The sequence below is a fragment of the Scatophagus argus genome, chromosome 4 (assembly GCF_020382885.2).
Source record: "Scatophagus argus isolate fScaArg1 chromosome 4, fScaArg1.pri, whole genome shotgun sequence".
NCBI classification, from domain to species: Eukaryota; Metazoa; Chordata; class Actinopteri; family Scatophagidae; genus Scatophagus; species Scatophagus argus.
In genome coordinates, this window is record NC_058496.1 from 18,703,173 (window position 1) to 18,847,351 (window position 144,179).

The following is a 144,179-nucleotide window of genomic DNA, read 5'->3' on the forward strand; positions in this document are numbered from 1 at the left end:
CCCAAAAGTATATAAAGTAGTTCTGCCTTATACATCTGCTGCAGTAAAATGTAAAATACTCATTGATACAGCAGTAATATTAATTCAGACACCTCAGATGTAACACTAAAACACTGATGGGGAACATTTTACTGCTGTCAAAAATACACAAAATGGTACCCCAAAAGTAGAACACTCTAGACTAACTGAGCATGTTAAAAAAAAACATCTGTGGGGAGCAGGTGAACCTGGACAAGAACATGCAGAAGAACAAGCAAGAGCCTAAAAGCTGAAGTGGCTGTACTGATACCACTGATGGCAGGAACAATCTGGCAAAGGAGCAGTGAAGAGACGGGTTCTTCTGAAGGCAGTAGGAGGCGGTGAGTTGGTTGGAGGCAATGACTAACAGGTGTGCAGGTGAATCTTCCAGAAGGCAGTAGAAGAAGACTCCGCCCAGCTCAGCTCCAGAATGGCTTCAGGTAAGCAGGTCAGTACACACCCACCCACCACACACAAGGATAGGGGAAACAGGGAAAGGGGAAATGGAGGAAATGCACACAGGCCTAAAATCCTAACAACTGCACTATTACTACTTTTACTATTCATACATACAATACATTTTTCTCTTATATACTTATACTTAAGTGAGGTTTTGCCTTGAATGCAATGTGTTTTTGATACAGAAATGTCATAGTTACATAATAAAAGCCACATAATAAGTCACATAATAAAACCATTTTAATTTTAACCATCTGTAACTGTATCACCATGAAATCATGACTCTCTGCATGCGTGCCCTTCAGACAGCCCGAGTCCATCACTGCCATGATTAATAGGTCAAAAGCTGTTAAAATTGATGTGCTTGTATCCTATACTGTGAATTCAGTATACATTAACTACTAGATACTGGATGACAGCCATAAGTAATTAGCCCTGCAAGATACCTTGTTTTCTTCCTGTCTCTACCTGTTAGTCATTATTCATAACTTGTGGCCAATTTGCAGTTTAATAATAATAATAATGGTCATACTCAGTCTCTTTGTGAACATTTTGCGAAAAACAAAGAACTTAAATATACACATAAGAAATGTCTGTGTGAGCCTGACTGACTGAGGTGAAAATCATTAGTCACAGTTGAGAAATATTTATTTGGAGATGAATATTTTCAGGCACAGTTATTTAAAATTCATTTTGAATTTTATTTTGGCTGCTACATTGTATAGGTGAGCACCCATTAGATAAATACTGTGCTGTAGATGGCAGTTTATAACAATGAACTGCTTTGTCCTTGGCTTTAAAAGGGAAACTTGGGCCTCCCTTTCATCTTGTTCGGTCTCCTCACTGGCCCCTCAGTCCGCATCTTTTACTATTTTTGTCTTCAGTATCTGTCTTTTACTCACTATCATCTGTTTGTTAGACCGCATGTTAAATTGGTGCTCCTTTTACTTTTTTCATCATTGCCACTCAGATAGTCTGAGTCCACCACTGTTGCATCTCACACTCCTTCTTCTTTCCAATGTTTCCTGTTTCCTGTCTGTGTCTCTCCTGTCACGATTTAATAAAGACCAAACACCAGAAGCTACATATTTTCAAAACGGAATAAATGATCAAAATAAAATGAGATGAAATAAAATAGAAATACAAATAAACAAATATTAATAAACCAACTAAGGTGGGTCCACAATTAAAAAATCAGACTCTTTCAGCCAATCCAAAATAAAATCTTAATCTTAAAACTCTGTTTTGCTAAAACATCCTCAGTCAGGAAACAGTCATAAATTGTTGAATGCACCTGAGAAATCTAAGGTAATTAACACATTTAAAAAACTTGAGCTGCATTTTAGGAAAGAACCTTTGAAGTGGCAGATATAATCTGTAGAGCTCGGAACAGGAGACATTACACTTATTCGTTTGCAAATGCTGTGAGTTGCCACATACTTGATTACCTACCTAATTACAACAAAGCATTTTAATACATTCCACGTACTTAAAACAATAAAAGAGCTGTGCAGCCTTGTTGGTGGATTGTGGAGTCAGTCTAAACTGCATTTTCCCTCTTAAAGTTGGTGTGTAACATGAACATAAATTACAGTGAGGATAACAACTTATCACACAGAGACATGGACATAACTGTAATTAATGTGAACTGTAAAATAAAAACATGATAAGAGCAACACAACACAAAGCTTGTATAGTTGCAAGTGTCTTTTATTCTTTTCCAAGACACAAAAGAGCACATAACCCAGAGCACAAGGGGACTAGAGGGTGTATGAGAGGTGGTCCTGTGATGGAAGAGAATCGACTGATAGAACAGAAATGTTACCACTCAGGCTGAGCAAAGCAATTCAGTGGAAGTTTTATATATATATATATTTTTGGCAATAACAAATCATACGTGCACTTCTTATTTGCAATATTAGAAAACACAGTTCTATAAATCATTGTTAATGTCGTTGACGGTGGAGCCTCTCGCGTCAGCTGGTGGCTCTGACATCAGCAAGCAACAGTTCGTTTTTCAATTTTTCAGTCCATGGTGTTCCGTGGTGATTCTTTCCTCTTTCTCTGCAGTACAAATACTCAGCTCTGTGTTCAAGTCATTTCAGCTGCCAGTAAAACTTAGAGGTCTATGCAAAATAAAACGCTTTAACGATATGAGTCAAAGCTACATTTTGACCAAACACAGTTTTGCAGTTGACACACCACTGAAAATGACAGTAGAAGAAATCACTTCATCTGTAAACATTTACAAATTAATCTGATCCACAACAGTGATATATCATTAATTTATAATTTTACTAGTTCTCATCTGTACAGCACTGGCTTTTAAGTCAACATCTTTAATTTCATTACAGGACATGTAAGAAAGAAGAATGCTACATTAGCTTTGAATAGATATATGTGTATATATATATATATATATATATATATATATAAAGCTGAATTACCCTTAAAAACACTCCACAATATCAATATTGTTTTTGTGAAACCATTACAGTAATGGTTCAGTCCATTTTGCTTGATCTACCAACACATTCTACAAATTCTACAAGGCTCTATAGTGGAATGGATTCAGTACGTGTGAATGTTTGACTCAACAACAGTGTTCAATTTCACTAACGCAACCAGTTACACCTCCCTGAGATGAAGACCCCACTGAAATGAAAGTACCTTAACAACAGAAAATATCTGTTAGCCTTTAAAACTGACCACATATGGTCAACTGTATATGCTGCATTATAAAAGAGACATCCCATTTTCATTTGAGGAAGAGATCATGTCTTCTGCACTGCTCAACAACAACATTAAAACCACTGACAGGTGAAGTGAATAACAATAGTCATCTGTTACAGTGCAATCTTCTGCGTGGAAACCTTGGGTTCTGGCAATCATGTGGATGTTCTTTAACACACACTACCCACCTAAACATTGTAGACCTCCCACCTGCAGGCCCCACCCTCAATGCACAGGACCCAAAGGATCTCATCCATTCTGCTGCCAATGACCAAAAAATACCCCAAGAGGTCCATTGTCCCTTCCCCTGACAAGGCAGAGCTGTTTTGGCAGTGGCTGATTGGTGTTATATCTATTTAAATGGCGACAACTGTTGATTTTTTGTTTTGGTTTATCTCAGCTGGAGTCTCATTTTTGTAAAACTGGCCATCATTTCTGCAGGTTATGATATCAATGTCCTCACCAAAGTAATCGCTGAGATCTAGGAAAATATCTGTGAACCTTTAACATTGACCACATACAGTCAATTGTATGCTGCATTACAAAAGAAACATCCCATTTTTCTTTTGAGGAAGAGATCATGTCTTCTACACTGCTCAATTGCTCCAATAAATTGGGGCAAGAAACCAGATCACTCGAGCGATCAGTCAAACTAGCACTTAAGAAAGATTATCTAAGACACTGCACTTGGAGGTCAACCTGAAGATGATCACACCCAGAAAGGCCGTAATAATCCCTCACCGCACAACAGAAAAACTGTGCATCAACAAAGACAGGTAGATACTACACTAAAGTCAGTCTGTAAGAGGTGATGGATGAAACCTTTAATTTAGCAGCTAATCCACATTCTAACCTTCACCTATGGGTAGGGAAACAAAAAACGAGTTAGATATTGCCAAAAAGTCTTTCACTCGCAGGGGAGAAGGCCCCGATGGTTAGCTGTCGACACAGTCTGAGAGTGTCTGCAGTGTGTCCAGCACCATTGGTACTACTTGGCCCTTGTTAGTTGCTTTTCAGCCAATTGAACATATTGAATATACTTCTCTTTTGAATTATGAATACAGACTACTGCCACCTGCTGGTTTGGAGAGTTATTTCCTTTCACTCCAGTGTGTGGAAGTGCAACTTTTCTGCACTTTGTGCAAGTGACGCATGCATGGGTGTTTCTTTTGGATTTGTTCTTTCAATGTGTATAACATTCACACTTCTTCTCTGTTTTGGACTTCAATCCAAATGGGTTTGATCAACCAGTCAACTTGCAAACATGTATCTAGGCAGAAGCATAATTCACACAAAGTGGACATGCTGGCTTGGCTTGTGTCTTTTACCTCCTCAGACCTCTTTTCGGCAATGTTGTGGCATTCCCAGATCTCAGCAATAACCTGGACAGTGCAATGTTATTATTACTAATATGAATGTTGGCTTTAACTAAGAAGACCTAAGCAGTCATAAATTAGACTTATCCTTTAAAAGCTTTAAACATTAACTTCTGTTTGAGTGTAGAAGCAGACGTGCAATATTAATTCCACTGGTCTCCTTATTCCACTACCAGAGCCACAGACAGAAGTAATTTACTGTTTAGCACAGCCCATACAAGTTAATACCATTACAATACGTAGAGTGAGAGGCCAACCAGTGTCATTATTGCCATCAACCCCTTCGAACAAGGAGATTTAGCTCCACTGCAAGCATGTTTGTACTAAAAGCATTATAGCTGAGCTGCACTGATGGCAAAGAGAATAAATTACTCATAGTTAGAGCACACAATGCTAAATAATATATATCTTTTTCTTTTTATTTCAAATAAATATGCAGTGTTTCATTCAAGTAAAAGCAAACTTTTAACAAAAGAATTAAAAAGAACTCATGTTCTCAATTAAAAATTCCACTTACAGTACTTCCACATTTTGTGGAAATTAAGGTCTAATTTAGTCCATGCATTTTTAGGAAGGCTGTCATGTACCAGATCCACCTAAATGCAGACTTCCTTGAAAAAAACACAGAACACAGCTGCAGTGGAATGTTAAAGGTCAATGATTTAAGAGTGGCCAGCAATGCAGAAAACCTGTTTAACTGTAGAGTATACTGACAAGTGATAGAGTTGATGCAGTGCAGGGTGTTACGAAAAAATCTCTTTCTTTTCCTTGTCAGAGTGGCCAAAACATACCGAAATACAGACGAGAGAGAGAGAGAGAAAGAAAGAGAGAGAGAAATCGAAATGACGTGAAGGAGAGCAGAAGCAGGGCAGAGGCAGAAAAAGCAGGGCAAGCTGACCACAGCTTGTCTGACATCAATCCAAGAGTTGGTTTTTATCTTCGTCCCACGCTCACTGGACACATATCTGATTCTTCAGACTGTTGGAGAAAAGACAAGTGAAGCGAGAGTGTCAGATTTATCGGGGAGACACTGAAAGTTTAATATTCAGACTTAAATCTGCAATAAGCAAGATATTTATGTAAAATATTCACATCTTTTTCACAAATGGTTGTGTTCACCCTACACTTGTACATTGAGTGCATTAAAATGAAAAAGCCCCCTAAAAGCCATTAACTTTTGTGACTCTTGTCTGTATGTGGATGGATGGGTCAACAAAACATTACGCTTTATCCCAGTAGTTATTTTGGCCAAACCATGATCTCCTGCTAGTTTTCCCCCACATCTTTACCAAGTATTTGTACTTAAACACAACTAAAGCTCAACAACAGTGGAGGTGGATCACAAATGGTTTGTCTTTCCAGCTGTGATCTCGAACATTTTTGGAATGTGCTGACATAAGGGTGTCAGATCAGACAAAGCTTACATGTGTTATTCTGCAGGACAGTTACAAAGCACATATTCTGGCATCCAATTTAGAAGACATGCTGAAATTTCTCTTGCTTTTAAAAAGCACACGCTGCTTTGTTTCAAGGTCATCTGTACTAGACGCATCGCTGCAGTGTAACACAGAATCAAAAAATAGGACTCCAGCTGCAAGCAGGTCATAGTGGCTGAAGTTTGCATAGTAAATCTGGTTGTCTCCTAAGATCAGTTATTGATATACTGATTGTTGATTCGGCCCACAGTGTATTTTAAGCACAAGTGTCACATGGGGTCAGGCACAAAACATTCGGACAAAACTTAACAAAGCAAAGAACTTTTCTGCAGTATAAACAAACTGCTGCAGTTGTTCATAAATCACCAAGTATTATTACAATTCTCAAGGAACATAAAATGAAATAACCTCAAAGTTGTAACACTAAATTGTAATTGAGTAAAAAGCTAAAGTGACTGTTGAAGGTGAGTAGTTTTGGCAGTGTTATTTAGTGCAGCGATCCATAATTCTGACCTGAAGCTTTTTGGATGGATTCAACAATCATAAAAATGATTACAGTTATACATATAAGCAATATGATTGCTTTTATTTTCAAATACCCCTTTTTCCTGCATGCTTCATGAGGGTTCTGTCATAAATGCTCCTCTTCTCCCAAAAGGCTGCTATAAAATCCACATTGTTACATGATTGAATAGGTGAGTGGAAATCTTTTGGGTATCAGTTGAGCAGCCTTGACTAACATGTGGCCTTATCTTATCAGTTTATCAATGCACAATGACTGTCTTCATCTGTCCTCGGCTAGCAGAACTTGATCAAGCTTGATCACTGAACCCACTGAGGACTGTATCAACACAAGCGACTGGCTGTGTTTCTCCAAGACAGCATAAACACTATTGCCAGTGTGCCTGTGGTTTAATAGCACAGATGGAAATAAATCAAGAGGAAACCTGCAGTGTGCCCCAGTGGGGATACATGGTGACAGTGTAACCGGGGGCAGAAACACAACAGATTGACAGTAAGCATTGTTGTTGTTGCTTTATTTTTACTGCACATAATCAATGCAGTTTCCTCTGTCAGTGAAGTGGGAATTGCATGTTGTCTTCAGGTGAACTAAGCGGCATAATCACAGTGCGCTCTGTAAAAGGAACATCCAGCTGTGTGTGTCCCACGAGGACACAACAACTACAACACAAACTGCCAAGCTTATTTAATGTGGCAGAATGCACCAGTGCAGCACAGTATAGAGTCACACACCTATACACAGAAAATGTGTATAAAAAATTTAGTGAAGTGAACCTGCTTTAGCTGCTAGATTTTCTAGCCTTAACCAAAAAATAGTTGTCAAAAAATAGGGGCTGAGAACCAAACCTACAAATCCCTCACTTGGCTCCAGTGTCATCCAGCATAGGGGCAGACGAAGCATAGTAAAAATGTTTTCAGTTCAATCATGTCAGCTTTCCTGCTTTAAATGAAGATATAGTCTAGACAAATTAAGCTAATGAAGTTAATAAAACTTCACATTCCTCTTTTCCTCTTTATGTTTTCTAAAAGAAAATGTAATTAATCGATGATGCACTGAGCACCGTGCTGTGCTCCTCACAAACCTGTCAGGCTACATAGCTCTTTGCAGAGTTTCCTTCCCCCTCTCTGACTGACTGTCTGGATATTTTCTGCCTCTGATTGGTTGCTCTGCTTTGGTTCTGTTCATTATGTTTAAGCATTATTTTGAGTTAATAGTTTGAGTCCACATACATAGCAGCAGTATCATGTGTAGCTCTGGATGTGTCTGTGTCTGCTACAAGTAACAACTAACACTTGTCTTGGTTGCATCTATCATTTCCCCAAGCTCAGTGTGTGTGGAGGCAGACAGACCTGTTATGTCCAGCCCAGGACACAGCTGGCAGACACAGAGAAACTACAGCTCACAATCTGCTGTATCAGCATGGCCACTGGTTGTTTCTTTTACAAACCAACCATAATAAAGAATCACACAAAACCAGAGGATACATTTACTATGCATGACTCCCACTCATAGTCCTTCAGAATTAATATTTCCCATCACTCTACACTCTGGTAAAGAGTAACAGTAAATTTATCAAATTCTTGGAAGTGGGTGTGGTTTCATAAGGGTGACAGTATTAGGAGAAGCCCACCTGAAGCAGAATAGACAGGGGATTGACAAAAAACAGTAGCAGGATCCATGATAACAAACTCCAAACCCCATGAGCCCTAGTTTCTCCTTGCTTAAGTGAAGAAGAACAGCAACATGTTCCGTTTGGATTCCGATTTTGTATTAATGGAAGTTTAAATAATTCAAAGCTGCATAGACAAGTGCAAAAAAGATTGTGTGTAAATTTGTGATACAGATGTAAGCTGAGGTTTATATTTGCAACTTCCATGTTCCAGGATTATGCCTGACAACTCATTTAGCTCTGTGCTTGGAAACTTAAAGCTGCACTAATCAATATTTTATATTAATGACAAGTCAAATATGCAATGTGAAAGGAGTTGCCCATAGTGATGAACCCGAAGAGAATTGACCAAACTGACTCCACAGTTTCTCTCATCTTTATGGTGCTTTTTAGTGTCAGCCTAGTGATAATTTAGGTTTAACAGCCCACAACTTCACTGTTTGCCACAGTTCCCAGTGGCAACAAGGAACTATTTATTTACTTATTTGTTTTAGAAAAGCTTTCATAAGCTGTACACTATCTGCTATGCAACAAAGAGTAGACAGACAAAATTAGCATGGTCACAGTGGAGCGTTTAAGAGCTACAAAACCAGACATTTACGCAGCAAAAACTGAGCTAAAAAAGAGTGATATTGGCCTAATATTCATTATAATATTCCTAATATTCATCTGCAGCACTCTCTCTTGCAGACACTCATTTACAATACGCGGTATACCAGAGCTGCCAAATCTCATACATTCAGCGAGACTCACAACTGACGCTGATCTCACGCCCTCACAACCCACATTCCTTTTCTCACTCTTACTTTTACTCTTTTCTTCCTCAGATATAGTCTTTATTCAAGCTCAGATAGGCAGCACAGCATCATAACAAGGTCACGGCAGCACTTTTCAAAGATTATCCATGAATATCCCAATCATCACTTGTTTAAACTGAAGGCAGGCAACAACAAATCATTGTTCTGCACCATGTGGCTCGTTAAATCTGTGTTGGAGTTATACAAACGTTAGTCAATAATGGTTCAATATAGCACCTTCATCACTGAACACCTTAGTAGTCATCAATGTCATATGGGCGTGGCTATCATATATCTCTAAAAAGTTTCATAAGCTTGAAAAAACAGCTCATTTTCAGCTTTGTGACAATGTATTATAAAACGAGAGGGTTTTTAAAGAGTTCGCTTCATCCTTGAGTTTATCAGAAACATTTAAAGTCAACACATATGGAGATACATGGTTTTCACTGGACAGAAAGGGTATGTAAAATTGTAATCTTAAAATTAACCAGTAACTATCTGGCAGACAAATATAGTGGATTAAATGAGATGTAGTGAAGTAGAAGAATAGTACGGCCAGAAACAGAAATATTCAGGTCATGTAAACATAATTGAGTAATACTTACCGTAGTACTTACTGTAGTCACATAACTTGACAGATATGCAATAATCATGTCTAATCTTATGATTTCATCAGTTGGTAGTCAGAGTTATGGTTAGTTGCAAGCAGCCCTGGTGTGTACACAATGTTTCCACAGAGTCAACTTGTCTCATGTCCTTGAGCACAGAGACGCAGGACACAGACGCATCATTTTTAGCATCATAGTTTGAAAATTAAACTTTGCCAGAATTTACAAATATATGTCTATCACAGTGTAAAATTAAGTCGTCTCACACACACACACACACACACACACACACACACACACACACACACACAAATAGATATCTTTCTCTCTCCCTGTTCATTATAATAAAAATGGAAAGTGGGTTGGTGTGACATTAAAATGGAGAGGTACTGGAAGACAACATCTCCAGGGCAAAAACAGCAGAAACAACCCAAAGACGGTGAGAAAAAGAAGCTGGAAATGGGTGGAAAAGCACATTCTGAGAACAACAGTAATGGACTGCTTCCGTTTTGCTGTTTCTGCTTTAATTTGACGGACCTTCTGGTGTCATTCATGCTTATGAATGTACATTCAGTTGTACACTTTACGTTGCTGTATATAAATCTGTCTTAATTATAGAGCATTCAGGATTAGGTGGAATTTTCCAGCAAATTCCCCAAAGGAAAATGACATCATTCAGATAGTGTATTTTCCTCTTCAATGCATCATTACATCAATTCTTCTTATATGAAAGCACATTTAATCTGTTATGATGCAGTTGGCTAAACCCACTTAAAACATAGTGTGCGAAAATATGAAGGTCTCAGGAGCAGATTTCACATTTGTCTAATTTAGCACCTCATTACACCAGTGGGTAATCTTACAGCTGCCAGCTGGAATGTAATGCCACCTTTAAACCCTGCTCTTACTTTCTTCTTGTCAGTTTACACAGTCTGCCTAATCAGAATCAGAATCAGAATCAGAATCAGCTTTATTTGCCAAGTATGTGTGACCATACAAGGAATTTGACTCCGGATTTTTCTCTGTCCTGTGCACCATACAAAATACAAAAAAGCAATAATAATAATAAAAAGAAGAATAAAATATTTACAAGAAAAAAAAAAATATATATATATATATATACATGTAGTGCAAACAGTGGAATGAGGTAGTGCAAACAGTGTGATGGTTCACACAATGGCAGGTGGTTTATGGGGAGATCAGGGAGACAGCCTGGGGGAAGAAACTGTTTTTGTGTCTGGTGGTCTTGGCATACAGAGCTCTGTAACGCCTACCAGAGGGAAGCAGATCAAACAGTTTGTGTGCAGGGTGTGAGGGGTCTGCAGTGATGCTTCCTGCCCGTTTTTTGACCCTGGACTGGTATAAGTCCTGGATGGAGGGCAGGTCGGCCCCGATGATTTTTTCTGCAGACCTGATTGTCCGTTGCAGTCTGTTTCTGTCCTGTTTGGTGGCCGATCCAAACCAGACAGTGATGGAAGTGCAGAGAACAGACTGGACGATGGAGGTGTAGAAGATGGTCAGCAGCTCCTGAGGCAGGTTGAACTTTTTCAGCTGTCGCAGAAAATACAACCTCTGCTGGGCCTTTTTTCTGATTAGGTCTACGTGGGACTTCCACTTGAGATCCCGGGCGATTGTAGTTCCCAGGAACTTAAAGGAGTCCACAGTAGACACTGTGTTGTTGAGAATGGTAAGAGGAGGTACGGTGGGTGGGTTCTTCCTAAAGTCCACTGTCATCTCCACAGTCTTGAGCGGGTTAAGCTCCAGGTTGTTCTGACCACACCAGAGGACCAGCTGGTCTACTTCACGTCTGTAGGCAGCCTCATCACCATCCTTGATGAGGCCAACTACAGTTGTGTCGTCCGCAAACTTAAGTAGTTTTACGGACGGGTCCCCTGAGGAGCAGTCGTTAGTGTATAGGGAGAAGAGCAGCGGGGAAAGAACACACCCCTGGGGGGCGCCAGTACTGATGGTTCTGGTGCTGGAGGTGATGCTCCCCAGCCTCACCTGCTGCCTCCTGTCAGTGAGGAAGTTGTAGATCCACTGAGAGGTGGAGGTCGGCACTGTGAGCTGTGAGAGCTTCTGGCGGAGGATTTCTGGGATGATGGTGTTGAATGCAGAGCTGAAGTCCACAAACAGGATCCTGGCATATGTCCCTGGGGTGTCGAGGTGATGGAGGATGAAGTGCAGTCCCATGTTGACTGCGTCATCCACCGACCGGTTTGCCCGGTAGGCAAACTGCAGGGGGTCAAGCCGGGGGCCTGTGATGAACTTCAGGTGGTTCAGCACCAGCCTCTCAAAGGATTTCATGACCACAGACGTCAGGGCGACGGGTCTGTAGTCATTCAACCCCGTGATGGTGGGTTTTTTGGGGACTGGGATGATGGTGGAACGTTTGAAGCAGGAGGGTACTTCACACAGCTCCAGAGATCTGTTGAAGATCAGGGTGAAGATGGGTGCCAGCTGGTCAGCGCAGATTCTCAGGCAGGAGGGGGACACTCCGTCAGGTCCTGGAGCCTTCCTGGTCTTCTGCCTCTGGAAGAGCCGATGCACCTCCTCCACATTGACCTTCAGTGCTGGTAGGAGGTCTGAGTTGAGGGGGGAGGGTGAGGTGTCAGGTATGGCACAGAGGTTGAGTGTTGTGGATGGGGTGGGAGAAGGGTGTGAAAAGCGGCAGTAGAAGCTGTTCAGCTCCTCTGCCAGTCCTTTGTTACCCACAGGGTGGGGGGATGGGCTCCTGTAGTTGGTGATGTCTCTCAGGCCTTTCCACACTGAAGTAGGGTCGTTGGCTGAAAACCTGTTTTTCAGCTTCTCAGAGTAGCACCTCTTTGCAGCTCTGATCTCCCTCGTCAGTGTGTTCCTGGCCTGCTTGTACAGGGCCCTGTCCCCACTTCTGTGGGCCTCCTCCTTAGCCTGGCGCAGCTTCCTGAGTTTATTGGTGAACCATGGTTTGTTGTTGTTGTATGTGCAGAAGGTTTTGGTCTGCACACATGAGTCCTCACAAAAACTGATGTAGGATGTCACAGTGTCGGTCAGTTCATAAAAACTGCACGTCAGAGGTTTGATCCGTCAGCAGTCACTGGTGGGCTCAAAAAGTCAGATACAGTCACCACTAATCCATAACAAAACAGTGCTTTGTATTATTTTGATTTATATGCCTACTGCATGAATAGGCAAAACACTGCAAAGCTGTCTATCTATATAGAATGCAATGTCATTAAAGTCCCTTTTGGTGCAATGACCAGCTGCCCCAATACTTTTGTCTATTTAGTGTATTAAGTAAAGTGAAGTACATATAATAATAATGTATATTCTTAATGTTTTTGCTGTTGCTAAGTGTAAAGCATTTTCATGATCTATGCTGAATCATAACCAATAAACTCCCTGCATGGCAGTTTTTGCTGTGACTTTTTTGTATTTTATTTTGTTTTAATTTCACATCACATGTACACAGCTTTAGTTAAACAAACTAGATTCCTCCCTATAATTTGCTGCAGTTCAACTTCTTCCAGTGTGAAGTAATTGGTAGCTGTCAAAAATAAGCTTTGAAAGCATCTTCCCCAGCACTAGTAGTGGCTTTCCCTCTGACTCCAGTGCATCTCTAGGTGAAATAATCTGTGACAAAGTTTGACTGTCACCTTAGATTACAGTGTAATTACAAGAAGCTCAACAGAACAAAGATCAGTTTAAAGTGACATTAACTAACACTCGTCACAGAACAGTTATTATGTTGATTAACATGCATAAGGTATGCATAAGCATCTCTTAAACAAAGCCCAAATAAAAAATACTGTGACCTGTGTCAGATAAGATGCCTGGTCTGATCCCATGCTTTTCCCACATTTTCATAGTTGGTTTTCATATTTGTCAAACTTACTGGGACAATTTTATGGGTGCTTTTGATGACAACAAAAAGCTTAGTGACCAGCACAGTTTAATTAAATGATTATCATTTCTTCTTATTTCTTACGCTATTGAAACTCAGTGAGAGTGGGAAAGCTATCGTCTGTTAACTGGCTTATTCATGGCAACAGCAAATTCGGTGTTCATGCCAGCAGCTGAACTCAACAGCAACAACAAAAAAAGTGTGACCTATAGCCAAGTTATTCTCTGCATGGGAAAACACTCAATGCCAGTCAGTAAGACAAAAAAGCAAGTTCACAGGAGACTGTACAGACACATTTAATACTTTTGTATTTGAGTGCTGTGAGAGTGCACATTAGCTAGTTTAGGATATCAGAAGAAGTATTGATAATTTATTACATTCCTCTTCAGCACAGCATGGTGTCTCACACTTTACTAATGAGCACTTTGAATAGATTAATCAGTCAAATGAGAGCATTTAAGGCCTTCTTGGTGCAAGTGACAAGTGCAGATTCAGTTGCTGAAATCAGAAAACAGATTTTTGTCTGAGTATGTGAAATCCTTGCTGCTGTTTGCCTTCCTCTCCATCAAAATGTCAGCACTCAAATGTGCATCCTGCCCAAACTGACAGCAGGACAGGCTTTTAAAGACGCTTGGGGATGATACATGGTCTGCAGCCCAGCCTTCAGATGCTACTGCTTCACACAGACAGACAGACATACATACACACACACACACACACACACACACACACACACACACGCTCTCTCTCTCTCTCACACACACACACTGGTGTATTTAAAGTCAAGAGTAAAATTTTTCAAAGCTACTGTATATCAAGGCTGCCAGTTTTCCTCTTAAGGCAAAGAAGGGTCTCATAACTAATTCACCATGCAGTCGGTGTAAGTTACACAGATGCGCGACCTCCAACAGCCCAGAGAAACCACACCACATAACCGCCTCAACTCCTGAAACATGGCCATTCTGCAACTTATATATTCCTGTGGCGTGTGACAAATTGTGTCAGCACATTACTCTAGTGAAGCCTTTTTCATGCATAATTCATCCTCGAGCCTACATTCCACATGGACATTTTCAAATCCCTTTGAAGTTAATTCCCTCTTCGTGATAAACAGCTTCACTCGCTTTGGCTGTGTTGCAGCTCATGATTGTCTGTGTCATCTGTGTTGGAGGAAGTCACCTGTCCGAAACAATTTTACTGTACAATACTGGAGTGCGGCAAAGATTTACATCTAATAATCCACCATGCAAAAACCATAAAAAAAGTTCCCTGAGTACCCTGGAGTGTTTAGATAGTTATATATGTTTCTCAAAGAAGGTTTTATATGTTTCACAGTACATAACACACACACACACACACACACACACACACTCACACACTATTGGAGATAATGAATTACTGGGGGACAACTCAAAGGATGTTGAAGCTTCTTTCTGCAGCACAAAAAGTGACTTGAACTGCTTGCAAAAGCAAAAAAAGAAGCCCTTTTATATCGTACTGCCTTGAGGACAGAAGGCAGAAAAGCCACCTACATATGCACATTTACCTCTTCTGCATCCAGTAATATTTATCTAGAGGGTCACTGCTTGACCAATGGGGGACAACAAATATGTTTCTAAAAGGGGTTAGTTCTACAAAAGAATATTAAAATGACATAGAATTAGATTAATTAGATTAAATTAGATTAGATTAATTCTAGACATATTATGCCAGATATAACATAGAAGTAGTTTTTTATTTTTCTATTAAACAAAATACAAAAACTTTTTTTTAGGAAATTAAACAATTATATGGATGAGAATTTGGACAATCATCAGGGCTGTGCCACTAATAAATAAGTTGACCATTTTCTCAGTTGGGTCTCTTCAAACGGTGTATGAATAAACACAAATAAAAGTCACCATATGAAATGACAAGCCTGAAATGCTCTTAAAAGTGGTGTTCTATTTATATGCCATCCCGCGAGATCAATGTGAGATTACTGTGGTGTTTCAGCTTACTTCAACATTACTCTGATCTGGTTTAAAAATAGAATTATACCTAGAAGCGAATGGTGTGAGGTTGTCTATTAATGGTAACAAACAATGACAAACTCACAGTAAGTCCTGTCTGATATAAGATATTTGTGTAACGTGATGCTGTTGGCAGCTCTCAGTCTCTTAATAGCTGAGCTTCAGTCCTCAGTCCTCAATGTGTGAAGATATCTTTCCTATTGTATGTCTTTCAGGTCCTGTTTTTGCTGTGCTATGAGCGACTGCTGTAAATAATGATGTGTGTTCTTTTGTAAATCTGTGATACCTCACTTAGGGTGCCATTAGCTTTAACTGTCAGTCAGTATTTCGCTGCTATCTGGCTACAGCTTATGGAACCTGAACCTGAACCTTGGCCAGCTCACTATTAGAGTAGTATATTAGCATGCAACATTTATCAATTAGCACTGGACACAAGGTATAGCTGACGATTGCGGTAAGTCATTAGTTTTGCAGGTATATGGGCATAAATCAGGTATTGAGCAACTTGAAAGTTTGACCTGTTAACTGTGCTAGAAGAAATGTGAGACCACCAAAGCTGCATTTATCAGAATTTCATTTCAATCCATCCAATGTTTGTATCTGCATACATTTCACTCAAAGCCACAAATGAGAAGTTTGTGTTGGTACTAGAATTCAGACAATCATCAAAACCATTAAGCTTCATCCTCTGGGAACCATATTTGTCTGAACTAAGTTTTGAGGCTATTTATTTTGTAGATATTGTATTGAGATATTTCACTGGATAATTGGAAATCTTATCTTAACTTAAACTTACTCAAAAGTACCTACTTGTGGCATTACATGAAAGGTCAGGGGATCACCAAATTCAGTAGGCTTCATGGGTTTCTGCACAAAACTGCCATCTGATGGCTGTTGAAATATTTCAGTCTGGGTACCACCATCACCCGGGACCTCAAGTGGGAGCTGACCATCAACTCCCTCATCAAAAGGGCCCAGCAGAGGATGTTCTTCCTGCGGCAGCTGAGGAAACTCAAGGTGATAGCCAAGATGATGGTTCAGTTCTACACGGCCATGTGGTACGCTGGGGCCACTGCCAGGGACAAGCACAGACTGCAGCGTGCTGTGCGCTCTGCTGAGAAGGTGATCGGCTGCAGCCTTCCATCTCTCCAAGACCTGTACACCTCCAGGACTCTGAGGCGTGCAGGTCGGATCACAGCTGACCCTTCTCACCCTGGACACAGACTCTTTGTAAAACTCCCTTCAGGCAGGAGGTTACGGTCCATTTGGACCAAAACCTCACGCCACAAGTACAGTTTCTTCCCCTCTGCTGTTGGACTGTTGAACACCAACTGACTAACATGCTGCCCTGCACCTTAGCAATTGATTTTGCTCATTCACTGTCCACCTGCTGTTCATTTGCACTGTCTACCTCACCCACTTGCACTATACTCCACCCTGCACTACCTTACTTTTGGACTACCTCCAGAAAAATATTTATTTCGCTTATTTTATTTTGTGTTACCTTATTCTATTTTATTTTTATTTTTTATTTTATTTTATTCTTCAATTATATGTTACTGTTACGTTCTATGTATGCACCAATCACCAAGACAAATTCCTAGTGATGTGAAACCTCTTCACTTACATGGCAATATAGTCTTTTCTGATTCTGATTCTGATTCTGATTCTAAATTGGTGGGCTGACTAACCAACTGACATTCTCACCAAAAGGGCCAAGTGTCTGGCTATAAATGAAAAAGGAGGTTGTAGTGCTGTGACATTATATGTTTAAAGGAGGTCTCTTTCATAATGGCATGTGCATCAATACTTTCTGTATATGAACTAGCCCTTTTCAACAGTGAAACATGATTTGCAATATTGTAAAACACAGAACAAAGCAAATATGTCACTATCCTCCGGTGACTGACAGGGAATTAAATGAACAAGAGTTGGCATCTCATCTAGCATCAGTATCAGCAGGCCCCCCGAGGAGAATAACAGCGAAGGAAAAAGGGAGGAAGAGAAAAGAAAGCAGGTGAACTGACAGGCACTTGCCCCACTTGGAGGTTGACAATTGCCTTCTCTGTAGCCAACTGGGTCCCTGAGATATCTCTCCACACTGGGGAATTAATCAGGGGCTCGGGTGATCAGGGAAATGAGGCTGAATAATAAGAAGTATTATGATCTCTCTCTCTTTAGAGTTGCTTTCTTTGTCGTTTGTCCTACCCGGCCTATGATGAGCGTCATGCCTGGGAGGTGCTCTTGTTATCAATACCCGCCTGCCTTGCACACTTAAAGTGGTTTGTAAAAATCCCTCCACTGAGCAGCTAATGGGTGCAAGGTGTAAAAATGGCCCGGCACTTTGCAGAGCTCCTGCCGTGCATTGTTGTAAATCACAGGCCATTACATGGGAGATGAGTGCTGCGAAAATATGGGCACTGAAAATTTTCCCTGCCTCAATCCCAGCTGTTTTCTGCTTCAGCGCACATCGCACTGTTCATGCCCAATATTTAGCCTTCCAGCCCCCTCAGAACCACAAGAGCTCCAAGTCATTTCCCACAGCTCTCCACTGATGAGATCATTTCAAAAACACTATGCACCCAAGCTTCATTTATTCTCTTTCCATTTTCTCTGTTGGATGAAGTTGTTAGCTCAAGATCATAACTCTCAGGAACTGGACTGTAATTTTTCTAGTCAAGTACATGCAGTTGTCTGCATTAGGCGGCTGCATGACAGGTGGGCAGCAAGTAAGACTTGATGAAGACTTGAACTTCCATACTCAAAAAATACATTGCTTTCAGCTTTGCCAAACCTGTCACCCTGTGATGCTTTATACTAAAGAAGTAGAGTAGGATTTTACTCTCACATTTTCATTCTCATTCCCTGTGGGTGGAAAATGTGCAAATTTCAAGTGCACAAACTGGTCTCAACTCATGAGAATAAGACATTCTTCCCAGTTGCAGTACCATGACAAAATGTAATTTAAACAAAACTCAAAAACCTATTATGTGTTGACTGTAAGTTGTTTTCATTATTCATTTTGACAGTGAGATATTTTCATTGGTATCATAACTCATCTCATCAACATGGCAGAGTCAGCACCATCTTGTGAGGACAAGGCCAAGAATTACAGCAGCAAATTTCACAGATTCAGAAACCAAAATTGCACTTGGCTGTTCTTATTGATTCATTAGGCTGAACTGTAAATATTTCATTGGATTATGATAGCAGCAGACTTTGCAAAGAAAAACACCATGTTTTACACCTTCACCTGATCCACAGTGCTGGGTGCTGGCTGTATCTGGACATTCAAATGGGATAACATATTGGGTCGATTGATGTTTCTTGAGGATGCACCCATGGCCATTTTGTTTCCATTCTCCATTCAGTCTTGACTGCAGTACCACGAGAGCGGTTCCAGCCTTTGCATACCGTATGGTTAACAAATGCTTTCAGCTGAATCTCGCTTCCTTCTGAGCAGAGTAAATATGTTATCTGAATTGCAATGAGAGTAACTGTCAAGGATTGTTAGAGAGCGTTCTTCCATGCTTTGAAGATGTGATTATTTGTATGCGCATGTTTTACTTGTTTGAAATAGGCTGAAAGGCAGGAAAGAATCATGCTTGGATGGAGGATGGAGCCTCAAGGGGCTGATTGCTCCACAGGCTAGCCTCTCACATCGACTGCCGTGCCTGAGAGAACACTAAAGGAACACTGTAGACAGACCTGTCAGTGGCACCCAAAGGAATTCTCTATTGTCAGGTTGCTGCAGGGTTGCTGCCAATTATAGCTGGAAATCAGTGAAAAATAGCCTGTCTCCAGACTTTTATAATTATGAGATTGACTGTGTGAAAACATGAATAACACTAGTTAATATTAACATTTTCAAAACTAAGAAAAACAAATACTACATTGTGAGGGCAATGTAACCCTAATGACAATGCTGAATACTTTACTTCCAATGTACACAAGCCAGTTGAAATTTGTCTTTTGCATATTCCTCCAAGTTACTCACGCATACAGCCCCCCAAACCTGCCTTTCATCAGTGACGTCAAAGTGCCAGTGCCAGCACCACAGATGTGATAGATGTCGCCAACTCACAGCTTCGGGAAATTGAAGCAGCCACCTTTCTACCTCCTGCCCCCAATCACAGTTTGTCTTCTCACCATATTCAGAAGCAAAATACAAAGTGACAAACAGAGAAGAGAGGAGAGCTTCTTAATGTTTGACTGAAGATATAAAAATCAGCTGCTTTGTTTGAAGAGAATGAATTAGAGGATGTTTGTTGATGTTTATAAATAAAGCACTAATTTTAGCTAACTTTTTTGTATTTATCATTTGGGAGGACAAATCTATGAACAAACATTATTTATAAACATGCAAGTCACACTGCATGCTTTGCATTTAAAGAAAATAGCACCTAGGCACTTTTTAATGTTTGGTATTCATGATTGTATTCCATAGAAAAATATAGATACATTTGTCAAAAACCAGTCTAAGGATGATAAGGATTAATTTGTGTTGAATTCATTGGCAGATGTGCCCAATGTGCCCAGGGAGTGAGTAGGAAGAGGAGGGTTTTGAAGAATCTCTGAGTATTCAGCCCTAGTTTTTAATGCTCACCTTGATTTTAAATTCTATCCTTGTTCATGTGATCCCCAACAACAACGACAACAACAACAAACTAGCTAATTAATTACATGATGCTGAGTTATCAGTGCCTCACTTTCCTAGTGAAACAATAGTGATTGTTTTGAGAAGGAAGCCACAGATAAACTGCCAGTAAACTGGGCACAGTGAATGAACATAAGAACAACTGAGGAAATGTCATGCAGCTGAACTGAACTGGTGAATTGGTATGCCTGCCTCTGTGCTGCCATGGGCCTGTTTCTAAAAGGGGCATGTGTGATGTGCAAGTATGGGGTGTTAAAGTGGACAGATGAGAGCGCAGGCACTTATTCTGTTTGTGCCCAAGAAGAAGAGACACACAGCACTGCAGGGGAGAAACAGCCAGAAATGCATCCCCGCTCTGGCATTAGAATATCACATTCTGTTTCATGTCTCCTGGCTAAGCAGCATGGAGCTTACAGGATAAACAAAATAAATCCCGCTGCTCCTGTCAGGCCGTACAACCACCTGGATTTAACCTGGCTGAATACAATTATATGTTCTCTCGGCGTAGCAGAGGACATGGCATGAGTTGGAGTACAGCACCCTACACATAATCATGTCATCTTCCCCGTCGCGCCACCATAGTGGTAAAAGTGACACGATAAAATGAAACACATTGTCTCAATCTCAATAAATTTTGGATTTGGAAATTTTGTAATTTGTAAGCTCAGGGTATTTTTTTTGTATATTAATGAACAAAATGAGAATTCGCTAATTTATTATGTATTTACTGACCTTATTATCAGCGGGAATCATTGAAAAACCATTCTCAACTCCCAATCAAATTGTGGCAACAAACTACAGTAAATCCAACAGTAGATAAAATAACAGGCAAGACTTTTCTAAGACAAAACATGAACATCTCAGGACCACCAAATGAACAGCGCTTTGGAAAGTGGCACCAAAACTCACAGAAGCTAAATTCGCCGAACCCAGCATACCAAATCACAACATCCACAATTCAATTCAATTCAATTCAATTCTGTTTATTTATATAACGCCAATTCACAGCAAAAGTTATCTCATGACACTCCAATTTGAGCAGGTCTAGACCAAACTCTTTAAGTAAATTGTAAATAGAGAGAGCCCAACATTCCCCCACAGGCCACAGGCTGGTCCATTTACTTTCACACCACAAAATGCACTGAGACCAGTTGAGATGGTTTTGGTTTTGTTTGTTTGGTTCATATTGGGATTTGATTGAGAGTTTTTACAGCTTTCACTATCAGGAAAACGCACCAGAGTTTGTTTTGGATGATCCAAACAGATTAGATGTGACAGCGAGTACAGCCTCATGGAGTATGGTTGTAGACTTTCTTTGCAAGTGCTGGGAGATCACAACAAGATAAAGTGGCAGTGATATTTCAGCCATGAACTTGCATGAATTGATCAGATACAGAATGAATTTATAGTGTGCACATCAGTCAGAGTGTCTAACTGTGATTAGAAAGAGCCAAATGTGTCACGACATTACTATCTCTGACTCACCAGTTCCTGAATATTTTTCCACATGAGTGGTTCACTGTAACAATATGCCAGAGCAACTAAAAATCTCATATCTGGATGGGAAGAAGTGCTTCACATTAGTGAAGGATATGTGATTTTTACTGGCAAGGTCGATGCATTCAAACGTAGGGCAAAAAGTGCGGGGATTCATCCTGGCTGTTGTGTATCTGACATTAAGTTTTCAAGTGCCCAAAGGTCAGGTAAGCAACTCAGCAGTGAGAAAAACAATGCATTTACAGACACATTCCAAGGGTCCGAATACTAAGTGGCAATCTTTAGATATTGATGATAGCCTATAGTAAGACTGCACAGGGCATAGGAAATAAATCCTTTTAACTGCTGTATCAATTTGCAACAGATTCCTATTCTTCAGCAGGGAGGCTAATCACTTTCTGCAGTCCATTGGCATGGTCAGACCCAAAGCCCATCTGTATGCTTAAGTGTGTCTGTGCTCAAGCATGTAGTACAAAAACACACATATGTAGCAGGCCCTGATGGATGGCTATCCTGGGAAGAGGTGATGGTATAATAATTACACTGTCAGCCCGAGCTGACCTATCGATAGCAGAGTCTGACTACACTGCAGGATGACTTACATTAGAAAGTAATTTGTCTCAAGTACTCAATTTCAGAGTGATAATTTAAAGAAAAAAAGAGAGGATAATTTTAATCGATTAAACTTCAAGTAAAACATTGAAATAAATTTACAAGAAGCACTGAGACTGATATGAATGCTTGGAGACCAAGACTTGCTTAATTTTTTTTTTCTTTTCTGTTTTTAACATGAACATTAATGAATTACATTAACAGAGTCACAGTCAATTAAAGGGTATTCTGCAAGAGGTGTTGATGTATGTATTAATCCAACTAGTCATAAGGTTATGCATGTTATTATAAGCACATTATTAAGATAGATATTAACATATCTTATTAAGAAGACAAAGCTGTGCAGCATGTTTACAGCCACACATAATGACTGCAGTTGTGTTTTCTGAGGGACCGTTCTCCATTGCATGTGAAATAGGGGATGAGTCCATTGGAACAGGCCACTAATGAGAGAATTAAAGAGAATCAAACATTGCTTTGCTTCTTTTCCTAAATTTTTGGAGCATTATCACAAACCACTGAAAAAGTTACTAATACTCTGGAAAGCCTGGGAGGAGAAGTTTTCAGTTCACTTTGTTTAGTATTTTAAACTGAAATCTGGTACTCATTAAGTGGCTGTCAGCTTGGTTAAAGTATGACATGCACACACCACAAGATTTGAAATTGATGGTGCATCACACAGGATATTTTTAATTTTTAATTTTTTTTTCATCCTGCCAGATGGAGCAATGCGCCACCTTGTGATCGCTCTCACATGATGTCATGGGGAAGCAGAAGCAAACAAAATGGAGAATGACATGGCGCTACAAGTTAATGCAGTAATGCTTTTTAGGGCTGGCTATGATTCAGTGAGAACTGGTCGGATATTAAACTAGGCTGTCTTAATATGTGTCAACAGTAGTATGCTAGTTAACGAAAGTCTCAAAGTTAGCCTCACCAGCTCTGAAATATTTCACACACAAAATTCCATACTAAACTTTTTAGCAAAATGCCAAACCTCCTGCGAACACAGCAAAGAGCAACTCTTGAAAATAACAGCATGGATCGCCTGCTAAGTGGTTGCCATCCAAGTTTGCTTTGTAGGGTCATTAGAAGAAGACATGGGGCCAATAGTGAGAGCTCCAGCATCCAGACTCAAATCCTTCTTGTTTCCTCAGTTATCACTGATCAGTCACACCAGATTTGCAACCCTTGGCTTCTCTGTTAAACTCCACACTGAGCTGCTTGACTATTTTCATCTTAGCAATACAGGCTCAATGTGAAGCTCCAAAAGAGTCAAAAAACAGAAAAACTTCTTTAAGGGTTTCTCTACTTCAAGTTTGGAAACTGAGGAGGCGAGCACACAACAAAACACAACTGCGAGGGCGTGGGGTGGCGACATGCCATGAAGCCAAATAAAACTAGTAAATCTCAAGACAAAGTCCATTAGGTTATAGTTTCCTGCTTTGGATGCCAGCAGCAAATCAGAGGATTTAAGCATCAGGGTTGTTGTACTCATGTAGCTGGCTCGTTAGAGGAGTATCGATCACACTTCTCATTAGCACACCTGTCATGAGCGGGTAATTTGTTCCCCTTCTGATTTATAATTGAATTTCCTCATAGCTTTCCTGCCCTTAGTTCATCTTAGCACAGAGAAGTCATATAGCCATGCGACTTGTGGGCTTTGTTTCCTGTCAGTTCCTGTAGTACATCAGTGTGACCCTCTTCATATTAATGCAATACACACACACACACACTACATAGACTGACATTCATTTCACTTTTTTTTTTTTTTTTTTTTTTTTTTTACCAGATAAGCCTTTATTCTCTTCCTGTAACCTGGCATTAAGCAAATGACCTAAATAGACCCTCGACACTGTTGTGGGCTATGTGGATGAGTTGGAGGATGGAAGCTTGAGGGCTCACGAGTGGTCTGAATTCCCCGTGAGAGCTCAGTCATGCTTCGGGTGGGGGAAGGGTGTGCGTGTGCGACAGTATGACAGGATTTGCATGGAAACGCGGTGGCTTCAACAAGACAGTGCAGACATCCATGACTAAAGCACGGGGCTGTTAAACGGCATGTCACTTCTCCTGATGCCAGCATCCCCATGGATGTGTGCAGCCAGAAACTGGCCAACAGCGGGAATTAATTCCAGGACATGTACCAGTTAAGCCCCATCAATTCACACCTACTGCTGAGGGACCACACTAAACCCCACGCTGTTGGCGGTCTTCTTGTTCCTTCTGACACTGCTTTAGTTCAAGTAATTGGTGCAAAAAAACTCAAAAAAGAAGAAAAGACATTAAAATAAAAGAATGAATAAGCACATACAGGACTGTGGTTTGAGTTCACAGGGTAAACAAATCAGAGGCAAAATGGTTCACATGTTGTACATGTTTGAAGGACATCATCCTGAAATCAGTGAACATCATATCAGTGGAAGCTAGCTGTTTTCTCTTGACTCTTCCTGTCTTTTGACCACGGCCAAAGGCAGAAGTTAACTCAACACTGAACTCATCTAGAATTATTCAGCATTATACTATGGTCTGGGAGAACATTCAATTCTGAATTCTGAATTCTGAATTCTGAAAGGATATCCATTAATTCCTGATAATGGACATCTAACTAGTTCCAATAAAACTACCTGTCCACGGCTCTAAATTCACTATTCAGCTGTCTACTTCAGAGTGCAGTTACCCGTGCCCTCACTCCCAGCTCATCAAATAGAACAGCTTGGTCAGTGGCCCTAAGCTTAAAACTCTGATGCTGCTCTTGCCCAGCTCATGTCACTTTTTCATGTGAATAGCTCTAGTGTCACATTAACAATAATAAATATGCAATATCCAGTTAGACCTTTAAATAGAGTTTGCTGACAAACATTCCCTATTTTAAGACATATTATAACTTAGACAGTTTATTATATGTCTTTGAAGATGTTTCACTTCTCATCCAAGAGGCTTCATCAGTTCATTCTCATCAAGACAGACTAGCCTAGTCAAGTCTTAATGACTTCATGAAGCTTTATGAGTCTGTCTTGATGAGTGTGAGCTAATGAAGCAACTTGGATGAGATGCAAAATCTTCAAAAACATATAACCAAGTCCAGTTGCATTTGATTCATTCTCTTTGAGATGGCCATGACCTGGATAAATGAGAATATCCACAGATTGTTATTAACATGGTCAAACAGTTGTAATTTAGTTTAGGACAAAAACTACTTGGTTAAGTGTGGGCAAAAAAATCATGGTTTTGCTTAAAATAAGGAAGTTAACATAATAATATTAGTATGTACACGTCATAAATTATGTTACTTATAGGATGTGAATAAGATATTGCAAAACATATGGAGACCTCATGGGCATTGTCCCTTACTTCACTTGGTTCAGAAAAATAAGTGAAGTATCCAGCCTCAGTCAAAATCTGGGCCTTTTTGCTTCCTGCATTGCCTTTATCACGCCAATAGCGCTTCACAGAATTTGCAGAGAAAAAGTAGTGGCTGTGGCTAATCTCCAGCTTTAAACGTGGATCCATAAATTCATGATGGAATTGTCAATGATTTTTTTTTCTTTGTGTTTCAGCCATGTATATATTTATTTTAGCTTTCTGCTTGCTTGTTAACTAGTGTTAAAACACTCTCAATCAAAACACTTTGTGTTTGAGGATTTTTTAAATTAACCTTGGAAAAAGGAGAAAAGTAGTATAACTCTTATCTCATAAGTATCTCATCTAAAGAGAACTATAGGTGCCCACCAAACCGAGAAGACTGCCGAACAGTTAGGCCCAGCTCCGTGCATTAAAAAAATAAAATACCTACCAGAACCTATAAAGACTGTTTAATCCACACAAAAATGGTAAGCTAAAATGGGAGCTAGTCACATCTATCAGCAAAGAAAATGTTAAAGCACATCATATACAGCACTCTTGCAAAACCTGAAATTGTCATTTTTGCATTTTTTTCCTGTGTACCGATGAAAGTGGGAGCAATCTTTTGCTTTGAGGTGTTACAACTAATTCAGGTTGGTGGGAAGAATATCCTGTGCAGTCGGACGATTTGATAATGAAGCTGGTAGTTTATTGGTTATTGTGATAATGAATATTCCAAAGATCAGATGTAACTTAATCTATATGTGTTACATACCCCCCCCCAAAATGTTAATGTGTGTGTATCTATTCGATGCAGTCATAATTTCTATTTTGTCAAACAGGTTTTTACTCAGCTGGAACTGCTTCAGCAACATTAAGAATAGAATATATCACTGTACATTTTAAAATGAAAACAACAATTTCTAGTTTGTTGTTGTTTATGTTGTGTTTTGTGACACAGATACGGACTGAACAGAAGGTCAAGTAAAAGCCAGAGTTCACTTTGGTAGCAGTCTCATTTGTGTGGAAAAGTTTGCTGATTTGATTAATGATGCTTGAATTTCCAAAAGCTTCATCCTGGTAATTATTGGAGATACCTGTTGTGACTAGCAGGGAACAAGCTGTGTGCAGCATTTTTAAATGTGTTTTGTTTTATCACTTGTCTGCTGGACTCTTAGGAGCTTGTTGATTTTCTGCTTTAGATTGTCTCCTTCAGGCGCTGCAGCCACCAGGTCGCTGCAGTGTAAAGACGAGAAATTCATTGACTTTACAGATTTGTATTGACTGTTGATTACTTTACTGTGTTATTCTGTCTAAGCATAATCTAATGTGTTTCAATATCATGACCTTGTGGTCCTATTTTTCATTCTGTTTGTTTATACTGTGGATTTTATGTGTTTTCATTGCTGGAGCAATGGACCAAATGAAATTCCCCCTGTGTGATGATGTGGGATTGACCTGAATCAGAAAATGTTTCCTTATCATTACAAAAGTAAATAGAGAAAAAAAAATCACAAGATGCCCTCAGCAAAATGAGTCCATCTTACTCAGTGATGCAACTCTCTACAATACTATCATCGTATAATGTGTAATGAACTAAAATCTAAAATGCAAAGGATGAAACTTGGGATTCCAACATATTTTGTGCCATAAATGAAGTGTAGCATTTAGCACTGCAGCATGAATACTTAAAAATGAACATCAGCTCTGCTTCTGCAGTGAACATTAGCATGATCCACTCACTTGTTTTGGTGCTTTGAGCCCTGCAGATGTGCATGGTACTGCGCCACTGAGTTCAGTGTGACGTTGCAGATTTCACAGGTATAGCTCCGTTTCAGACCTGGAATTGAACAGAAACGCATCATAAATGAACACAAATGGACCTCAAAAACTCACACAGTTTTTGAAGAATGTAAATAAAAATAATCTGACATTTCCACATAATTATACAATAATAGATTTTCACTCTCTCGCACACAATCAATATGGAATCCATCAAAACCTAGACAGTCCTCCTGCAAAAACATTTCTCCATGCAGATACATTTCAATCTTACTGTAGGTGAGTATTTCTGTGTGTTTTCAAAATTGCTTAGCTGATAGAGGCTGCTGGTGATGGAGTGGAAAAAATCCATTAGAACCGGGCAGACAATGAAATGTCATGCATTTCAAATCCCAGGGAAATAAATTTCACAGCTGAATCTAAAAGCTAGTGCTTTACACACTTCATGCTTCAACATTTTTAAGATTAATAAGTGTTTATATATACATGTTGTCATGTACTTGAACACATCTTTCACAATTTGCCAACAATAGCTGGCAGTGCTGATTATATAAATAAATAAACATGTATATAGTAATAATGATAAACAATAAATATTCAGCTTTTAAACCGACCTAATTCAGCAGAGTTCCAGTCAGTTGGTGCTAGTAAGCACATGGTTAGTGAAATGCAGACTACCTGAGTGTGACCTTCCAGAAAGCTGTTTCTAGAAGGTCCAGTCACTGGTTCATCAGTATTCCTGGCTACAGTTACACCACGAAGACAAAAGAACAGTCCAAGCAACTCAAAGAAAATGTTATTGAAAAATATAAGTCAGGGAATGGATATAAAAAAACTTTCCAAGTCACTGAACATCGCCTGGAGTTCAGTTAAATCCATCATTAAGGGATGGAAGGTAAAGCCCAAGTTCTTCACCAGGCAAAACTTTATGAGAGAAAGCCACTGCTGAAAAGGGTAAAGTGACAGCAAGACAATGACCTGAAGCAGTGAAAACTACACAGAAATGGCTAACAAGGTGAATGTTCTGGAATGGCCCAGACCTCATTCCTTGAAAAGGGCTGTTCATGCCTGATCCCTGTGCAATCTGACAGAGCTCGAGCAGCTTTGTAAAGAAGAATGGAGCCAAACTGTAGTGTCCAGACGTGCAAACCTGACTGAGACCTAACCATTCAGACTCAGTGCTGTGACTGGGTGACTAAATACTGATTTGAAGGGTGAGACTATTTATGCAATCACTTATTTTAGTTAGGTTTAGGTTAGATTTCCCAACCGTACAAGCAGGAAAAATTTGTGTGTGGTGGAGTGATTAAGGAGAAAAATGCATGTAATTTATTGGGTGTTGCATGTGTGTTCATTAAATGCAGAGAAAAAATTTAGTGTGTGTATGTAAAAATATATATACTGCCAATAAAGCTGATTCGTCATTTATACTACACTATACTTTGTACTATGGGGATCTGTACAAAATAGCAAACCATCCGGTAGTTAATGAAAATAAATAATTCCTTTACTTTAGTCTTGTTTAAAGTAAGAGAGAAGTGACAGTTTTTCCTCGCCACTGTCGCCAAGTGCTTGCTCAAGGGGGAATGTTGGGCTCTCTCTGTATTACAATTTAATTAAAGAGTTTAGTCTAGACCTGCTCAAATTGGAAAGTGTCATGAGATAACTTTTGTTGTGAATTGGCGCTATATAAATAAACTGAATTGAATTGAATTGAAAATTGACAGAAAGAGTTGAGAAAAAGAATCAACACAACACATGCAGTACCTGAGACCTTGAGGATTTATTTGGAATCAACAAATTTAATAAGCTGTCTAATTTGTTTAAAATTGTACATCAACAATGTCCTCAGTTTCCGTGGTTATGGTACTGAGTCAGCGCCCTGTTGCTGCAAATTATGAGCACCCTGTGTAATCGCTGTCATGTTGTACTAATCTTATTGTGCTATGAAAAATAGCCATCTTCATTGCCTTGCTCTCACAATCGAGTTAACTCCTCCATAAATATGCCTCAAAGCAAAAGCCAAGAGAAAATAAATGTGGCCCTGCACTCATTGAATCACATTTCCATAACCTCTTCAATCAAGTTTCCCTCCATGCGTGATCGTTTACTCTAAATCATCAACCGAAGAATGAGCTGTGGAATGTTAGAAAGTTATTTTCTTCTTTCAGGATAGTGGCAAGTTTTGCCATTTCCTAACAACTAACTTCTCAGAAGTTGATGTCAGCTGTTTCCTTCTCACATTTTGATGGAGGGCAATATTCCTCCGGGAAGGAGAAGCAAATCTCTCCCTTTCACTTTCCTCCTGACAAGCTGTACAATAACCACTCTGTCAGTCGACCACCACCACGATTGAGATTTCAATTTTGCGCGGTTGTCCCCAGACACGGTCATGAGCTGACATTAAAGTTCTGCAGCAGGCAGGGAGGGTCTGCTGTGCAGTGGCCCTTTGACAGCTTGCCTCTCAAATAATTTTTGAAAGGGTGAATGATTATACAGCGGCCCCAGTATCCATCACTGCCAGCCACCTGCGGCTCTTCCCTCATGGCGCTGCCACGCATGAGCGATGAAGCAACGGGAGCCTTTGAGCCTTTGCAGTGCTTCCCCTCGATCACATACTTCCTACTTTTTGAGGCATCACCTGTGATTCATTGGAGACTCGTTTGTTTTGGTTAAAAGAGAAAAAAGGAGGCAGCTCAGGAGAGAAAGCACTAAAAGAAAAATGTGCTTTTGCAATCTCATTTATTTGGGTAAAGCTAGAATTGTGTAAAGTCACAGTAACAGGTTGTGCAGCTGATGCAGAGGAAAAACCAATCTGATGTCTTCTATCTTGATTTTATCTGAAAGTCACAGAAACTACAGAAACAATAATACAATAGATAACTATTTAGTCAGTGTACTAGAAACATAAATACATATTATAATTTAATATATTTAATTTACTGCAATTGTACTTAGAGTATAGTTGAGTAACTGGCACAAAACATGTTGATGTAAGTCACATAAACCATTCCATTGGTGTGTGGGTGCCATCATAGGATTAAAAAAAAATAAATGCACGTTAGCAGCTAGTACCTGAGCTCAAACCCTCCTTCTTACTGAAGCTATGTGGTTTTCGGTATTTAAAGTACTCAATGCTTAAAAGGTATCAACAAAAATAACTCAGTAGTATCAAAACATCCAGTCAAAGATGTATTTGACTCTTCCAACAGAAACCAGTCTACAGCATCTTAATGAAAATAATCCCCCTCATGTTTACATTTCTAATTCAGCATCTGAAAATTGAAGTATCAAGTAATAAAAATACCGATTCATAAACATCCATAAACAATAAAAGTCTCCTTCACATTATAAGCACCAATGAAAAGTTCAATTCAATGTCACAGAAAACTCAGAACATGGTAACGGCTAGCTAGTCTATATCTGGCACACTGGCCTCTACATTCACTCACCAATAAGCCACAGATTGGTGCTGAGTTGAGTTATTTTATTTGCTGCTGAGCAGTAAATCTCTAGTTGTCTCCCTGCTAATTGAGACCTATTGCCTGAGCCTTTAGGAGGGAACATGGTGGTGTGGTCTGTTTATGAGCAGCAAAAAGGTGGTGCAGGTCCAGAGTTCATGCTAAATTAACCAGCACCCATCTGCCCCACTCATATGGTGCAAGTTTAGCTCACTCCCTCTCTGTCTGCAGCATGACACCCTGGCTGAAAGAGCATATACCAAATCTGAATCCATATGAAAAAAATGTGTGCAACTCTGGGATATATTGTAATGAACTGCTTTGTGAAATGGACTTTCAGAATGATCACTCAAAAGTGTTATTCAGTCCCTTGAAGCAATAAAACAGGCATGCTCACTAAATCATAGATAGGACGGGTGTCTGAAATTCTCCACAGTTTGGGAATGGGCAAGAAGCAGAGATCTAATATCTGTGATGACAGCAGGCCCTAGCCAGAAACAAATGGCTGGTCTCCTGCTGGTCCAATCTAGTGTTTAAATTGAACCAGTTAGTGTACACAGGCACAGACTGGTGAAAAAGACCTTGATCATTTTGTTGTAATTTGCCAATGTCTGGCATTAATAGGCCTATTTTAGGTTTGGGGTATGGCAAATACAACACACAGCCAAGAGCTACAGCTTGAGAGCTACAATTTGAAAGCTCTATAGAAGGAATTCAAAGGAGCTGAGGAAGCAGAAGACAGCATACCAAATCACGTCTGCCAGAAACACACCTCCGATTAACAGGTCTGATGGAGTCTGGAAAAACACAATTTATTTGGCAGGGTGTTTGACGGGCTAGACTGCAGACTAAATTTAACAGTTACAGCTACATGAGGAATCAAAAGAATCTCACTCACCAATATAATAAAAAAGAGGGCGTTGACCAGAGAAAATGATTGACAGTAGAGTTCAGAGAGTTTGTTTGACTCATTTCTCTTTCATGGCACCTAGAGGCCAAATCAGATCAGCCAGGTTAAAACAGTATTCCTATGCATCCACACACTACTGAACTACATCACTAATCATGTATCTGTGTGATCAAACCACAGTGGTTAAAACTCCTTGACAAACACCTTTTCACTGCATATTACTGAAATACCTAAAATAAAATACTTGTGTATGCTACTGAATACAGAATGCAGACATGATCCTAGTCTCTTCATCAGCTCATGCTCGCTTGACTGGGACTAGTCCCAGTCCTAGTCCCAGTGAAGCCTCTGAAGCCTCTTGGATGAGAGGTGAAACGTCTTCAAATACAAATAACTAAGTCCAGTTGCGTTCGATTGAATTTCCTTGAGATAGAGGTGGAAAATATCTCTTATATTTCTATTAAAATATACATTGAAAAATACATAAAAGGTTCAAAACACTTTTCATCAAACTCACTGGAAACCTACTGCCTACAGTTATATTATATGTTTTTGTCTCAATTCAACATTAACTATGAATTTTTCACACTATAGCTACAAGTTTTCACACAACTCCTACAATCCTTCTCACACTGTGCTGAGAAAGAACAATACACCATTGCCTAGAATACACCACTCTATCCCCTCTCAAGATTAATCATGCACTCTTAGCATTGGAAAAAATTGTGCAAGACCTAATGAACTTCTCTTGTGTCAGTGGTTGTTAATAATAATCCACATGAGGACTTTGACTTGAGCCAACTGGCTGCACAGTGTTATTTCTCAGCTTTTTTGCTTCATTGTTCTTTGTCCCAGTCCTATTTTTCTGTGTACTTTTTTGAAACAGATTTGATGCCTCTACTAGCTGTGATTAAATTTATTTATTTATCAAAACAAGGTATCTGTCAGTGTGGTAAAGACAGGGAGACTGGCGTAAAGGGTGTTTCAGATGTTTCAAAGCAGACTTCACAGCGACTTAATTTCAGTTAATGAGAGACACTGGGAGATGGCATCATTCCCTACTGAAGCATTGACAACTGAAAGATCAGAAGGGTGGTTCTTGCCAAGAAATCAATGTGCTGTACTGTAAGTGTAAAATGTATTGGTTACACACTTTTTAAAAATAAAACTACTCTCGACATGATTACATCCTGCATATCCATGTGAAGAGTTCTCTCCCTGCACTTGAGAGGAGTTGTCTCACCAGGAGCAGTACGTAGTGAATACATGTTGGTCAGGCGGGAAGCATCTTCAGGCCCTCTTCTAACTAGAACCACACCAGACAAAGAGCAGACATGAAGTATGGCGGACTGTTCTTTTTACAGCCATAGCAATGTGAAAACACCAGCTGTGGCACAGCAAAGAGGTTCACTGCTTAGCATGAGTGTATAAAGAATATTACTACATGGGCTCAGGAACACCTTGTAAAACTGTTTTCAGTAAAAACAGTTCATTCTCTAATGACTGTATTCTGTTTTTAACTTACATTTTACACACTGCAACTTTTTTGGATTGTAAATATACTGCTACAATACTGAATACCCTTTAGAATAACTTCACATACCAACTGTCTGAGTGCTCTGCTATACATTAAAAATACATCACAAAGTGCAAATGTTGTAAACAACACAAGGATATGTTTTATTCTTGGAGGTATTCAGTAAAAAAATTAAGCTTAATTTGCAGTAAACAGTCTGCAGCGTTCTGTTGTTTATAATTCATGTTCCACGATGAAGTCTGTTTAAGAAAGTAAACACTGATTGATTAAGCAGCTGCTGCTGGTGGAAGATGTTACCCTTATCATGTTCAAATCATGCTCAACCTTAAATGAAGCAGCAGTGGATCCTGTACTTTCATGAATATTCACATCAGCTGTACCAGACCTGTATACAAGTACAAACAACATAACCTAAATGAAAAGAAACTGAAGAGAGTAATGTTATGTATACTAGCAGTGAAATATCTTTATAAATGTGACATAAAGTGGTCACTTTGTGGAACTACATCAGTGCTTTAGTACTGTTTTAACATCCAGCAACGTTTTCTTTGAGCTGTCACATACATTTAACGATCATTAAAGTAAGTCAGTTGTCGCTATACAGTCAGAGACCAACGAGGCTGTGAAAACAAAGAGAAGCTCACTATTCCCTCATAGCAAAAATGGGACAGAATTTCAATAACATCTCCTCCAAAAATCGCACTCAACACCACACAGTTGAGCTTTAGACCAACAACAAGGTTAAAACCATGAAGACAACATTAAACAAGAACCCTTGATGTAAAAAGTAGTTGGCTGACACTCTGACCCTTTCAGTGAACTTGTGGTTTACATTTATCTGAACCGACCTGCCTGCTGTCAGGCTTTTTATTGCCTGGTTGTCTCTCACTGTCAGGTATCAGGGTGAACCTGAGATGGTTTTTCAGTCAGACACTCCCTCTATTGAAGCAGAACAGATGCAGAGGCTGCAGTTTCATCAAGCTGCTGCATGGACACAGAATGTAGGAGGATAAGAGTCTTTGTCTCATGTTTCAGCCTCCTCTACGAGTCCCATGCAATAAAGAAAATTAAGCAGCAATCATCTCTCAGTATTCCTTTAGCTTTAGATAATTGCAGTCATCTATGGCACCATGTACCCTCATTGCACAGGCCTGTGTCAGAATAAGACACTGGTTTAAAATGACACTTCATTCCAAATGTGTCTTTTCTCCTCTTAACATTGCAGGACAGATTTGGGGTTCAGTATAAACCCAATACGTGATTTATTCAATCACATAAATGTGAAGCACTTGTGAGATTGAGAGTTAGAAAGATACAGTGAATATCAGAAAATTAGCATTCTTGTCATCAGGACAAAACATGAACTGTAAGTACTCAGCTCAATAGTTTCATTGAGATTGGGCGACTTAAATAAAACTGAATTGACTTGACAAAACTAAAAATTATCTTTGAGGAAAGACAACATCACTTCTGCTCTGATAACCAGGGAAAAGTGCTTAAGCAATCTGTCCACATTAGTGTTTTAATGGGTAAGCAACTGCATATTAATTTTCCATTCCATTAACAAGTCTACAAATGTTACAGTCCTCCCTGTCCCTGTAAATGAAACACCTTATCATCAAGTTTTGAACAGAAAGAGCATCAGAAATAATACTCTTGTGTACTGAACACTTCACAAACTCTAAAACTATTGGCAGTGAAATGTGTCATTTGTCAAATTAGTCAAAATTAGTCAAATTAGTCATTTGAAAGAGCACAGGTAAAAGATTACATCAATTTTACAATATGCTGCTCCTTTTAAACAACAAAGTTTTCTTCTCTTTTTATTATTATATCTTAACAGTCAGAGCTTAGACCGCTGAAAGGTCTTCGTCTCTACAAATCAAACACAGGAACAGTGGAGTGCTGACCCACTGACCCACCCATGCATTCACTCCCGTTCTCTGTGTTTCTTTGCCAGCAACTTTCCACAGCTGCACAGTGCTGCGTACACAACAACAGCATAGTCATGGTTGGATGACGGCACCTACTCCTTTATGGGAGCTGTTGAATATTTCAGCACATGGCAATCTTCAGAGTCAGAATGCACATTTCCTCAGCAAGTTGAGAAGTGCATGAGGACGTGCTGCAGGCCAGATAGAGGGAATGGTGAGCAGAGGACAGGCAAAAGGAAGAGACCAAAAGGAGAGGAGAAAGATGAAATGAAAAATGATATGCTCCCAGTCCTCCTACTGCAGCATCTCCTCTGCCTCCCTTATCTGGCCTGACTCCCTGGCCGCCCGCTACGCTTGCTGAGGTCCCATTCGCCTCTCCACAGGCCCTCAGTTCTGGTTTTGCCTGATAGGATGATTTGCCACTTCATTACTAATTGATAATCGCCAGAGAGAAATAGTCATTAGCCCAAGTGCTGAACAGTGCAGCTAGCATGCTGACATTTTCAGACTCCCCATAATGACTGTGTTGATGTTGGTGAATCCGTCTTCTCCTAACACACAGTCAAACAGGCACAGTGAGAAGGAGATGAAGCCAGAGATACTGATGGCTTTCAGTTAGAGTGGAGGGGTGAAGAGAAGCATTTGGTGCAAAATCATAACCTGTCTGCAGATTAGTGCTCATTACTTTAGGATAAAATCGACAGTAATTCAACAATACATTTATTTATTTTGTACAATCCAGTATTGTGTTCAGCAGGATGTTCCACAGGGCCTAGAAGCCTATCAGTTCAGGGCACAGTACTGTGCATATCTAAATGTTGTATTTGTATTCAGGTACACCCCAGTTTTGTGTAAAAAGTAAAAATAAAACACTGGGCAACTGTGTTGGGAATCCATTTAAGTGGGTTGTAAAATATTTGAATGTTGATCATTTGTTTATTATAATTGCAAAAATAGAAAAACTATACTCTATTGAACTATAATACTGAGTAATGATATTGCAAAACTATGGGCCAAATGTACTGTACCTAGAAATGTCATCATGTCTACAAAACCTCAGTAGCCAACGTGACAAGCTGAACTGACTGCACTCCACTCAATTTGCCCTCAACCAGTCACACTGCAACTATAGGCATAAAAAAACCAATCAGGGCTGTAGTTTGAGGCCCGTGTCCAATCAGCTGTGAGGACTTGTTTCTTCCATTCGGTGCGGCCACGCGTCAGTGCCCTTTACAACACCTCTGGGCTCCATCTGCTCTTCTGGCAGCCGGCCCTCCACCAACTGGAATAATATTGTGTAATTGTTATTGACATATTGTGACTGGGAGAGGATAAGCAAGAGCGTTCTTTCCTCCTCCTCTGTAAAATTAACAACTTGTGACAGCCTGGTGGACTGCAGAAGGAGTCAAGCTGGCAGCTCCAGCCAGGAGGTGCTGCCATTGTATTCTAGACTTACGAATGATCGGATTTCCTTCCAAATGTAAACCAATAGTCCAATTATTGGCTAGAGTAATATGTAATTTAAAGAGCTACCATTTAGACATTTACATACATTTCTAGCTGTTCTCTGATAGTGACTGAGCGATACAAGAAAAATATAAAAACCTGCATTCATCATTTCATAAATGACTGAATAACATATTTATTTTAAAAATGAACAATGAATTCACAACACAAAAGAAGTCTAATTTTGAACAACCCTCAGAGATCACATTTTGACACTGTGACATTGACATTGTGGGGTCTTTTACCTCGTTGTTTTGGCTCTTCACCCCACAACTTCACTGTTTTGGTTCAGTGTCACTAAATAGATGGCAAATCAATTTAGGTTTGCATAGAATGGATTATACTCTGTGCACTCTCTATCTTGTGATAAAACAGAAGCAGGTCAGGCGCCTGGGTCGGTCAATGAACAGCACCCAAGGAGGTTGCAGGGTATCAAGGTCCTATTCAAGGACACTTCAACTTGCTTCAGCCTCAGTCTGATGAAGATTGCTCTATTAACGGATGTTGCCTCGACCACCAGGTCACCTTCCTGTCCACTGAGGTACATTATACTGTTAATGAGAAGCCCTGGGGTCAATAGGACACTATATCATTGCTCAACAGTTTGCCATTGCTGTTCCCTTGGCCATTGTGCAGTATAGGTCTGGCACTGGGACATAGCAGAGACAGGTGTCCCAAAGGCCCAAAGAGTTTGGCAAAGAATCAACATCAGAATGTCATGAATGTTTGTTATAAAACACAGAGGAGGCTTACTGACAACCCATGCACTAATTTGGAGCCCCATACTGCCAAACAAAACAAACAAACAAAAAAAAACATGACTGATTTAATGGACTGATTGGCAATGTGTTGAAAGTTTATAGCGTTTGGTATAAAAATAATGAGTAATTTGTTTCACGGCTTCAGCAGTGCTCCGTACCTTTCATCTCTCCCATATCCAGGGTCTTGCCCAGTTGCTCCAGGAGGTCTGCCCTAGCAGCGTTCTTCTTGTGCTTTTTGCCATCATAATGTTGCTGAGCCATGCCAGGGTTGTTGAACCAGGCGTTGCATAGCTGGCAGTAGCGGTCCGAGTCGCGGCGCTGTCGCAGGGAGGTCAAGGGAGACGTTTCTGGGGAGCTCTTTACAGGACTGGGGGACGCCTCTGAAGGAAAACAACAACAACAAAACTGAGGTTCTGAAGGGGTTTTACTGGTTCAACAGTTATTAGAGTTATTTATTGATTTATCAGACCAAATAAATTTAAGCATGTCTACTTCTAAGTAGCGAGGAAGCATATAACTCACTTTTTTTAAAAGTTCACTAAAACATAAAACAAAATTTGATATACAAAAACAGCTTCTTGTTGGGAGTTTAAGCACCACACAAAATAAGCCACTGCTATGAATCTTTGCATGTAAAGTACTGATAGAGCTTTGACTCTGCTGATGGGTAATTAGTCCAGTCTGTTCAATATAACACAATTAGCTTTGGCTAGACAATGTAAACATACGCCTATGGGCTAAGGCTGCAGCTTTATGTGATGTGCTGTGCCTCAGCTGAGTCTGTGCTTGTAGCGCCTGATGATCTAGCACCTCCCCTACCCCTTCAGCAAAGCAGAGCTGGAACTAAATCTTGACTGAGAGACTGGCCAATAATTGTCTTGTTTTAAAATATGTGCCTATGAGGAGTGTCATCATGGCCATATGTTGTCTGGAGTGGAGAGTCACAGAGGATGCTGCTGGAAAGTTTCTTTACATAAGTTTATTTACCGCTGGCATTTTTCAAACTAAATAGTTGTATTTCACTGTTACTTTTGTCAGACCCAAAGTCACAGAACACAGCCCTGGGAGTGTTTACAAGACAGGCAGGCCAACAGAGATACTGAACAGCTTAGAAATACTGACAGAGTTAACATATCACTTTAATACTTAATTATCTGCTATCTACTCACATCAAATTTGGAGAACACAATTTTTCTGGTTGCTGTTCCTGCAAAGTTCATGCTCATGGTGATTTTAATTCTCTTTTGGTGACCAGAGGGAGGATAGTTCCTGACAACATGACAGGATGATGCACAGACTGCATTATTTTGGCCAAAACAGTCACTTTTTGGCAAATTTTCTCCGTGGAAACTGAGCGAGTAGGCCACGTGTAAAACTGTCTATGCAGGGGAAACTCTGCTTAAGGATAAAATAACTTTAATTTGTAGTGAATATAACATAACATATTTTTTAAAGTGAGTTATAGTAGTAATATTTTTTAAAATGAGAATGCAGACTACTAAAGACATGTCAACACAGCCTGAAAACACAAGTTGGCACAAGTGGGGATTTGTAGCAAGTCGACAGAGTATAATGTAAGGGCTTTAATGAGCACTGATCAGCCGCAATGTAACAATGACTGTGGCCCTGCTTCTGCATCCCTCTGAATAACAAGCTGTTATCTCCATTAAATGCCTGAAGAGGAAAACCTAAATTCTACTTGGCAAATGAATTAAAGAGCCCGCTCTCCTCATGGCTACCCACTTGTGCCTTTATGCATGGATGACAGCATTAACCCTGAACGAGTGCCGTGTTGTACTGAGCACTCCCCGACACAAAACAGCAATATCAGCGTAATCAGTTTTAACACTCGAATGCTCGGACCACACTAAGTCAACATTTAGTGTTGTCCCATTATGTTCCATTACACCAGTCAACATTTCTGGAAGCTTAACTGTCAGCATTTTGCTCTCTGTTGATTCTGTGAGTTCAGCCTTCAGAGGGTCACAGCTGAGAGGCAGAGGGAGAGTTTACATTTGTACTATATTTGATGCTCTTATCCACAGCAGTGGGCTATCGTTTAGGATTTGAATCTGTGACTTAGTGGTTATAGGGTGACCTCTCCAGCTAATGGACCAATGTAAACTGTCAGACTTAATTTAATCCTTAGTCCCCTTTGCACAGAGGCCAGGGGTCAGCTACAGAACAGAAGCCCAGGAGGAGTTTTCCATGTATTGCCTTTCTTAAAGGAAAGTAGCTTTTAGAGACCACAGTATGCATCCACCACACACTTCAGCAATTGAATCCAATGGCTCAGACTAGTCATCCTATATCTGTCCTACTAAATGTCATGGCTAAACAGACTCCTTTGTCTGTAAGAAAACTGCAGTTGACAGTTTGACATATACTGTTTAGACTACACAGCTCTTGGTTTCATCAATAACAATCAGGCAATTACCTACCAGAGCAGAGAGAGGTATGACAGAAACAGAAAGAAAGAACTTAAAAACTCGAAGAAGATGAAATCTTTACAAAATAGAACAACCACATTGCTGTTCTTTGCCTCATCACATCAGTTCAGTTGCAGTTTCTATGTCTTTTCAGACTCACATGATTCTGGACAGACATGAATTCTTATTAGTGTTTAGTTATGGCTAAAAACATCTTTGGTGACCTTTAACCTTTGGTCACCAAAATCAAATCAGTTCATCACTGGGTCCAAGTGGACATGTGTACTTAGTTTGAAGAAATTCCTTCAAGGCCTTCTTGAGAAATTGTATTCACAAGAGTAGGACAGAAAACCAGAAAACTCCAACAGTGAACCTCTGAATACATAATACCATCCCAGCTGCGGACGCTTAAAAACCCCCTGTGCACTACCTGTTCAGCACCAACACCAGAGAGACACAAAGCTGTTTTGCTGCCTGCTGGTGGAGACGAGGCTGATAAAAGCTGTGAAAGCGAACCAACGCCGTGAAGCAGTGGACTGGAAAGCCAAAACAATGAGCCGAAAGGGACTAAAATGTTCTGTAGAGCTGAGGGGAACAGCCGAACAGCTGGGTGATTATTTTCTGTATGTTTGTCACGGTAAGTCTTCCTACAACTTTTTTGGAGACTGGAGTAAATCTTTAAGATAAAATAAGTTTAAGAAAAATGTACACCATTAGAGGATTTGTTGGTCATTGGGCTTCAGCTAAAGATGGACAAAAGTTGAGAGCGAAGAGGACATGAGAAGCAAAGAAGAGAAACTCTGCCAAATAATTTTCTGCAAATACTCAGGAGTTAAAGGGGCATCATTACAAGACAAAAGCAAAAATTATTCATCATCATAAGAGCAACCTTTCTGTACAAGTTTCCTCCTCCAGCAAAATGTAATCACGCTGATTTAATATTCTAACCGCTTGTATGTTAGAGTGTCCCAGCCTAGCAGCCCACAAGTTTTACCTAAAGTATTTACCATTTCAAGGTGGCAGACTCCTCATTCATAACAGGCTGCGTTATTGCAGGATGGCTCTCCACTCTCATAGATTACCCAGCAGGCACATAAAGGAATGAAACCCTTTCCTCCCTTTAGTGCATCATTAGAGTCATACTGTTTAACATCCCTCTGTGCTTTGATTGAGGGTTCAGCTCAGTTCAGAAGGCAGGGCTCATAGCCATCACCAAGAGGCAGATGGCGTCGACTCGGTGTGGCACCTGCTGCTTAAAGGACACTTTAAACTCTGTGAAAAGGCCCTCGCTTCTCTATATTATAGGTTTAAGTGTCAGTGAGATAAACATTTGTCGTATTTTGCTGCACAAAAATGAATACATGAGCTTTGGACACAGTGCTAAAGCAGTGAGAACACACTAAAAACCACTCTGAGAGGATTGCAGCTTTTTCCTGAAGTCATACATGTTTTTTGACATTGATGTCTGAGAACATTTTTTGGGAGAATCATCAGTACACCAGGGTATGAATCATCCAGGCCTGATGGTCTTGATTTATCATCATCAAGTCAAGGAGACAGTACACATGCCATGGTAATGGTAGCCATGTAGCTGGTTAGTCAGAGGACACACACAGGCGTATACACACACTGCAGCAATTTATTGGCCTGATAATCTCTCTGATGGCTGACCAAATGTGAGGGTGAAGCGTTCTGCCTGTTGGTTCAGATTATACAAAGGAGGATAGTACCAAACAATCTAGCACATAATCTTACATTGCAGCATGCCATCACTTTTTCCAGCTTCATTTAATCGATACAGTTCTCACAGCATGAAATTTAATGTTACCTTTATATAAATGGTTTGAGAGGTAGAGGAGTGAAGTATTTTACAGCTGATTTTTAATTAAAGTTTCTTTCTATTCAGAGTTTGCCTGTGCAATGATGTGCTCAAAATTGGATGGTTTCCACATACCACCTACCAACACGTGGCACTAGAGGAAAAGAAGGCTGATCAGAAGGAATCATCATCCTGAAACCACGACAAAAATTTGGTAAATTTCAACTGATAACACTGAAATCCATTAAACATTTGTTGAGAGACAACATTTTTTTTTTACTGAATAAAAAAAATTCCTGGTTTGAACAATAGGATCTTTCACAAGAAGTATGGTGGCTGACTTTTTGCTGTAAGCACATCTCCAATTTCCACTTAGAATGTTAATTTTATTTGGTTTTTTTTCTCCTTTACCTTTAATATGAGCCACATATAGTGGCCTGGTCAGTGGCCCTACACCTCTATGTACGTACTGCTCTAGTGTCATTTCTGGAGGTGCAACTCCAGTGAAGTAGTATGAATAACGAGAAAAGTCAGAAGGTGGCTGGGGAGACCGGATGTCACACATGTCAAAGAAGGGGGCGGCACGGTGGTGCAGTGGTTAGCACTGTCGCCTCATAGCAAGAGGGTTCCAGGTTCGAATCCCGGTCTGGGCCCTTCTATGTGGAGTTTGCATGTTCTCCCTGTGCCTGCGTGGGTTTTCTCCGGGTTCTCCGGCTTCCTCCCACAATACCAAAAACATGCACATTAGGTTAATTGGCTACTCTAAATTGCCCCTAGGTGTGAGTGCGAGAGTGTGTGGTTGTCTGTCTTTGTGTGTTGGCCCTGCGATTGACTGGTGAGGGTGAACCCCGCCTCTCGCCCGTAGTCAGCTGGGATAGGCTCCAGCTCCCCCGCGACCCTGACGGATAAGCGGTATAGAAAATGGATGGATGGATGTCAAAGAAGAAGCGTTTGTCGTGGGGGCCCAACCCAGTGCAGGACAGAAAGTCAATCTGCAGACTGTGGCTACAGATAGAGGTTCCCCAGTCCTTCAGTGGAGGCAGTAATTAGTCATATTCAAATCACTTAGTGTTTGTCTCCAGGGAGATGCACACCACTCTTGTTAAATAAAAAGCTTACATTTCAAAAGACAGCTTTACATAAGCCTTATTTTTTTACACTAAAGCAAACGTTTTTCATAAACCACAGAGTAGCATTTGGGTTTTATTGATGAACAGTTAAAAACAAACAGGTGTGGTGAGGTTTTCACGCAAAAAGCAGCCCTACAGAATCCTACACTTCTAGGACTTCATGTTGTTCTGTGTAGATACCGTGTTGGCTTTGTCAGCTGCTAATGTAAAGCTCATTCAAATTTGTTTATTCCACTCTTTTATTTGCCCTGTTTTGTGCTTTAGGAGGGCATTTATGTGAAGATTAACTCATTGGGCAAACAAAAACTAAAAATCCTTTTGTACTGGATTAGAACATGTCATTTGGCTTGCAGTAGTTTAAAGTGCTGAGATATGTTTAAAAGCCAAATTCCCTTCTTGCGTGGCATTTGTATGCAGACAGAGAAGCAGTACAAAGTAGACCTATTTAGCGCGAACAGAGTTATAAATCTGAGGCGTTTCAGCATCTGTGAGGAAAGGGGATCAAAGTGCTCTGAATCCATGCAGTTATCTCTTCCTACAATGCTGCTCCCTTTTGGGCTTTCTACTCACACCCTCTCCTCTGCCTACAAACCCTGTCTGTACAACCCAGGAAATGAAACGTTTTCTTCTGTTCTTCCTTCTGTTGTCTCTGAGGAGGAAGCTCTGCAAACTGTTAAGGCCACGGACAGCAAGCTAACACAAAATTTTGAAAGTTGAGATTTATCACTGTCTGTAATGCTGACGTCCCACAAAGCTGAACCACAAATGCAGCCTCTTTGTCCTTTGGACCAGACTAGACTGTGAAGCTGAGAAATAAGAAAATACTACAGAGGAGGATATTTACTGAGCCTGTTGTAAATGATTGTCAAGGGTGCAACATTTTTCAGTTTCTCAAATTAGGGTGGTATTTGAAATGCTGTTAAGTTAGATTCAAGGCTGTGTCATTTTGAAAAGTGTTGCACATGCCTGGAAAGTACAGATGCAATCCGTAAAAGATTTTTTTTTTCTGCTTGTTCTTCTGCTTCTCTAGAACTGAGAACATTGGTTGTAAATGTGCATTTATCCCACAAGAACAAGACTATATGAGAGTCAGTGTTAATGAATAGTCTGATGTCCTCAAAAACATTGAAAGAGATGAAACGAAAACAAAAAACATCGTGTTGGTAAAACCTTCAATCTCCTTTGACGAGATAAGCATTCCTGTAAACCATTTCATGCCTGCTTCATTACTGGCCGTATCAATTATATTGCACTGGACCGGAGCTCCTCTGAAACATCTGAAGTTAGGAAGAACAAGCAGTGGGCCACTGAAGCTAACAGAAAGGGAAGGTTCTGTGAAAAACAATAGGTTGTTGCATTGCTGCTCTTTGGTTTGTTGTGTGCTCTCTTTGTGAATGAAAACCAAGGGTGTCCCACAATCTGCTTTCCAGGTGAATTGTAGTGACCATGATAGTTACCGTCCTCTTACTTGAGTTTCCAAACTGACTCGCAGATCCATGCCATCAGAATAAACTAACAGAGTGATGGACAGAAGCTTGTCTTGGAATTAGTGCAGATAATGTAATGTGAGTTATAGCTAGAGGTGGATGAGAAGTTTTTGCCAAAAAAAAAAACAAAACAAAATGCATTCTTGTGTTTCAGTGATGCAAATGGAGAAATCCATAAATTATTTCAAGTCTGGCTACAAGACATTTAAAAGCTAAGAAATAAGATTATAATTTAGATAGGGGATCATGATTGCAATTAAATAAATTGTGATATTAATTTCTGGCAAGATTACCCACCCCTAATAAGCAACAGCTATTTGAATGTTAAGCACCTAAACGTACAGCTATAATTCTTACTAATTACAGACTACAGCCAGCAGCTCTGTGAGGTTATACTCAGGCTATCATTACTACGAGATGAATACTAAGGTCAGCATGCTAATACACTCACAATGATGATGTTTAGCAGGTAAACTGTGGTATTAGCATGGTAACATTTGCAAATTAGCAATTTTTAAACACAAAGGACATTTGAGGCACATGAGAATTACTTTAGTAGTTTTCCAAGTATTTAGCCATACACCAAAGCACTGGACACATTATATTTAACATATGATGATGGTGCTACATGGAAGGACAGGGAATCAATAAAGTTAATACAGTTGAGGGGTACATTCATTTTTTTTACCAAACATTTGTCAAAATTGTCTGAAACAAGGGGTTAATTCACTGTCTTCCCCTTAATGCCATGCTGCTGGTGTGGACAAAAGGGCATTTTCATTCCGAAATCAAAGGAATACATGAATAACATCTACCTCATTGTTTGCTCATTTATGTCACTCATTCATTCATGCACTAAAAGTGTCTGAAACCTCCAATAGCCTGTCAAAGATTTCATTCTATGCTGCTGCTTCCTGTACCATTACACCAATTCCTAGTGACAAAACAACTTTATGAAGTGAGTTGCTGCAACAGAATGTCAGCAAAGTCCCTGCGGTGACAGTGTATCAAAATGTAAAACGGTCCAAATGCTGAGGCAGTCCAACAGATAGTCTGAACAGCAGGGAACCTTTAAATGTTACTGCTATGAGTCATGCACTTCAACTGTTGATTCACTGTTAACAGACTGAGACATTTAGAGGCATCAAATAATAGAATCAGTTGAATGAGAAGACTTGGAATCAAGGTCAGATTAAAATATAAACATTTTAGGTCTACATTTCTCCAAATGACTTCTCTGTAGAGAAAATACATGTACATCTCCACATTAAGCTGCAGATGTTGCAGGAAGTGATATTCATGGCAGCTATTGCGCTCACAGCACAGACAATTGGAAACAGGAATGAATGTGGAAATAATGCTTAGAGAAACCATGTGGATGAATAGGGAAATGCATGTGACTGTGCTCATATAAAAACACTAATGACAAATTAACATTCATTCAGGCTGCCTGAGCTCTAAAATAGAAACTGAGCAGGAATTGCAACACATTACAACACTAATATTCAACCGAAAATGCGTGCAGATGAGCATGCTATATAGGTCACTGAAAATACTCACATTAACACTACTGTGCCTGAGTTAAAGGGCAAAGGAGGGTTATTTGTCAGCTCAAAGAGGCTATGTGTAATACAGTAGCTGCCGGTAGAGCTCGTGGGAGCAACATTAAACATTCATTTAAACTGTCAGAGGAAATTCTTGCATGTTCAGAAAGTTAATTTGAAATTCAGAAAAATGGCTTACGTAGAGCTTTTCAACATTTGAGACTGATGATGATGCATTTTTAATATGTTAATCATGGGTTTTGAATAGAGCTTGTGTGGACCCAAAATAATGATGAACATTGTCCATTCAAAGGAGAAAACAACAGAATTTATGAGGCCCTCATAAATTGTAAATTCTCAGCAGTGTTTTTTTTTTTTTCTTTTTTCCTACCAGCAGCACCTGCATGGGTCTTTGGTGTTTGGGGTGAATGAGGAAGAAAATGCTAGGCAGACTAGAATTTTTGCAACTGTACACTGGCTGACAGCAAGCTGGAACAACAGTGTGTCCCCAGAGGCAGGCAGATCAACAGAGGAACCCGGCCAGTCCACTGACGTTACTTATGTAGAAATCAATAGTGTGTGCCTCCAGCTGCCCTGGATTTATCTTCCTGACATTTTCTATTTGTGACAGATCTGGGTGCCTGTACAATAGAAGTGCTTTAAATGACTATTTAGGGGAGAAAGCCAGCTCAGTCCAAAGCTAGCACTTCCTTGATTTCAGCTGGAATATGGATCATTTGGACAAGTGCAAGTCTTTCCTATTAACAGTCTCATCTGATGGTGTGTCCAACTATTTGTATAAATTCGGGATATATAAGTGTTGTTAAAATACAGTTTCAGGCTTTTATACTCAAACAAGACCCATAAGAAGCTCTAAATTAGTACCTGAAATTTTCAGTGATGATAATGATAAAAAATAATGGATGTCAGCAAAAAAAAAAAAAAAAACTCGATCAGCCACAACCAAAAAAAAGGATTTTTATTTTCCAACGTGTCTGTCTCACATAAGGTGGGAGGAGGCTCCTCAGTAATTTCCTGGGTAGTACGATTGATGACTGTGTCACCCCCTCTTTTGGATAGCGTGGGGATGCCTCTGTTCTGAACCACTGGTCACAGATGGCATGCTTAATGGCTGTCACTGACACATGGCAAAGACAGCAGCTAGCAAAAGGTCACTGTCTGTGCTGTACATCATCAGACTGCAATCAGGATTGTTAGAAAGCAAAGTATAATCTCAATCAAATAGTGTCCTAAGGGTCCTCATTATTTCTCACTATCAGGTCTAATGAGAAATAGTTTTGCGCTGGGCCCTAAACAATTGCCTGTTGGCTCTTCTGATCAATGTTCCTGAAAGATTTCTTTATATATTTCCTTTTTTGTGTGTAAATTTTCAACTCCTCTAAAATCTCTTCATAACCATTCCAACTTCCACCTTCAAACTTAAATTTAAAGTTATATCTTTCACAGAGGTTGACTTTTCAAAACAACATTCAAGAAATTCAATAGTTGAGCAACACCCAAAATAACAAAGACAGACATTCTTAATAAATTATATCCATCTGTAAATATGAGAAAAATTAATCCATAATAATTGTTTGGTAGAATGCAAAATTGTGTTTGGCCTTTAGCAGTTTAGCTATGAACTGAACAAAAACTTTTAATCAAGAATATATGAAAACTTCAGTTTGGCATCAGGCTCTGTTTCAATCACTCCCTTCACTGACTGCAGTTTCCTTGAATGATTTCCGATTTTTTTGACCTGACATACCAATTTTTGCAGATTTCGATTTTTCTTTCTAAAAACCATTATTGACAGCATGAGCAAACAAAAATCTACTTTTCTGCCACATTTTGCTTTACTTAACAAAAGCAGGTGCAACAGATTTATATAACAAAACAAATGTCAGTTACTATTATTTTACAGTATGTTATATATTATAAATTCACCAGGGCTGAGTTAATTTATGAAATTTCTGAAGCCTCTTGTTAACCTTTTCTGGGCTGAAGCTAACTTGGAGCTAACCGCTTTATTTTACAAACAGCGGTGAAACAGCATGCGGGAGCTCTGCTTGGTCTGGAGAAGTCATAGCATTTATTCACTGACTGACTGTGACTTGCACTGGTTATTTACAGTGAACTAAAACTTATGCCTAACCCTGTGTACACTTCTGCTTTGCTGCACACATGCCATCACTTGCTGCTCGCCCTTTCACTCACTCACATATGTACTGCTCCATTTCTTAACGGAGCCACACTACTCTGGTAACACTATTCTCAACTATAGAGCACGGCAAATCAAACAGGGTTGTGAATTCCATAATTTCCTGTATAATTGCTTTGGTCCTTCCACTGCTCATACCAAGGAAAGATAGGAGAGGCTGCTGGCTTGTGCTTGTCACTGAGCTCTAGCTAGCTTTAGCTTTAGCTGCTTTTGCTTCGCTTTTGTCTTCTTCACTCACGGTGAAGAACTTGTTATCATGTGGCTGCGAGCTACTGCCTGCACCACTGTACAGTGCATCCAAAAAGTATTCACACCGCTTTGCTTTTTGCATATTTTGTTATGTTACGGTCTCTTTCCAAAATGGATTAAATTCATTTTTTCACTCAAAATTGTACACAAAATACCCCATAATGACAAAGTGAAACAAGTTTGCTTGAATTCTTTTGTAAATTTACTAAAAATAAAAAACAAAAATATAACGTGTACATAAGTATTCACACCCTGTGATCAATACTGTGCTGAAGCCCCTTTGGCAGCAATTACGGCCTTTTTGAGTATGATCCTATAAGCTTGGCACACTTATTTTTGGGCAGTTTCTCCCACTCTTCAATGCAGAACCTCTCAAGCTCCATCAGGTGGGATGAAGAACGTTGGTGCAAAGCCATTTTCAGATCTCTCCAGAGATGCTCAATAGAGTTCAAGTCTGGGCTCTGGCTGGGCCACTCAAGGACATTCACAGAGTTGTCCTGAAGCCACTCCTTGGTGATGTTGGCTGTATGCTTAGGGTCGTTGTCCTGTTGGAAGATAAACCTTCGCCCCAGTCTGAGGTCCAGTGCACTCTGGAGCAGGTTGTCAGCAAGAATGTCTCTGTACATTGCTGCAGTCATCTTTCCTTCAACCCTTACTAGTCTCCCAGTTCCTGCTGCTGCAAAACATCCCCACAGCATGGTGCTACCACCACCATGCTTCACAGTAGGAATGGTATTGACCAGCTGATGAGCAGTGCCTGGTTTCCTCCAGACATGACGCTTGTCATTCATGCCAAAGAGCTCAAACTTTGTTCCATCAGACCAGAGAATTTAGTTTCTCGTGGTCTGAGAGTCCTTCAGGTGCCTTTTGGCAAACTCCAGGTGAGCTTTCATTTTACTGAGGTTGCCTTCTGTCAGGCCACTCAAACATACAGGCCTGATTGGTGGAGGGCTGCAGAAATGGTTGTCCTTCTTGAAGGTTCTCCCCTCTCCACAGAGCAACACTGGAGCTCTGTCAGAGTGACCATTGGGTTCTTGGTCACCTCCCTGACTAAGGTCCTTCTCAGTTTAGTTGGGCAGCCAGCTCTAGAAAGAGTCCTGGTGCTTCCAAACTTCTTCCACTTAAGGATTATGGAGGCCACTGTGACAATTCCTTTGGCATCATGGCTTGGTTTGTGCTCTGACATGCACTGTCAACTGTGAGGGCTTATATAGACTGGTGTGTGCCTTTCCAAATCATGCCCAATCAATTGAATTTACCTCAGGTGGATTCCACTCAAGTTGTAGAAACCTCTGAAGGCTGATTAATGGAAACAGGATGTAACTGAGTTCAGTTTTGAGTGTCATGACAAGGGGTGGGAATACTTATGTACATGTTATATTTTTTGTTTTTTTATTTTTAATAAATTTGCAAAAGATTCAAGCAAACTTGTTTCACTTTGTCATTAAAAGGTATTTTGTGTAGATTTTTGTGGGAGAACTTTAATTTAATCCAATTTGGAAAGAGACTGTAACATAACAAAAGCAAAAAGCAAAGCGGTGTGAATACTTTGTGGATGTACTGTACATACGACAAGTGGTGCATGTGTAACATGGACTGGCTTAAAATCAGAAATACGGGAGACTGACCAGTCTGGGTCTTTCCGGTCTGAACGCGAAAACTGGCCGAAGCATCTCTACTGCTGAGGAACATAAATGTTTCAATCAGCAAAAGCCAGAGCAGAAAGAAACCACTTCAGAGAACATGCAGACTCCACACAAAAGGATCTAGACAGGGATTTGAACCTGGAAACCTCTTGCTGCACCACTGTGTCGCCCAGGAATTATTTAATTCTGTCTTTCAGCCAGAGATTTCAATGTTCTCTCTGGAAAATGTTAGCTCAAAGACAATCGCTTTGCATGCCACTCTACTGAGTCAATCCTCCCACTTTAGAGGGAAAAAGGCTGCAATGGCTAAAGCAGGATACTTTCTGTATGGTTCAACAATGGGAGACATCAGATAACACCACTATAAAAATGCAAAGCCTTATCAGTCAACAGAAAACTTCCAAAGAATTAAAAAAAATTGAGACTGACTGAGAAACTGAGAAAAGAGATCGTGAAATCTGAAGCACAAATAAAACAAAAAAATGTAAAGTGCATAATGACCTGGTCAACTGCAGACAAAAAGCTACGGTAAATAAAAAGCTCAAGGCTGATCTATTCACATCCACACTGCTCACTGTGGACTCAGGTGTTGGGTTTGAGAAGTTTGCTCTGTTTCTCATTCGCTGTTTCCCCTGCGATCTTCACTCATTATTCTCTCACAACTGCTAATTTGTAAGTAGGCTCAAGGTGAGCAGCTGTCACAGGAATACAGCAGCAGCAGACTTCACACACCCCAAGGTAAAGAGCAGTTGGTGATTAAATCTAAGTAACACACGCATAGGCACACACAGACCAGCCAACCACACCATGTTGGGCTGCTGTTAGTAAGTTGTAACACAAGACATGCAACATTTTCATAAACAAGAACAAGATATTCACAGCCATGCTGGCAGCCGCTTGGGGGTAAATGCTAGCATCAATATACTACGATGGCCACAATGACTTTTTGGATTGTTAGCGTTTTAACATTTGGTTAACTTTAACAACTTAGACCTTGTTTTTGCTGATGCCCAATCTTAAAAGTTCTCTCCTTGATACAGTCATGTAGAAGTGCATTTCAGGTGTATCAGTCCAACATGACCTCAGCCAGAAAGTGCTGTAAAACACTGTCAGCCTGGTATCCAGTTACTTTTTGTTTTGACTTTGTTTTACCATTGTGTTACCAGTGCTGATAAACAACATGAAAAACATCCATCGCACATTGCAGCATTCAGGTTTATGCACTGAATTTGAAGCTAGCATAATTTAGCATAAAGATCGCAAACATGAAAATGGTGATAATGACCTTCTGGTTAGCATATACTACTATTCTGACTAAATCAGACCATTATTTTAAATTGCACCTTGTACTCTGAATATTACTTTATTAGCAGGAGAACAGGATGCTGCCTCAAGCACAAAGGTAATGGTGAAGGTATGGCAGTATGAGGTCAGAGAATGAAAGCTGATTGAGACAGACAGTTAAATTGACAACTGACCATCTAAAATGATAATCTTAGTGGAAAAGATGTGTAATGTATTGTGTGTGGTTCATTTTTCCTCTCAAAACAGACTTAGTTTTCTCAAAGTAAGTTTGATGACTTGTAATTTCAATGTCAGGACCAATTCCGCAGGACAATGCTTGTAGTGCAATAAAGTCCATTGTGTGTTGTTATTTAAATGACTAAGCTTTCAATTGTATATGCATTACTTATAACTTCCATAAACTACTCAGACAGTTAACAGGTTTTTACTTGCCCCTATACAAACTATTTTATTTATTATTGTTTATTATTTATATATCAAATGACAACAAAGACTTTTATTTTATTTGTCCTCTTTAATTGTATCCACTTAGCTCTGAAACTTGCACCAAACTGCGCAATATATAGCTACCTTCACTTGACTAAACTCATGTTTCCCAAATAACTGAAAAATTCTCTTGTACTTCAGCTCATAAACATCTGTTTTCTCATGAGTTCCCAGTTGGTATTATGTATATTTATGTCTGAACAGACATGAGTCTAAGTGAGATCTCTCAGTCCTTGGTTATTTCCATAATCAGCTTTGAAAAAACAAAACAAAACAAAACAAAGCAAAAAAAAACAAAAAACGGTATAATTCTTTTTATCATTTGCCTAATCAGGTAAATGATAAAAATGACAAGATTTTTCTTGCAAGAAGGCAAGATTTTAGATTAAGTAGCTGCAGGTGGTTTTACTCGCCCTGGGCAATCAGGCAATCCTTATTGACTGTAAAACAGAGGTAAGATTACATTTTTACATTTTTATTTTGCCATATTCACATCTGGCAAAGACTCTGTAGAATTCACACATTAAAATGAATGGAAACGTGATTGAAATTACTGAAGCATCCCTGTAAAACTATGACCTGACTATGTTTGATATACAACCAAAATGACATATCAATAACCTCCAAAAGACTGAAAATATTTTTTTCTACTTATTAAAAGTTGGCTATTGTGTTTTTTTTTGTTAAACTCTTCCTTTAAGCTCATTATAGCAGACTACAGCTATTTTTGGTTGTGAACACCGGCGCATAACACAGCGCAATAAAAAATGAACAAATCGGTCATGCTCTCAAGTTTACATTACATAAAGTATATTCAGAACATTAGCTTAGCTTTGCAAGAGAGAAACAAGATAAAACGTGTAAGCTTTAAAGGTGCAGGTCACCTTTGGACGGAGTTAGGCTAGGCCCTCGCTCTGCTGCCAGTCTTAATGCTAAGCTAACCATCTGGAGCTTCATACTAACCATACAGACATGAGAGTGTTGTCAACTGTCTGTGAGACAGCCAACAAGCACGTTGTTTCCCAAAATGAAAATCATTCCTTTAATGTAAAGTTGTTTCCATAAGCTTATACAGTTTTGATAAAATCTACAACTGATCTATATCTGACCAAATTTGAAAAGACAGAATAAGGTGTTTCATGCTTGGTTAGTGGAACAATAGCTGGAGTCATTGTGGCCATTTTGTGTCCTTGTACCCTAATATATACAGTACACAAGACAATTATATATCAAACTCTGGCAATGTTATTTGTTATGACTCTAACTCAGAGACAACAGTAGGAGAGGTGTGGGGAAAACACAAACTGAGTCTGACCTGAATGCTACATAATTATTTAAAATCACCTTCAAGGTTCTAATTCACTTTACACATATGTAACTACGGCACCAAATCAACACATATGGCATCCCATGTCTCATTTTTTAATTATTTTTCTTCTGAATAGAAATCCTCATTGGATACATTTAGTTTCTCTATCATTTATAGCCACAATACATTCTTAACAAGTGCTATACCTTTAGTTGTGATGGCAGGCTGCTCCCCCAGTAGCAGTTTTAGTCTCTTGGCATGGATTTTACCCTGGTAGTGTGACTGTGCCACCACTGCTGAGGTGAAGGACATGTTACAGAGTGTGCAGCACTTATTCTTGTCCACATCACCCTCATCGCTGCCCTGAAAAAACACAGTAACATCTTATCAATGATACATGAAAGAATCCAACAAAACATTTATCTGTGTGTGCTTTTTAAACAGGATTCGATCAAACTTGTCAAATGTATAATGAACAAAGAACAGTATATAGTTCTAGCAAGACAGCTGCACATTGAACACATCACTAATCTCTAACATTTCTGATTCAGGGGAGGACTGCAACACTCATCCTCTAAAGTGTTCAGATCCTGGCAGGATGCAAATGAAGTCAACTCAGTGTTTTAAAGGGTGATAGTGGGGCCAATTGTGGACCACTCAGTGAGACTCCATCTGTGAAAGCTGCATCAAAACCCATTATCCCGAGAGAATGTGGAGGACACATTGCATGCATGCAGCAAGAGAGATGGATGTTTTTCCTGAGAAGTAAGAGGTGAGGAGAGGGAAGCAGTGTCCCGCAAGGCAAGCAGGGTCAAGGAAGCAATGATATTCAGGGAGGAGGAAGAGAAGAGGCGAGGGAACTCCATGACCTCGTTCAGATGTCTGTTCCTTTGCCTGGTGTGCCATACCAGTACAGCAGGCCTGAACATGGAGAACTGTCTGTGCGTGTCTTTTCAGCTTAATTGTCTCAGCTTGAAACAAACTGAGATAATGAGCCTGTTCACCTTTGTGACGCACATAATTCTAACACTAACGGTTGTCTTCATATTATACTTCTGTGAATGTAGGCTTTTGTAGGCTACTGCCTACATAGTGTTTGGTTTGAGTTGACATCCCATGTTTGTAGTTTTCAGTATTATTTAAGCCATACTGAAATTCTGTAAACTATATGTTTGCCAAGAAATCAATATGATATGTTTGGTATTTGTTTTAACATCACACAAGTTGATGTCACAACCAATCAACTTGTGTGACATGCAGAGGCACATGTTTGGGAGGTGCGCATGTCCTCTGCAAGCCTCTGCAAGCCTCTGCAACCAGCAGCTACCCTTAGCCATAGGTCTGCAGGGACATTTACCTGTGTGTCTGTAGAAGCATATATCCAGCATTAGATGCTGTTCGAAAAATATGTACAAAATGGTAAAAGATAGAACATATGCAGTAGTAGTATTATGGTTTTATAGCCATGCTTCCAGTTGATTACCCACACAGAAAGGAAATATATGAACATATATCCAAATATATACAGAATATATGCAGAATATATGTTGCATGTATGCCATATTTAGGATCATATATGTGCATGTCATATATTACTTGTATATACATACATATATATATATATATATCCACATATATGCCACAGTCAGGTGCATATATACCATAGATAATGCCTATAACTCACTTTATTATGTAATGTGCATATATGTTCAAGCAAAATGTATTTATGATTGTACTTATTTTAATTCAATGCAGATTGAGGTTTGCAGAAGAAAATTCAATGTATAAGACAATTGCTCTTGTGTTCTGTTGTTTTGTTTAAACAAGTTAAAACATGGTGCAAATGTGCTGTGTCCTTAACTGCCACAATCGTTCACATGATCGCTTCGGCAAAAGAATAAAACGATGGGCTGAGATTTTTCTCATTTCCAACGCTGAAGCAAAGCCAAGGACCTCGGCTGGTCCTGGTGTCTCCATGCAACTGGCCACTGTTTACATTCAGAAAAGTTTTGCCTCTTTTTTGCTGGGCCTAACAACATGAGTTCATTACAGTAAATGGACTTTAGAATATTTTATGCAACCTAAGCTTGTAGTGTTGCTGTATATTCCCACCACTGTGTGATAAAGAACAGAAAAATATCCCCATATAGTTGACAAAACAGAAGCACTATGCATAACATACCAGATTTAAAGGTACAATTATTACATTTTGGAGCTTTCAACTACATCTCATATCTGTGACAGGAAATGGAATAAGATTAAATAATCAAACAACTTAATGTCTGTATCTTACTCAGTCCACTGAAAATGGAAACTAGTCTTCCAGCTTATCAGACTGGATGGATAGATGTACATGATGCAACGGCAGAGCAGCTCTGTTGTTGCATCATGCTGTTTACACTTTTTTCACTATGCAGTCTCACATTTAAAAAAAATATATGAACATATATGTTTTTTATCTATGCCACATATATTTTCCAACATATGTGCACATATTTGAAAATGACCCCCACATATATGTCTTTCAACTATATGTACATATATATCCATATATGCAGACATATATTTACATATGTAATTTCCCAGTTATCTATCCCAGTTGTCTGTAATTTCCCAGTTATGGGACTAATAAAAGATTATCGTATAGCATCGTATAACACACGTCTTATACATTGTATGTGTGTACACCGATATCTAATATAATCAAAGTTGATTTACCTCATTTGTTAGCTAATGATAGTCTAATTCACTGAGTTAAACACTTATCTATCTTTGCTTTCAAAAATAATTTGGACAGTAGCCAAACTAATTACAAAGGTAAACTTCTGATTCAAGCCATCTTTACATTGTTTGTACTCATTTAGAATGCTGGATGTGAGCCGGGACACGACAGATGCCAATTTACACTGACTTTATTGCAAAGCTTTTTTAAACAGCATTTGCATTTTACTCAACAGGTTATTTCAGCTCTGCTTAATTACTCTCAGCAACACATAATGACTTTTAATTAGCCAGCAGAAGGTCTCTTGTGTTGACTGCATTAGTCCATGGTATACAGGGAACAATTTCTTTTCTGTCAAGAGAAAGGCACAAATGGATGAACGTAATGGACAAGAAGATCTTCTCATTCGTCAATAACTGCACCGTTCACCTGATCCTTTCTTAATATTTTACAATTTAAGCAATGTACTTTGTAATGGCTTCAGCAAATGTTAACACTGTTACAGGGAATAAATCCACCCTGAACTTCATTCACATTGGAATGGAAAAGTATTAATAAAGAAAAGTCAAAGGATTAAATTGGTTGCTGTGATTTCACTTGTTCTCATCACAATGATAACCACTAATGCAGTACTTTGTCGTGAAAGAACAACTTAAACCTGTTTTTTGCCGATGTGCAATGTTCTTCTTCACCTCTTCACTTCTGCAGTGATGTAGAAGTGCACTCCAGGCTGTGTCAGTACACTGTGACATCAATGTTGGGTGCGGTTACAGGTGCAAATGAGTTGAAGCCGGTGAGGGCTCTTCCACCTGGTATCAAGTGAGTCTTTGTCCATCACAGTGGAGGTCAACAGCAGTAAAGGAATAGCTGACATTTTAGAAATGCTGAGATGAATGAGAAGATCAAAGCAATGCTCATGGATATGCATTAGATTTGATGCTAGCTTAACGTAGCCTCTTTTCTGTCTCTGTATAAAAGACTGTCTGGACTACATGACATCCTGGAGCTTTCTGCATGAGAACCTCAGAATGATAGACTCCAGGAGATAAAACATGAGCATAACATAATGAATGAGCTTTAGAAATGCTTTTTTTTGTTGTTTGTTTTTAGCTAATCAATTGCTGGCTATACTTTCATATTTAATGTACAGAGTGAAAGCAAATAAATTGTCCAACTAATTTCTTACTGTCCGGGAAACTTTTCCTTTAAAGATAAAAATCAGTTCCAACATATTTACAACCTATCTATCTAACCCTACTGCTTTCTACATTACATGATGAAACATAGTGACAAGGTCACTGCTCTGGTATACAGTACATACTGCACAGAGAGATAATCAAGCCACTGACCAGCCTTGTTTCATCAATATAACCGTGAGGGGAAATGCATGAAACTACTGAAATGTAACATTATTAATGGTCTGTCGGAACTATGAAATTGGAAAAACCCAACAGTACTGTTTATCCTTTGATGCACTGGATCAAAGCAACATTTGACTGAGCTACAAGCCCTGACCGTATGTGACGTGACTCATAATTTTATTCCAGTGGGGCAAAATGTTTGTTTACTTTGTAAGAGTTTGCATACAGCCACACAGAATGCACAAACTGTCTGCAACAACATTAACACAGTCCACATTTTAAATTCAGACCAACAATCACTGTTTTCCATGTCATTAAGTACCCATTAATCCCAGAGGAGGTCCATGTGACTTGTAACAAAGGACCCACAAACATTCACCTTGATAAGTCAACATGTGCTCTTATCTGCAATATACTTTACGATAACACTTACAATAGTGAGCTTTGCTATTAAGCTAATTAATGGCTTAATGATGAAAATGGCAAACAGGATTGGATATGAAGCAACAGCTTACACAGATTAGTGAAATTACCTTTGGGCTTCCTTTAAGAAGTGCTGAATTTCTCACAGTTTGGTCTTCATGACGGAAGACCAACGAACATGCTTCTTGTGAGTGGAAACTGATGTCATTATGTGGGAGGTTCTGAATCGTAGTACACAAAGATCCACTTCTCTAAATAAGCTGAATGTTATAACAGTTTAGAGGAGTTGAGACAATGGCTTAACCTGTTACTGTGTTTGTGTCAATCTGACCATTGTATACAGAACACTTTGCTTTACAACAAGTTCTTTATACCTGGTCTGATCTTTGATTTCAATTATCTTACTTAAAAATTATAAACACAATTGTTGCTGTGCTGGGATCAGCTGGATAGCTGCATTTCAAGATCTGTGTCAGATTGAGCAATTGTACAGTCAAAAGGCCAAGATACAATGGTATGAGCTGTTTTTGACTATCACTGATAGTATTTAAAGATGGACGACATGACAGTTCATAAGAAGCCACAACATCTCGACTGCCCCCTAGTGGCTGGCTGTAGTACTTGTCAAACTCCTCCCCCTCTACGTTAGCTGCCAAACTGAAAGTACAGGTCAAATAAATTTTTCCAAAAAAGATGGTCATTTTAGATAGTTGTTATCATACTGACGTATGTTCAAGTGTTCATTTTCAGATAGGTTTGATACTAATTAGTTACCTGATGTTATAAAAAAGGGTGACACATCATGATGGCAACTCATTGAGGTAGTTGTACGGGCGGTAACTCGTGAAGAGCAGTATCTTTGTGACATGCTGCAATGGAAACAAAGCTTGATTTATGACTGGTGAAGATGTCAACATTAGTTTCTACAGAGACAACGTGTTCAGCTAGGTCAGTTTATAAGGTCAGTGCCAAACATTAAGTTAAGTTTTTTGTCTTTTGTTTGGCAGAAGAATGTTTTAATAAACTCACTGTAATCAAGCGTTCCTAAAATATCTCTCATCTCACTGCAAATCTCCTAAGAGATTAGCACACTTCTGGAGCTCTCCTTAAGATTGATTGAGAATGGGATTAAGACTGACTCCCTAAATTAAGAAAGTGGGAAAAGACTCATTTACTCCCACTCTTAAAAGCAGCACCAAAAACACAGAATTTTTGACCAAGTAGGTCTGTTTACCTACTCTGAGATGATTCAGAGGTTGCAAAAACATACCTGTCAATTTTGATAGTACCCACAGCTTTTTAATGTGTTTACAAGCATATGAAGCCACATCAGACAATATGATTGTATTTGAGGAATACGATATCAAGGAGTTCCTAAACAAAGCCAACGTGGGCAAGGATGTGTTTCACCAGCGGGGTTCCCATGCTGCAATTTCAAATTGGACCCTTTACTGAAATGCTATTTGTAGTAAACTGTAATCTAGTACACATCTCCACTGTGTGTGTGTTTGTGTCTAATGTCTGCGTGTGTGCACGCGTGCGAATGAGAAGGCAAAAACACAGTTCCTCCTCCCTCTGTGTGGTAACTGAGGAACACTGCTGCACACTGATTCATTCTGACACACACACACACACACACATCCCCTCGCTCTGCCCTTGGCTTTGCCCTTCAGTAACTGTTAGCACACACACGCACACGCACACGCACACACACACACACACACACTTACTTCACGTACCAAGGTAAAAGCAGCAGCACAGTCAGTAGATTGCAGGATTTCATAGACATAATGAGCAAATATATATTCAGGAAGAGACCAAAATACACCAGGAGATGAGACGCCACCTCCAAGTAGGAAAGATTCATAATTTCATGGTTAATTAAAATTCGATAAACAAAGGGCTAATTGCATGGAAATGTGATTAATGAAGCAGTGGGTAAGGATAAATTGCCAGATTGACAAGTACTAGCAGTGTTATGTATTTTGGATCCAGGGTGGTTACAAGAAGTGTAGCAGTCTAGTGTGGTTACCTGATTACCTGAGTTTAGGAAATGTGAAGGAATTTCTGCTAAGCTCAGCAGCATAGTTTTAAATCTCTTTGTTTCTGCCTTTTTGGTTCCAGAGAATCTATGAGTCATCTGAAACACAACACATACAACCTCTGCCATATTTCAGCAGTCATGTATAGTGGGGTTCATTTTTTGTGTGTGGGCTCAATCCAACACTGTGAAAAATAATTGGAGTTCTGCATTGGCACTATATACTGCTGTGCTGCACTTCTCTGTGTATGTAACTGATGTAGGCATGGAGACAGAGAGAGATAAAGTGAGAGAAAGAGAGAGAGACATTGCATTTTGATGGGAGAGAGAGGGGGAGGAGGGCTCCGCCTCATTCCCATTCATGTGAGGCATAATAAAATAATCTTTTTGATTTGCAAGCAGTATATTCTCTTTGCTGTCAGCACTGTGCTGCACATTTTCATCTTGGTTTTAGTGAACCAGTGCATCCTTGCCTTTCTGTGTTTGTGGTGTAATATAGACAGGCTGTGTGATTTTTTACTCCACCGGACTGCTGTTGTTTCCTTTTGTCACTGCATCAGAAATGCCACAGCGTAAAACATGCACAGGCTTGCAGAGACTCCATCTGGGATGCAACATTTTATTTCTAGTGCTGGAGTCAAAAAGCTGCACTCCTCCTCGAGGTAATAGCTTTGGGTTGTGACTAGCCGGGACTGGATTGTCCTGATCCTGGCCTGGCTTAAGCACCGTAAAATGCCTGGGCTAAATCTGGAGGTCAGGGAACACTCACTACTCATGTGCATCTCCCCTTAGGCAGACGCAGAAGAAATAGGACAGCTAAGTGCAAGGGTATCCTGGCAAAAAAAGGATAAGGAGGACTTGCTCCCCACATAGCTAGGGACAATGCAGTCTATTGCTGCCAAGCAGAGCATACAAGGGAGTGCTAAACAGGGCTGACACACACTATAAAGTGACCTTCACACTAAAAGGGAGGAAGTACCAGGGCTGGACTTGCCTAGAAAGTGTGTCACAAGCCAGCAGTAACAGATGGTAAAAGAGACTTTAGACAATCTACTCTTCACAAATAGATTAGTATAAGCATAAACGAGTGCTTTAAATATGCTGCATATCCACACTGAAATGTCAAAAAAATGACTAAGAAAGAAAGAAAGATATGTAATTTTATTCAAGGTAATGGTGTGTTTCATTTGTTGTCATTAACTTCCAGGAGAGAGTCAGAGTGAGGAAGGAAGTCAGCAAATGTGACTGTAATGTGAATAAAACTTTAAATTATCACCCTTCTGCCTGAGCATTTTCATCAGCAAAGGTTTAATAAAGACATAAATAACAGCAACTCCTATGTTCCCACGTTACTTTGGTTTTATTTTGTATTAACTGGGAGACTCTAAAGCGACAGAAACTACAAAAGCTGAAACGTGCATTCCAACTCAGCTTTAATTCACTTGCTTATGATAATGCAGCGACATTGCAAAAACCAGCCCAGGGTAGTCAGACATTCAGACAGGTTGTAAAAAGACTAACAGTATTTCTGCCTCTAGTTAGCATAAGCTGACACTTTATTTGGAGGTAAAAAATTAAAAATGTTTCAAAATCTTGCAGCGGTTTTGTTGAATTCAGTGTTAGCTCAACTCATGGCTGAAGCTTAAAAGTAAAACGCTTGCTTAGGGCCAGACAATATCTCCAAAAATATGACCACAATATGTTTTTTTCCATGATCAATGTCAATATTTGTCAAAATATAATTTGCAGCAACTTTGAGAAGTATCCTAAATATGACTGTAGCCTGAAGATTCATTAGTTAAACTTAAAGAATATAGATTTTAACGTAAAAAATAGAATAACATTTGAATTTAAATATTTAACTATTAACTATGCATGGCTTGGTTGAGAGTATATTTTATTATAAATGAGTAAGTACTGAACACTAAACACTCTTTATCTTAGTGTTGGCATATCAGTTTACTTTCGAATTTCTTAGGTCGATGATCCCCTACTGACACTGCTGGAAAGGTTATGTTTAGCTCTGCTGAATTCCGACAAAACCTAGAGCTCTACACTGTGAAATATTTTTTACTCTTTGGCGACTTTCTTGTTAATGAGACTTGCCCACATTCAACCCCCCAAGAATGGTGCTGAGCCGTGAAGTAATTTGGTGTAGTGGCTGCACTGGGGGATTGCAACATTTTTCCTAAACACTCTCCTTGGAAAAAGAGTAGATTAAAGCCACAGCATCACTAACCCTTCGAATTGACTCTAGTGAGGACATATGATGGAATTATTTTATTTCAGTCATGCGTGAGGTCGGCAGGAAGTTACCATTGTGTAGCTGACTAGCCAGCTAAGAAAACAAAATACAAACAAGAATGCTAGCTGACCGCTGACAACGATAACTGACTAGGCCCCTTACTGCCAGTGAAGGGTAATCTTAATGCTTCAGCATACCAAGACATTTTGGATGATGCTATGCTTCCGACTTTGTTGAAGGTCCTTTTCTATTCCAGCATGACTGTGTCCCAGTGCACAAAGTCCATAAAGACATGGTTGGATGAGTTTGGTGTGGAAGAACTTGTCTGGCTCACACAGAGACCTGACCTCAACCCCATCCAACACCTATGGGATGAACTGGAATGGAGACTGTGAGCCAGAACTTTTGGTCCAACATCAGTGTCTGACCTCACAAATGCTCTACTGTGTGAATGGGCAAAAATTCCCACAGAAACACTCCAGAATTTTGTGGAAAGCCTTCCCAGATGAGTGGAAGCTGTTATTGCTGCAAAGGCAGGGACCAACTCCATGTTAATGTCTATGTATTTAGAATGTGATATTATTAAGGTCTTCGTTGATGTAAGACTTTTGTCTATAAAGTGTTGTTTACAGTGTTTATAAGTCATATGAGTGTCATAGCCATTAGTAAGCCATTCCACATTTGTGGAGACGTTCATACTCTGACAGTGGAGAGTTAAATAAAAGTGGGTGGTGTAACTCAGCTAATAGGCTATGCTAACTTAGAGAGTTCTTTGTTCAGCACAGTCAACACGGTTTGCTATTGTTCAACAGCACAAATCCAAGTGTCACAACAATCAATGTGGGGAATTTCACACAAAAGAACTGGAACAGATTTACTTTGCCCCTGTGAAATAACATAAAGAAAATGAATTGATTTTATCACACAATTTTGTGGTTTTAAATGCTGGTTTGAGAAGCTCTGAACTCATATAAGGTTGCATCCATGAAGGTAGCACAAGCAATTTACAACAATCTGTGGAGTTCAGAGGGTTTACTGAACCTGACTGAACAGTGGTATGAGCACACTTCACAGAAGGAAAGAGCGATTTAGGATAAGAACACAATAATGTTCTTGCATTAGGCCCACTGACTGACACATTTGTCTTAATCCAGCATCTGCTTCCTTCTCTTTACTTTCCACAAGGTTAGACAATTCCTTGCTCATCCTTATCTACGTTTTTCACAGTATAACATAATTGTGAACAGCAGGTTCACATTGTGAAAGACCCAGCTGAGGGACTCTGAGAATATTCTGATCACTTACACCAATTCAGCAAAACATACAGCTGTGATGACTGCATGCTCAGCGCTTTTAATGAACCATATGAAGCTGACATTTTCACCCAAATTAGTTTTCCATTGTTGGAGTCACCCCTCACCTTGATAATGAGGTGCAGACAGTTTCCTAAATAAATCCACAGTTTAGAAATGACTTGGGATGATTATTTAAAGCAACATAATTTACATCAAATGCCCTGGGCGTGCAAGAGAAGATTACACCTTCTTCTATATGATAAAATCAAAACACAAAAAAAATCAAGCCCAAACCTTTGTACTGAGCAAAGCAAGAGTGGCACTCACTAATGTTGGATCTTTTACCTCTCTTGTTCTTCTACAATTCTTTAGTGAACAAGATCACAGACCACCCAGCCTGCTACAGTAGACAAGTTCCCTGTAGTCGGTTTTCACTACAGGGAGTCGTAGTCGAGGTGCAGTCGGGGTAGTCGGGGTGCAAAATTGAGCAACATGTCTCGCGTGGCTAATGAGTAAATGTGGAATGCAACTTTTGAAGAATCTCTTGTTAAATTGCTTTTGCTGGGCCATGTTTTAAACTAATTTGAGATTTGAACTTGCCAAACCCCAGATCCCAACTGTGCAATTTTAGTCATCCAGTCCACAGTGAAATCAGTGAATGTGGAATATTAAAATGCATCTGATTATTCAAACAGGGGAAATGAGAAATACAGTCCCACATGGTGTAGGGATCATATGCAGTCTAATCACAGAGCAACAACACTGTCAGCTCTCTCATTTCCTTCCCATCGCTGGAAATGACTTTCTATAGACATTGTTCAAATTCTTTTTGAAGGTTCCTTTTTTCAATTGGTTCATAGCCCTCAGATCTGGACTGTAACTCTAGGCTCCTGGCTTCAAACACCTGGACTCTGGGTACCCACCTCCCTCACAGAGCAACAATTCAAATCCATCCCCTTTGCAAAGCAGCTCACAGGACATTTGCACATTTGGAAGAGAAAAGGAAGCCAGAGTCCAGGTTCAACACAGAAGGGAGCTGCAAAATACAGTTAGGGAGGCAAAGACGTATCATCCTTTCCCCAGTTCATTTTTCAAAGAGCAGAAGATTGACACTTCTGTTCTCTGGAAACATTTGATAAAATATCTGACACTCTGAGGTGCCTTTATGTTTATTCAACTTTGTGTACAATAGAGTCAGTCTGCATTTATCTGACAGTGGTAAGACTGAAAGTGATATTTAACTGTTCTTTATTTAAATGTCATACAATACAGATGAGATTCAAAGTACTGTTTCCAGGTTAAAACGCTGCATCCAACACAGTAGTTTAGTCAAGTCCAAATTGTTAAAATCAGTTTTCCTGCCCAACTCATATTAATAATTAGCTCAACAATCATAATGTCTGCCCATGCCATAAAATTATATTAGTAACACTATAGAGCCAACTGTTCTTCATTCTTAGAAGTAATACAAATATAACAGCTATTCAGCTTATTGTCATGCAAGACGTGGTCGTCATTATCTGGTTTTCCTGTTCTCTGTTTTTGTTCAAACTGTGCATATAATACATATTTGTTTTAACACTATTAGGAGCAACCTGGCATGATATTTAAAAGCTTAGAAACAAGGACACATGAGACAGACAATGCAGCATGTCATGTACATGTGGTACCCCCATCTGATATTTCACTGAGAACATGTGGATATGCAAATATACAAGTACACACATTCTGCACATATATTACAGGCATGTGTGATAGATTTCACATTGCATGGTTGGGCACACTGCAGTACAGTCATCTGTACACCAGATTATTTAATAGTCTTGTTTTAGTCATGTTACACATTCTATTTATCTGAATTTGTTTACAGTTTGCTTCATTTGTTGTCATTTTTACCCTTCACTTAGATGTAATAATTCACGCCTTTGCTCTACCGTATCAATACTCAAATATTGCAGAAAGTCTTATATTTTTTCTCAAAATGTGAATATTCCTGCATTTGAAAATTAGGAACTATTACCAATTTTGTAACTTTTGCAGTGAAACAGCGATATGTTTCCTCACCGTGACAACATGAAGTTATGTTGAAGTTGAAATTACTGCATGTCATCAGTATTTAAGTCACGACTCCTACAGTAATTCTAGTTTTCTGCATGTGGTCCCACTTCATCCATCCCTGGTGCTTTCAGGTCATGCATCAGATTTAGTTTGCATACGAGCTATAAGAAATGTGTATACTTGCTATACATGGATGTGCGCAGTGTGTACAGTTTGTTGCTCAAGGAGAGGATGAGGCAACGAAGCATAAGACTGCAGTCACTTCTTGTCAGTCAGGGCGGGGTGGGACACCTGTGCCATCTCTAGCGCAACTGCTCCGTCTCTACACCAGGATGTGGTGGCAACGCTGCAGGCCTGATTTAATGGAAAGTGGCAGCTGAATAAACTGACAGGCAAACACCAGAACCAGCCAACCAACTGCACAAGTCTGCCCACATGAACATTTATAATGGGTATTACTTCTGCTTGACAAAGTATTAAATTGGGCAGATTAGCAAGCACAATATATAATGCAGAGAAGAAAGAGAAATATTATTTCAAAAGTGCTCTCGCCGATCAGAGAAACTGTGGATCCCTTAAGGTTAATGGAGTAGAAGTGCCGCAATTGTCCTGCCATAAAGGCAGGTTTATGCCTAGGTAGGTAGGCATAAGGTATAATCCTTGACAGGTCCACTACAGGTATATAGCAGAAAATGGTTTAGCACATTTGGTAAGGTTAAATCCATCAGTGAATCATTGTAAGCCATGTTTGTAGTGCTGCATGCACAAAGCAACATCAATGCGTGGATCAAGACAGCACTTTGGTCCAGACCCACGGCAGCTGGCTGGGATTTCATCAAACATAAAGCTCAACTGAATATTCAAGTTTATTTCTTAAATGTAATTTCAAAGAAAGTGGCGGCATTAGCTCAGATGCTTAACAGCTCAGAATCTACGCTGTTTTAAGCAGCTTCCAGGTAATTGTGAGCTCCCACATGGAAATGATACCGTGACCTGATGATACTGGACACAGTGATGGACACAGTGTATTAACTGTGAGTTCAACCTGTATCTACTCCTATATGTTTCATGGAGATGTTCAACAGTTGTCTACAAGGTTTGTTAGAGATTCAATACAATGATACAAAGCACATTATTTTGCATCACATTGTGGACTACAATGCAATTTAAACACAATTTTAACTCAAAAGAACGCACGGTGACACTGGTGTCATAAACTTTAAAATGTGGAAAAATATTTTACCATGCGGCGGCACGGTGGTGCAGTGGTTAGCACTGTCGCCTCATAGCAAGAGGGTTCCAGGTTCGAATCCCGGTCTGGGCCCTTCTATGTGGAGTTTGCATGTTCTCCCTGTGCCTGCGTGGGTTTTCTCCGGGTACTCCGGCTTCCTCCCACAATCCCAAACACATGCACATTAGGTTAATTGGCTACTCTACGTTGCTCCTAGGTGTGAATGTGAACATATATTGACATTAGGGGGTACTTTTTCCAAAAATTTCATAAATGTGTACATGTGGTCCATTTGATCTTTTTTACATCCACCATAATTTTCCGATAAGAAAAATGGGCCTGGGTTCTTCTGGATCCATTAAATTGAAACATTTTTTAATGAAATGTAAAAGAACATCTGTAGAAGCAGTGACCAGTCAGCAGTAATGCTTGTTAATCAATGTGTACTGAGTGAGCCAGTATGGTTAACTGCTTTACTGTGTCCCTGGTTTAAATAGGTTCTGATGTACAGATTAGAAGCGTGCCTATTGTTAGATGAAACCCACTCTGTCTTAAGTTTTGCTAAACCTATTGTTGGCATTGATTTTACCTGGTCAGCTGTAGTTTGATTATTCATTGTTATTAAATTACATTATTTGATGATGGTATTTGATGACTGCATTTGCTCAGCATTTTCTGCCAAAATAATTTCACAACTTTGAGTGGAAGCAAATAAAACTAAACAAAATGTACTTAAACAAAGGTTTAGCACACAGTACTTCTAATTTAGTGCCTGAATATGGCAGTGCCATTGCCAAAAAAAAAACCACAAAAAAAACTACATAACTTCCACATAATGTGGAATATGTATATGTGTGTAAGCTGTTGCACACACAAATATAATGGCATCAGAGGTGTTAAAAAGATACTGGACAGCTTGAACACCAAGCTGTATAATCACAGTGCGCCAACATTTTCAACTGGCTTTGGTCAAATGTGAAATCTGCATTAAGTAGAGCCAATAGTTAACACAGTATGAAGGCTGTTAGAGGGAACTGCTCCATTCAATGGTGGCCATATTTTATGTTGTCCACAGAAAGGAACAAAATCATGCAGATGACAAAGTATTCTAGTGAGCCATCTAAGATCTGTGTAACCGCGAAACTTATAAAAAACAGTGTATCATCAATAATGCCATCTTCTGTGTAAAAAAAAAAAAAAAAGTTCCCAAATTCAAAAACATAATGCATTAAAAAAGTATAACTTCTCTGACGGATCAGCCGTAAAAATAAATAAATAAAAAGTGTTGATTGTTAGTTTCTAGAATAGTTTACAATATAAATCTTGTCACATCATTTCTTGTTCACCAGCTAAACAATTAATAAATTTCATCATTTCAGTATAATATACAAATTAGGTCTCAAATGCATTTCTAGCACTGTTATCAACAAAAAGTCTTCCTGCCTCAACAGTGTTCGAATGAGGCTGTTTATTATTTAAAATGTAGCAATCCAAATCTGATATTTTATTTCTGCACTAAAACTCTTTAATGGAAAACCAGTTGCTTTCTTGAGCAGAAAATTTAAATGAAAAAAGTAAGAAAAAAATGAGCTGCAGTAAGAAATTAAAAAAACACTCTGTGGAGAGAAAACCACAGATGCTGAACATGTCTGCAGCTGGCTTGTGTTCAATCATGGATTATCTCTCAGGTTTGATTTTTTGATTTTTTTTATTGTTTTGAACAAAGTATCACTTGAATGTAATGTTGTAATGCAAAGTAAGACACCAACATGTCTCTGTCAAAATCTAACCAGAAATAAGCCAGAGTCCATAATGCAAAATATGCTATTTTACCATTTAATCCCTAAAATTGGAAAACCCTAAGAACATACTACTTGACTGACACTCCCTCCCCGCATCAGAGCAGGTTATCACAGCAACTAGCATGACCAGCAGCGTGTACAGTTGTCACGTACCATCAGCTCAACCAGGTCCAGACGCAGGCCATGCCAGGCCATACGCACTCCCACAGTCTCTGGAGGCGGTGCTGCCGAGTGTATTTTTAGACAGTGCCACCTTATAAGCACAGCCTGGTCGCATCACATCTGTGTAGTTTAAGTGGAGCCCTCTCCCATCAAGGCAATGTGCCCTTTTACCAGGAGCCTAAGGTCAGCCTGCAGACCCAACATAGATTTATTGTGACACTTGAAAAAACAAAGATGAAATGATGTGTGAGGCTGCTCCTGCTTTGATCTTAAATTTTGTCATCCTAGTTCAAAATGCCAAGCAAACAGTGAATGTACAGTAATGTGGTTTAGAAGTTTAAAGTCCAATTGAAAATCATTTTTATACTCAAAAATAATGTTAACATGTTTTTGACATGTTTTCTATTAAATGGAGGGAAAAAGCTCTTTTTTGTTGTTTAATATGCTACAGTTGATAGCTAATTGGCTATGTAACTTGCAAACTGACATTAGCGGGGCACCTTTACCTGGTGAATTGGTGCTGTTCAGAGTCTGTGGCTCCTGTGTTGCGTAGCTGATGTATGACTCCGTGTGATCTGCTCTGCCTATGATTGAACGTTGACATCGATTCATGTAGACAGATATCAGAACAGTATTCCACTGCACTGATAACAACAACTATAATTTGTACATACATTGTATGTTATCAGATATTTGGACACTTGACCATTACACCAAAAGGGAGTTTAATGATGTTGCATTCTAAATACATAGACAGCTTTTTAGCTATAACAGCTTCCACTCCTGTGGGAAAGCGTTCTACCTTGAGGGGATCTGATTGCTCACTGGGCTCATGCACCTGAGAAAGCCTCTGCGGGCCTCTTTGTGTTTGGGTCAACAGAATACGAACACCAGGAGTCCAAGATGAGCTGACTGACTTCCTGCTGACCTCACGCATGACTGGAATAAAATAACTTCATCATATGGCTTCGCTCATTTCAAAGGGTTAGTGATGCTTAAAAATGTATGGCTTTAATCTACTCTTTTTCCAAGGACAGTGTTTAAGAAAAATGTTGCAATCCTCCAGTGCGGCCACTACACCAAATTACTTCACGGCTCAGCACCATTCTTGGGGGGTTGAATGTGGGCAAGGCTCATTTACAAAAATGTCACCAAGGGTAACAATAATTTCAAAATTATTATCAATGGGCAAGTGATTTATGCAGCCCAGGGAGGATGATTTCATAGCCATGTTGGAAGAATGTTTATTCAGATTCTGTATAACTTTTGACAAGACTAAAGTCTTTAGTCCTGCTTGGATTTTGATAGTTATTGCATGCAAGTAAATGTTCTGCCCTGACAATGACATGGGAGGAGCTGCTCAGGAGTCAGTAAACACATGAGAATTTTTATTCTGAGAGGAGAGCATCAATATCACCAGCAAATTATATGGAAATTTAGCCACAGATATTTTTGATATCTTCTAATTAATCTGAGTGTTGAGGTTTCGATCCAATGTTGGTGCTAGAAGAAAGGCCAGTTACCCTTTAGGGATAAGAGAGGGTGAGGTGCATCTGGTTCCAAGAGTGTTCTCTTTTCATGATCAACTCAGAGAGAGTAACCTGAACCTGGATAACTAACAATACTCAAAATTACATTCACATTGAATGGCTGAGCAGCACATGTTTCACATCAAGTGTCAACTTCAAACACATAGTATTTAATTTCTGATGACAAGCCAGTATAATGTTTTGTTCACAATCATTGTTTGGCATGTTTGCATCATAACATTGGCTCGTGAGGATGATGAATATGTTATCAGTTTTGCTGGTGAAGATGATGATAATGGCATAAGATGAAAAAAAAATGCAATTTATCCTTAGAGGACTTGAACATGTACCAAAGCTCATCAAATCATCAAATGTCACTGCAATCCAGTCAAGAGTTGTTAAGATAAGCATCCTATTAGCATCCCCCAATGTCTTCGTTCTTTTCTTTTTGATGGCACACGCAACAGAAGCAGCTCTGTGACTGGATGTTACATACATGTTACATTGTAAACGCCTCACCCTTTTATTTTTGTACGCACCCTTTGACTAGAGAAGCAACATCTTTGTCAATCTTTTGTGCTTTTACACCAATGCCAGTCTGTTGATGCAGAAAGTGAATGGGACCTTTTACTTCTACAACCATGAATGCTTGAAACATTTCCCATTTTGCGACTCCCTGCAACCCAAAGCAAACTTGACAGAAGCTGAACAGTGACTTGAGGCTCTGCCACAAGTGGAGCTACCAGTGTCCTTCAAAGACTGACCCACCTTCTGTAAAAGAAGTGTTTAATATTTAAAATCCATTATGAATAATGTGGATGTAACTACATTTGCTCTTTCATTTGACTACTCATCTCTTAGATCCCAAACATGCTCTGTCTTCTCACATGTTAATGTATGCAATATAAAGTGTTGGGTGTAAAGCTGAACTCATATACATGTTTCAAATGCATAATAGATGACACAGAACAGCATCAACAGACTACAGACAGTGAACTCTCAGAGGGAAGCTGAGCAGCTGCAGTAGAAAAGAGTGAAGAATAGTAAATCCCCACCTCACCCCACACCCAGCTCCTTCTCTCCTGGAACAGATACTAACCCCAAGGTTGATTTAATTTGAATAGCAGAGAGGCTCACAGGAATTGTTCTATCAGCTCCAAACCCCTCCCATGGCTCTCACTTAGTTTCCTGACAGGATTCTGCAGCAAGCTACGTGACCTTTTTTTTTGTCTTCATCCTACACAAGCCTGTGTGCCTGTTAGTGGGCTGATGTCAGCAGTTGAAAGGCATATGGGGAGGGAGCATGTCTCTATGGGTAGATTTGATGGTTGCTGTTGTGGTGGATGGCATCTTATTTTAAGCAGTACATTCACTGTCAACAATGGGTGTCAAATGGAAGGCACTGTAGCTGAATTTGGGTTTGATGAATGACTAATAAAGACTTTTTAACTGAATCCCACTGCAGTCATAGAAATCTTGATACTTTTTAGGATAAAATATTCTCAAGAAAAATCCTACACTTGCAGCTTTTGTACCGAATTTAAGTTAGGCATGGGGCACTTAGTTTTAATGGGCTTCATTTTATTTCATTGTAGTGTTTATGGCTGTGTCTCCTTGGATACATAAATCAGTCCCTCAGTCCATAGCATTGTTAAAATAGACTTCCCTTTGTTTTCTCAAGCTATGACATAATTAATTAATAAATTAATCCTGACATACGTAAGCTTTAGAAAAGACTGGTGAATCACTTTGTAACCTTAGCTCCAAAACAAAATATAGCCTGAGGCATATGCAATACATGCTGATTTATAGACATTATGGTAATTGACTTAATCCTTTTAGATGAGTTTTCCTTTAAACTTTAGTTTATCTGTCAAGAACAATTTGTGAAACATTTCCACCCAAAGCTGCTACAAATCTGAAAATACAACTCTGAAAGCTCAGGTTATATGCACAGTAAAGCAGAAGTCATGAAACATGGATCCTGGCCCCATGGTGGCACAATTAATTGTAAATAATCATGGGGACAGATCTGAGAAATAAAACGTTGTAACAAATTGAATTTCTATATTTTGTTGTTGATTGTTGAATCCGGTTGATGTTTTGTTGTGGATATTTTATTTATGGTAAATATTATTTGAAATTTCCTATCTCTAATGTGAAAAAAGCAGGATAAAGTCAAGCTTTTGTCGTGAAATACCCAAATCATTTTAAAGAAAAATGTGAAAATTTAAATGAAAGTGCAATTTCAGTGCATAAAACCAGTTATCTGCTGATTTTTACAGATCCAGAGGCAATAGCCTAACGATGGCATATCCATCAATGGTGGAAAAAAAAAAAAGTTTAAAAATCAAACCATGACCTTGAAATCGAAACGTAAATCAATTCATGGATTTGGAGAATCGTTACACCCGTACAAGAAACCAAGGAGCTGAGCACCACAGAGAAGGATTCTGGCCTCCACCCTTTAAATATCTTGTTTCCCAGGATTTAACTCTAATGGAAAGTGTATATTAGGATGATTTTTATTATCTCTAGCTTGGCTATTACACATGATCAGCTGTTTGCTGACAATAAGATGTTTGTGCAACACTGTGAAAATAAAATCAACAGCAATAGTGGAGGACCTTGTCAGAGTGTAATTTTGCACTATAAGGTAGTAAAATATGCCTGTTCTTCTTTACTCCAGCACGAAATACACACAGCACAAACACTTGCAAACTTGTATCTATCTATATAGGTTTACATCATAGACTTAGAGAAAAACACTTATCTCAGTCCTCCCCCACACCAGGCTCTACAGATGACACAAGCCATCAAGGTTGCTCTGCTCAACAGGAGTCCTTTTCCTGGTAGCTCTCCTGCTTAGTGATGCTCCAGTGTGGACAGTGATTCTGGGAAAACAACTGTATCCATGTAGAAACCAATTTCTGTCCCTGTTAACATAGCAGGTACAATGCAGACACAGATTCTACCTGACAGCCATACACAAATACACACAGCTTTGATACTGAGAGCAGTTGAAACAATAGCACAGAACAAAGAAGAAAAAAAAACTGCCTCTACCTTTACTAAGTTTTAAATGATACTGCATTATCAGGTTTTAACTAGAGACATCTGGAGTTTAACGTTCCATGATGGCTGTAATACAATTTCATGAATACTGCTCAATTTTAAAGGACTTGTAGTGTGTTTGAGTATTCTCATTTTATGCTTATTTATACTGAATCAACAGAAAAAAAACTGGACTGAGACACATCTTGCTGTTATTGTTTGACTGTGGCTCAGATGTGGCTCAGACAGCTCCTCCACACACACACACACACACACACACACACACACACACAGCTACAGTGTGCTACTCAAGGCTAACAGGTGTTCCCAACAACCGCTGAAGGTTTGAAAGAGTCCACATGGACTTGATTGGTGTGGGTACACTTTGAGGTTAATGAGAGAAGAGCTCTTTATGTTCCAATGACTGAATATTCCTTTTTAAATGTAACTTTTATTTTTACCAGGCAAGTAATCAATAACAATTTCTTATTTAACTAAAAGCCTGAGAAGTGCCACAGGGAAAAGTGGGAGAGGAGACAAACAAAAGATAATAAGACTAACAAAACCAGAAGAGCGACATTTACATTTATAAGTATCATTAGAAAATTCATAAGTAGACCCTTAAAAGCAAAAGAATTGAAAGTCCATTGCTCTTTGAAATGGTGTACTCACATTGTTATGCTAATAGTACACCACTGGCTTAAAATGATCTTAAAATGACAATAATATTGTTTCGCAGTTGTTTCTGAGACAATATACCGTCCAACAGAAGTAGTTATGGTGATAGGCATACCGCTACATTCATTTGAGGTTTGACTGGGCTCACCTCAGAAACTACAGTGAAATGCTAATGCTTCTGAGACACACAAGAAGAGAATAGCAAGACTGGTTATGTGTCAATAATGATAAAGCTATAATGATAGAAAACAGTAACACTCTAGATACTCAGCCCATAATAAACATTAAGCCTGTGCAGCTGTGGTTTTGACCATTCTTTTATAAATCTGTTTCATATGAGTGTAAAACTAGTGTATATCAGGCCTTTTCTTTTAATTTCTACAATGTCATATTACTAATTTTACTCAAAAAGTCCCAAGAAAGAATTTTTCTTTCAAGCAACTGTCAATAATAATTACTAATTTTTTTTGCAGATTTTCACAGTAAAAGCATTAACAGGGAAGAGAGAGGCAAACCCTAGAAGACTTTTCATGTGAGACATGTGCCCATGTTACACTGACAATAGCTTAAAAGTGAAAAATGTTGTTGAGCTGAAGACAACAGATAAAGAGGCAAATATTAGTATTATTCAGAAAAACATAACACTGTGTATCAAATGATCAGATAGCATGTTGTAGGTGATGAGAAGTATAGCAATCAGTTCCTACAACCGCGTCTCATAACTCATCACACTGATCAGATGGTTTCAGTGTTAGTGTTAAAAGCTTCAGCACAATGCTGACAGAAGCCACAGTACAGAATGTCTGTGCCTGAGAGATTGCAAAAAATCTGATCAAAAAAACAGTCACACAGAGACAGTTTGTAGAAAATGAGGAAGGAAAAGGAGGAGACAAGAGGGGAAGACAAGGTGGGAGGAGAAAAGGTGGGAAACATAACAGATATGTAAACAGGAAGAAAAGAAAAAGCATAAATGTCAGACAAGGGTTGAGGGGAAACAGAAGGGAAAGAAAATAGAAAAGGAGATGAAAAACAGGAAGCGAAAGGAGCAAAATGGAAAGAAGTGAGGAAAGGAATAAAGGCACAAGCAAAGGAAAAGAAAGTAAAGCAGAGGAAAAAAAACAGGAAAAGCAGAGCAACGTATAAAGAGAAAATGAGAGGTGGTGGAAAGGAGAGGACAGAAAAGTGAAATGAAGAGGCAAAGGGAAAGGGAATAGTGGAAAAACACATGAACAGAGCTGTGCATCAGGGGAAACAGGGCAGCTGAAGAGACGAGTACAAAAAAAAAGACAGGGACACAGAGTAGAGGAAATGTACAGTGAAACAGAAACAGAGAAACAAGACTGGATAGTGAGCAGAGGCAGCCAGAGAAAGCAATAGCATCCCTCTTGTGTCCTTATCTGGTCCCGATTTCCAGACTGATAGCTGGCAAACTCTCAGTAATCACAGCAGAGTCCCTCCGCTCCAGTCTCTCCACAGCCTCGCCTCACCTTCTCCGTCACAGTATGCCAACTCTAAACTCCACTTGAAATGAGCTTGGAATGGAACTGCTGCTTTCACTGTGACATTACTCAGCCCAGTCATCAGATTAAATGTTAGATTAAATGTTGCAACTTCAACCAACCATCAAAAACCAGCTCATCTTTGCTACCACTGGGACATCATCTTTGTGGCACCAACTGCTGATATTTTGAAAGACATTTCAGGAGGATTTTCCAGCTCTGCTTGCAGTGACTTGATCAGACATTTTAAACAAGACTTTGAGAGAGTTTTCTGTTATGTTCTGGACAACAAAACCAGGTATTTTGGGTCAAAACATGGTCTTTTCCTAGACCAAACCAAGTGTTTTTAGTGTTTAAACTTAAACAGATCTTAAGCACAGAACAGTCACAACATGTCACAGAAAACTAAAAGTATATATAAAAGGTAAAACTTCAATATAATTCCTGATTTGTGGAAACAGTGCAAACATTTATTCTGTTGTTTGGGTTGCACCATTGTAACATAAAATCTCAACATGCACCATGAAATTCTGAACGAAGGCGGAGCTGATGTTTTTGACTCTCCCTAATAGGGACATAGAGGAACAAAAGTTGCTTCAAGTGGTAAAGAATGGCTTCACTAACCAAATATCAAATATCTCCACCCGAACACTAATCGAACAGGGACTGACAGGCCACATAATTGCACCTGTCAAACACATCATGTACGTCCAATTTACATGACAGGAAGGGCTGGGGGGGCTGGATACCTCACAATGTGTCTTTTGTGTTTGATGAAAGGTTGGCACCCCCTCAAATTCAACTGCAGCGCCGTCACTGTCTCATTGTTCAGTGGTTTAGAAATATGGCACCGCTGTTTATCTGTCAGTCATTCTTGCTCAAAGGGAGGTAGGGGGTCACACACTAGTGTTGGGACAAGCAGGAAAATACATTAACAATAAAGGTTTCCATATGGGGGTGGCAAGCTGTGGACTGATATGAGCATGGAGGACTCACACAGGACTCACATTGTCTGTTCTGAGCTTCTTGGCAGGGCAGCCTCCATCGACAGGATGTAGCATGTAGTACAGCCGCACTTTGTTGGCGTGTTTCCGGCTCTGAAAGAAAGAAAAGGAAAAATGTATAAGTACAGAGGAGTCAAAGTGACTCTCCTGTAGTATTTGATTCTTCTTTTCATATTATTTGGTTACACAAGTAATGTACACTTGCTCTCATCCACAGGCCCCATTGGTACTGTTCAGTGATGAATTGTCTGTGCGTTACAATTATTTTGTCTCATTCCCCAATTAATGTCTTAGTGTGCCAAGGTCACCATCATTTTTCAGGCTATGACTATCTACAACCTAATTATTCTGCTCAAACATTACTTGATTTATTACCTCAGTAAACAGTTTCCTAATGAATTTATGGTCTCAGTCACTAGTTTCAAGTCTTCTTAAATACAGCATGATGTTCATTTGGAGGAGAGGATGAGTGACTGCTATTTTTGGCGTGCGGGATGTACCCATGGCAATCTCACTGAGGTATCCAAAAGATGCTCTATTGATGCCAGAACTACTGCAATTCTACCACCTCAAACACCCTAAAGAATTGTGGATGTTTGTGCCAAATTTGAAGAAATTCCCTTGAAGTATATGAAATATCTCATTCATGAAACTGGAACAGAGAACCTGAAAACATAATGCCATCTACTGCTATTGCCAGCATGGAAGCATAAAAACTCAGTGTGTGTGTGATAATACTGGTGGAGTCAGCACCCTGTTGCTGCAGAGTATAAACACTCTGTGTAATCACTGTCATGTACTAATGATATTATGATGAAATATTGCCATATTAAGTGCTTTGCTTTCACACTTGAGTTCACTCAATGTTAAATATGCTATCAGAGCAAAAGGCCAGGAGTTGTAGCTTCTCATAGAGCTTGACTGAAAAACCCACACATTATTTATAAAGATTCTACCAGAATATATCAACCTTATGCATGTAAAATCTCTCTTATGTTTGTGCCTGGTGGAACTCCCATTAAAAATGGGGGAAGGCTGTCAAATGAAGTGCATTTTGCTGCTCCCCGGCACTGGATTGAATTGATAATTAGTGCTTGGTTCACTGAGGGTGAAGCGGTAGTCTTCTTACCAGATGCCCGTTGATCCCACAGGATCTGATAGTGCAGCCACAGCAGGGGGAAAGACTGATTTGGAAGGACAGATTCTGTTTTGAGGAGAAGTTGCCGATATCATGATGGAGAAAGATGAGGGAAAACCTCCTGTGATATTGTCATGACATTGTCAGCCGAGGGAAGAGATGAGGGAGAGTTTGTAGTTACAAGATAGCATCTAGTGAGGCATGTGTCGGCATGGACAAGGGCCCGGTGAGTTACTCCATCAGGCAGAAGGACAGCCACCGGCTTCTCCTCACAAGGGCATGACAGACGGACTCATCTGGCCTGGACGGGGGGGCTGCAGGAATCTATTTGTCTTGCCTGTCTGCTTTCCTGGCAGAGATACAGCTACATGAGCTCTACCGCTTCTTTCAGGGAAAAAAAATGATCCAGACCCACAGTTAACTCAGTATACTTTTTAATTAAAACTGGTTCTGGTTTGATTGCCTCCCTTTTAAACAAATACACTTGCAAAAAATATGAAAGGTGTTTTATAGGAAGCTTATTTTGCCTTCATATAAAGAGCCGGTCTTGTTACTTATGTATTTTGAGGACGTGAAGTGGTTCTATTCATATTGTATTTACATTTGAATATAACAGGAGCAGAGATGTTTCAAGCTCAATATGAACAGAAAAGAAGAAGAAAAGTATTTGAAATTTAGATTTTTTTTCCCCAGCTTACCCCTAAATAGTGAGAATAAAATAAGTACCAGGATTTCTCCTTTAAACAAAGGCTAGATCATCTTTGTCCTCCTCAAACTGTTTGTCCCTGTGCTAGACATATTCCTTCTAGTTCATTTTAAAGATTTTGATGAGGGATAATGATATGGGAGAAATGCAATTCCACATTTTCCATTCATGGAGTACTCAAACAAGACAATCAACCAGAATTTAACATCCATTTTCCTGCAAGGTCACTGACAATAGCCACCACAGAGGTACTATTTGCAGCAGACTGGGCTTTGATTCACCCTCTGAAATCATAGCAGTGCTTTTTTCTAACCTCAAATCAATTGCACTTCTGGTGCAGTGAGACATTATTTGTTATGTCATCCTTTTATGTACTGAGGTTACACCTCTTCTTTGCAGCAGAGTGCTACTTGGGTTTCTGCAGTACCAATACTTCCCACTCCAAACTGAATAGAAATGTTGCACTTGTGGAGGACATTGCAGCAATTGGACTACAGCGCACATCAGCCTTTGTATTTGCAGTCATATCGTATCATATCATACCACCCTTATTAGATTAGATTTGATTAGATCCCTTATTCCTCTCTCCGCAATCTTTGATATCCTCAACCTGGACCCTGAACTTGATCAAGTCCACTATCATTACGGCAGTTCCACCACTCCTGTTTTTTCTGGGAAGAGTTAAGATCAAGGAATCTTGCCAGAGAAGTCTTGACCAAGGATACAAAACAGAGCTGCAGTCTACACACAACACTTAAGTCACCTCCGTTACAGCAAATATATTGATTCCTTTGAGCGGTGCCAACCACTTTACATTCCGACTGGCATCAAAATATATTAAATTGTAATGTTTTATGGTGAACAACAAAAGCTGAAATTGTCAACATGCCAACTTGTTTTATGTCATGACTGGCAAAAAAAATTACAAGTCAATCTGTTGTGTTTCGGTCACTCTGTGTGCTTACAACATCTCACTTTGTTTGTGATGTTTGCTCCTCACAAACCAATAAGAACTACAAAATAACATTACAATTACTCTATAACCTTGTGACAAGAAACAACTGTGTGATGTTATCATTTACAGCTATTATTTACAAGAAAATAAAAGTTATGGTTAACTTGCTCAGTAAATGATTCATTTTGAAAATTTGATGAAAGAGTACATTTGGAAAGCTTATATCATATCATATCATGTGGGAGTTCCTATCTTAGGCCCGCTGCCAGCAGGTCCACTGTTGCCTCCTCCCACTGTACTTGTACACTGTACCAAATGTAAAACCTGTACTATTGCGTGCATCTTTCAAAACCCTAGACAATTCAGATATGTTTGAGCACTGGACACTCTAAAAGTAGCTTGCTTGCATGTCACTGATTACAGATAAGGCAAACATATAGTGACTCACTGACAGCAAATATGCATATCATAAAAAGAACAAACAGGCTTTTTGTGTTGAAATATTGCTGCTTTGTAACTGATTATCAAGAAGCTGGGTGCACAGTACTGCCGATCTTTAGTCACATTGGCAGCAATATTGGTTAGTCCAGTATTTTGGTTGATACTGAAATATATTAACATTTAATGAATGGAGTATCATTAATATAGTACACAAAGAACATAAAGTGTACTGACTTGATTGTGCATCCTCTAGCGTCATCAGCAAAGTAACATTTCAACAAATATTGGATAGATTCTACAGCTGTGTATTGTGTGAGGGGTTACAAATCATCAGTTGCAAGGAGCATATAACACAAGCTGTTTCAGGTGCCTGTGTTCTTTGTGTTTTGCGAGCAATATATGCCTGTTTGTTCCTGTTTCAGGTGATTTTGCTACTTTGGACTGGAAGGGTCAAATGACTGAAGACAGATTGCAGCAAAGTGATTTAGCTTTCAGGGATTTAAACACAAGACAAAATGAACCACTGCCACAAACCTTTGCGCGTAAACTAAAAATTAAAATGAATACAGTGTTTTTGGGAACTGATGCAGTGCAACATCAGAAAATATTGTGATACCAAGTATATTGAATTTTTTTTTTTATACTGCTAATGGATTGACATGAAATCTGGTACAGACATTCATTTTCCCCTGAGGATGAGTTATATTAACACCATCATCATGTCAGAATTTCTAATTGCTATACTTTGGTTTGTATAGAGCTCAGACGGTGTCAAGATGAAAAAATCTCCACAAATAGAAACATTTGTTAGCATATTAACAATCTAATCTCAGAGGATTAACGCGGTTAACAATATAGCTGCATGTTTTAGCATTGCTGCCATTAGCATTTAGCTCAAAGCACGGATGTGCCTATATAGCTTCAGAGATCCACTAGTGGGGCTGCAGCAATGACAGCAAATGTTTGACCAAAATGAAACCAAATCAGATGATCAATGTAGTGCTACAACTAATAATTTTCATTGTCATTTAATCTGCTAATGATTTTGTTAATTAAGCAGTTGTTTACATATATAACGCCCAAATCCTGAAAATATTCAGCTCACTATCCTCATGATCATGTGTCAGACCATCAAGTCCTAACATTCAGAAAGCTGGAACCAGAGAATGCATTTCACCTGATAAACATGTATATTCTGTTGGTCAAATAATCATTGCAGCACTAATAAAACAAGTTTCAATGTTCAGCAAGTTGATTTTCATGCCATAGCAAAACATTCACGGAAAACAGAAAGGAACCCAATGGACTGGAGGAAAGCAACAATGCATATCAAACACAGGACGGTGTGTTTGGAAAATGACCTTGAGGCTTGTAAGGTATATGTCATTTAAAGTATATGGGCCAAAACAAGTACAACATAACAAAGAAACATGAAAACCAAGTGGCTGTGAAAGCATTGTGAAACACTGTGCAGGTATACCAGTGAGAAGTCACATGCACTTGTGAAATGCTGACTGAAGGATACTTCCAAGTGATGGGAGCTTGTAACAGAGCTACACTGGAACAGGCCAACTGTGGGGGTGTGACTGTATGGGAGAGAAACTAACTGCATGTTTGACATAATCAGTACTGAAGAAAAATCCATACTGCATTACCACCACATCACTGAGAAACATCACTGAGATGATCAGCACTATTGTGGGCTCAGATGATAGGGCCAGGGTGGGCAGTGTAAAGTGCAAAGGACAACACTCCCACAGCTCCAAAACCAGACTGCAGCATCACGGCAAACTAGAAAGTAACCCTGTTTCTAGTTGAAAGAAGTGACCCTTTGTTGTATATAAGAACTTAAACGATATAAATAATATGTGGAGGCGGCAATAGTATAGTAGAAACTGGAGGAGTGCACACTCATTCCATCTAAACACCTGAGAGCCAGGTGCTCCTGAGCAAAGAACTTGACTCCACTGACACAGTTCCATTGTTGCTCTTGAGTATCTGCCAGCATCAGGCTGTAGCTAAAGTGGGCAGCTCCCTGGTGTAAATATTTTCATCTGTATGAATGTGAGGCATGGCATCATTACAAATAATAATGCAATGTAATGAAAACAGTGTTCCCTGAAATAAACGCATGATATAGTTGGGGTGAGTTTCTAAATGCTATCATTATGTACTCTCGAAAATGCCATATAATGTAATTGAAAAGTCATTTTGTATACAAAGAAGGATTCCTAGAGTTGTCTCATTCTGGAAAAGATTGGCTTTCTTTGATGCCACATAAATGGATTATATGATACCTATATGAGTATTTTTTCATGCTAACATCACATCTCGGTATTTTCAAGCGGAACTCTGAGATATTTGTCCTTCTATTGCATTGTGAAGTCCAATGGGTCATGTAAATTTTGTGTGAAAATAGAGGAAGTTTACTAATCTCACTCACTCAGCAGAGTGCAGATCTCCACCAAGGCAAGATGACAACAGGACATTTACCCAAAATAACAAAAAGCCTAAATGTAGTGGATGATAACAGGCACAGAATTGAGCAACAAATGCTCGAGTTCAGTATGAGATTTGGCAATGATGTGGTCTTTTGCCGTGCATATACTAAAATAGTGACCACAGCTGAAAAGACAAAATCTAAGTTTTACAACAGGCTCATAAGAAATATTATCAATATTTCTTTGATTTCACAACACAACCAGATCTCAAGGTACTCAACTTTGACACCAATCATTATATTAAAGTTAGTACAATAGGTTTTTCAGAAATGGCTCATCCCCGCAACCATGATCCTGGACAGTGTTCAGGTCATGTCCTGGAATTCTCAATGAGTTACAGAGGAGCACAGGATTTCCATATAGTATTCAATATTTTATTCCCCACTTCCCCTGTAAGGTTAATTTCTTTTGAATAGGGCTTACATTTTAGAAACTAGGTAAAAAAAAGTCTTGTCTGCAGTGATGTAGTCAGGCACACCATATGCTACATGGTTTGCACCCTACAAGGGCTAAAATGAGCAGCTGTAGCACATGGTAATCATTTTTGTTCATGATACCTCCCAAGACTGGAATGGAGATTGTGAGCCAGACCTTTTGGTCCAACATCAGTGTCTGACCTCCCAAGTGCTCTACTGCGTGAATAGTTGAAAATTCACACAGAAACACTCCAAAATCTTGTGGAAAGCCTTCCCAAAAGAGTGGAAGCTGTTAAAGTTGCAAAGCTGTCTATGCATTTAGAATGTGATGTCATTCTAAATGCATGTGGTGTAAAAGTCAGGTGTCCCAATACTTGTATCTATATAGTGTATTTATCAGTCATGAAAGTTAAAAAAAATGTTATAAGTATAAGTAAGAGAGTTGCTTGAAGTGAGCAGTCTCCAAAATTGTTTTGATGACTTCAGAGTTGAAGAAAGTTTTAAGTTTCAGCTATGTGACGGCACCCAAATGCACCATTATTTTATATCTTACTCAGATGTGCACTGTCGTTGGCTGATCGGAGCTTGAACATGCACGTACAAGCTAGTAAACAAAAAGTTATATTGTTGCAGTTATAGACAGCAGCCGCTGGTGTTGCTGTAACATATCCCAATGTATGCCATCCATAACAGTGTTTCTGCTGAATGAATTTGGAACCACTGGCGGAGGAGTTACAGCAAGGCATCAACACTGTGGTTGAACATACATGTGTGAAACGTCATTCAGATCTCAGCACTCTCTTGCAGGCACACAGCGGAACTGCAATATGCTTCAAGGAGGAGAGTCTGTCAGGACTACTCATAGATCATACATTTGTCCTAGTAACCGATCTCACATGAAACTTCATCAAAGAAAAGTATGGTTCCACACTGAAAAATTAATCAGAGAATTAAAGATTGTTTTATGAGCAAAATGATTTATATAGTAAATGCAGACATGTTTTGACAGATGAAAGGCTAAAGTTTAGGATAGATGTAACACTTCAACATTTTATTTTGAACTATAATTCAGCAAGCTATTACAAATGGTTTTGGACTGGCACTGATGGTAGATGGAAGAAGATAAGTTATTTGGCCATAAACATGCAAACCACTCATATAGTGCTTTTAAAGACCTGGTACCTGGGATTTCTATTGAATTCTAGGTCCAAAGGCTTGCCTGTCCTGTGCCACAGCAGCACCACTATTAGTGTCCTCTCCGCTCATCACAGTCTGAGTCCCTCATTTTCACGCCTGTTAGACACCTTGGATGCACCTCGCTGCCTCTCTGGCAATTTTTTGGAGCCTTTTATGCAAACACTGAGCCATGAGTGTTTTGTGACTTGGAATAGACCAGTGGGTGTGTGCCGGCAGCCCTCTAATTATAGAAAGTCAGACAGAAACAGTTGTGACAGAGGTCAGGTAAGCTCCGAGACACTCGGGACCCAGGCTGAGCTGTGTTACTTAGCTGTCTCTGGCTGATTTAGAGTGTTTTCTGTGCTTACCAGTCAGCCCAGGGCTCTGTGTTGTTACTACGACTACTACTGTTGTTGGACCCCCTCAAGTCTATGACAAAGCTCTCCACTGCATGGAGCCATGGAAAAAGCACCACAGTCGCCCCTCAAACAGGCATTATCTCATGAATCATCACTCGTTTACATCAAAACAAGGCTCTTGGGTTACAGTGTGTTTACTCAGAAAGACCTCTAAGGATTTGTGCTTCCAGCACAGAACTCTTGAAAGTTCTGGTAAAGTTTTTCAAGACACCAACAGCCCACAGCACATTCATCTGGTAAAAGGCATCAGTAATCTATGATTGATTTCCTTTAATTAGCTGCCTCCAAAAACAGTTGTGAAGAAACAAATCTTTACAGTGCAGGTCTCAAGTGACTATTTAAATTTGAGGTTAATACAAGGAAGATCAACCTATTACATGCACTCCATCCATTTACCCATATTTGCAGACTCTTCAATCTTTAGAATAAATACTTCAAGCATTGTTTTCTCGATGCAGCTGTAACACCTTAAGCAGGTCAGAGTTTTCATTTGTCCTGTCAAATATCTCAACATACACCATATGTCAATAATACTGAGTACCGGTAGGTTCCCCTTTTGCCACCAAAACAGCCCTGACCCATTAAGGCATGGACTCCACTAGACCTCTGAAGGTCTGCTGTGGTATCAAGCCATCAGTAGTAGATCCTTTAAATACTGTAATTTGGGAGGTAGGACCTCCATGGATCGGACTTGTTATTCTGACATTTCCCACAGACGCTTGATTGGATTGAGATCTGGAGAATTTGGAGGACAGCTCAACACCTCAAACTCATTGTTGTGTTCCTCAAACCATTCAAAAACCATTATTGCTGTTTGGCAGGGCACATTATCCTACTGAAAGAGGCATCAGGGAATACCGTTTCCATGAAGGGATGTACTTGGTCAGCAGCAATGTTTAGGTAGGTGGTACATGTCAAAGTAACACACTGCCTCCGCTGGCTTGCCTTCTTCCCATAGTGCATCCTGGTGCCATGTCTTCCCCAGGTAAGTAACGCATACACACCCAGCCATCCACATGATGAAAAAGAGAACATCATGCATCAGAACAGCCCACTTTCTTCTTTTGCTCCTCAGTCCAGTTCTGACGCTCACATGCCCATTGTAGGTGCCTTTGGCAGTGGACATGAGTCAGCATGGGCACCCTGACCGGTCATCAGCTACGTGGCCCCATACGCAACATAATGTGATGTATTCTGTGTCCTGACACCTTTCTGTCCAAGCCAGCATGAAATTTTTCAGCCATTTGAGCTACAGTAGCTCTTCTGTTCAATCGGAAAACACAGACCAGCTTGTGCTCCCCACCTGCATCACTGAGCTTTGACTGGGAACATCCCACAAGAACTGCAGCTTTAGAGATTCCCTCACCCAGTTGTCTAGCCATTACAATTTGGCCCTTTTCAAAGTTGCTCAAATCCTTACGCTTGCCCATTTTTCAGCTTCCAACACATCAAGAAGATGTTCACTTGCTGCCTAATATATCCCAGCCACTGTCAGGTGTCACTGTAACGAGTTAAGTTATTCACTTAACCTGTCAGTGATTATGTCATGGATAATCAGTGTATACTAAATGGATTGGGAAAAGCCTTTTTTCCTCTTTATTGAAATAGCCCTAAATTATTGGATGGATTGCCAGTAAATTGGCACCACGCAGTATAACTACCTCGGTTGTTATCATCTTGGTGATCTCCTGACTTTTCATCCAGTGCCACCATCTGGTCAAAATTCCAATTCGTCCAATGCTTTGGTTTATGACTAGGGCTGGAAAAATTAACATTTATATTATCTCAATATGACGGTGTGTGACTAGATCATCATCTAAGATTGTTGATTCTGATGTATTGTGATATGGCATAAGTGCTGTTTTTCCTGTGTATTGTTTTAAAGGCTGCATAATGGTAAAATGACGCAATTTTCTGAATTTACCAACTGTTCTAGTATTTGCCTTTATATAGTTAATCATTATATCCTCATTACTGAAGATTTTGTGAAAGGATCAATGGTCATCCCTATAATATTGTTAAAATATTAATATCAAGGTATTTGGTGAAAAATATCATAATATATGATTTTGTCCATATCACCAAGCCCTATTTTTGACTGAATAATTGCAAAAAATGAGCTGCTAGCATGGCTGCAGCTAATTTTGTTCATTATTTTTAGCCATTTTTATACATTTCTATATTTAATAGCACAAAAGAGAAATAATAGAAAACAAGGATAGGGATGGGGATTCAAATGCAACGCAGATCAAAAGCCAGCCAGCTAGTAATATAAGGAGAGACATTATAAGTCAGACAGAGTGGAGTTTGTCAAGTAAAATCATGTTGAGATGGTCACAGCCGTGACACAGTGACAGTATCACTGATTGATTCCTGACTGAAACTATATTTGAATTCCATTTGTACAGCAGTCGACCAAAAGATCTATTATATTATTGAGCTTCAAATAAACCATTACATTTATTTTTTAAATCTCTTTAGACTTTTTTCCTCTACATGCATCTTGGAAGTACTAACCATGTAAAAGGAAAAAAAAAAATCATAAATTTCAAAAGACCTCACCTTATTCATGTATTCATATATTTACACAAATGAAAGATGAATCGACATGTACAGGTGAATCAGTACTTCTCACTTATGAAAGAATCTATTTGGACATCCATCCAAATAGACTTACATCCACCTATCTCTTTACAAAAACAAAACTAAAGTGTATGGTGCATTCATGTGAAATCATATAAAGCGGAGAATGAACTCCTGAATGGCATGCTGGCTTGCAGCTGAGTCATATGTAATGGACACAGCAACTTCACATTGTTTTTCCTCCTTTCACTCCTTTGGATGGCAAAGAGCATCACATTTGTGCTGTATTAAAATTGTTTTACAGCCAGCTATAAAAAAAACAAAAAAACAAAGGATTTGCAGAAAAGAGACTAGACTAAATGACTCTTTCTGCAGACCACCACTTTTTACACTGAAGCTCAAATATAGAACGGTTCTGTATGCATGAAATGAGAAGTGGTGGAGAACTAATGGAAGTGGCTGGGTGTAGGAGCATCCACGCTCCTGCTGAGCTCCAGTAAGAACAGATTCATCAGCACAATCTGCACTTTTTCTACCAGCAGCATCACAAGAGGCCACACACTCAGATATATCATTTCTTTTCATGACTTTGTTGCTTCTTTACATCACATGTTTTTTTAATTATTTTTATTTGCCATTGTTTGTAATTTAGATAACCCAGATATATTTTTGATCATGTTACTTTTGTAGTAGTGTACGTTATTTTTTATTTCTCGTTAGTTTTGTGCAGATGAGAGGGGTGGTTTGTGCTTGTGGGATTCCTTGTGCTTGTGTGTGTTCTTATTGATGTTATTGTAGACTGTGTTGCTCAGATTGTTTCATATTATTATCATTGCTATTATATTTGTATTTGTATCTATGTTTAATAGGTTTAATTACCCCCTTGACAACAAGATGCTGTATCTCAGGAGATTTAAGCTCAAATTAATGGAAAGAGATGACTTCTCAACTTTTCCCCCTCTAGCATTTCAAAGTGGTTTCATTGTTGGTGCTGCTGTCACAAAGACAACCAGATCACTAATGTTACCATGAAGAAAAAACACATGGACTGTGTTAGAGGTCTGTGTGTATTTCTGCTGTTTATGTCTCTCTTGCAGCAATTGGTTTGTCTTTTGCCTGTCTGCTTACTAAAGATAGAAACTAGAAAGTCTGATCTCAATGCCGTGACAGGCAGAGTAAAACACCTGCTTAAGTAAGCAGGTTTTGTTACTTACTGATTTTGAAGACAGAATGAACTCATCGATGGTTTTGAACCCTCTCAAGTCCCACTAGTAAGGGGAAATACATATTTTTGGAGTAACATACTACTATACAACACTGGAGCTCTCTCTATTGAGTGAATACCCAACCGTTCACTTTCTTTCCCTCCTCCATCAACGAGGGCTGTTTTTCTTTAACAGGGTGGAGTTTCCACAGATACTCTGGGATACTGGGGATAGCTACAGGGTAAACAAATCATCTTCCTGTTTTGGTAGCAGAGCTGCTTCCTTTGTGCCATAAATCAAGTATTCATTTTTACAGGAAAAGCGAGGCTTACAGGAAATCAATTTCTGTGGCCATTACACTGTGCAATCAATATTTATTTGATAATGAAGAGTCAAATAATAAGATTCAAGCAAAAAATGTATATATATACTTACTTATATTAATATATACTGGACCGACACCTAAAGTTTGTTTCCCTTGCGGTCTTGTATTTATTGTCCTTCATACCTGCCAACTTATCCACTGCTGGAAGCAAACCTCACTTCAGCTGGCTCATACCAACACAAGCACTTGCAATCAGAACATATATCAAAGCAGCAGTGCAATTTGTTTCTCTGGAACAAACTTAATTCTTCACTGTTGACAGTCTGGCAGGAATAAACAGCAGCCTCGCCACCTCATTGCTTTGATTTGAAGCCTCATGATTAACAGATGGTTTCAAGATTCTTTTTTTCTTTAACTTTTCTCAATTTAACCCTTTCCAGGCTAAGACAAAACACGGAAAGCTGAATGGGCTTTCTGTACATGAAATGTGCTTGGGAGCAAACAGAGGGATTGTTGAGCAGAGATCAGTAGACAATACGGGGAGCAAACCCTGAGACAGCTGACAGAACATTGTCTTGAAAGTAGGCCATGCAGTCAATTCTCAAACTCCCACAAAAAACAAAAAAAAGAAGAATGTATTGACCGCGAGCAAAACCCATTGAGATCAAAGAGAACAGGCCCGTTAGCTTCATGCAATATCCCGTATTAGAAAGTACAAAGCAGATATTTCACTGGCTTCCAGAGAGATGACACGATGTGGATGTGGACGTGGCCTTAGCTGTACTTTTACACCACTGACAATGTCACCTGCAGAGCTACAGGAACACAACAGTCCTGTCAGTGTCTGGAAAATACTACTTGTATCTGTCAGTCCATGACCTTACCACAGAAGCTGCAGGTCAATAAATAAAACAGGTTTAAGTATTCCAAGAAAACAATATACTGTCAGATTCAAATGTAAATAGTAAATATATTATGATTGTGTGGGCCACTCAAGCACAATGTCTTCCCACTCCGCCTGAGGACTTTTCACTCAACTGCTTTCCTTTTTGACAGCTCCTAACATTATATCTCATTCCTGTTCCCCAGAGCTTGAAGGCCTTTGTTCTTCTTTGCATGAGTGCATTTCAAGATGATTTCTTATGAAAGCTAGACTGATGAAAACATTGTGTGAGCACTGCAATACAAAGTGGAGGTTGTGACAAAAACCTGTGCTTCGCAAACTCCATCAAAGCCCATAAAATGCATTGAATGCTTTTGTACTCTATGCTTTATTACTTGACAAACTTTTTCAAGTAAATTGATTAAATATGTTGCGCCCCATCTTAACCCAGTTTCTGAAAAATGTAATCTTCCCACACCTCCAGCCCCTTGACACATCCTGGTCGCCTCTGGTCACTGAACAAATAGACATGGAGCTGATATCAACACTGCATCAATGCACAAATGTCACTAAATTTTCTTTCATTAACTAAATTGAAAAATACAACGAGATGTAAAGAAAACTGACCTCCTTCCTACGCAGTCATAAACTCACTCTCACACATATGTCTCGTCCATACAGGGAGGTTGTGTGTAATGCTACAACATTAAGCAAAACTAGCTGCAAATAGCATTTGAAAAATCCTGAAATCCAGCTTTGAATTTACCATAAAGTGTTGAGAGGAGACTTGAGACATGAGGTATGGTATTATTTACCCCTACCGCCCTCATGACCATTTACACAGACCATGTGCATACGCAATTAAATAAAAAAACAAACTCCAAAATAGCTCGATCAAAGGCTGCAAAATATGTTAATGACTACAGTTTTATCACTAACGGTTTATGGTGCACTACATCCTCTGTGTTTATGCACAGCAGCTGGAATGCACAAAATTATCATAGCATGCAACAAAACAATTTTACCATGCTACCGAAGGCGATATTCACAATGTTAAAAATGCAGCTTGTTGTTTTGAATTTGTGCCTCACAGGGCTGGAAGCACATGTGGTGAGGGAGAGGGAGAGTGTTATTATACTGAAATTAAAATCCTGCCTGGGATTATGAGCTGAGTCATGGCGAAACTGTGAAAGAATTCAATCTACGTGTGAGTGTGAATCTGCATCAAATGCTCTTCTAATTTGACACGCTTCGTCGCCTAATCGCCTCCCTGTCAGAAGGATTTCGGGCTGTTTCGTACTCGTTTAATCGTCTTTCAAGAGCCAAAAGGACCGTTTCACCTCTCTCTCTCTCTCTCTCTGCTCGCCAGTGCTGCTTTTTAAAGGGCGGACTAACAACTGATCTCTCAGGACTATTTCCATTAATAATCCTTCCTTTGCTCCACTGTTTCCCAGTGAGACAGGCTCATAATTAAACTGTGTAAACGCTGCTACATTATAAACTGAACTAAATAAAAAGGGCTGAGCACCTCAGAGATACAGTTCTTGCTTACACAAGAAGCTTCGGGCCACTTTCCTTAATGCCAACGTGTTTGGAAGCATTTTAATCACCATCTTCTTGTGTGCTGTTCGCACACGGCATGAACACAGATTCCTCAAGAGGTCATGTTTGTCTTCTTCCATTTTAATTTAATGAGAAGGACTTTAATAAAGTGTCAAAATAGCTTAACTGTTGATCATGTGGAAAAACACTTTTCAGCCTCTTCAATTATCAGCAGACACCACAATGATTCAGCCTCATTTCACTACTGTAGATTATTTTCTGTCAGCACTAGAAATGGCTAATATTTCCATCCCATTAACTCCAAAGTCTATGAAACTGACAGGAGATGACAGATCGGTGCAGTGCGGACATCACTCTTGCAGGCGCAGACAAGAGCATCTAAAAACTCTCTGACCGACCTGCTGCAACTATTAGAAGACCTCACAGGGCTAATGATGCATGAGAAGTAGTTAAGAAGGGATCATGAAAATTAGTTTCTTTCTTTATCTGACAAACATGTCAAACTGATGACAGACTGCAGCAGGGACCAAACAGGGCTGCAAAGAAACCACTAGCATTACAACTATGTTAGACCCCTGAGCAAGTACACATTTCATAGCAATGAGTTATATCTGTGCTGGTGTGTGCATACTGGCTTCATCAAATAAATGCATCAGCAGTGTGTTTACGAATGAGCTCCTGTATATGTTTGCTGAGTACAAGTGAAAAGTGACATGTTCTTTGTGCATGTTTTAGAGTGATATAACCTGAACCAGAGGGAAGCTGCTACTACTCGTACTGAGTGCGCTCCTGTGCTCCACTAATCCTCTCCTCCAAAAATCAATATTTGCAAAGGTCAAACAGAGAAGGCATGGAAAATGCAAATTAGCTTGTCAATAGCTGACACACTCTTCTACACCCACACGCTATGAGTTGGTGATGAGCTGATGAAACCATGTGAGTGGAGGGAGGTGTAAACACCAGGGTTAGTAAAATGTTGACTTGAAGGCCCCTAAGGTGACTTTGGAAAAATACAGTACTGACATATTAAGATCTGACTCAACACACAGATGAATACTTGCTTTATATGTATGTGAGGGTATTTCAGAAGTGCCAGGATACCTCAGCTTTATCTTCTGGTGCCACAACAAGGTCGACATTTGTGGTGTTAAATAAAATATCTTGAGAACTATCGGATGGATAGGTTATAATGACATTGTTCAACAACAAGTGCCTAAAGATGGGGGACAATTAGTCATTCGGTGAGACGGAGTGACACCAAATCAAAGGTGACCATGCCCAAAAATCATTAACAATCCATCATCACCTTACAGTACGAATGATGTCTACTACTGTACAGACTCCAGCTCCAAATGACATTATCAGCACAAGATACAGCTGTGCTTAGATAACTAACAATGGAAGTATTCTTTACCTGCATGGGGCATTTCATATATTTCTGTTATTTTTTTCATGAACATCTAACAATTGTTTTCACTCTCTTTAGGAGCCAGGTGTGTATTGAATAACAACAGAAGGATGCTAATATGAACAATAGATAACAGGTTAACAAAGGTTACTTCCAAACGTGTCTTTGGGCATTTCAAAAACTCCACAAGCTTTAATTTCATAAAAGATCCTCATTAGCAGATCATCTGTGGAAGCAAAAAAAAAGGGAAACAAAGCTTCAAGAATGACACAGCCAGCTTACCTTTAGCTTGCAGCTCCACTTCCAGACATTTACCCTGTGTGCACAAAGAAAATGAACCGACTGCTACCCGAGGCAACTCTGATGCCATCAGTGATGTAGGCTTTATTTTCCTACTTTACTCAGTTGTTTGGAAAGAGGGTTTACTTGAGAGGGAAGAACTGGACTGAACAGGAGTGATAAGATTTCCAGAGATCCTATACTGATTGCTTGGAAAGAGGAGTTACTTCGAACAGATTTGTGAAACCCAACTTTGTAACAAACTGAATTCCTATCTTTTGCTTCTATTTCTGGATTCTTTACTTTTGGGAAATACTATTTAAGCTTGAATATCTCTAACCAGTAAAAAGTCATCAGGATAAAGCCAAGCTATTATTGCAAAATGCCTTAATCTTTTTAGACAGAAAAAAACCCAGAAAATTTAAATGAAAGTTTTCAGGACATGAAACCAATGATCTGTTGAGTTTTACAAATTCAGCAGTCTATATGGCCTTGGAGGATCAGGACACCCCTATTAGCCACACCTCTGTGACCTCTCAACCTCTGGAACCCACACTCTCAGTCTGTCAGGTGGCAAACTAGTCTGTCCTCATTTTTCCTCCAGTTAGAGTATTAGTATTTATGAATAAAACAATATGCCTGAAACATAGAAACATAAAACTGCTGCTGACTCATCTGTATCAAAAAAGAAACAAAAGCACTATCTTGAGAGTTAAAATAAGGACAAATAAAGGTGCTCACCGAAAATGAGGCCAAAGACTCACTGATGACTTTAAACACCAACATTAATCAAATTATTTAGCTGTGACTCAAATTAATTTTAATTTATGTCAACAGACTTACACCAAACAGAGGTGACAAAATTAAAATTACTTTTCAGTTTGAAGCTATGGAGTATAAATAGTCAGCCTTTCCTATTTAACAGGTATGATTGGCATAATACTGAAGCAAGCTTAGCTAGTTAGAGAACCAGCTGACCTCCCCACATCAGAATCCATGTTCTCAAATGCATATATTTAAATAATCACTGCCATTTCTATTTTTACCTTGACCACAGCTCCTTTGCCATTTAAATTTGCCCTTTAGGCAACTTGCAGTCCAATGAACTGTAAATTGTCAGCACCACCAACCGACATTTAAAGCTGCTCAGCTTTAGACTTCATTGTTCATGTAACTGAAATATCAATGTGCATTTCTGCCTTAGTCTTCACTCACTCGGGTGTCACTTTCACAGAATATGGCCACTGAGATAAAACGATATACAAAAAGCCTCTTTGTGATGCCTCTTCAACACACAGACACAGACAAAAGGGCTTCAGCAAACAAACATTTTCAGTATTATTCAATGCATCTTTTACTGTATTGTCAAGCCTTGTTTTCTGTCTTTTGATTTCTGGTCCATGTGTTGTTTCATGTGTGTCTTGTGTTTCCATGTATTATGTTCCAGGTTTTGTCATGTCCTGTTTTATTTTGAAAGTGTCACTTCCCCTGTGTGTCTCTTCTAAATAAAAATCCGTATTAATGCACATAAGTAACATTGTTGTTTTCCATCTGAGCCCCACACTCTTGAAACCGGTAAGGAGACCTTGGAGGAAGCCACAAGTAGTGAAATCTTGAGAAATAAAAATAATTGTTGTAAATTTTGGGAGAAATTGTGTGATCATGTGGGACCCCTCACATCACTCACATTAAGAAGTTGACTGATCTAAATGAGAATCCACATTGCTGTAAACCCACCCAAAAGCCTAAAAAAGACCACAGGAGGGTAATGGCGTGAACTACGCACTGGGAGTCATCACATCAGCTTACCTTTAGTACACTTTCATCCATCTACAGTACTGTACATTCCAGCTATTGTAGCCTGAATAATCGCCTTTCCCACCTTCAGGGACAATGCCTGTCAGCTGGTGTTTTTTGAGTACTAGAGGGTCTTTTTGCAGAATGCCACCTCACAAAACAGTGTGTGAAAATTTTCTGGGGGCCACAGTGACAATAACACTGGTATTCAGCTGTATGGAAGAGCCTCTAATATTAGCACTGAGCTGACTTGTGCTGTTCTGACTGCTGTGCTCTTTGTCCATTTCATGTCTTCACTAATTGGTTTCCATTATCTCGAATGCATTGCAAAATGAGTTTGCCTATCAACCATCCACATGCTATTTTGTTTTTGCTGCTGACCACATAGCACTTCTCAGCTGGTTTGCAAGAGGGAGAATAGACGTTTAACAATACATGATCAAATGTGATGACTCCCAGTACATTGTTCACAATATTACCCTGCTTTGGTTTTATTAGGCTTTGGGGGAAAAATATTCCATTGGGCTTGCTGCTCGACCAGTCACCACATTTCAGATCAATTTCTATGAATTCTGGGTTCCCTCTCTTTTAAATAAATCATCTTCACAGGGTTGGACACTCTGTGCATTTCCATTTTATGGGAATGTCATAGCTTAAGAAACACTGATTTTACTTTCAAAAATTATCAAAAACCTGTTGCTCTTAAAAGATACAATGATTTCACTTAAACAGAGGTGAAATTCATTCATCGGCTGAATTGGCCCTGGTGGACAAAAAAATTCTGCAGTTTTAAATAAAAATATATACAGCATATACCTAACACTCAAGAAAGTCCTGTGTTGTGTTACCAGTGAACAAGAGTGATGCACTGCAAAAAAAAGAAGCCACAGTCACACTGCAAAAATTAGAGTTCAGTAATGATTTATTGCACCAACCGAGCAATCAAATCTCAGATCTTTTTTTGTTTGGCCACACAAAACTAAACATGGAGGCCACTGAAATCAGCATTTATAAGCTGATGTGCAGTGGAAGCAATTGTATTTGTGAGCATATGATAATTAGGACGAGGATGGGCAAAAAAAAAGAGCCAAATTTTTAATTGCTCCTTTTTTACTACCTCTATGGACGTGTGTGTGGATGTGGAGTAGGAGCCAGGAAGGGTTGAATTGTGATGTGAATGGCTTCACACAAAGAGATTTCTGCAAAAACATGTTCCATGTCACAGAGTGACTCCGGCCTGTACAGAATTGTGACAGATGTTGATCTAAAACAGGGGTCGTCACTTACATCTGTAAAAATGATTTTGAAATTTTGGGGCTGGACAGTTTGGAAGCCAGGCAGTTTGATGGTGGGTCTACAGGGTAGAGAGGATACAGTTTGTTATTAATCTGATTCTGTAGAACAGATGAACAATGAATTTCAGACTTTTTGGCCTGTTATCTGCGGTTTGCCACCTAACTGGTGAGCAACGTCAAATATGAGCATTTTCTGATTTCATTTATATCCTGTGGCTCCGATGGGAAGCTTCAGCAGGCCAAATGTGGCGGGCTGCCAGTTGATCACTGATCTAGATTGACTGGATCAGTGAATGACTGTTCAGGATGAGGTCACATTACAAAAAAAGTGACCCAAATCAGAGTTAAAAAGAGCAAATTCCAGATGATTTGTTCTCTTCACACTGTCGTGTAAAAAAGAAAAAAATCAAATTAAAAGTCACATTAAAAAAAAAATAAAAAATCTGACTCGGGCAGTGTGAATGTTGTTGTTATTTATATTCCTATCTAACAATAATGTAATTACTCCTGTTTTTATTGTTCTTCATTTTTGGGGGAACTTCTGGAAACATAGGAATGTGAGTTGCAAAACAAGAATGCTTCATTTACAGCAGCATTAGGAGTACTGAATGCTGAAAAGGATGAACCAAATTTTGTCTTCTACAACTTTTAAATGACTTTTAAATGGCTTTTAAATGACATCAAATGTTAAGATGTATTCACCTTTGGGGTAACGACTGTAAAAGAAGCAGCCCCTGAAATGTGACACAACACCAAAAATACACCAAATGCATTGTTTGTCATGCATTGTTTCAGTGTTGATAAATCCTTAAATGGTTTTGACCTAAATAAGAGAATCTGTTATTGTACATTCCCTTGCTTTAAAGAGCTGCCATATATATGGATGAAGACGTTAGTGTTCTACTAGCGCATATACACCACTACTCCTCCGTCGTGTTTAATGACTACTCCCAGGTCACTTCCCATGCTATTTTCTCTGTGAAGTAACAGGCAGTGATTTAAAAGAGGCTTTACTGCAGCGCTTGGAGCAGGGCAGCCTGTCAAGAGAGGCTGCAGAACACCAAACCCAGCGCACATGCAAAGAGACGGATGCATAAATTAACATGAGCCACAAGAGCCTTTGAACTGTGAACCAGAGACGGCTCTGATCCCCTCTGCAGAAGAGTGCTGGCTTTGGTGTGTTTGAAAAAGAGGTTTAAAGATCAATTACATCTCCAGTCTCTGCTGTTACCCAAGGACTGCTTTAACTCTGCAGTTTAAAAGTCGATTAACAGCAATGTGCGAAAATTCAAAGGGTACGTTGACTAGATCAGAGATTATCATATTAGTGTGATTAAGATGACCTGTCTATCAAAAACGTTTCAGATGAAGGGGAGATATGGGATTAATCTTATAAGTTCTCCATTTGAGTTAAGAAATAAATACACAGATTTAATCCTAGGAAGATTTCAGCATCAGTTCTTCATTTTTTTGTAGAAATGCCCTTTTTATGCTCAGCCAGATTTAGAGATTCATACTGCATATGGAGGATGCTATTGCTATATACTTTAATCCATAGGAACCAAATGAAGTTTACTTGTTTGGAAACAATTGTTGTGTGTGACCCTTTCACCCAGGATTACTGATAATAATAAAACCTGTGTCTTATATTAGCACTGTTGTGCTACACTTCAGCCACCAGAAGCACTGTCTTTAATGTCACCCTAAAGGCCTAAAGGCCAGTATGCTTCAAATAAACTTGTCTGTACGATACAAAGACAAAAACTACCTGTTCTGAATTTGGCCTAAAAGCCCTCCTGTCTGCATCCCATTCCCTTTCTGATCTCTCTCCGAGATTCTGTCACGTTTGTATTCTTGATGTCAGGGAAGTCTGCAACCTTCTTCAGGAAGTCAGCCACATGTGCACATATTTGATCATGGTGGTGTGTTAAACCCCTCAGCGCTGCCACACCGTTCACCTGAATGCTATGCCAACACATCCAGCTTCTGCTGCTGTCGCTGCTGTTCACGAAGCCTTTCATAAGCCCCAGTCCCCCTCCAGAATGTACCTGAGGCTTGAGTCCTTGAGGGGGGATATCATTATCGTCACTCCCTGCTGTGCTGAGCTTAGTCCTTCCTGGAGTGACAAATATCAATATTGCATGCACTCTACTTTGATGTAACTAATTCACTCTAGGAGCTGTGGCTGATAGAAATACAGTGCACATTTCCCCACACCTGTCCAATCGCTATGTGAAGTGGGTTGTATTGTCAGTTTCAGAGAATTACAAAATTTGTTAAATGCAGCCTCATGCAATTATGCGGTTTGAAAGCTGAAGCTGAAAGCAGACATTGTGATTATACCATAGTCTCAGTATTCAACAAAGCAGTCAGATTTTTTTTTTTTTGAGTGAATCCTCAAATGCTACCAAAGGAATAATTATAGAGAAATCTAACAAACAAAACCGAAACTTCTTGAGTGCAAAACAACCTTCTTCATCTGAAGGAAAGAAAAGTTTGCATGTGTTTTATTCCCATCTGTTTTCTTTGTTCTTTCTGTCGTCATCATGACCCAAACATGTCACGATGCATTAGACCCTAACCGTGCTAAAAGAGAATCCAAAAATTCCCCATCTCCACGAGGCAACAGGCCAAGTGCTGTATTCAGCATTCACCACACAATAACAAAATGAATATTTGATTTGGACTGCTACAGCCACTTCCTGTCTCCTGCAATGCCCTGAAGAGCAAAGCAGTTCTCCTGTTACCCATGGACAGTTAGGACTTCTTTAAATAGACCTCTACAGCATCACAGTGAGCACCGCGCCCTGCAGGAAACAAGTTTGACTTGTTAAGAACTGAAGAGCAAATGCTGACTCAAAGACAAAGTAACACAAACTTTGAACAAGTTGACAATGTCCACAAAAATTAGTAAACTTTGTTTCCCATTGATGAGATTTCACTTTGACAGCTAACTGGTCCTTATTGGAAAAAAAAGAAAAAATCAATAACAATGCTAAAGTGACTCAAGGTCTCAAACTATTTCTGTTTCCAGTGTCTAAGAGAACAACAACCAGCTGCTCTTTATCAAAATCGAAACAAGGAGGGCTTTCAACTCCTGCTACTGCAGATGTCAAACAGCAGCAGCTCTGCAGTCAGACTGGTCTTGTAATTCAACGTGACAGTGAGTGAGAAACAGCATCTGCAGAGACAGAAAGGTCCACCAGGCTGACAACACAACAGGCAGGAGGAAGGAAACCAACTGGCTGCTTTCAGACATGCAGACAGGTTAGGTTTAAAAAGGTGAGCACATTGCATGGATAGGGAGAATCAGGGACCTTAGGGGTTCTGGGAGCATGCCTCCTGGAAGAACATTTGAAAGATTTGTTTCACTTTTCACAATTAACTATTAACCAACACATTCTGTTAGCAGGTTAAATATAATCAGCATATACAAACTGCAAAAGCCTGTGCAAACTGAATAGCAGTTTATTTATTCCATCTTATTACAGCTGACAATTGCTCAGTGTTTGACTTAACACACCAGCACATCACTTTCCTCTAATTCTTTTCTTCTCAAAACAACACATCAAGCATTACGCATATACTATTGTAGAGACTCCACTTATGCTTCCTTGTGGTGACTGATCAGGGCGGGAGTTTATTTGGCAAAGTTATATTAGATGGTGGGGTACAATTTACATACCTAATTCAGTCAGAAACATGTCAAGGCACTGACTGTTTATATCAAATGATTATATAGTTGGATTTGTTGGGAATAGCCCTTTAAGGTGCCCTGAAAGAATCCAGGCAGCACTGACAATTCCGCTTAGAGTCTTAATTCCCCACAGACACATGCAGAAACATGAAATCTACATCATAGATACCAAAAACTTCAGCAGATAAAGAGGAGGCTGGGGTGGTGGAGGGAGCACCCCAGGATATCAGCAAAGTACCAGCTGGTAGCCAAACGGCTCATCAGTGACCCAGTGGTTATGAAAACCCAAACACTCTTCATTTACTATCATAAATGACCAAGAAAAACAACAAATCCTTACATTTAGGAACCAGCACTTGAAAAAAGACTGAACAATTATCAGATTAGCTGGCAACTAAATAAATAATTGAAATAATTCTTTTGATCGACTAATCGACTAATCAACTGTTGCAGCTCTACTTTAAAAAACCTCCACACTCACAGATTGCATCTTCTGTATTTAATATGTGTAGCAACAGAAACCAAGACAGAGCTTTAACATGCAGCCAGCATCTGGGATGGTGCTATTTACTGACCATCGATGCTAGGCTTTGTAACAGTGACTGCAAAATCGACCTTCAAAATCTCTACCATACCATGTTTCTGTACCTGGTATGGTAAAGAGTTCTTTGTTTTCTTACTTGCAGATGCTGCTCACGAGCAGATGATGAGAGAAGATAAGACAATGTGGAAGTACTGTCAAGCTATTGAGAAGTGCACCTCTTCTTTTTGGTGGAGGTTTGCTCATTTGTCCATTGAATTGAAAATTGATTCAACAGTGAATAAGCCAACCCCCAAAAGGTTTTTATAATTTTTGCCCAAGTCCTTCGCATTTCTCAGTCACTCCCACACATCAACGTGAGTGAGCTCTCATGGAAGGCGCTGACTTAACCACTGGGAGCAAATTAAGGCTCAGGGTTTCTAAAGGACAACAAGACCTGGACTGACTGCCAACCCTGTGACCTGCCACCCCGTATTTACTAAACTTTAAAGTATAATGTCTTAAACTTATTATTTCTGCGAAAAAGTAATCACATTACTGTGACACGTTCCTGTGACACATTGCAAAGTAACATGGTAATGTATATTACAAAGTAGCAACAACAGCAGAACAGTCAATTGTAATGAAAATTGGAGGCATTATCAGCCTTCAGCATGTGGACTTAATTATCGTTGTGTTAATAGGACTGATCCCAATGTTTTTATTACTTTTGGCTGCTTACACTGCTGGATTAGCTGCCATGTTTGCAGCCTGCATTTTTACACACAATATGCAAAACAAAGTTGGAGATATCAGAGCACAGAGCCACACAGTTTAGAATAGAAGTGCAGTTCTGCAGTGATGGCTTTGGTTGTTTGCTCTAATTATACTAATGAGTCACATAGAATATGGCAATTATCTATTGCTGTTAAAAAGCTATAGATGGCACCTTTAACATCTGTGTTTTTTTCAAATTATGTTTTCACAACACTTCAGTAGGAGCAGAGAGGTAATTACAGTCAAAGTTCAATTTCTACTGCTATTATGTCTTCATTTCCATTGTAGGTCTCTGATGAGGTTTCAGGAAAAAATAAATGGGTAAACTCAGGTGTGTTGTGTGTGTATTGACAGTATTTCAGCTGTAGGGCTCAGGTGTATAGATCAGCCAAGTGTCTCTAGGGGCAGAGCCAAAACAGTGTGACCCTAAGCCTTTCATTAACTCCAAAACAGTGCAGTATGTCGGAGTCATGTGAGGTAGTGTGAGGGGCATCTCCACCTCATAATGGGCGACCCTCTGGGACTCGGAGATGAGCTGAGCGCTGCACACTTTGCAGTAGCTGTCTGTGAAAAGCCCTTGGTCCACCTCTGTTGACTTCATCTGAAGAAAGAGACAAACACAGACATGGTTACTGACCTGGACACACTTTTTATTAACAAATTTCAAGACAAAATGTTTCAGACAGCATGAGATGAGAGATGATCCACTACAGTGTTGAATCACTGGCCTACAAAGTGAGGTAAAATCTGTTACATGATGAAAACTGGAAGCCTGAACCACACTGGATGTGTCTACAGAATTCACTCTTTCTAAAAAAAAAAATATCCATTTTGTTGTCATTGTCACAGCAGCATCTCTTTGTAGGTCTGTAGGGTGCTAAGACAAACCAACCATGATGTAATAGAGCAAGAAAACAATAATCTCATTTCATACTTTCATCACTGTTAATCAATATTTCATTACCTCAAGCATCGGAGTTAGTGACAGACGCCGAGCAGCTTTTGCAAGCAACGAGTCAGAGAAACCATTTAATATCAAACCTCCCACTAAAACTTCAGCCATGCCACCAAAATGATATTTGACGATGATAAATAAATAACGACAGATCACGCTGATAGCTTTTCCTGGAAATTCATTAGAACATGACCGAAGACCGTGTGTGTTGGAGGAAAAGGCAGAAGACAGACGGCTGTGAAAAGCTTTTATTTCCTTTTCCACATACACAGCTGAGCCATCTCTGCTTTCTATTACTTATGCAGACCTGCTTCCATTAGGGGCTCACATTTCATATTTGGAAGCAGTCAGGCTCAGCTCACCCTCACTTACAAAAGCACATCTTCATTAGGAACAGCAGGACAGATAAGAACTGAGGTCATGTGGGTAGAAAAGCAGATTCTCCCAACTTGTTTGAATTTTCTTCAGCGAGAATGGATACAAAATGACATAATGCAGAGAAGAACCTTTGCAGCTGAGGAGCCTGGAAATTCTTCCAGGAAAAATGTAACCATCAAATATTCACAGACACATAGCTGAGGTACGACACAGAAGGAGGACAAACTGCAACATGCTTTAATAATTCTTTATAAATACCAACTGGTCTGCAGAAGCACCTGACTTCAGATTCTGGATTTCTTAAGAATCCTGTTTGTGGATGCACGTGCAGATTTGTAATGTACAGGCAAAGTACATAAGATTCTCTGTTGTCATTTACTGATGTTAACTTTATCATATATCACATTATATTATTATGAGCCTTTCAAAAGGCAGAGCGCCCACAGTTTACAGTCACTGGCTATGAGCACATGTGGTCTATGGCTTGGACTGTCCTCTTTACTATTCCTGTTAACCTTAACCAAGAAAGCATTGTCAAGCCATAGGATGTAAAGCTGAAGTGCCTCTGTCACACAGATATGTAACCAAAACACCAAAGGAGTTCAGTTCACAGTAGTTTAATACAATGCTCAGGCAACACAACCACATCAGTCCACAAACCATGCAATAAACAAGGGACCTTATATTTGTTTTAATGGAGTCCTGTTTATGATAGATAAATAAATACGTTCACAAAGACTAATGCCATGCTACCTGTTGTTAGTGATTTTTAGGGCCAATATATAACGAATGGCAAAGTGTTACTATTGGCAGACAAAGGTCAGTGATCTGGTACAGAAGCTGATCCTGAGATAAGAAGTGTTTCAGTCGCATTAGTGCCTTTTGGAAGTGAGATTAACTGTTGAGCTGAGCTGCATGCTGCTAAACAGAACTGTGTTTAGAGTTCTGAAAAAGTGAACTCCGATAGAGAAATGTGACTTAGCAATTGTCAAAGAAACACTGAAGGGCACTCCATTTCACTATGTCAAGTACTACTCAGTCTGTGAGATCAGTTCTATAATATTTTCTGCAGTGTTGTCAGGGTTACCTCAGCTTGGGTTCAGAGATGGATTTTTAACAGAAAACCTGCTTTATAATGTGGGGGCATGGAGCGTGAAAGACCGGAGCATTTAGTAGACATTAATGACTGCACAGACCCAGTTGTATTACAGATGGTGTAGGATCCAGTGTTTTTGGAGCTTAAGAACTAAAAGTCATGGTTTTTCTTCTTCATTTCAATGCAGTATTCATTTCAATGAAATTATCTGTGGTGAAGGCCTACAGCCTATACAAGTGAACATTAAAGCGGCACTAATGAACATTTTCATTTATTAAAAATGGGTGGCATGACTGTGTTACGTTAAATGAGTTGCTTCAAACCCACAAAGACTTAACAACAACTCCTCTAGCATCTTTCAGCTCATTGTTTTGGTTTTAAGGCCATTTTGGTTAATTTCCCTATGTTTTCATAAAGCCTGTTGTTTGCAAAAATGCTTTCATAAGCATACTGTACCCCATCCTACTCAGCACAAAACAGCAATCAGACATAGTTAGCCAGTATTAAATTCAAATACACTGAGTTAGAGTAAATCATTCATCAACCAAAGGTCTGGAACATTTTGATGTCTAATTTGCATTATGATTCAGTGATAAAATATTTCATTTTTTGCATCCTCATGTTCTTTGCATTGTCATGGCATTTTAAAATGCAATTTATAGTCAGCATGGTCTCAGATGTGACATACTGGTTCTGCCTACTTCTCTCTGACTGTATACTGTTTATCTGTCTGACTCCAGTCACAATACTTATTGCAATATAGAGATTTGATTGGCTGAGCAGCGAGTTCACTGATACTGATTTATGTGCTATAAGATAAAATTATCTCAGCCAGTGTGCTCGATAGAGTCTACTATAAATTATATTTTGTACATACTTTCATTCTGTTGTAATGAAAACTGACCCACTGCAGGATAACCTCAATAGCATGCTGGTCTTGTGTAATATACTCAAAAGAATCACTGCATTATTCATCACAGGATGACCTTCAAGTTGCAGACTTTATTTTCATCTTTAGCATGTAGCATCATGTTTCTAGGACATGACATGACCTCAACAGTGAGTTATAGCCTCTGAGCTGCTGCCTGACTGCTCTCTGGTACCAAGCAGCTCAGAGGCCCTGACCAGACTGACAAGGCGAAGATAAAACATGTCAGGGGCCAATGTGTCTGCAGACAAAAGGCAATACAACAGAAACATAAATAAATAAGTGACCCCACTCTCGTCCCCAGTCTTCTACCCAGTCGAAAGCAGCACCGTTTGCTGTTCCAATTCCACAGGACAAACAACATAAATGAGTGGTTTTGAGAGCTCTGTCAGCTTGTGCCAGTGTTGGGCCCACTGCCTGTTTTAGCAAGGGCGCACAGATGCTGGAAATGAATGATTAATCACCCTAAATTCTGTTAAGGAATGGGAGCATCAGCGGCAACATCAGCAGCAGCACAAGGAGGCACAGCAGCAGGCTGAGAAAGAAAACAACTCTAATCTTAGATTCCATTTTCCATTTTCCACAGCTACAGTTGTTCCATTGTTAAGACTGTATTTTCACCTCAGTTTGAGACTGAATTGTCCTGACCCCACAATGTGGAATAAACAGATAAAGAAAATAAATGAACAGTTTGTGTGCTTATTTCCCTAGTCCGTCTCAATAATGTATCACCATGTAGGAAACCCAGAAGCTTTTTACTGTATCCATTGTCAGGATGTGACCTGTGACCCCAACTTTTGTCTGCATGAAAAGTAAGGAATCATGGGAGTTTATTTTGCTTTGCAGAGTGCACAGCTCTGCGAAGATTACTATGGCTTAATAATTACTTTTATGGTTCTGGCCATCATTTCTATTAGTCCTGGTAACATGGTATTTAAAAAAACAAACTGCAGCAGCAAAACCTGATCAGGGATGAAAGAAGCAAAAACAGGACCAGACAGGTCAGCAAATAATCTTAAAAATAGGGCTGCGACCACTTGTTGATGTAATCAGCGTCATCAGTAATGCAAATACCTTAATCTCCATAACATGCATGAACACATCACAATGATCACAATGAAGCCCTTTTTTGCTGTGCCCTCTAAAAGCATGGATTACCATGCTTTAAGTATTTCAGACAGAAACCCAACAAGGTAGTGCTCCCCAACTAGTGCGCTCGCCGTTTCATAGTTGTAGTGACCTCTGCTATTATGGTAACAATACATTACACTTTATAATTGCTTTATATTTTCTGGTTACTATAACAGCCACATATGAGGGAGAAAATGACTTAAACTAACATTACAGACTTTAGTCATTGTTTGTAAATCATTTCAATTATTTCTCTTACCCCACACAGATTCAAAAGTACATTTGTCAGTGATTATCTTAACTACATATTACTGCAGTGCTGAAATAAATCTATGTTTTAATCATCTGAAGTGAAACATTTAAGCATTATTTTTAACATAAAATGAGTGAGTAAAAATGAGTAAAATTGAAATATTAATATTAATAATACAAGTTTGGGTATTTATTTTGGATAAATTAATAGTTAAATTAATCTAGCAATAAAAAATTATGTTTAGAATAATTGATAATTTAATTGAAATAGTCATTAGATTAACTGACTAATTAAAAAAAAAAAGTTGGCGGATTAATCAATAAAAATAACTGCAGGCCTACTTAACAAGCAATCCTCACAGTGCACTGTTTGAGCTGCTCTTTGCTCATTGGCTGACAGGTAGGGGGTGGTCGAATAACAACAACAGTAAGGTATTTTATCTCCCCAACTGTCTCTAAAGCAAAAAATACCAAATTAAGATTGACAAAATTCAAACTGACATAACTTGGATATCCAGTGGTTCAGAAGAACAGCTCTTTTCGGGACAGCCAAACCTCTCTGTGTGTTCATTTCAGCAATGTTGTTGATACTCTTGGCAGTGATTAGAATTATCCTTCAACCCTTTACTTGGCAGAGGCACTTTCTCCTTGTCCCCGAGTGTCACTATCACATAGCACAGGAAGGAAAAGCAAGAAAAGTCATACTGTGTGAGTGTGAAGTACAGTTCTCCAAAGAGCAACTGCTGCTCACTGAATTAACATGTCCCTCTCCTTGCCGATCAAGTCATTAAGCTAATGGATTTTACTGTCAGATACACCGCTGTAATTGCAAGAGGTTGACTCTCTTCTTAATGAGACACTGAGAAAAATATTAATTTTCACCCAGTGTAATTGGATTAGGGAAAGGCATCACAATCAAAAACCAACAGGGGGTTCTCTACACAAGTCAATCACCAATATCTGATCAGAGCAGCTGTTGTCAACATCGTTACAGCCGGGCTCTCTCAGCATAGCGCCATGAACTCATTACAGAAGTCGTATTGCTACTTTTGTGGAGGAGAAACGTGGGAAAAATAAATCATGGAGATAAAAATGCAGTGTGCGTCATGTTGACCACCAAATCAGCAGAAAGGCAGCTTGTTTCTCACACCCAGTCAGCACTGTTTATGCTCTGTCTTTGGCTATGACGAGCCGCCAGCAAATCAGCAAAAGCAAACAGCGCGGGGCTGGAAGCTCAAGGGGGCAGGGGGGAATAGTAAAAGCTGATGGAACAGTGGGAGAGAAGGAGTACAGAGATGAAAGAGAGGTCACAGCAGTGAGTGCCCAGCAGATGTTGCTGCTATAAAAGGTCAGTTGTAATTCATTAGAGAGGGCGTTAAGCTGGGTAGCTGGACAAACGGCCACACAGATGAGCTGGACTCATACTGGCCTTTCCAGTGGGAGTTCCTTTGGCTGAGGACAGCTCAGATACTGGATTCTGATCACCAGCCCCACTGGGCGCTGCTGCTTCCTGCTAATATAGCACAAGAACACTGACTTCTATACAGCAAGTTCAAAGCGAGCCACATTTCAAATCAGATCTTTCCTTCACCTCACTGTCTGTCACACCAACAGATTCTGACCAAATTTCCTATTAATAAAAATGCTATGGAGTTATGGACACTCCAGTAATGAGCCTTTGTGTCACACACACAGGATGTCTTTTGGGGACTAATTTCCAAGAACGAAAGCACAGTCATGTTCTGTGCCAGTTTTGTGCACATGTGGATAACCTGCTCTTTCAAAAGCCTTTGGAAGACTGACATGCTGTACATCTCTCCTAATCGCATGCCGATTAGGAGTGAGTGATGCATTGAATATACTTGAGCAATAAGAAAACCAAATATGTTGTCTCTTCGTAGTTAATTTAATTTAAAGTGCTACTGTCTTCACTTGGGGTGATTCTGCAACTCCCACGCTGAGACCTCAGATTCCGCAGATCAGCCCCAGACTGTTCTGTCCATCATTAAACTGTCAGAGAGCTGTAGCACAGAGCTAAGTGCTCTAAAAAGAAAAGGAAAAGTGGCATTTAAAGGCCATGACTCGCACCAGCCCTGAAGACTTTACCCAATTCTGTTCCCAACTCTATCACAGCTGCACTGATGCCATACCAAGTGCATCACTGATTCACAAAAACTAGTATGCAAAATTTACATTTCATTTTTTTTAGAAGAAGAAGAATCAGCTTTATTGACAGTATATATATTTTTACATACACACACTGAATTCGTCTTCTGCATTTGACCCATCCTTAGTTGAACACACACATGTAACACAAATTACATGCAGTGAAACACACACAGGAGCAGTGGGCAGCATCAAGCGCCCGGGGAGCATATTGGGGGATTAAGTGCCTTGCTCAAGGGCATATCAGCTGGCTAATGGAGGGGGGGAGCATTTTTCGCATTAGTCACTCCACCACACCCAAATTTTTCCTGCCCGTCCGGTGGGGGAATCGAACCGGTGACCCTCCAATTACAAGCCGCTTCTCCAACCTCTAGGCCACGGCTGCCCCTCCCAAAAAATAACCCTGCTTCCTCTGCTCGTTCTGCCGCCGAGACAGCTCCGAGCAGTGGGAGTTAGCTCATCGTTTTCACGGTTTATTTCACACCAGATAGGCAACCAGTTATGTGTCAAAACTAAGACATGCTTTTGGTGCTTATATGGTTGACTGATCGAAATTGTACTTGAGAGCTGTACCTCTGCATATTAGACATGAATAAAACAGAGTCAAGTTGAAAATGACTATGAGTGTTTGTTGTATTATACAAAGTTCCACTACTAACTCAACCTAGTGTTGGGAAGAATCTGAAAATTGAAATGAAGGTCTTAAGGGCATGAAACCAATAATCCGCTTTACAAATCCAAAAGTGATAGTCTAGCCATGGCATAGTTTTAAATCTAAAACATTCTTGAAATATTGTAATAATAATGATTTCAATTTTGTCAAAATATTTTGATTTTATTCTCAATAGAAAAAAAAATCCATCTGAAAAATGATGAGCCAGACTGCTGCAGTTACTGTCCCTTAATTCCACAGAATAAAATGTCACTAATGACTACACGCGGACCATGGTGGTAGATCATAAATTACAAGTCAGCATTCATTCCATATTGCTAGTAGTAAAACTGGCAATTAATCATAGCTGTTCCAAACACTGAATATCAGCTTGAGAGAGAAATGCTACTAAGCTTTGGGGTACTATCATAAAGAAGTGCTGAATAACAAGGTCCTGTTAGTCTGCATGTTTCTCAATACACTTAAAAAACTTAGCCACTGTTCTCTATCAGCTTGTGCACCTCAAGCTATGAGCAACCCTGACCATTTAAGCAACGGTTTTCCATAGGATGGCATGGCAAAGTAAAAGGTGTTGTTTAGCTTGTAGATGTGTTGAAGATGCTCTTGTTCTCACAAGAAGCCTGCTGGCTGCAGCTCATTGTCTGACCAACCCATCCAGGTCATTTCCTCTTTTACTACTCCTCCTTACAAAATGTACAACTGATCTGCCCACCAAATGCTCACATATGGTTGCACAGACCTGAACAGCAGCACTGCCAATACAGTTCTGCTAACAAAAGCACTGCTTTTCTTATAGCTGCTTCACAATAAGAGCCTCCAGCTGGTTAACTGGTGAACGACTTTTATTTCAAGGCAGGAAATCTTAGGTTTACATGAAAAGTAATTGCTTAAAGTAAAAAGTTAAATGAAAAGTAAGCAGAGCAGCAGCAGCTTCAGTGCCATGTCTACACTGTATGCGTGTAGAGCTCTCTTCACCCCATTTTGGCAGTGCTTCTTGCAATCAAAGTAGTTATGTACATAAAAATTATAGAAAATAGACTTGAAACAAAGAAACACTTCAGACTTCATTTAGAAAAAGTAGTAGAAAAAGAAGTGTCAGGCATGAATCTACCCCATGTGAGAGGGACGACTGAAAAATGCTAAACAATCTGTAGTGGCTGCAGGAAAGTGGTCACTAAACAATAGCAATGAAGCTGATATCCTAAAAGCAGCTTTGCTTTGAAGCAGAAGACAACGTCACAACAAGACTGACTAGTGTGGTTACCGTCAGGCTGCAGTGGAAACATATGTTCACGTCTTTGTAGAGGATACCTGCGATAACAACAATCCTGATGTTGCTTTGCAATATACCTTGTCATGAACAAAGTGAAAATACATAGAGAGAGACAAAATTAAGCTCCAGAGGGAGTTTAGTCTCGAATTTTAACAAGGACAAACCTTCCAACAGGCTGGACCAGTTGACCATCCAACCACTGCCACTGCATCCTCAGCCACCAGTACGGCAAAAACCTTTGGACAACTTTGGAAACCTTTGGAAAATGGTCAGAATGGCAGATGTTTAAAGCACAGACACTGGGCAGCAGTATTACCACTCATCGTGTTTTCATCAGCTAACCTTTAATCTGAGAGCAATTATGAAAGAAAATGTGACTTCTTACAGCTTGACAGTGCCAAGCTGTAAGAAGTGACACAGATCATCAACTTTAGATAGAACCACCCACTTTACAAATCAGTCATATGCACAGTTTTAGTTACCTTTATTACCTTTACCTTTTTAGTTACCTTTATGGTTAGAGGACCTTGTAGCAATATAGCATTTTGTTAGTCTGAGCTTTTTGTTAAGTATCTAGTACAGGCCAATGTGGTCACTCAGTACTTCCTCAATGATCAACACAACAATAAGCAGTCTGTAAATGACAATAAATAGCTGCTAACCCTCCAAAAGCAGTTCAGAGCTGTTAAAGAATGGTTTAATTCTAGATTTCTCTGCAGATCTTTACAATAATCTTTTTGGAGAGGTTTTTAAACCTTAGTCAATCTCTGAAAACCTGGTGAAGCCATTTTGTTGAAAGTTAAAAGTAACCTCTTTAGAGCACCTGCTTAAATGTGGGCGTATTCATGTAATTGGTACATCATCCAGTTTTGTCTGAGTGCTGATATGCAGCAAAATTAAAGCAATCTGCAATCTATACAGCCAGTCATGATTAAGTTGACACCAGTTAGCCCATCATTTATTCATATTCTCTGTAAGTTCTCTTCACGCACCTACATTTTATTTTTTCATTTTGCCTGACTTTGCAAGTGAAACAGATGAGTTTTAAAAGCCCAGCACAGTAGAACGAATCAATCACTGATACGGCACAATGGCCAGAATTGTCCTTTTGAAATGAATGGTAGTTATCTTTGCTGACCTGTTGCTGACAGTGAATGATGATAAGGAATGAAGTGAGCTTGTCGGTCATGAATTTTGGAGGGCCTCCAACGCATCTCTCTAGGGCCAGATAGAGTGTAAAACCCAACGTAGGCAAGAATCCTCAGGCTGATAAAGATGCCATCTAAAAGTCACAAACTGTAGTACTGAAAGACAAACTCGTCAGTCCTGAGTGGAAGACAGTGAGAGTGTGCTGTCAACTCCTGGACTGATGCCACTGCAGAAAAAAGATGAAGTGACTGTCAGGATTTGTAATTTCAGTATTTAGCACAATTACACTGAATGTCATAAGTCACACTGCCAGTGGTGCACACATAAAGTTAAGCTATTCTCACGTCTGCTTAATCAGCGTCACCGGAATATGATGACTAACTTGACTTATTGTAGTGTATGTCAGAATGACCTGTACACCTATAATACACAGCACAGCACAACGTGTCCCCTCTTTTCCTAGAGTGCTGAGTGGGCTTCTGGTGCTGGATGTACTGTATTAGGTGAAGATTATACGGCTATCATTGTACTGAAGCAGCCACTGGCACATATCTTTTGCCAACTGTAAATGGTAAATGGACTGCACTCAGTGCTCTTCTACCTTAATGTAAAAAGCGCTTTATAATTAGCCCCTCATTTGTCCATTCACCCACATTCACACAGCAATGGTGCTGATCTGCTCATCAAGAGCAACTTGGGGTTCAGTGTGTTGCTCAAGGACCCTTTAATGCTCCATTAATGTAGCAAAGTAAAAAGATTGAAACAACCCAAAAAAAATCCCTCCAAAAAAACAACCACAGAGACACTCACTAGTAGCTGATATATTTAACCCTATTTTTTCTCATCAAGAACCTAGGAGATCATTATCATTATCAACAATGCTAGACCATTTGATCTGCCAGACCAATAATAACACTGGTCTAATATTTTAGGTTATTTAGAAAGTTTCATTATTACATACACTGCTGTTGCATGTATTTGCTATGTTTGAATATCAATATGCATGTTTGCAATACGTTTGCGATATCATTATAGATGGCAGATGTCCATATCATCATATTTGAGTGTTTCCACTGGTCACTTCTAAGGCTAAATAAATAAATAAATAAAAATCACAAAAAAATCTGAAACATTAAGCAGTTATTCACTTGATTTTGTTAGTTTTTCTAATCATGGCTGCGAGCTCTGCAGCTCTGAACTGTATTTGAAAGACCTCTGGTTTGAGGATATTTGAATTGACTTTATCCTAACTCATAGCTGCTAACTAGTCTGGACCAACTCTGCTGTGAATAGTATAAGAAGACTGCAGTACATTACATACATTACATTACATAAATAGGGACTGTTTATTTCTTTTCTGAGGAAGCAAACACGACACAAAGCCTTTCAGCAACCAAAACCCTGCTAAGCGAGCTTATCTACACACTTTATCGCAGCCTGAAAGTAAAATAACTGCCTGTAACAGCATGTGTCTCTGTGTAACCACGCCCGTACTTCCCTCACACAATGGGAAACATTCACAACAAGCTCGCGAGACTCTGTCACACAAATGCACACATGCAGAGCAATATCTTTTTTTCCATCCAATCTCCCACTCCAAGGTGACTGCATTAGTGGCAATCACTATTCCCGTCAATCACTGAATGTTGATTATCCTGCCACTTGATTCCAACAGACCTAATTCTCTGTCTCGGTCTTCACCCTAACTCAATGTCTTATTAGGCAGTGCAGTACCCTGGTGGTCTTCTGCTTAGTGAGACATAACCCATGCCTTAGCATGAACTTCAAGTCCGTGGTCATATGTCTTGCTAATATTTACCTTGAAAGTTAAGACGCAGCGTAACGTAAATAAAAAAGAATGTGGTAATTTGTGCATCTTTGGTACTATATAGTCAAATGGCAACAGTACAAAGACAATATATTTAATGTTTAATGTCATTAATGTTACTGATTTTTTATAAATATTTGCATCAAAAGAGTGGGAAAAGTTGTGAACTGTTCAAAAAACAGCTTCCACAGATATACGGGTTCATTGCTAACAGGTGTTAAGACCATGACTGGGGCATCATCATTTTGTCAAACTCATGACGGTATAAAGGAAACACAGGTCGTTTGCAAACAACTTGATTCTCCCACCACCATCCACTGAGCCCCAACAGGCCCAAAACTGAATCACAAAACAGTATTATTGTTAGTTTTGGTATGGTGATATGTTCTGCTCTACTGTATCTGACCAGCTTACTCATCTCTACTGTTAAAAAGTGACAGTACTAAATGTTTGGGTCAATTATAGGCCATCAGTGCCCTGGGAAAATGGAAAGGATTACTGGCTTCGGATTATAGTTGACTTTTAGTTCCCCAAAAGTCATTTTATAGTTCACTATTAATTGTATGACCTAGAAAATGTTCAGAAATTGTCAAAAGTGCTCATAAAAGTTTCCCTGAGCCAAAACTTACATCTTTAAATTGCTTCTTTTGTCCAACCAACAGTCCAAAACCCCTGACTCTTTATTCAGTATCATAAAAGCAGCAAATCTTTACATTTAACAAGCTGCAACCAGGACACGTTTTAATTTTTGCTTTAACAATTACTTAAACAATTAATTGATTCACATAATAGTTGGCAACTAATTTTTTTTCCATCGACTAAGTGATTCCATCAGTCATGGCAGCTTCATCAGCAGCATTTTGTCCAGCTGGTGCTCAAGGACCAGTGAGAGACTCCAACCCCCCATCCTCAAATTAGCCCGACTGGATGAGTGAGGCTGCACTCTCCCGTGTCAGAGAGGCTCTGCTCTCCATCCTAGAACGTTGCACACTGATCTGCCTCCCCTTCTGCTGCCATCACTCTGCTTTTAGGGAGGCAAAGGCAAGCCAAATTGTAACACCAAGTGTCGAGTTCAACGCAGTGAGCAGTTACTTTGTGTTTGCTGCTAAGTGGCCTATTCCCATGCAATGTAACCTAAGCACTGTCCACAGATCTGCTGAGTGAAAACATTAGTTCACGCACTGGGCAGCCTGCCTGCACTTTAGTAATATAATCAGCTTGGTGTTCAGCCAGAGCAGACATTTAGGGCAAATGTTGAGTCGGTGCGACAATAAAATTGTGGTCAACCTAATGAGATTAATTCTTTCCAGTGCGGGCACAACATCAAACTCAAATCATCTGCCGTCATGAAAATATTACAGCCTGATTATTACAGCAGGCACCTGTTGCAAAACACCATAGATTCAGTAGTCCTTAGATTTTACCCAACACAGCCTTTTCTGTGATAAAAGGCTCACTAGGTCTTACTCACAAAGCACTTTACTGTAAGGTGAAGCATGTCGATCCATATATTGAGTAAGTCTAAGATTTAAAAGACTTTCTTGCCGCAGCAACCTCCAATCAAGGAATACAAAATAATTTTCCTGTAGATTAAAATACAACCACAAAGCTGTCCTGTTAATGCTGTGTCAAAGCTCAATGTGTGGAATCATTACTCAAAGGGCATTAGGCAATCTATGACTTTTATTGACTGCTATTGGTGAGGGCCGCCTCTGAAATAAGCATCTCTCACAAACACATGAACCTTCTTTTCTCCTAAACTACAGTATAATGGGCTGTGATTGACTGAAATGTACAGTATCTTCTGCAATAGGGGTTTCTCAATAAAAACAAAACAACCAATCTGATGATTCAGGCAGAAATGTTAACAGACAAGGTAATGTTGTGAAGTTTAGTCATTATTTTAGTCAAAGTGTGTAACCATGTTTAGTCTATACTCTTCTTCTGGTAACACTTACAGACTTCTTCCTTCTTCACAGAATGTTTCATTCATGTGCCCCCCTGACATCATGTGTGCTCCCACAGCACACAGCTTTGCAGAACAATCAGTTTTAGTCATATTTATTTCTGAAGACAACTGATCGATTTTCTTATAATCAGCAAAGTCTGACCAGAAACAAAGAAAATTCATAGAGAACTTGCTTTCATATCCATGGAAACAAGTTAAGTTTTAAATCTCTTCTCATGTACTGCAGTACATAAGAGCGCTTCAGGCAGGTTCCAGTACATCTGATCAAAGTCTGCAGTGTGCAAGTCAACACCAAGGCAGGCATTTGGATTCAACTGATACCTCTGAATGCTGCATCACATATGACCATTCAAGTACCCCAGATGGAGTACTCCCTTCAAACTACCAGGTCATTCACGTTATTGACTCAAGCAATATTATTATTACTGTCATTATATACCATTGCTGCTACCATTATGCACTATTTTATACTGATACTGTTTTACTATTATTTATTTTCACACAAGTGTCCTTTAGGTTTATTTTATTCTATTTCTCTATTCTATTTTTCTACTCAGTATTTCATGTTATTGGGTGTTTTATTGTATTCAAATATACCGGACTGCTGTGACAACCTAATTTCCCCTCTGGGATGAATAAAGTCATATAGCTATCTATCTATCTATTAGGGTTTTTTGGGGTTTTTTTTTTTTTTTGGTAGTAAAAATAAAAAACTTTCAACATCACTGACAGACGAAAAAAATGAGAAACAGAAAGGAAGGTCAAATATTGATAGGCTTGTTACCTTTCAAAGAGCCAACTCTCCAACTGACTCCTTCTTCAGCCTCAACTTGTCTGATGAACAAGCTGACATCAGGCAGTCAACAGGAAAGGTTAGCCATCCTTGAATTGCTTTTCTGGCCACAGCACAATACCACTTTAATTCAAAGCTTGACTGGAGTCACTAACCAGGTTCATTAACCATACTGTCCTGTCTTTTCCTATGTTCTGTTTTCAGCCCATGATCTCAAATGACATGTTTGTAACAGTTAACAGTCAGGGGAAATAGATGATTTCGACTGAAATAAATCAAAGAGGGTCCAAAAATGTGTTTTTTCATTATTACTATTACTAGTATTATTATTAAATTAAATCATAAAATGTTTATTTATACAGGCTGTTTATGCTGCTTAAATATAATCCTGTGATTGTAGGGACTGTATTAAAGTTAATTTTAAAAAGACAAAAAGAATGGTTGCAAAATCATACTTTCCCCTAATTGAAAAAAGGGGGTGCTTTTGCCCCGTGTTCTCCATTGATGAGCCACCTATGAATATACTGTTATATATAATATGTAAGTTAGGATATATATAATATATACGTTAGGATAATCCTGTTGTTATCTTCCCAGGGCTTCTGTTTTATAATCAGCACTGTCAGTCAATTTGTAAGACAGGGTGTCACTTTCTGGGCTGCCTTCATGGATATCTCTTTGAGAAGCTACAACTCAAGGGAGTCTTTGCATGTTTAAAAGAGATGTTTTGCTGATCTGAGGCCTGGACTCTTTTAAGTTTATTTCCATCCTGCTGTCCTGCTAAAAAAAACAGAGGTAATCATCACCTTTGATAAAGCACATACTTCTCTATGAGATATGACTGATTTTGCTTAGTTGTTTTTCTTCAAACACCTTCTGCAATCTGAGAAAATAAATGCGTTCAGCTCAGATTATTGCAGCTCATTGTTTCTTGGCGTGCTATTTATAAAAAGACCCAACTCAGTTGACCTTCTATGAAAGAAATAATGGAGATAGAACTGCAAAGTACTGCAGCAAGAAGGCAAGGGAAAGCAACAAAAAAAACTGTGCAATTTTAACTTTACAAAAGCAAACAGTTATTGATGGCACTGAAGCACTGAGCTTCAAAACCTTTTATTTATAGCCATTGCAAATTACAGAATGCAGACAAGGGAATTTTGAAAGTCTTTTCTCCACTTGAAGTTAAATGCTGGAAAATCATTATTTTGCTTATTAAATAAAGGGTCAAGGTATGAGCTTCACTGTCTCAGGCTGTTTGTAACCTGTCACTGTTTAGAGCACAACCTCCATACAGCATCTTAAGAGAGCAGAAGTGGCATAGGTAGCTTTGTGTCATGGCAAAAATTTCAAGAAAGCTTTTGTGGTGCCAAGATAGAGCCATCTTGTGGTTTACGGGAGGAGATGGTGATTGTATCATGCAGCTTCTCGGGGGAATGAGTAAAGTTTAACTGAGGCAGATGGAGACAGAGCTTGGAGCGCCTGCTTGGTGAAATGCTGCATTATTCTTTTTCTCATCATGCTGGAGGCTGCCCACAAAACACTTCATCCATATCTGCTTCTTAAGTGTGTGTTGAACTGGTGCTGCAGGAGAAAAAGGAAGGCTCCTTTTTCAAAATGAAATATCTGCTGTTTGAACAAAGCGTCACCTACTGTACAAGCCTTTGAGTTATCACAAGGAAAGGCACTTCACAAAGAGGACTTTTTCTTGTTTCTGCCTATTATTAAACATGTTTTGGAGTCAGGTTTGTAGTTAATGTAATGATCCTTTTTTTAAAAAGATATCTGATCCTCTGCTATCAAAAAGAAATTAATCATTAACAATGAATTAACATATGGAAGTATTCTGCAATCAAAAATATTAAAATTTCACTCATTCCAGCTCCTCAAATGTGAGTATTTTAAAAGAAGATACGTGAAGATGTCATGCTGAAAATGTGAATGCGTTTTCTGTAATTTTTCTGACATGGGACCAGACAATTAGTTGAATCAAGAAAATAAGAGCAGATTAATTCATAATTAAAATTAAAAAATCATTACCTGCAGCCCCAATTTATAATACCAAAGTGTCCGTCCCACTGGGTGGAAAAAACAAACATACTGAGGCAATACATGGCAAACAAATGAAAAGGCCACACTTTCAATGCTGAATCTAATAAAAAAAAGCCACCTGAGAGACATCAAAGCAAAGAGTGAAACTTTTTCCATATTTTCGTTTTTGTTTGCTGTTCTGTGCAGAAGGGGAATTGGCACCAAAGTCCTGAATGGCAAATTGGACAGCAAAAAGAAAGAAAGAAAGAAATGCTGGATAATTTAGAACTGAATAATATTAATCAGCCATTATTTTGTGAATAAATGGATTGTTTGACAGATTACAGAATTATAAAAACAATCCTGTCTGCAGAGCAGCACTCTGTCCTGTCTTTTCTGGTGTGCTACACAATTCCACACATGCAGTGATAAAGGTGGTAAACTCTGACTGCTGTTCTGCAACATCAAGCACAAAAAAGAGGGGAAATCAATTAAGGAAAGTTACTGTTTTTTTAAATCTTCTGTGGCATGACCCGTTATGTCAGTTCGCGTGATTGGGTTTAGCACTGTTTACCCTTCCACAGGCGTGAGGAAGGTGTGTTTAGCTCCCTCTCTTACATCTCTGCTTCTGATCCACCTTAAATGTCACCTTGAGAGAATCGACCAGCCGTCCTCCCGCACGCAGAGTCCGGGATTGCATGTGGAGGATGGTGATGCTGCTGACATTGTCACTTTGCTTGATATTCATTACAGTTTTCCGTCCCCAGTGGAAAGACTGAAGAAACAGACTGCAGAATTTTCTAACTCTGACACAGATTCTAAGGGAATCTCTTCAGCTGTGGACATGATTTGGGATGCAGGAGTTTTTCTAACACTAGACTTGCACATCGTGTCTCAGTCATACTGAAGAAGGGGGTCCCTTGTGGGACGCCCTGGGGTGTTCCAGGTTCGGACCCCTCTATGCAGCATGCAGGAGAAGTTAATGAGATGTGAGGTCAACCTCCACCAGGCTGCTTACTTTTAAACACCGCGCAAGCAGCCGCCGCTCCGCTCCGTCTGCCGGCGGCACGCAACAAGAATCTCAGCGAGGACAAAAATCAGCATGCAGCACGACAACCATGCCTCCCCCCCCCCGCAGGAAAGAAGCATCTCCATAAAGTCACACTCACTCCTCTGCACGCATGCACGCCTCTTCTCACGGCTACAACAGAAGAAGAGAAGAAAAAGAAGAAGACGGGAATGACAAGTGGAATAAATGTACCTGTACCTGTAACTCCACGCTGTAGCCCTGATAGAAGTGCGTCGGGAACACCGCCAGCTGATGTTGCACTTGGAGGGAAACTGTATAATCCATGAACCAGAGGATGCTGAATAGCGACAGAATGAGCGGGAGACGCGTCTGCTGTTGGCGGCAGTACTACACTGTAGTACAATCTGCCGCTGCTCTCCGCCCTGCTGCGCTCCCATTGGCCGCGCGGCGCTCATCTGCCGCGTCAGTTCACTCGAGGCAGGGCAGGAAGTGGCAGCTCACATCAGCAGCGAGTATGATGTTTGCATCATCCAGACCATTCAGGAGTGTGGACTGATGATGAAAAGATGTGCTTTTCAATTTTAGTAGCAACATGCCATTGTTAGCTTCAATCTCTTATTATTATTATTATTATTTTTATTATTAGGCTACTGTTATTAGCTCTAGGAGTAGTAGTAGTAGTGGTAGTAGAAGTATTTGTATTTTTTGTTCATTTGATTTCCTGACATAATTTTTTTTTTTTTTTTTTTTTTATTATTTTTTTACTTTCTTTCTCTTTCATTTTGTTTGCTAATTTCTCGACCTGTTGTGGTAAGTTACTTGAAAACTGTGTTCAGCTGGGCCAACTCTTTACCAGTGTTGGCTAGCAATGGTGCTACAGGTAGCAGCGTCACTAGTTTAACTACGTTTCACAGTAGCGCGGCTGTAGGGCCACTGTATCCTTTTGTTTCATAATTAGCTTTTCACTAGCTTTAGCTCTTTTATTGAACATGTAGTCCACATAAGCTACGTTGCCCCAAGCACACAAAGAGTTTTCTGCTGCAGTCTCAAATAAAACTGCTAAGGATGATTTTCGGTTACTTTAGCGCAGGGGTCGGCAACCCAAAATGTTCAAAGAGCCATATTGAACAAAAAAAAAAAAAAAACAAATCTGTCTGGAGCCGCAAAAAAATTAAAAGCCTTATATGAAGGGAACGCAGGCTGTAAGTGTATATTAGCTATATTAGCTTACCAAAATGACTAATTTGATGAATGAATCCTTCATGTACTCACCATCTGTGAACGGTTTTCCACGCGTTATTATCTCCCGGGTTGCAACAAAACTAGCAGCAGAAGTGGAGTTTGGAGATGCAATCCACTTCTTAAATCTATCTTTGCGCTCCTCTAATTCCTCCAGAAGTAAAGCAATCGCACTTTTTCTCTCTCACTCCCAACTGGGTGGTCTGCTGCAAATTTAGCATGCCTTCCCTGGAAATGTCTTTCCAAATCACTCTTTTTGTTATTTGACAACTTCTCATTACAAAGCAAACATGCAGGCAATCCTTCCGCATCGGCAATGAAAGCAAATGATTCGGTCCATTCTTCCTTGAATCCTCTGTTCTCATCAGCTATCTTTCGCTTTTCCCCTTTGGGATCCATGGCCCATGACACACCCGCCGGTTTGTTTACAACAGCCACCTGCGTGGCACCGCGCCGCGCTGAAACGTGTGTCGCAGGCTGTGACGCACATCGTCGTTGACAGAAATGTTGAAATTTAATATTTACTATAAACATTTTTACAGCATTGGAAAACGTTAAGAATGTTTGTGTCATGTTTGTCCTCCTACAGAAACCATATTAAAACAAAATAGATATCCCCCCCTATTTTTTTCCATTTTCATACATTTTTGAAAAAGCTCCAGGGAGCCACTAGGGAGGCGCTGAAGAGCCGCATGCGGCTCCAGAGCCGCGGGTTGCCGACCCCTGCTTTAGCGTAACCACCCAAACACAAGCGCTTGCGTGGATGCACACACGCACAAAACATAGCTTCTTTTATGTTATTATTAGTCATGTGGATGATTTTATATATATTTTTATATAATCTTTAACACCCACACGTTGCCACTTTTTTATTTAACAGAGGTGGAAAATTATATATAATTATAAGTATAACAAGCAGCTAGCTCGACACCTCGAAGGGATTATAGGTGTGTTAACCTTACTGCAGAAAAATTGGGGTCTTGCACTGCATGTTCTGCCACTCCTCTGTCAACCTTTGCAGCAATGTGAATGTTGCTAAAAGTGAGACCATTAAGACTTAACGAAAAAAAAAACGTCATTTCCATTGCAGGGAAACTAATTAGACAAGTGGGAATAGCTTATCACATGGGGGCAAAGTGTGAAATTAATATTTTGGTTTAGAGTACATGTACGAGTGTTTAGCGCACAACTACACAGTTCATACAAAAGACAAGAGCCAACACAGTACAGAAATAGAGAAGGTCAACATCGACCTTGATCTTTCCCTGAAATTCATCATTTGTTTATTATTGTAACCATGACAATGAAGGTACCCTACCCTTGATGAGGTGATCATTAAACCCTAATTTTCACTAATACTCACCAAAGGTGTACAGTGTCTGAGCACAGTGGAGAACAGAGAAACTTTCCTCAGGTCCTCATCACTCTGCACAGTGAAACTCAAATACCAAGTCAAGCAACAATAAGAAAAACACATTTCTGAGTGGAGGGGAGCTTTCACTTTCTCCAAGATATTTTGTAGTCAGCAGTATATTGTTCAGGTATTTGTTTGGGTATTATGTGCATTAAAACATGCAATATTTTTTGCGATCTATGGAGGGAAGCAAACTTGTGACGTTTACATAGACAAATGACCAAAGTAACAATATTTTGAGGTAAATGTAAGATTAATGTTGCTATAATCTTCATCAGCGGGAAAAGTCAGCTGCTTATGTGTATGGTGGGAATAACTCTTTAATCATGGAGCCCTTAGGCATCATATTCCTTGCAGGACAGGACCATATTAGACTGCTCATGTACTGTATGTGGTGTGCAGGTATGTGTGCAGTTGTAATGCTACATAAACAGCATGACTCCAAACAGCATGATGGATACTGAAAAGATACTGATAGAGATGGCTCCAGCCCCGCCTCTTTTTAGGCCTGCTTCACAATGTGGGTTGAGGTTTAAAGGCGAAGCATAGCTACAGGGCTACATTTATGTGCAAATAGGGTGGCGATGCAATTTGCAAAATATCACCACTGATGATTTTTTTCAACTAGGTCAGAATATCAGGTCAGAAATCAGTACGGAATTGGATTGGTGGAGGAGGAAAGGAAAAAATGTCTTTCATCTGCCCTTGAGCACAGTGCTCATGGTCCAGATGGTTAGACTGTCACAACAAGCTATGTTTGCAACAGGAAACATGTCACATCCTTGGTGCCTTCTGTGCGCCATTTACATTTTTCGGCATTTATCCAGAGTGTTTTGCAGTTAGCGAGTGGGTAGGCTTTCAGCCGGGTACCTGACCGAACCGACGTACCGGCTGCTGTGGGAATCACACCTGTGACCTTCCAGTTTTGAACAGAGCCGGCCTTTGCAACTGGCTCCCTCTGGAGAAATGCTCTTTGATCACAGCTGCATGTTGGCCACCAAATGGAGCTGTGAGAAGAGAAAATGTGTCAGAGCTCCGTGATCTATTTTTGTTCATTTGTAGATTTCTTTGCATCTCATTACTCAGTACTCAGCAGTGGAATATATTCATGATATGCATTATGGAGGAGTGGTTGTAGCTGAGAACTGAATATTAATTCCATCCTCTTTAACATTGTTTCTAAATCGGAATACCACTTCCTTTAGAGGCTTAACAAATTAGCTGCATATTTGTATCAAGCTGGATGTATTTCGAGTTCACTTTCAACGGGGATTGTCACAAAATGCTACCCTTGGCACCAAGAGATGCAAATGCAAACACTCCCATTGCAATAAGGGTGCAAAAAAAAGCCTTATCTCACAGATAACTTGTGTAGCTTGAGCAGCTAAATACAGGCCATTCCTAAAGGTTGTGGGTATATTGGCGAAATCCCTGCCTCTGGTGATAGAATACAATTTCGCTAATCTCCCTGAGGAAAGAAACAGGAATCATTTCTAAATAGACAGTGGATCCGTACCAAAAGTTCAAACAAGTGCGCTTGAATGAGGTTATATTATTCTAAACACAGCAGGCAGCTGCAGTTAAGCTTTACAAACCTGGCCCAGTTTGTTGTGGGGAGCCTCTGTGTCAGCCTGCAGCACACATGCCTGTCTGTGGCTGGCATGCTGTTTTGGCTCTTGTCTTTCCTCTCTTTTTTTTCAGTTTGAGCTGCCACACAAAGAGAGTGGATGCCACCATCAGTCGATCTCTGCCTTGGAGCCCATAGCAACCAGCAGCATAGACATCAAACTGACTGTAACCCTGAAAGCAGGAACAAAAGCCTGCCAGCCCTGCTCAACATATTTTATCACTAAAAGAAGCAATCTTTGGACTTTTGGGCTTTCATTGTAAGTGTAAACTATTTTACTGTCATGCAAAAGTAACAGTGAAGTGAAGGATCGTCATCTCTACTGGAGCTGCATGTGAGATCTGTTTGTTACAAGATGTAGTGTGGTCTTACGAATCCAAAGTGAGTAAGGAAAAAGTTCTTTATGTACTGCATCTCACAGTTTGAATGTTGCTGTCCCTATGTACTAAATCATGAAATGCATTTTTAAAATAATAATTTGCAATTTTATACAATTTCATGTTACTGCTAGTTTTTTCCCCTTGTGTTCCCTTCTTCCTTCTTGTCTCTCCTCCCTCCCCTGTCTGTCTGTGGGTGGGTGTGGCTTCCTGGCACCTGTGCAATCGCCACAATTATCAGCAATCATCTCATCAGCCTTAGTATAAGATTCTTGGCTTCTCCTCCACCCACTGCCAGTTTGTTTCCGCCAGCTCAGTGGCAGAGACTCTCTTGGCATGCAGAAGGTGCCAGAAGCACCAGGATTATTGTACCTCCAATGCAAACACATCCATATCAGTATCATGTCAACACCACATAGTTTACAAAGCGACAAAGTTCCATGACAGGTGGAGGTCAGGGTTGTGGGTGACACATATGACTTTCACCAAGGAGAGCAGAGATCTTGCCAATGACTTTACTACTCCCTTTTACCAAACCTAACCAAATAGCTTTGGTGCTTTGGCTTTGTGCATTGGCCACAGATGCCAGAGGGTACCTTGTGCATGTGGATGAGACACACAGAGGGCAAAGCATCAGCATGTGAGCAGGGGCGAGAATGCAAATGGACAATATGCAAAACATTTTCAAGTTGTCACTTTGATCTGTGCAAAAACTGATGTGTTTATATCTCCATACTGTTTGTGTGTGTGTGTGTGTGTGTGTGTGTGTGTGCGCGCGTGTGCGGAGGTCTTGTTGTATGACTCAGCTTCGGATGATGCCCCTGTTAAAACATGCTCCTGCTGGACTGCATCCTGCTCTTATCCACATTGCTGGAAAAACATGACACCATGAGTTACATCACATTCTGACTGAAGATAGTTGCCAAAATCCCCACTGGCACCAACAACCCCAAATTATCTGCTTGGAATTTAACATCTCCATAATTGTGTACTCAGAATTTGGATGGCCTCACACGGTGGGGCTAAACCTAGTGTGTCTGCTTGCACAGTAGGTGTGAGAATTCTGCTGAAGCAGCACAACACAAAGCACAACTTCTGATACAAACTGACAAACCAGAGCAATGAACCTTATTTTGCTAAAGAGTCATCATTATAAAGGTTGATAAGCCTATGTATATACCCACGGCAGAACATGTGCAGTAGGAATTATGCATTGCAAATCCTACACCCTGTTGTGCAAAAACTGTCCCAAAGACGCCAGAATGGCAAATATAAAGCAAAGGTATTATAATATAGATTTCACATCAGAGAGAAACACCGTTCGCCATGTGTATTAAATTTGACTGGATATTTTTAATAAAAAGCCTGGTGCATTAGTGTTACCTTAACACAGAGGCACATCTGTCAAAAAGGCGCTTAGAGGCCAGACAGAGAAGACAATGGACTCTGGGGACTGAGATGACAGTGGTGGAGATGACAGATCCTGACAGGTGAAATATGAGTTCCACTGAAGAAAGGGAATAAGCCAGCAGGGTTCACACACACACACACACACACACACACACACACACAAACATGTGTTGTATCTTTCCTCTACAAATTCATCCTCTTATTTCACTCAAAGTTCTCACACATCACTGCAGAGAACCACATGGTGAGGCTGCACAAAGAAGAGCTGTTGAATCATTTTTCCTTCTTTCACGCTCTGTCTAAAAACAGAGGGAGGAAAAAATGGCAGCTTCTAGTCACTTGTCTGGTTTATTCAGTGGACATCAGTCATTTGGATGCTTTTATGCTTATGAAATGTGTCTTAATCTTAAATCCAGTTGGATTTATGTCTGTAGGGGAGCTGGGGTGATTTTAACATTACCTGCTTTGGTCAGTGATTTTCGTCCCATCTGGAGAGTGTGTGGAGGCTACTCTTGTCCCAGTAATAATTACAACTGCAATTGGCTGCTGTTTGTCAGTGAACTTGCTGGTCCTCCTCTAATTTAAATCCCATCTAAAGTGGACTTGTATTTTAAAGCACATCTGCTGTTTCTGTGGAAAGAGCAGATTTTCCTTCTACAGGTCACTAATTTTCACTGAATTTCATTAATAGTCTATTTGGGGACTGCTAAAAATTAAAGTCATCAGGAGAATGGGTTAAAATAAGGATGAGTTAAGATAAGATATGATAAGATAATGATTTTTTACTTAAATTAATCTTTTGTTGGTCAACCATACCCCCTCCATGCTAGTCAAACTTATCTTATATGGCACTAAAGAAAAGGATATGACTGTCTTCATCACTCCTGTAGCTTGTTGTGGAATACTCCTTGCCTGGAAATCCCTTCACCATCTTGATTTTCCTGGCTATAGGATGTCATCTTTTTCTTGAGCCTTGAGAAAAATCAACACTTGGGGAATGTAGTGAGTTTGATTGTATCCTGTCTCTGCCTGCCTCTCCTTGCTTTCAGTCCTCAATAATTCAGGGCTTCTGATTTATATTCTGCACAGACCCTGGTGGTATAAATGGGCAGATATGGTGAGCAGACATAGATGGCTGGACACACTCTAGCTCCATTGTTGAGTGCTTGATTGAAATTGCTTGGTGCATCGCAGGAGCACACCAGGCAATTACTCACACACATTGCAATTATGAGACAATATGCGTTTGCAGACAACAGCACTGTGGGTTGAGTAGAAAACAAGCACAAAGCACTCCTCGGTGAGAGGTGCGTGCTCATGGCTGAATGAAGAGCTTTCAGGTGACCATAGTGGAGAGCTGCAACTGTTGACAGAGTTGTGGACTTTTTCACTGACAATTAAGCAATCATTTATATGGCAACAGAGTAGTTTTGAGCTCAGACATTTTTAATCATTAAAATTCAGCTATCCAACCAAACTTAAGACAAATATATCTATTTTAGATAGATCTATCTGCATTTTTTCCTCCTAAAAATTACACACACTATGTTTTTTCCCTGAAACGGTAAAATATCTATTGTTTCTGCCTGATCAGTTCTTGTCATAGTTAAATGTAACTCTAAGGGCAAACCTTGTTTTCCTGCCCTGACTAATCATGTGTTTTTTGTACTTCATGCGATGTGTTGTTGAACACCTGTGTGTACATCTGTTTACTCATAATGCTTGATTGAAAAAACAAGCATTCCACAAGTATTCATTCTCAGTGAGGTTGAGCTTATTAAAGTTGACTCATAAGAATGAAAAGGGAAACAAAAAGGGAAATTCAATACAGGATCATTATCTCTGGCGGACTTTAGCCTGGAGGGGATCGTGCATTTGGTTGTGTGTGCTTGTGTCTATTTGTCTGTGTGTCTGTCCACAGCTAATCTCACATAATATTGGACCCATAAAGCATAACATTTTTGTGTACATTTATGACTGTATGCTCATGAACCCCTCGTAGTTGAAGGGATTCACAATTTTTTCAAAAAAATATTTTATTAACTGCTCTGTTCTCAAGTTCTCATCCAAAGTTGTCAGATACTGATAACATGTTGTCACACTCATCTGCATCTCATCCAGATGCACAAGTGACCGTCTGGCATCAGTGTGCAACACACAAAGTCTTTCTGTCACAACACCTGGCAGGCATGTAGAATGAAATGGCCTTTTTTTTCAGGTTTAAGCACAAAAACTACTTCATTAGGAGGTCTGGAAAAAGATCAGCGACATTTGGTTACACAAAACCTGGTGCCTCATCCAGACGTTAAAGGGTACCTCCTCCGTCTGGATGAGACACCATGAGACGTCATTAAATGGCTGTATTCGATGCCCTGGGAATGAGATCACCTGGTATTATAACACCACTGAGTGCTGTATTCACTATTTTATGATATAGAGATAGCTTGCCTAAGTCTGAAACATATACTCTGTGTGAGGCCTCAATTATACTCCCCAACGGACATGAACTCAGACATCTATCATCACTACATATGAAAAGTAGTTCTGTTTACATTGGTCTGAGGAGTCCCAAGGTTGGCATCTACAGAGAACATATTCCTCGCATGAAACAAATAAAAATTGTGACATCTTTGTAAGAAGAAGAGCTGCTTTTTCTGTCATTTTTAGAGCAATCACCAGAAAAAAAAGCTGACTTGTAGAGATGCAGGTAGCAAGAGGGATCTTTCTATACCTACTATTTCTTCTTTGTGAGTGTACAGTGTTTTGCTTTTTGCTCTTTTATTGTTATTTCAGTCGAATTTGATATTTATGTATGATTTATGAGAATATAAGATTTTCAGGTTTTCACAGATGTATAGTCAGTGCATGAAATATTTAGAAGTACATAATAAATGCATATAGACAAAAGTATTGGGGCATTTTAATGACATTGCATTCTACATACAAGGACAGCTTTGCAACTACAACAGCTTCCACTATTCTGGGAAGGATTTCCACAAGATTTTGGAGTGTTTCTGTGGGACTTTTGCCCGTTCATGCAGTAGAGTAATAGGGAGGTCAGACACTGACTCACAATCTCCATTCCACATCCATCCCATAGGTGTTGGATGGGGTTGAGGTCAGGACTCTGTGTGGGCTCAGTCGGCACATCTTCCACACCAAACTCATCCAGCTATGTCTTTATGGACTTTGCTTTGTGCACTGGGACTCAGTCATGATGGAATAGAAAAGGACCTTCAACAAACTGTTGCCACAAATTTGGAAGCGCAGCATCGTCCAAAATGTCTTGGTATGCTGAAGCATTAAGATTTCCCTTCACTGGAAGTAAGGGGCCGAGGCCAACCAAACCCCTGAACAACAGCCCCATTCCAGTACTTTTGTCTATATTTAAAGTGTATTGGATATAGTGGTTTACACATCATAAAAGACAGCATATCATGGAAGACTGGATTATTGGCTTTGAGTGCTAGCCAAGTTAAAAATAGAATATGTGCTGTGTCTACCTCAGAATTTTTAAGGCATCTTCAACAATGGCAGAGAACGGTGTTGCAGGACTACTTGTCCTGTGTTGATGACTGTAAACTCATGTTATTTATCTCTCCTCCTCCTCTTCTTCAGTTTGTTTTTATGAGGGATGCTCAAAAAATGAGTTTCTTAGCCGCACAGAAGAAGTTATCCTCTGTAGGTTTTTAGTGGCTTTTGATTGTAAATATTTTTACATCCATCTTCATTTAAGGAATTTTGGGGTAGATTTATGTGTCTCTGCATATTGAAAACTTTTTTGTTTTTTTATCTCAGTGCCTTATGTCTACAAACAGTATTTACATACAGGTTTGTTATGTGCATAAACACACCTGGCTTGTTTCCAGCCATTACACTGCTTTAGTATGCTTAACATGGTGCAGCTGTTTGCATGACAACACGCACATACAAACACATTCCACTTAGGTGCACTCATAATATGAACAAAAACATTCACACACACACACACGCGGTCTGCAATGCTGAGAGACAGCAAGACACAGTAAGATCAGGATTGCTAGCTTTTAATTTAGCTGCATAAGATCAATAGTACAGATTTCTTTGCTACTGTGATAAATGTGTCTGCCAGAACACCCAAGTCATCTCTACTTGCAGCATCACAGGGAATTCAAGTCTGTGAAGTGCATAAAATGAGGACTGCAACCATCAGTGCTTCACTTCAGTACTGTTACACCACTACTACTGATACTATGACTGATGCCAATCTACATGGGGGGCATCTGGTTTTACATGTCTCCAGTCCTGCTAGAAAACAGGAAAATTGCAATAGCTGAATACACATCACTTGAAAAAAACAAAAACAAGAAAGAAAAACCCTAAAACTTCACCAGATGACTTTTTGTGAATGTCTTTTTGCTAACACACTTTCTACACAGACAAGGAACACTACTCATGTAACTATAAGGAGAGCAAAGATGTACAGAGGGAGAGAGATTCACTTTACACATAGTTATCTGTTCATACTTAACCACTGGTTAGTGCACAAAGGCAATGTGTAACAAGAGAACACATTTAGACGTTTGCTGTGGAAAACCACTCAAATCATTGCTTGAAAATATTATGCTTCAAACATAACAATACTCACACCCAGTTTACAGTAACTTGAATTTCAAATTACAATTGTCCTCTCTCTCTCTCTCTCTCTCTTTGTTTGATAGACTAATGGATTGATTAAAGAATCAAATGATGACCTCCTCTAGCCATTTCCTACCTTGTGTCTGGCTTGCATTGTTGGGATCTATACAGGAACCTCTGCCACTGTGTGACTTCAGTCCAACAGGGTGATTTATTAGGGAATACAGGCTGGATTAGCTCCCAGCAGCACTACATGGACATGTTTGTAGGTCTCATTTATCTGCTGAAAAAAGGGAGCAAAATTAACTTTATCCAGTAATTAACAATGAATAGCTAACAATGAAAGTCCACCAATGGAATTGCCTGATAGGAACTTAACAGATGTAATCCTCATCGACATCCAGTATTCACCAAAAGTCTGATAGAATACCCTTTAGCGAGGCATCAAACCTATGTATGATCAGTCATCACACTTTGCTCTGAAACATACTCTAAAGGTTTAAAAGTTTGTCTAAAACATCTGTGCACAGATGCTCAAATTTATCCACACACACCATGAAGCATGTCTGCTTGGATGTTGAGCAAAATTGCATGCTAGCTGTTTAGTGCAGTGGAGGCATAGCTTTATGCTTTACGCCCCAGAGCCTGGGTTAGGTATTCACAGACATATTTCATGCCAGCCCCATTATTGGTAACATGCAAAGTGTGAAAAGCCAGCATGAGTTAGCCTGATTGCCATTGGATGTTAATGGCTCTGTCATGCCTTATCATGCAAAGACTGCACAGGTCACCTCCGCCCACTGTACTGATTCATTGCCTTCTGACAGAGCTGCACTTTTCACTTCATTTCCTCTTGATTCAAGTAGCTCTAAGTCCTTAAATTGTCGTAGCGAGAGCAGTTAGCTTGGATGGAACTTTCTGGAGTTACAGACCATGATGTTTTCATCTGTAGAAGTGCTGTGATCAATGGAAACCTGGCTGGATACTATTTTTCAGAGGTTTTCTGTGCTGGTGGAAAGTGGTCAAGCCCCTGTGAAATTGGGAGCAGGGAATTGAGTGCTGATCAGTCAGTCTGTTGCCTCTGGGAGGACAAACTATAGACCTCGCTTCTTATATTGTACATTACTAATAGGACTGGCCAGTCACGGGTCATATCTACAAATGGCCCATGGTTTCCATTATGATCTCAGTAAGAGGGAGAAAAGAAAGTGGTAAAGGACTGTATAAAAAGTATTGGGGTGTGTGTGTGTGGAGTGGCTGAATATTGTATTTCATTTCATTAAAAGCATGACCCTCCGCTTCTTTGAATTCACAAGTTAAAACTATCTCCATCCAATATTTCAAAACAATATTGACAGTGTGACAACACCATAAAAAAGGTGAAAATGCAGCTACTTTCTAATGCTGATTAAAGGGCTGATAAATAAATGTTATTCGCATCCACCAAATTTGCTCTTTGGAGACTGAAGGTCTTGAACACCAAAATATTTTCTCCTCACTCCAAATAACAAATAATAGCCAACTGAATTAGATCAGGTGATAAATCAGATCCTATGTCTGCCATAATCACAAATAAATATGCAGATGTTTTGGAGACATTTTCTCCATAGGCTGTTAAATATCAAAACACATATTGAATACAGTGAGTAAAACTCAGTGCTCGCTGATGTGTGGAAGAGAAGGAGGCCTGTGAGCAGCATGCTCTAACTACTTTACACAAAGCTGAGTGGGCTTTTACGCGAGGTGACACGAACAGCTGTGACCACTGTTAGTGAACAGGCACCTGCAGTTGTTATTTCTCCATTCAGAGATGAATTATTTAAATATCCATCATAAATCAATTACATAATGCCTGAATCACATAACGAGTCATGTCGTAGGCCCAAAACAGCTGATATTGTAAATGTCTCTAAGTTAGTACATAATTGTTTCACGCCTGTTTTGTCTTGCAAGTGGAGCTCCCAGCATGGAAATCATGAGAAACTCCTTAGTTGTGTTCACTGCTTGAGTTGAGTGCGTAAGAGCTGAGCTGCAGTTTGCTGGAGGCAAGGCGTGCGAGCAGTCCAACAGCCCCAACAGTCAGTCTTACAAACCTCACAAAAGAAATTGCTCTGTGGTCTGTTGGTACAGCAGAAGATACTTCAGTATGTCTCACCAGAGGCAGCGTGGTGAACAGGCTGTGGCTGGGGTGGGTGTGAATTTGGAATCATTTTGGACTCTGAAACTTGCTGACAAAATAGATGAGACATCATCCAGGTTGGGATGGTTGTCTCCTTTTATGTGTGGTTTGTTTGTTAGTATTTATATTATTTATTTTTTGAGGATTCACATGGAATCTTACATTGGCTGGGAAAAATAAGCACATCTCAGTGAAATAAACAAACAAAAAAATATATAAGAGACAAATTATCATAATTCAGTGGTGCTGAAGTTGACAGTTGTGGTGTTATCTGATTTATTGTAAAAATGGGTCTGCATCCAATTTGTTTATTCATTTGTTCGGCTTTCTTCCTGCCTCTCACGTGAAAAGATCACACATGAACTGTGTGATGCTGATGAAATTTGATGAACTGATGCATTTCATGACCTTCATTCAGCATTTTCAGAACTGTTCCAATTAGGGGCAGTTCCAGTTCAAACAATGACATCTCTCTTCATACCAACTGGCCCAATGAGGGACTCCATCATGTGCAGGTGGTGGCATGTGTTCCTACTTTGGCTGTCGTGGTGGTGGAGTTGCTGTTGTGCTAGAGGAGATACTGGATCACATTTACTTGAAATCATCCTCTGGGTGTTACCCTGCACTTATCCTCACCTTGCCAGACAGACAAAAAACGAGAAGAGGATTAAAGCTCGGTACCTCTGCCAGGGTGATAGGAGAGGGAAGAAAACAATGCCGGGCGAAAACCACTCAGCAAATCCTGTGCTAACCTCATTATAACCTCAAAGGGAGATAACTGAGGCAGAAAAGGAAAATCCCCCAGCTCTCAGCCATGACAGAGGGCTGATCATTCCTTATCAGCAACATGGACCTTCAAATCTCTTGATGAAGGTTTTAGCAGAGGGTAAGCTGCCTTGAGCCAAAACAGTCTGCAGCTTCATGCTGCTTCTGGTCTTGCTAAAATGAATCAGCTGAGCTCATTATGAGGGTTATACACCCACATGTCAGGCTGATATTGGCATTTTCAAGATCTGATATCAGTCTGTCAGTGCTGCCCCACTCTGATATGATTAATATGATGCAGTTGGTAATATATTGATTGTAGAGTTAATCAATGGTTCCCTGGTTTTGTCTGAGAGAGCTGTCGCCCATCAACCAGTGCAACATTCAATCGATTACAATTTCACACATGCAATAAGCTTTATTATTTCTATTATCATTATTATTGTTAAGATAGAACAGAAGCAGTAGGAGGAGATAGAAATTCAGGTGAAAAGACAAAATACTCACAAGGTCCCCTTAAATCCTTTTTCAGAGCTTTCAACCACATTGTTTTTGGTTGTCAAGAGCAAAGTAAGTAAAGAGAAAAACTAAAGGATAAATTTAAAAAATATTTATGCGATGTGACTGAAAGCTCCATAGGAAGCATGATAATATAAGATGTTTGTTTCTCCTGCGTCTAAGGTCAGAAATGAAAAATAATTTTTAAAGAAATTATATGTTCATCCACTTGAGGGATGCACAACAAGCTGTAAACACAACATTGACATAGCATCACCTTATAAAGTTGATATGGCTAGCATGTTAGCAAAGCCTGTCTACATATCCAGCATACAGCATAACATAGCATTAATGTGGAGTCATATTTGTGTCTACCTGCTAAATTTCTCTCTACTTTTAATTTTGATGTTTTGGTTTCTACCTAACCCTAAAAAATATCCTTTTAGCTGCCTAACCAGCTTTCAGAGCTGAGGAGAACATCAAGGTGCAGGTGATAATTCTTTTGTGAGTCTGTCCCTCCGAACGTTACCTTTCATATTACACATAGTCATGTGATTTTATCTATGATACATCTCATATCATTATTGTTCTATAATTAACACCGACAAACAAACAATTGTCCAGGGCTCAGTGAACCATGAAAGCAGTAGATTCCCTCCACCTGTGGTGAGCATGGACCACGCAGCTGTTGATTAACAGTTTACCCAACAGAATGGCTTGTTGTATGAGGTTCAGAGGTCCTCTGGGGAGGATTCAGTTGACAAAGGATGGGAAACCACCACATCTACGTGTAGCAACAGATCAATAGTCCACAGTTAAACATACCATCAATCACTTGGACACTTGGGACCCCTGGCCTGGTACCTCCACCTACTCTCATCCAAGATGATGAATAAACTATGACCCCTGGGAGTATTCATTCAAACCTCAAAAGATTCTGTCTTTAATGTTGGTGCTTTTGGTACTGTTTTTCTCTTACATGTTGTTCCTGAATGAATAATGAGATACAATAAGGAACATGAGAAGCGTTAGTCCTCAGTGACGTTAGAGAACAGCACCATCTTAAGGTAGTTTGGCCACATGACATGCAGACATTTCAGATCTTGGATATTTTATTGAAGAGAACTAAATTTGTGCATTATTTTAATAGATTCAGGTTTGTTTGTTTTTTTACATATTTCTCCCACTAAATTACAACTGCACTATATATATATATATATATATATATATATATATATATATATATATATATATATATATATATATATATATCAGCAAAATACTTTAATTCTGGTTGGAAATAAACACATTTTAAGCATTCGTTCAGGCCCGTGCTTGCTGTGTTTCAGCCTTGTATTTTGCTGATCTGTTGTGTTTTGTGGGCTTCATTTCAATGCTGTAAAAGAGGCATGTACAACATTTTATTGTATAGTTTGCACATATTATATTTTTTATTATTTTATTATTATTGCTGAAGTTGCACAGCCCACCCACATAAATTAAAATACAGAGATAATGCAAATACACAGTTTAGCATTTTAATATTTATTTTATGCAGCATATTTACACTTCTTATAATATTTTATAATATATTATAATATAATATATAATAATATCTTTTTATCCTTCAGTGTGCGGACAGTATTCTGTACATGAGAAATAAAACCTTCAAAACCTTAACCTTTCTTTTTTTCTGATGCTGTCAAAACCGAGTAAGCAAGTAGTGAAGTGGTAACCTTTCTCTCACGGACTTTTTATAAAGATAATAAAATATGGAACCCTTATAGCGTTGTTTTTATGCAAAATAAGGAAATGTTTTACATTTTATGTGATCAGTGCATAAAATGATAATAATAGTAATAAAACAACTAATTCACAGCCAAATAAATGTACATTATTTTATCTTACAGAGTGATGTTTCTTATTTGGGATCAGTTAGATCTCCGAGTGGACTGACTTCCCCAGTACCCCAAACAGAACAATAGTTGGTATTGCTGTAAACAAATACTTTCCAAGATGTGAAGGCACAGATTTTGTGACACAAAATTGTACCTAAAAGTTAATTTGTTTGAATCTGTAGCTATACGGCACTTTATGAAAATTACAAAATAAATGTAACTTGCCTTAACAGCTATGAATAATTACTAGTTACTTAGACTTTCATTTTACTTTATTTATTTCAATTTATTTTATTTTAACTTCTCCTCAGATGAGCGGAAACAAGTAGAGGAAGAGAGAGGAAATACATCAGCGTTCACCCCTCCACACCTCATTTGATAGCATTTCAACCCAAACCACTGCCACCCCTTTCCAACAACCACAGACAGGCAATGAGGGCTGTTTCCATTTAAGAGCCAGATTCCAAGAGGGAAAAAAGGCAGAAAAAAATCCTAACCTTGGTAGGGAAAATGAAGTTGAAACTGTGAGCGCACATGGTCGTCACCTCTCATAGTGGGAGAGTTGGTGGGGGGTTGCTGGTCTCACTGCCTTCAGAGATGGAGGCCTGCCAGGAGGCTACATGTTTTTCTTGGCACCTTGGTGTGGAATAAGGAACCTCCTGTGCTGCCAAGTGGAGGATTGAATATCAGTGTAAATGTCCAACAGCATCTCACCTCATCTCCTTCTGGACTGAATGAAGGAGAGGCTGGTATCCAGAGACCAAACCTGAGGTCAGGCAGTATGTGAGAATCATTTTTATCATATGGTTTAAGCTACCTGGAGCCACAGATTGGTGGAAAGTATCACTATGGGGATCAGTTGTTAGCCAAAAAAAGCACCATAAAATATTCTAAAATTTCTGTGGGCTCTGTATTTTTCCTGTGGAAAAATTTTTAATAAGATAAATACATGTAGTTTAAGAAAAACAGTCATGTAATTTTCACAACAAAAGTCCTGATTGACTAAACAGAAGCTTTTAAGATCCCCTCCACACATCTTAAGGCATTAAAATTCTATGTGTCTGACATGGTTTTTGCAGAAAACAAAGTATAATTACAACATTAAAATTCATAAAAAGTTACCTACACTTTCACCCTTATTATAAATTCAAAAATATATTAATATTCAAATATTTTTAATTTCATAAGTTTAACTGCTGGACATAAGATGTCTCCTACTTCACTGTACAGTCTGTTCTCAGGGTTTGTGGACTGGAGGCTTCAAGAGTTCACATCAAGAACAAGAGGAAAAACAAATTTTATGTGAATATATGCAAATATGTTTTGAAATTAAGATCTTGGCCTTTTCTTTTTACAACAGGCATTTGCTTCAGTAATCATATTATGTTGATAATTATAAACATGTTTATGCTGATGACAAAAAACAGATATTTATCAACCCCTCCACCATATGATGTGATTTGTAAGAGAACTTAACTGGTAAGCGATATGAAAACAACTGCAGAACTGCAGAACAGTCATTCTTGACCTTCCAAACCATAGATATAATATAATATAATATAATATAATATAATATAATATAATATAATATAATATAATATAATATAATACACCTGTTAAAGACTATTAGATGTGGTTGAAGGTCCATGATAAAGTTAGAAAGTGGACTTTTTTCTAAATAAAAGGACAATTGTTTAGAATATCACTGGGGAAGACAGCAAGACAAAAGAAATAAAACTAAATGAAAAGTAAATGGCAAATTAATTTAGTCTCAGGACCCCAACTTGTTGTGACACTGACTCTCAAGCAGCACTAGAGGGAGCTCCATGATTGCTCTTCAGACCAGTCTGCTCACCCATCCTTGAACGTGAAATCCCTCCAGAGTAAGTGGCCACAGGCCACAAGCCCTGGGCTAAATGCAATTTGTGGAGCTTGGAGATGGAAGGGATATTCTCAGAGGAAGAAGTTAGCCTGAAATGCCTTCCCTCAGCGCACTTGTTGGACAAGTCAGATACTGGATCAAGCCTTCTGCCTGAAACCCCTTTCAATCAGAAAGCATGTTGTGTTAAGACTGACAATGCCAGACAAGCCAGCACAGCGCTGTGTGAGAGTTGGTCGAACACAGAGCTTCCATCAGGATTGATGTTTTTTTAATTATTATTTTAGTTTTCTAGTTATGGGTTTGGTTAGGTTTAGGTACCAGAACTACTTGATTATGTTTAGATAACAGAACTGCTCAGGGAATCGTAAAGGTATCTATATGGCTCTGTTTTTATGTCAGTCAGCTCCTTAAGCCAAGGTTCTGGGGTTTGTTTACTCTTGAAGGACATGTCTTTCTCTACATGCATCATCAGATGGCCACTTTTTTCTGTGCGGCATATAACCCTTGCATAAAACCACAACATTTTTACATTTTTCATAAAACAAACGAGATGCAATTTGCTAATTAGTGACAGCAGAATTGCTCCTATGCAGATTTGTTACCACTGGATAGAGCTAAGCTAGCTTCCTCCCTGTTTCCCATATTGTCTTTGTGCTAATTAGCTAACTGGCTACTAGCTGTGGCTTCATATTTAACACATGGGTGCTGGCGTGGTATCAGTCTTCTCATTTAATTTCTCTGGAAGAAAGTTAGTAATTTTTCAAACCTATTCTTTGAACTACTGCTGGAAAGCTTAACTAGTTATTTCATATAGAGATTCCAAAATATATAGTAGAATAAAAGTAAAAGTCGGTGATCATTACAAGGCAGAAATCTGTTGTCTTAAAAGAGAACATGATTTATGTTTTTCTCCACATGAAAAACCTTGTCCTTATGTAGCCTACATCCATTTGACACTTGACTTACTGTGTTGTGCGCAGTGCCTTCCCATAATTAAGATTTATGTGAGCCTTTAAGGTAGGAACAGTGATGTCTCTGTGGGGCTTTCCTCTCTACGTCAGTCTACATTAGAGAACGAAGGAAAATGTTTGGTGAGATGGCTTTTGAAAAGGAAAGGAGGGTGTGATGCTATCCAGGAAAGTGAATTATATTGAAGATTATTCTGCGACATTGTATTTCCCTCCTGCAATATTTTTAGGCCTGTCACCAGCTGTTGTTGACACAAAATCCAACAAGGGATACATCTGTATCACAGTCGTTGTTTCCAGACCCACCTACTTCTATTTTCTCTCCCAGAATTTAGCTTGATATCGCCATGTTGACACTGACCTTTCAGTAAATACTAGGTATGAGCCATTTAGTACCATCATCCATCCACTTCATGGATATTTCATTGAACGCTATTTGTAAACCACTTTCAGAAGTTTTTCTACACTGACACATCCATTTATAAATGTTAACCTTTACAATCAGCAACTTCAGAATAAAAATACTGCTATCAGTTTGGTTTTGAAAAACCTGTCTCACTTAGCTATCAGAGGTCCAGTCAGTAATGTATTTGCTGACACTGCTAATTTATGAACTGATATTGTTGCCTTAACAGAAACACCATGTTGGTCAGTATGAGCCCTGCAGGTTTGGACAAAAAACAGTTCAGACTCCCATTCAGGACCAGTGAAATACAAGCCTACTGTCCACGGTTTGCACAGGCAGTCGTCTATTTCTGTTGTGACAGAGTTAATAATGGCCATTGCAGTGCAAAGTATGAATTAGATTACCGGACAGGAAATCAGATCTAGTTTTTTAATAGTTGTTATTCATTTTTGTACAGATGGGATAAGCTGGAAAGCTTTCTGTGTTGCATATTTTTTGCTCAAATGAGCACCCAAATCAATGCAGACATACATAGTGTCAATCATCCAATCATGCATTTAATATCTTGGTTTGAGCTATAAATCCTAGTATCTGTGATTCTGGAAACCACTGAAATTGCTGGGCATGAGTGGGGTTGATTCATTCTAGATTCAATCAATTGAGATGATTTTCTCAAAATGATTTGAATATCTGGGACTCAGTGAAAGATTTCATTTTCATTATTTCAATTTCAGTTTCAGACTGGTATTCCAAAAGATTTTTGAAAAATTAATGAACTCTGAAATGCAGTCTTTATACAAATTAGGTGTTCTCATCATATTACAATTTAGTGTCAATATTCTCCTGTATATCACTTAAAGCCAGAATATGCCGTGTGAGGCCGTACTAACATTTAAGCTCAGCAGTGCTAATGTTCACATACCAACATGCTCACAGTGATGATGTTAGTGTACTGCTGGTTTAGCATGTAAGCATGGTTACATTTGCTAATTACCGCTAAACACAAAGCACCTAGGTATTTGGTCATAAACCACAGTATTTGGCAATACCAGATTATGACCTCTGGGTGAAAAGTTACAGAATCAAATTATAGATTCACTCTACGCGTAGCATGAATGCATGTATAAAATCTGATGTCAACACAACAGTCGTTGAGATATTTCAGTCTGGACCACCCAACAGACAAACAAGAGCTGCTGGAGCCACGACGCTAGTGTGGCAAAAACTAAAATTATCTTGACTGGAACAACTTAAATCAAAATTAACATTTGTTTTTTAGGATTAGGTTTAGGAATGTGGTTTATGTTTTGACAGCCACAATTTGTTCCAGGTTTGTTGTGTAAGCTTCTGGTAATTTGGTGTAAAAAGAAAGAAAAAGAAAAAAAACACCAAAATTTTAATTTAAGTCACAGGAGAAAACATCCTGGCATAAGGTTAGAATTAAAAGCAGATCATCAGTGTTTAGAGTAAATGCATCCATCCATCTAACCTTCTTAACTTTTCTTTCAGTTCAAAGTGCTTATTTCTCAACATCTCTTTCATTTATTCCTTTGGTGGTAGGGCAGTGTGTTTTTAGGCACCACAGCTGGAATTCTTCAAAGATTTGTAGATCTAAGGCTAGCCAGCATCTGTCATCACTCTATGGCGACAGAAATTCTACATTGATAATCAAACTGGTATCAGATTAGGTACAGGGGGGAATCTGTTTTTCAAATATAATGTATATGTGAAATCTGTTTTCCATAAGCTTGGTAGCACATTAGAAACACCTGATTTTCCCAGCTAGATGTCTCCTGGAGAAAACCAAGCCATATAGCAGGTAGCAGTGTTTCTAATCTTGTTTTAACATGTGTTTTACATTTGTTCCAACAAGGATATGTATTTATATCTTTACGAGGTCCTTTTTTTTGAAGTTGAATATAAACTGTTTCAGGTTCAAGTGAGAGCATTGTTACTAGATCAGTGACATCAGAGTCACCAGCCAAAAACTGTTCTTCATTTTCTGCATCTTGATGTTATATTATGAAATTAAAAAAAGAAATTTCAGAAATGTTTCTTGGGTAATGTTTAAGAGATGTTTAGCAATAGCAATGTTACATATACGATTAGCTTCTGTACTGTATGCTTGGTGGCGAGGCAGACCTGTGCACCCTACCTGGAAAAGCTACACTTTAGCAATACAGTACAGGGGTTATTTTATTTTACATTAGAAATCAACTTTATTTTTCACTTGTCTGATCAGAAAGCTGCATGAGGGATGTCACTTGCCCAAACACAGAGTTTACTTTCCCTGCAGAAGCATCAATGTTGGGTCCTACCTCAGGATATTTGCTGATTTATATTAATGTAGACTATATTTTGTTTGTGCATGTGTAAGATGAACTGAGGTTGATGCATTGAATGTTGACATATGGCACACTGAAAGTTCATTGTCAGGCAAAGATTTCACTACATGCTACTGACCCCTGAAGTCGCAATATGGAACAGTAGGATTTCTCAAGCCTGGAGTCAAGAACTCATGTTTGATTTTCTGTCAACATGTACATGGAAATTTCTTATTCTGGCATTTGGAACTCTGTCTATGCTATTTATCACTGAAATTATGGCCATTTGTGGACTTCAAAACAGGATGATAGGCCAAAAATGTTGAGAAACCCTAGACAGAACTGTATCCCGAGAGGTAAAGGCAGAAAAACACGTGTTAATGAGGCATGGCCCCCACTTCATTTTGTGTGTGTGTGTCTGTCAGCACCCACACGCATGAAACACAGACCCCCAGGGGAATCTTTTTCTTAAGTGTACTATATAAACAGATAGAGCTGGAAAATTCCTCCCACTGGAATATCATTCCGACATCAAATTTATGATGTTTTCTTTGCAGCTTGTGATTTCAAGTTTATTTAATCAGAGCGAACACAAAGGCCTAAATCATCAGACATGTTGTGAACAAACCACTGTGATAAGCCTTGCCCAGACTTGATAGGCCTGTCACAAGGTGCCAACCAGCCTTAGGTTCTTTTTCATGAGCTCTGACTTGGCAGAAAGTCGCAGTGTTAACTGTGATTGTGAACAAATGCTGAAAAAAAGAATACATGCCGTTGTGTGGTGTTAATTGAAAAGATCACACCTGTCTTGTGTGAAATTGCACTGGTACAATAATAATTCTGAAAAGAAATGCGATATTGGGTTCATGACTGATTTTAACACCACAAGTCATCATTGTAACAGTCAGAATCAATTTCATACCTTTGTCATATAAATCAACATCTTTGAGTTGCTCACATAACTTATCATATGCAGGAATTTGGTTCAGTTTGTATCTGCTTTAATGAACACAATTATTACAAGCCATTAACCATTGCAGGTTAAATCAGATGGACAGAATGAGGCAAATAGACATTTAGTAAATTGAGTGGTTAGTCTGCAACTGACTAATAGCAGGACAGGAGGATGAATATAGAAAATACTTTTCAGAGATTACAGCTAAAAAGTTGAAAATTGCATTAGAGGGAGTGTGTTGGTGGTTGTGAATATGGAAGACGCCAAGTTATGATAATGTAAGTACATGCATTGCATGCTGTTAAATCTTTGCTGGAGCTGTTTTGTACAATAACTAAACTATAGTTGAATTTTCTTAAGGTCATGATGGTTTCCGTTTCCAATGGCAAAAGCTGCATTCAGATTCATGTTAGAATATGAGCAGTAAGCCCCCAGGGACACATTTAATTTTTTTCAGTTTGACTGTGCTCAATGTATGGATGCACAGAGCTACTGTGCTTCAGGACTGACTCTGTGTTAGAATAATGGCCAGTATTTTTGTCTTTCTTGTTCTAAAAGGGATGTGCAGTGTTTGGGGCTTGAACTGCTTATATAGTCTGAAAAAACAACCAATTACATCATGCCTGTTAAGCGACCATTTTCATTTCCTGTCACACACGGTAAACCCTCCATTAGGCTACGTTGTGTTTATGGCTGTCATCTTTTGCCTGCTTGTTCCAGCTGGTTTTGTAGATTGAAGTTGGTTTTGGGGTGTACGTTACACTTTTGAAGCAGGATTTGGAAGCTCCTCCTTCAGAAACCAAAAACAAAACTAGGAATTAGGAATGCTAGTCAAGATTTTTACTTAGTAGGCCACTGTCAAAAGTACGTGATAGTATCATTACAGTATCAATGTACTCATATATACAAATGAAACTATGACACATAGCTACTATATGAACTGTCTCAGAATTATAACTACCACTCCTAAATATGTTTGACATAAAAAGTCAAGTAAGTAAGCCTAAGTTAGTAAGTGAGCAATCTGACTTATTTCTTGATTCTGACTGTCTATTATTGAATACTGACTTATTAAAAAACAGTTATGTATTCTGTGTTTCTGTTTTTGCTGTTCCTTTTATTTTATTTTTTCTGTTCTTTATTTTCCTGGCAGACATGGGATTCCATAGATTAGCAGTTAACTGAAGTTGTCATTATTTAGTTAGCTAGCTGTGCAACATGCTGACTTTCTCTGGACTGGACTGGGAGCGCAGAGGAAGTTTTCAGGCTGATGCAGTTTAGACCCAGCAGGGAGTGTTGGCAGGAATTGCTGAAATGGGCTGGAGCCAGGGCTGCATAATAGCAGAGGGAAGGAAATCTAAAAGGAAGGAAGTTCAGATGGGAGAAAGAAAAATAAATCTTGTGCCAGTTTTTAATGGTTGACAAACAAACTTCACAAAATATAAGCCCACATGACAGGTGCTGAGCTTGCCTTCTTGTTGTTGTTTAAATTAGCTGGTTTGTTGAGTTCTCTCTTGTGTTGTTGCACTTGTTTGATGTTTGGTTGTGTAAAGATGTATGGGGAGCATTCTTGCTTAGTGTTGCTTTCATTTGCTTCAACAATCAGAATTATAGACTTCAAATCTAATTGTAGGTCATTAAGTAAACAGACACTAGTCTGTTATTCTACAATCACCTGCTGCCATGTCCATAATGAGGGTCTATAATCTAATGATATCTTTGCCCTGTCACATGTCTCTGAATAGTCAGGGAACCCAAAATTTTCTCAACAATTAAGGTTGTTGACTCCAGTGAATCTTAGGTCCTCGATCCTGCTTGTTGGTGTATTGTTAGATACTGTATGACATGTGCAACACAGTTGTTGCAAATGAGAGCTAACGGCTAACATTGTGTATTTACTTAACTCTTTTGATGGGAAATTTTTCAGAAATAGTTTCACTTGTTACCTGAGGAAAGAGAATTTTCGTGATTACAGCTCCCAAATATGTGATTTTTTTTTTCAAAGACCACCTTTACCTTCAACATTTTCCAAAGGGAAAGGAGCCAGGAAAACTAAATATGCAGGGTGCGTTCAGGCGGAAAAGATCCATAAAGCTGTCTTTTTTTCATGAATATATCATGATAACATAATAAGCAGGTGGCCACAGTTCAAAGCCGCCCCCTGGAGTTAGTTAAAAAGTAGACCCTGAGAATAACCACTAATGTGCTATAGGAACAAAGGGCATGATTGAACAAACCTCGGAGAAAGACAGTAAAGTCAGTGAAAGCTGCTATTATAAATGAGTAACCAACCTTTAATAACTGCTGTCGTGATGGATCCATCGTTAATTTTCCAGTAGGGTGTTTGGAATAAAGATGTACAGACGAGGGATCCTTAGTTTGTGAATTTTCTCATTAATGTTTGTGTACTGCCTTTCCAAGAGAAACTTGTCAGCCAACTGTTCAATGAGAGTCATTACAAGAGAAAAGGCAAACAGGTGCATGGCTGAAGAGGCAGCAGCATGACCTCGGGGTTGGCAATGTCTAGATTTTTTTTATTAATGGTCTACCCCCTTAATCTTGGTTTCAAATTGCAAAAGATTGGTGCATTTAACTGTCTCCATGGGTGGGTCAGAGATCCACCCACAAACTGCAATCTCTTAACAAATGTTGGATGGATTACCATTAAATTTGGTTCAAGCATTAAATCCTCTTCAGGATACACCTTAATTACTGTAAGTATTATGATCTCCTGTCTTTTCACTGAATATCACCATCAGGTGAAAATTCCAATTTTGACCTGAAATAAGTTGTTAATCTAAGATGATGAACATTAAACATGTTAGCATTATCATTGTGAGCATATTAGCATTCTGACATTAGCACTTTGTGCAAAACACAGCCTCAGCACTACTACTACAAAGCATGACTGCAGTTGTTAAGTTAAGTTGTTTGACAGATGATGATCCCTGCTCATGTTTACTACCCAGTTCTTTTGTTTATCGCTTACAAGTACAGTGCCTGTTCAAAACATACTTATTTAGAATGAGCGAATTGCGTTGTTCTGGTATTGCTTGCAGCTGTCTGAAGAACCACTCATCAAAACTACACTACATTGACTGCATAGATTTATCAAAACATTAAAATTAAAACTCAAATTGGCTGACACCTCCTTAAGTGCAACTGAAAAACAACTTAAGTTGATGCCAGGTAAGTTACCTTACCATTCAGCAATGCAGAAAGTACCTTTAACCTGAGGAAGAAACATTTAAAAAATCTGAGTGTGGTGGCTTTGGATAGAGCAATATATTGTACAATTAAACTGATTTTTGTTTACTGAGTTTTGCTGGTGCCCCAGTCTACATAAGTACATTTACTGCTTAGCTTCCTACCCCAGCTTACTGCAAACTCTGTTTCACTGACTATTTTTCACTTTCAGAACTTCAGAAATACCACGTGCTCTGACTCTCTCATCTCTGTGTATCTCACTCACTGAGTTGAGTTGAGTCATTAAGTCCTACTCCCACCACTGTTCAGAATGCAGTTCAATTAGCTATTCAAAGATTATATTTATTGAAGAAGTTGCTTGTTTAAATTGTACCAAATTATCATATACATATAGCATACCCTTGGGTCCCTAGCAATACACCAGATGTGCAGCTCTTG

At 39.4% G+C, this 144,179-nt stretch overlaps 1 protein-coding gene across 4 annotated transcripts; it reads right to left on the reverse strand.

Annotated features, from left to right (window-relative positions):
* Nucleotides 1–2,897: 2,897 nt before the first annotated feature.
* On the reverse strand, nt 2,898–118,538 carry zmat4a (zinc finger, matrin-type 4a). Of its 4 annotated transcripts, XM_046386198.1 has the most exons (9): nt 118,213–118,323; nt 110,317–110,553; nt 109,343–109,434; nt 100,826–100,927; nt 76,246–76,335; nt 53,345–53,501; nt 37,672–37,893; nt 27,366–27,462; nt 2,898–5,564 (listed from the first exon to the last, which is right to left on the reverse strand). In XM_046386198.1, exons 2-9 carry the CDS (start codon nt 110,390–110,392, stop codon nt 5,537–5,539), a joined length of 864 nt encoding a protein of 287 aa, XP_046242154.1. In that variant the 5' UTR covers nt 110,393–110,553; nt 118,213–118,323; the 3' UTR covers nt 2,898–5,536. The 4 variants fall into 4 exon arrangements, with proteins under 4 accessions (XP_046242154.1, XP_046242157.1, XP_046242156.1 ...); XM_046386201.1 differs by lacking the exon at nt 110,317–110,553 and having other exon boundaries at nt 118,213–118,318; XM_046386199.1 differs by lacking the exons at nt 2,898–5,564; nt 27,366–27,462 and adding an exon at nt 35,517–36,528.
* Between the last annotated feature and the right edge of the window lie 25,641 nt (nt 118,539–144,179).

Coding starts and splice junctions, on each gene's coding strand:
- zmat4a (XM_046386198.1), bottom strand. CDS start 110,392: ATGCGTTGGAGGCCCTCCAAAATTCATGACCGACAAGCTCACTTCATT. Junction 109,435..110,316: donor TCATTCACTGTCAGCAACAG/GTCAGCAAAGAT, acceptor CATTTTCCAAAG/GTTTCCAAAGTTGTCCAAAG. Junction 37,894..53,344: donor GCCTGCCATCACAACTAAAG/GTATAGCACTTG, acceptor GTTTTCCTTCAG/AGGCGTCCCCCAGTCCTGTA.